General features: G+C 41.4%; 2 protein-coding genes across 8 annotated transcripts; both read right to left on the bottom strand.

Moving 5' to 3' along the window:
* Positions 1 to 2401: 2401 nt before the first annotated feature.
* On the bottom strand, positions 2402 to 56135 carry PGGT1B (protein geranylgeranyltransferase type I subunit beta). Of its 5 annotated transcripts, XM_061624308.1 has the most exons (10): positions 55113 to 55288; positions 49229 to 49347; positions 40171 to 40238; positions 37326 to 37477; positions 32283 to 32415; positions 21011 to 21056; positions 18333 to 18517; positions 17980 to 18088; positions 14455 to 14514; positions 2826 to 2914 (listed from the first exon to the last, which is right to left on the bottom strand). In XM_061624308.1, exons 1-9 carry the CDS (start codon positions 55253 to 55255, stop codon positions 14489 to 14491), a joined length of 981 nt encoding a protein of 326 aa, XP_061480292.1. In that variant the 5' UTR covers positions 55256 to 55288; the 3' UTR covers positions 2826 to 2914; positions 14455 to 14488. The 5 variants fall into 5 exon arrangements, with proteins under 5 accessions (XP_061480312.1, XP_061480273.1, XP_061480302.1 ...); XM_061624328.1 differs by lacking the exons at positions 14455 to 14514; positions 55113 to 55288 and adding an exon at positions 56047 to 56135 and having other exon boundaries at positions 2402 to 2914; XM_061624289.1 differs by lacking the exon at positions 14455 to 14514 and having other exon boundaries at positions 2402 to 2914; positions 55113 to 55285.
* Positions 56136 to 63382: 7247 nt separating this feature from the next.
* Positions 63383 to 88367, bottom strand: CCDC112 (coiled-coil domain containing 112). Of its 3 annotated transcripts, none has more exons than XM_061624340.1 (11): positions 88074 to 88367; positions 86122 to 86192; positions 81188 to 81309; positions 79328 to 79417; positions 78078 to 78153; positions 76070 to 76454; positions 73631 to 74047; positions 67166 to 67261; positions 66728 to 66796; positions 63817 to 63935; positions 63383 to 63741 (listed from the first exon to the last, which is right to left on the bottom strand). In XM_061624340.1, exons 1-11 carry the CDS (start codon positions 88122 to 88124, stop codon positions 63711 to 63713), a joined length of 1527 nt encoding a protein of 508 aa, XP_061480324.1. In that variant the 5' UTR covers positions 88125 to 88367; the 3' UTR covers positions 63383 to 63710. The 3 variants fall into 3 exon arrangements, with proteins under 3 accessions (XP_061480324.1, XP_061480333.1, XP_061480341.1); XM_061624349.1 differs by lacking the exon at positions 88074 to 88367 and adding an exon at positions 86975 to 87184; XM_061624357.1 differs by lacking the exon at positions 66728 to 66796 and having other exon boundaries at positions 88074 to 88352.
* Positions 88368 to 144179: the final 55812 nt, after the last annotated feature.

Below are 144179 nucleotides of genomic sequence, written 5' to 3' on the forward strand. Positions count from 1 at the left end.
GAATGACAAAGTAGTACAAGAATGTAAGAAGAAATTAAAAGAGTTTTTTGAACATAATTTACATAAAAAACAGTATGTTGCTACTTAAGCAATGACTCTAGTTGTTGGAAAAAATAAACCTGGCCTGCCCAAGATGCATGTTTTCAGTGTGCTATGTTTAAACCACTCCACTTAAGAAAAGGTGGGCATGGTCAAATAAAAACATAGAGCACACCTAGAATTTTGCTAGAATATATTTCACCTCCTACTGTTTTATCTTGTGCAAACGGAGACACTCCTCATGTCCTTTGGAAACTATTCTGCAGAACAGTCAGTGCCATTATTCCACAATTGTTTCTGAAGTTTTTTTAGTGTTGCCAAGTGTTGCTGTACTTCGCATATTCACAGAAACAGAAGCAAAAGAGAGTGATTTACTATAGGAAACTTCGCTAAAATTGCAAAGTAAATCAAACATATTTAAAGTGACTATCTGAACTGTATCAACTGTCTTAATATTGTCGCTTCCTCTCTGCTAAAGCAAGATCAGCACAGGACGACTTGTTTTTACTATTTGGGCTGATTGCAGGTGTTGCTACCACTCACTATATGCTCAGAGGCACGTTACCAAATTCTTCCAAGCTACACAGGAAGTGGATTGGACTCTGAAAGACCAACCCAAATTGTGTTTGCATTTTTACAAATTGGTAGGGCAGTACAATATCTGAGAGAGAAGGTCAGGGCTCCTGCTCCCCTGGTGCATTCACTATAGGTGTCCAATTCCCCTGCTTTTTAAAGTTTGATAGAAATATCTGGTGGGCATAGGTATGTTCTTAAACCGTAAGAGTTTTCTGCCTATTAGTGAATATGACAGAGTTTAACTCAGTCCTTCATCTATTGTAACTTGTTTTAACTAAGATGTGCCTTCAGAGTCTTTCACTTTGATGTTAAATAGATATCCAGCAACCTCTTTCACGCTTCTTTCATATGTATTTCTATTTTTCTGTTTCTGCAATGATGGCTAAGGCTACCTAGAATGCATTTTATTAGTTGTAGTGTGCAAGATATGAATAAATAGCATATATTATAAAGGCTGTTTTGCTGTCTAAAGTCTGACTCCCAAACAGAAAATTTTTGCTACCTCCCAGACTCAAGAATTCTTGAGTGGGGTCTCCTCTATCTTCCTCCTGCACTAGACGGCTGCTGTTTTAACCCGTGAGCTTAGGTGGACTAACTTCCGCCACATAAGGACTCTTATGTAGACACAGAGGAAGGGAGAAAGCAGGAACCCTCGACCCTGTACATTCATTGGCAAGGGGGGTGGCCTTGCAGATATCAAGCAGTTTACAAATCATTATTTTACAGAAGAGTGGTTAGAAGAATGGCTTTAAAGCACCAAAGGTTTTAAAAAATGAATTCACTTTAATATCCTTAAATCCAGAACATTCCAGCCATACTTACTGGGCTGCACTGTAAACCACAAGAAGAGTATATACAAACTGTTCTTCCCTATATAATTGTTTATTTTTCAGATAAAAATTTATATGATACCCAAAAATAATTCATCTTACCTTCTCCATCATATTTATGGGAAAAACCTATTTTATAGATTATATGCAGGAAGACATTTAAAATGATAACCATTTTAGTGAAAAATGAGAAGCTTTTAAGAATGCAATCAGACTAGTAGTATTCATTAGATTTTCCTTTTGTCTTTCACTGAGAATCCAGGATTTATTATTTATGCATTTTCTGTAGATATGGATTTCCTCCTCCCATAAAGGTAGCCTTGGATTTTTTTAATTACATAAACAGTTCTATAAAATTACACCCCAAAAGGCATAGAATCCCAAATTCATCTGTTGCAAAAGGAGGTTGAAATGAAACCTGGCTCCTTTAAATAAAAGTTCTTGATGAGGGGGAAAAGCCCAAAAATGGAGAATGACAGACAGAGTGAAGACTGCTGCCTAAACATATGCTGTAATACATACCTTTCAGTGAAGTACTAGACTGTGTGAGGGGGGAAAAACCCTTAGAAAGTGGAGTATACAAAGGAAGAGATCACAGAATAGAACACCATAGACTGCCTTTATCCAATTTTTGTAGCAAGTCACATCAACTGCCATACTTTTTTTTTTAGCTCTTTCTTTTCAGTCAGTATGCCTTAAAATAGAATTAAACTTCAATTAAGACTGTAGTATACAATTGCAACTGATATCCCAGATTCTTCTAACTTGTGGCAGTCAAGGTGCCCAAAAAATAATGCAACACATTGCTCCAGTATAATGAATAAAATAATTTTAATTTTTTTTTACAAAGGTTATAGAATTGTCATCTACCTTAAAAGGACACCTTTTAGCAATCAACACTTAATTTATAAGATTTTATATGAAGGATGTATCAAATAAGTCACTAAATTCATGGGTTTAAGTATGAAAATATGTAAATATATTTTAAAGATTCTTTTTATTATTGTTACTCTGTCCCATTGCACAGTTTAAAGTAATACAACAGAAAAATGTTGCTTTGAAGGGATTCTTCGAAACTGAGTCTGTTATAGCATCTGTAGGGGCAAGCAATTCCTTTTTTAATTCTAATCCAAAATAAATGGCTGAAGGCCATTTGCTGTCCAAATGATGCTGTAACATGAATTTGATTGTATGATTCCAGCACTTAAAAAGAGCACATTGGTTATACATGGCTTTTAACCTTGGGCTACAATGATGCTACCAAGCTCAACAGGAGTCTGAAATCAGTCATGTGGCATTGTGGACATTATCTGAACACTGTTTAGAGTCCTTGGTTGCCCAGATCTGATGAAGGTGCTGAAGGCGCTCTGAGGTTCTTGTGCTTACATTCAAGGCAGGGTGAACCTTGCGAATGCCAGACTCATCCATTAATGACAGGCCACAGATCCCAAAGTAGGCATGTAGAGCATCTGGAAGGAGACATCACAGTATGTGCATTATGATGTAATAAACAATTGTTACTTATTTTCCCAACAAAAACTTCTTCATTGAATGTCTGTAGTAAACACAGCCTCATCACATAACATATCTTTCACTGTCTTAAACATGCCTACAATAGTTATAGCTTATATGACAGGGGAGAGGGGGAGAGGGACTGAGCGTGCCAAGTACTTAGGAATTCTAAGCTAGGCAAGCCCATGTGATTCCACTCAAGTAGCACTGATGTTTGATTCTCCCAAAGCAATACATACTTATTGGTCATTATTAAAAGTTTGTATTGTTTAACAGAAAATATCGTGCAGGAATGCCAGTGTAGATTCTGCCTCTCCTCTGCCTCTACTGGGATTACAGCCGTGCAATTTTTGCATATCACATTAAGCCTACTTTTGCATTAATACTTATGTCAGGATCCATGGAATAGTCCAAAAGTGAGAAAAGGCCCAGTGAAGAGTTCAGTTTTTATTTTTTTAAGAAACAAAATTTAGACTATAAACAGCAGGTGGCAAAATCAACCATAAATGTTACTTGAAGACTGCCATGCCTTCATCTGCCACCACTCTGTCTGTAGTAGATGGGGACATGTTTTATTTACCTAACACACTTTTATAGCAATGCTGCTTGGGACTATGCTATATTCCCTCAGCCCTTGCTATAAAACAAGCAGGTTTACAAGGCAAGCCTCACCTGGTGTACTTTTGTACCTTTTAAAAAGATCACAGCTGTGGGCTGCCCTGCAGCCACCACTGATACTTTTTCAAAACCTTTGTTTATATTTAGCCAACACTTATACCCTTTTTGATAGCTGACCAAGAACTAGGTGTGTTTGAAAACTACACAGATTTGTCAAACAGAACAACAAAACAAAATTACTTTAACTCAGTTCCTAAATGTGTGGTTACAGTTAGTTGTTGTTTAGTTCAAATACAATACACTTAACAGGTTCCTTAATCACCATGACAATAACCTATTCCACTACTCCAAGATAAACCACACAAGTCCTATCTCTAAACCATGCCCTGCCTAACTGTCAAAGCTTCAAAATTTAAACATTCAACTCTCGGACATTCAGCCAGTCACCATACAGCACACACCAATGCCTCTGCTCACTCATTCCTCCTCCCAACACTCACCATTTACCTTATGTTATATAATAACCACATACCATAAATATTATAAAATAACATCACACATTAACATAAAAACATGGAACATCACAAAGACTGCACTAGATCCCAAACTACAGGACAGGTGTCTAATAATTTCATTTAAAGTCTCAAACTAATCAACACTCCCGACCCCACACAAGATCATAAAGTCAAAAGATAAAGCCAATGCAAGAAGACACATACGGGGTATGCAGTAAGCACAATATTTGGTTTGTGTATATATAGCATATGGAGGTAGCCCAATCTGTTTCAAAGCTGCTATGTAGTTCCAGTCTGAATCTGATCTGTTAATCCAAGGGTCTGTTTCACCCCCATTGACTATAATAGGGAATCTTTTTAAAAAATTTGCAGGCAAAGTGAATTAAGTCTGCCAAATTTCAAGCAGATCACTTGGTGTGTGTGTGTGTGCGCGCGCGTGTGTGTGTAGAGAATCTTTTTTCTTTCAAAAAAGAAGTCTCAACTTCTTAATTTTTTTGCCAGTACTGTATGTAAATTGCACGAACGCTGACAAATTTCAGAAAGGCATGTGCAACAGTTCTCCCACAATGGCAGACGTTACCATTTGGGGGTGGGTGAACAGAAATCATGTTTATCCAAAACAAATTAGGGGAGAAAACACTTTAAAAATTGAGGACATGAAGGAGGAGCCCCTGGGTACAAAAACAGCCATATTTCAGACAAGGGGTTTTTATGCTAGGTGATTTTACCTTTGTTATAAAAAAACTGAAAAAGTATTTTTTCTCACCATTCGCTCCCATTCCTGGACATACCCTCCATGGAAAAAAGAAGAGGCTACTAAGATTTTTAATTGTTTTTAGGAGAAAGAACAATTGGGAAAGCAGCAGACCACTCAAATAGTGTAATTCTGCCATTTACACCCTGCTCTCATAGCCAAAACTCAGAGAAAAATGACAATCCACTGTGAAGAACAATTCTGTTTATTTACTTCAACATCTCTCCCCCAAATCACTGTGATTGGAGTGTCCTCAGAAAATAAGTCACTATGATTAAAAACTAGATCGGTCTTTCAAAATCCCCCCTCCCTACCGCTCCACCCTCTCTCTAGCTCTGGGCATTTCCCTAATCAGCTTGATTTCATTTCTCAGGGAAAAAAAACCCAAACACAACCATACATTTTTGGAGAGCTGAAGTCTACAGAGTCACTTAGAAACTTATAGAGTCTCTGATCCACCTCAGACTGTGCTGTTATTAAGGCATAACTTGGAAATGTGAGAACCTTCCAAAACCCACCTTCATTCACCTCATAATTTGAGGTACACACAGAGCTGATGCACACCCAACATATACAATGTATATATTTACATAAATCTTGAGTCTGCATACTCCTAGGTTGCTATTTGTGCTCCAACATTTGTTAAACTGTACCATTGGTCTCACCTGAAAGGTGATTTTCATAGGAAGGGGCCATCACTGTGGGTAACAGTTCCACCTATCGTGCGAAGGCAAGAATGTTTTTGAAGTCAAGACTAGGGACATCATGCCCCTCCCACTCTCCAGTTCATTCGTAGCAAGTCTAAAAGAGATATCTAAAAATACAAGAACAAGGCCAACAGGCCCGCCAGGAAAATAACATAATAGTCACATGCATAACAACATGACTCTAACCTAACTACATAACATAACAGAACTAAAAGTCTTGACTTCACTCTTACATTTAAATACAATATGGAAACAATAACATATAACCCATTGATAAAATCACTAGTCATCCTCCAACTGGGAGGGTCGTGATGGCCCCTTCCTATGAAAATCACCTTTCAGGTGAGACCAATGGTACATTTTCCATAGGAAGTGGGCCATCACTGTGGGATGTACCAAAGCAACCCATATAGGGAGGGACCACCCACATGTTAATCCTCATTAAGAACCTGTTGCAACACTCGTCTGCCAAAAGAAGCATCAGCAGAGGCATAACGATCAATTTTATAATGTCTTATAAACGAGTGTGGGGAAGACCAGACTGCGGCCCTACAAATATCGGCAACAGGAGCATTAGTAGCAAAAGCAGCCGAAGTGGCAGCTGACCTAGTAGAATGAGCTGTTATACTAGCAGGAACTGGCAGCTTCAGGGACTCATATGCTAAGGTAATGCATGCCCTTAACCAACGGGATAAGGTAGGATTGGATACTTTATGCCCCATAGACCCTGGATGAAAGGATACAAACAGAGACTCCGTTCGTCGAATCTCTTGGGTCCTAGACAGGTAGGTCTTGAGAGCCCTCCGGACATCCAACGAATGCCAAGCCTTCTCGAGAGAATGGGTAGGATTCGGGCAAAAGGAAGGCAAAACAATGTCCTGGTTGCAATGAAAAACTGAATCGACCTTGGGACGAAAGGAAGGGTCAGTCTTCAGCACAACAGAGTCCTTATGGAAGACGCAGAGGTGTCTAGCGGAAGACAATGCGCCCAACTCCGAAACGCGTCTGGCAGATGTGATTGCAATCAGAAACAGGACCTTGAAGGACAGAATACGTAGGGGCACAGTTCTGATGGGTTCAAACGGAGGGCGTTGCAAAGCCTGCAGAACTTTCGGCAAACTCCATGAGGGGAACCGATGGACAACAGCCGGAGAGCGTAGGGCGACTCCCCTCAAAAAACGTTTGATGAACGGATGTGAGGAAATATGATCTCCAGGAGAGGACACTGAGAGAATGGATGACAGAGTAGACGCATGTCGACGTAGAGTGTTGGGTCGAAGTCCCATCATAAAGCCACTATGGAGAAATTGGAGCACCTGGTGCACATTGGCCTGGGATGGATCGTGGTGGTGGGACTGACACCACTTGGAGAAAGCCACCCAGGTATGTTGATAAATGCGAGTGGTAGATGGTCTTCTCGAGGCCAAAATAATATCAATCACAGCGTCAGACAGTCCAGCTGACCTCAAGTGTCTCCGTTCAAACGCCACGCTGTTAGATTGAGCCAAGTAGGGTCCTGGTGCAGTACTGGACCCTGGGATAAGAGGTCTGGCGTTACTGGAAGTGTCCAAGGGTCCATCATTGACATTGCCAGAAGATCTGAGAACCACGGACGGCGTGGCCAAAATGGTGCTATCAGAACCAGCTGTGCCCTTTCGGTTCGCGCCTTCCTCAAGGTTTTGGCTAACAATGGTATGGGAGGAAAGGCGTACAATAGACCGTCTGGCCACGGTGTTGTCAGAGCATCCACTGCTTCTGCTGTTGAGTCCAGGTATCGGGCAAAGTACCTGGGAAGCTGGCAATTGTGACTGGAAGCAAACAGGTCGACTGAGAGGGCGCCGAACCGACACTGGAGACGATGGAAAATGGCTGGATGAAGTTTCCATTCTCCCGGGAAGACCTGTTGTCTGCTGAGCCAGTCTGCTGTCACATTCAAAATCCCTTTGAGGTGCTCTGCTTTCAGGGATTGTAGATGTTGTTCTGCCCAGACAAAGATGAGGGAGGCTAAGTCCTGCAGAGGACGAGACCTGGTGCCCCCTTGTCTGTTCAAATGTGATTTTACACACGTGTTGTCTGTTCGAATGAGCACATGATGCAAAGGGAACAGAGATTGAAAATGACATAGAGCCAAGTGGACAGCCTTTAGTTCCAGCCAGTTGATGCTTTGAGCTCGCTCTGCGTTGGGCCAAACCCCCTGAACATACTGGGAGTTGCAGTGGGCTCCCCAACCTATGAGGCTGGCGTCTGTGGTCACGACGGTTCTGCGGGGTTCTCTGAACGACGTGCCCTTGGAGAGGTGTTGAACCTTGGTCCACCAGCAGAAGGAGAGGCGCAGAGCGGGGCTCAAACGAACTTTGCGATGGTTGGAGCTGGCAATGTCTTTTTGAAAAGGCAACAGAGTCCACTGAAGGGGCCGAGTGTGAGCTCGAGCCCAGGGTACAATGTGGATTGTGGAGATAAACATCCCGAGCGCTCTGGCGAGAAGCATGACGTCTGCGGATGTTTGTTGCATCAGGGACCTTGCGATGCTTGTGATGGCAGTGATGCGATCTGGAGACAGGAAGACCATTGCCTGCAGGGTGTCCAACATTGCCCCAAGATGTAGTAGGCGTTGGGTTGGTTGGAGATGGCTTTTGTCGAAGTTGACCAGCCAGCCGTAGGTCTGCAAAACATTGAGGGTGATCATTAAATGATGATGAGCCAGCTCTTCAGATTTGGCCCGTATAAGCAGATCGTCCAAATATGGGTAGATATGAACCCCTTGGGTCCGAAGGTAAGCCACTAGGATGAGTAGCACCTTGGAAAATACTCTTGGAGCAGAGGAGAGGCCAAATGGCATCGCTCTGTATTGAAAATGTTGGTGGCCAAAGGCAAACCGAAGAAACTTTCTGTGGGCTATGCAAATGGGTACATGGAGATACGCTTCCTTAAGGTCGATAGAAGCCAGGAAGTCTCCTTCATGCAGACTCTCGGTAATGGAATGGAGAGATTCCATTTTGAACCTGCGGTATGTTACAAAACGGTTGACAAACTTGAGGTCCAATACCGCCCTCCAAGATAAATCTCGTTTTGGCACAGCAAATAGGAGGGAGTACACCCCTTCCGATCTCTCAGTTGTGGGAACTGGCTCTATTGCCGCTATGTGCAAGAGGTGATGTATAGCTGTCTGCATGATGTTGTGCCTGGCTGGTGCCCTTGGGCAAGGAGACGGGTGGAATCTGTCTGACGGGGTTGCCCAGAACTCTATGGTATAGCCATAAGTGAAGAGGTCCCTGATCCAGGGGACCGTAGTAAGGCGCAGCCATCGATCTCCAAAATTAAGTAATCTGCCACCTATGGGGATGGCGTTAATACTACTTGTGTAGGCGAGGACCTCCCCTATATGAGGACGATGAGTTGCCCCTGCGCCCTTGGTACTGACCTCTGCCCTGGGGGCGTCGGTTCCAGGAGCCCCTGAATGCGTTGGAATCATAGGGTCTGAAATCGCGGCCTCGTCCTCCTGGTCGCGTTCCTCGAAAGGGCTGGTTAGAACGAAAGGAGGGAAATCGCCTGAGGGGCCTGTGGTCGATGTTCTTGATTGTGGCTAGAACCGGTTTGTGGGCGTCTTTTGGATCAACCAGAACTGCCTTTAGAGCTTCCTCACCGAAGAGTAGAGATCCGGAGTAAGGAGCCTTGGACAGGTTCAATCTAGCCGCTGAATCAGCTTGCCAGTGGCGAAGCCAGAGGGTGCGACGAGCGACTATTTGAGTCGTCATGGCTCGTGCCCCTAATTGGGTGGCATCCAAAGTGGCATTGGCCACAAAGGCTGCTGTCTTACGTAACTTCAATAGTGCTCTTTTGAAGGCGACAGGATCAGGGTTATCGTCCTCTAGAAGGTCATCCAGCCACATCATAGATGCTCTGGAGAAGATGGAGGCTGAGGCAGAGGCACGCATGGCTAGGGCAGTGGCCTCGTGGTTCTTGCGGAGGGCGAAGTCTATTCGACGTTCAGTAGTATCTTTTAGGTGGGATTCCCCTTCCCTGGGCAAGATAGATCGTGAAACGAGGCGAGCGATCGGTTCATCTATGCCAGGGACATCTAACTTGGTGGCGAAGTCTGGGGCTAGGGCGTAAAGTCTGTCAGCCATGTTCTTGAAGCGTCGAGCTTTGAGCGGGTGGGCCCATTCTTCGGAAGCTAATTTGGCAATTGGGTCCGGCACCGGGATGTAGTGTTCAGTAGGTGCAGGGGATTTGAGGACCTTGGCCCCTTTGAGAGTTGGAGCGGACGAAGTTGAGGGCGCAGTCTGGAGACCAAGGGTATGAAGTACCCCTACGTGCGAGCGGTTGGTAATCTGAGGTATTGAACAAGCGATACGATGTATCCTCCTCATGATCTGAATAGTCGCTCCAGTCGTCTCCTTCAACATGGTCAGTGAAAGTTAACTCCTCCGCATACGAGGCTTCGTCCATACACCTGCCTCTGGCTAAATCGAAGGGATCTGGCGAGCAGGAAGGATGAGCAGCATGGAACGCGCGTTGGTCCATGTTGAGTGGGGGTCTGGCAGGAACCTGTGGTAGTGACTGCATTTGTGTGAAATAAGCCAGCATGGCTTGGAGTTGGGAGAGGAAATCAGGAGACAGCTGCAGACCAGATGTGTGAGATGTATGTGCCTGGTGGGCTATTGGAACAGATGTCTGAGGCGGTAAGCCAGAGGTAGGTTCGTTAGGCGAACCGTGAGGGGGAAAGCCAACAAACTCTTCCTCGTCAGAGGCAGGAGCAGGAGAATGGAAAATATCACTTATGTGTGTCTGTGCTGTGGTGGTTGTTGGCACAGAGACATAACGAGGGCGCTTTGGTTTACTATGGCTGGAAAGATGTTTTGTCTTAGCCAGTGCTTTGGCATGTCTGGTCTTAGACGTGTTAGTATGTTGTGGCTTGGCTGATTGTGGCATGTCTGGCTGATCTGGCACCATGTGTGTTGATGGTGACATGCCTGGCTGTTCTGCCATCTTATATGAACCTGGGTGCAGTACACTGCCACGGAGGGGGCAGGATGTAAAGACCCGAACTGGCACAGCGTACTACCACGGAGGGGGTAGGATACACTGGCAGATGGCGAATGCACTGCCACAGAGGGGGCAGAATGCACAGAGGTATCAACGTTAATATAATATAGGCTGTTTTAGAGTTGGCACACTCAGATTAGTGCTGTAGGCTGGGTTTTTGGCTTGTTCACGGCCCCATAGGGGGCAGGATATGTAATGTAAATCAGATTTAGTACAAGTCAGCCACTGATATTAAAGCTCCAGCCTTGATAATGTAATCCAGCCACTAGGATTAAAGCTCCAGCCTTGATAATGTAATCCAGCCACTAGGATTAAAACTCCAGCCTTGATAATGTAATCCAGCCACTAGGATTAAAGCTCCAGCCTTGATAATACAATCCAGCCCACTAGGATTGGAGCTCCAGCCTTAATAATACAATTCAGCCACTATGATTACAGCCACAGTAAAAATGTGTGTAAATCAGCCTTGTGTAAATTTGTCAGCAGCACATATACACAAACATACAGATAGATAGCCTGCAGGGGAGGTATCCGATGCTTAAAAAATGGTAACGAAAAAGGCGGGAATTTTGAATTTCAAAAAATGGCGCCCAGAAAAACGGGCGGGAAAAAAACGATCAAAAGGGAGCTGAGGAAGAAGGAGCAATGGCGGCCGTCGGAAGCGAACTGGGAGAAGGGCTGCCCAGCACGGACTCGCCGAAAGCCGCAGTAGCGGCTCTGGAAAAACTCTGGAAGGGCAGGTAGAGGCAAAAAACGGCAGCCGCCGCAGAGAGAGCCGCAATAGCGGTCTGTAAAGCCCTTCGCAGTGGGATTTAAGCCACGTAGCGAGGACGATCTGCGGTAAGGAGTAAGAGCGGGAGCCGCAGCTGCAAGCTCCCGCTGAGATCGGATCAGCCGCAGCCACGGCAACGATCGGGGGGGGGGAAGGAGGGTGGATTCCCCTTCCCTCACAAGCGATCAAGAGATCGGATCAGCCGCAGCCGTGGTAACGATCGGGGGGGGAGGGAGGGGGATTCCCCTTCCCTCACAAGCGATCAAAAGCGATCAAAAAGAGAACCGCAGCCGCGGTCACTGAGGGAGCCCCCTGGCTACGGATACGGCAGAGCCGGGGGGGGGAGGGGGCTTGAAACTGCCAAAACAAAGAGAGCCGCAGCCGCGGTCTCAGAGGGAGCCCCCAGTCAAGGAAATAAAAGAAATTAAATAGCCTTGAGGAAAGGGGGAAGAGAGCCGCAGCCGCGGTCTCTGAGGGGATCCTCAGTAGGCTAGACACAAAAAACGGAAAAAAGGAAAAAAGTTTTTAAAGAGAGATAGACTTAGCTAAATGCTACGTGAAATTCCAATCTTGTTCGTACGAAGGCAAGAATGAACTGGAGAGTGGGAGGGGCATGACGTCCCTAGTCTTGACTTCAAAAACATTCTTGCCTTCGCACGATAGGTGGAACTGTTACCCACAGTGATGGCCCACTTCCTATGGAAAATTTCTAGACTAGCAAAAAGATCCTAGTTATGCCAGTCTCTGCCTCGCAGTCTTACCAATGCTCCAAAAGCTGCTTAAGTTTAAATATTCTTCCCAACAAAGTATTTTTCAGGAATCTCTCATCTACTCTAGCCAAATATCTGAATGTTACTGAATGAAAGCCAACCCCTCATTACTGTGCAAACAGAAAACATATTCAGCATATCCAGTTCATTCTGGCTAACCCAACAAGGGTGACTTAGCCAAGGAGTGAGCACTAAAGATGTCCATACCAGGGCCCCCAAATATCTGAGAGACTGCCTCCTTCTCTACAGACCCTCTCAGGGGTAAGATCAGCCAAGGGGGCCTTCTTGACAGTTCTGCCATCCTCAGAAGTTCTGGGGATGGTGGCCCTGGAGAGGGATTTCTCTGTGGCAGCCCCTAAACTGTGAAATTTCCCTCCTTCAGAGATGTGTTTGGCACCTTAACTGTACAGTTTTCAGCAAATGCTAAAGATGAACATCTTTATCCTGGCCTTTGACACCTGAGATATGTTTTCACCCACCCTATTCCTGTGGTTTTAACTGATTTAAAATTGAATTTTAAACTGTTGTAAACTGTCCTGGGCCCTGCTGATGAAGAGCAGGTAAGAAATTTAATACTAATACAGAAGATATAATAGCAGCATCTTAGAAACACTCTAAGCCTAAGTACTAGTTGTATGAACAATGCAGATATAGGTCAATACAGACATCAATACCAGCTACTTTCTGTTTGACATCATGAGCTACAGTATGTGCTGATTTCTAACTGTTCTGATTAAGACACAAATGCAGGGGTAGTCAACATGGTGTCCTCCCGACTAACTCCCACCAGTCCCTGTCAGTATGGTCAATGGTTGGGGATGATGGGAACTGTAGCCCAACAACACACAGAGGCCACCACAATGGATATCCCTGCACTAATGTTTCATGAGACAGCAATTCCAAAGCCAAACTGTTTGCAAACCTAGAATAGAAAGTAAATGAAGCAGCTTTTAAAGACAACAGTTAGGACTTTACTTGTATTCAGTATGAAGCCTGCCAGTTGGACTGTAGCATACAAGTCATTAAGTGAAGATCAGGGAACTTGACTCTGCTAATTTAATTATCGCTTCGTTTCCTTCCTTACACAACACATGGAACAAGCTTGTTGCAGCTTTTATACTATAAGAGCCTTTCTGCTCATGCAAGACCACCTGTGAACCCAAAGATTGATAACTTCTAGATGTTAGACATTTGTTCAATGATTTTGGCCATATCCCACGTCTAGGATTACTGATTACTGAAAAACACTAAAACTTAGCAGTAGCAAGACTGAAGAACCTATCCTGGGATGCCTTTTCTGACAGAGCTCAAGTGTTTTCCTTATAGCAGATGTGGGGAAAATATTTCAGCCATCATAGGCAATCTTAGGGGGGGGGGCAGAGGCAAAAGGTGGAAGGGGCAATGGATGTTATTCTTTGTATAGTAAGCTACATTCCAGCCATTCATGCAGAAGTCAGAGGTTTCTACACATACATCTCCCGATCCAGGTGAACAAGAGGCATTATCACAGTTGAAGGACACATTCCAAACAGCAAAAAACATTCAAGGAGGGTGTGGGGCAGGTGCAGTGAGGGGGGTGGCTTAGGGAGCAACATGGGCAGACATGTCCCCAGGGCAGACAGACACCTGGAGGGCTGCATTTATTGTCCAAGCCTGAGGTTCTCTCCTCCTGTCTTAGAAGAACAAGGGCTTGGCCCTAGAAACTACAGAATAGAAATGGAAGCAGGAGAATTTGGGATCTGTTCAATATTTCTCTAGAGTAAAACCCTCAGTTTTTACTGTTTATGTTGTTTAAGTCTTAAGACTTAATTGTAAGTTTCAATAATAGTAACTCCTGAATTGTGATGATTCTTGCATTCCTTCCCGCATGCCTCAAGCTGTTAGATGATAAGTGGTTAAAACCAGTAAAGCATTCTGGGCATAATTTTCAACTAGTTCTACAGCTAAAGAAGAGTTTTAATGTCTGTTCATTCAACTCAGCAAGTTAATTTAACACTGTCAGAACTATAAATATATCAGGAACAAAACAGGCTTGAAACTGCTGAAAATTAGGCGCCCTGATCCAGAAGCCCTACCTCCTAGAAACAAACAGCAACTGCAGTGGAAGTGTCTCAGTGGCAAAAGACACTCTCTTCAGTCAGTCTCTGCAGGTGCATAATAATAAAGTACAGAAGACTCTGATCCAAAAGAATGCCAGCAGGAAACCCCAACTAAAATAGTGAACTTCAGCAAGCTATTCCATTGATTTAGGTCTAAAAACAAACTAGTTAAATCAGCTTATTGCCAGCGTCTAGTTGTGATAGATTCTATCCTACCTTCCTGTAGAATAGCAGACGTCTGGAAAAGATGCTAGCTGGGAGTGTCAGAATGTCCTTCTATACCAGGAGATACCAACACAGAGGCATTAATATCATGCTTTACAGGTTCCAGGGTTGAGTCCTAGTATTTAAAAATATATTTCAGAGCTAAGCCCCAGCTCAAATCAAGCCCTACAAGACATTATCTTGCAAGATTACTCAAGTTCTGGGCAAACTGTCCTAAAGTGCTGTATGTGGAAGCAGGGCACAACCAAACCCATTGGACATGTTCCCTCACCAAACTCTACATTCTGGAGGTTCTAATTTTATAGGGGCCTACATTTATATACCCTAACACACATGAGCTCCACATTTGTGATCTGAACCCTCTATGTTTCAAGGGTACAGAGCAAACATTTAGCACCCAAGCATGTTGCCTCCCATGTGATATCTCCAAAGTGGGGAAACCTCCAGAAACGCAAAATAGAACACAATGCATTTATTTTACCTGACTGAAACCAACACTGTGGTTTCAGCGCAATCCTAATCCCCTCCCATCAGCAGACCTGGGGGCTAGGAAGGAGTGGAGGCACCTCTCCACTGGCAGGGAACAGCTTCACTGATGTAGAGTATGCCTGCCACAGATACTTCTGCTATACCAACAGACACCTCCACAGGTGTAGAGCTACTCCTGCTGGTTCTTTGCAACAGCCAGTGTTAGCCTCTAAAATGGGGCAGTTTCAGGGGCAGGACGGAGTTGGGATGGAGATGGCATTGGATCTGCTTGATTCAAGTATCCATAGTTCATCAGAAAGGCCCCATGATTGTCTAGCCTCAAAGTGGATAAACTATTCCCCCCACTGTTAAAAAAAATCTGTGCAGCAAGCATGAAAAAAGGAAGAAAAGGAAAACAGAGAGAGCTACGTCCATTCCCCTACCCATCATGACCAGGCAGAGCTTTGCCCATAGCCATAGTTTCAGCACTTCCGTCTCTCCTCTCTCCCCCCCACCCCCACTCACCCCCCCCCACACACAGCATCCCCCCCCCGCACTTAAAAGCATATGCTCCCCTACCCAATCCTCAGAACGGTAGTTTGTTACAGTGCTAGGAACTGTAGCTCTGTAAGGGGGTACAAAATAATTTCCAGAATTTTTGGTGGTGGATGGGAGAAATGTGCTTTAAATGTATGGTGTGTATGTAGTTGCAAGCAACACTTAGGGCTGCATTCTAAGATTATCTTCAAAGCCAGAAGCTCAAAGCCTTAAATAATATACAAGCTTTTTGCTATTCCTCATATTGTTTGAAAGTTTTTAAAATAGTTAAATATTTTAAAGACTTACTATAAAGATAATCCACGAAGATTAAGAATGGCAAAGTACGTTGCCATTGTTGAACCAATAGCAGCATCAATTAGTTTGCTTTCTGCATGGCTCATAGTTCTAAAACATAGGATGGTCAGTTTGCCAATTCAGCCTCTAACCCACTCCCAAATTCTGTATGATTCGGGATGCCTGCTCTATCAGTTTCTGACAATTACAAGGCTAGTAAAAAACACTAAAATAATGTGTAAAATAGATAATACTACAGTGAGCATAATCATTTATCAGACCATTAGTCCATCTAGTCCAACATCCTATTGTCAACCGCAGCCAGCCAGATGCTTGCAGCAATTTCACAAATAGGTCGTGATGGTAATGCATCTCCCCACTGTTTGATTCCTAGCAACTGGTATTAAGAGATGTAACTCCATTCATTCATTCATTCATTCTCCCTCTCCCACACACAGAGGGTCCACCCACCTACCTCCCCCTGAAACCTCCAATATCTGTTTGTCAGCTTGCCTGCCTCCACTCATGCCCACCCTGCCCACCAGCTCTGCTCCTGATTTCCTGCTTGTACTGCACCAATGCTTTCCTGTCACAGTCATCCCTATCACCCCCAGAATGAATCATCATGGCTAGAAAAAATAGCTGGCAGGCATTCCTGCACACACATAACCAAGCCACAGAGGATGGGTTTAGAGCAGAGTTCCAAAGGGCTGTGTTCTGCACCTGGCCTGCACAAGAATGCCTCCCTAACATTTTCCCCCTCTAGTGGTGGAAATGGCAAAAAAAATATGGAAGGCTTGGTGGGGGATGTGGCCTGTGGGTTGCCCACCTCTGGTGTAGATGAAGAACTCATGGACTAGCTGATAGTAATGATATCATCCCAAGAGAACAACTTCTCTAGTGATCTGCAAAGTCTTCTGGCCCGGTCAAAAATTTTAGATATGTGACTAGAACCATATACAGTATTTCAAATGTGGTCATACTATGAAAGGCATGACAATACTCGTAGTTTTCATTTCAGTCACTGTTCTAATGCCACCTAGCATTTGTTCCTTTTTCTCTGCCGCACACTGATTTAACATTGCAGTGAGCTATTTACCATGACCCAAGATGTTTCCTCATTTGTCCCCAGTAGTTCAGACCCCGTGTATATGTGATTAGGATTTTTTGCCTCACTTTACATTTTCGTCACTTTACATTTTCTTAAACTGAACCTTATTTGCTATTTTGCTAACTTTTCATAGAATTTGGACACACCTTTTGGGAGCTTTTCAGTATCAACTTGGTTTTTTACTATTCTAAATAATGTGAAATCATCCGCAAACTTGGCCATGTCAGGAATAAGTTGAACAGCACCATTCTCAATAGAGTCCCTTGTGTAGCCCCACTACTTCCTTCTCTCTACTGTGACAACTGTCCATTTACTCCTACCCGTTCCTGTTTTATGATTCATTGCCAACCTGTTACAGGATGAACAGTTATTTATTTATTACACTTATACCCCACCCAACCACAAAACATCTCTGGTCAGTTTCTATGACTGGTAATTTTGTTCAGTAGCCTTTGATGAGCAATTCTGTCAAAAGCTTTTTGGAAGTCCATGTATACAATATATAGTGGGTCACCCTCATATACACATTTGTTAACACTTTCAAGGTCAAGAAAAATATCAGAGACATTCCCTCTGCAGAAAGTGTGCCAACTTCCCCCACTATTTTTAATAATGTTTCCACAGTTTACCCAAAACAGATGTTATGCTGTAAGTCTTGTACTTAAACAGGAACATAGTAACAAAAAAATGGATAGGAAAGAGATTCATCCTTGAGAAAGATTATGTAAGCGCACAGACCGTACAGCTTTTGTTAATGTGTGCTATTTTGTTAATGTGGAGCTGAAATAGCACACGATACAAATACTTATGCCTACTTCCAATTTCCTTCAACTTTTCCTATAGACATAGCCCACAATTTGCACTCAACCAATCAACTGCTTGTCATGCAACCAGTACTCTAGCTCTTTAAAGCCAAAATCATGGTTTAAGAAGTTATTAAAAATTATGTGTTACCAAGAGCCTATTAGTGCTGAAAGTACCCTCGCTCTTATACCATATCAAAAGTATTAACACCTCATTTTCATATAATAAGTATTTGGACACGGTTTGTTCCCACCTCACCCACCCACCCCTCATGGAGTTGGGCAAGAAAGTGAATTTACCTGGATGACTGTCTGGCCATTTAGCAAAGCCACCAACAAGACGATCTTGGGTTGATAAAATGTAATTTCTGTTCTTTTCATAGTTTGTATATTGAAATATTTTCAGAAGCTGAAAGAAAAAAATGTCAGTTTAACACACACTATCAGTTTCAAGTTGTACTAGCAGTAAAATAATTTTAAAGTTTTTATACCCTTACTTTTTATGAGAAAAATGTATTACTAGAATTAATGATGGGACATAAAATACAGCCTTTAATATTAAATGCCAACCTACATGAATTGGTAACCTTATGCAAAAGCCAAAAAGTCAGCAGACTATGAATGATAGTGTCTTGCTTCAACTGTCAAATTACCTTAAGAGTTGCTCCTACCCAAAATGAGTAGCAGGTATCTACAGGCTTGTTAGGTCGGCCATGATAACCATTCTGTTGCCTCATAATGCACCATCTCCTTATCCTGTCCAGTTGTTTCTCAGAGAAGACTTCCTCAAGTTTACCCATTAGGCATAGTGATGCAATACCACAGAAAGTAGAACCACCTGTAAAATGGGACAGTTTCCGAAACATGGTTTCTAGTCTCTCATGGAGCTACTAAAGAGGCTCAATGTACATAAACTACCATACCAAAAGTAGTATGGAACAATTTTAAACACTATCAGGTCATTCAACTGAGCAGAGAGGAGATACCAAGTGAAACACGCATGAAGAGCTGGACAATTTTCAAACAGAAGGCTCAGTAAGCCACTCAACCTTGTTACTGTTTTGCTAACCAGTTGTCATCCCACTTATTAGTGATTTTGGCAACCAGAGTTTTCTAGAAAGAAAACCACTATTTCCCTGTTGCTACTGCTCCATCTTGGACGTATGTTAGCCAAAAGAAAACCAAACTGTTACAATTTCTCTTCAGATACCATAGTACCTGTCACAAATACCCCCCCCCCTTTTCTGGGCAAGGTAGTGGAGAGGGCAGTGGCAGAGCAGCTGCACAGGAGCTCCTGTAAGATATGGACTATCTGGATCCATTTCAACCTCGGTTCAGGCATGGTTTTGGGAATGAATCAGTCTTGGTTGCCCTGGTGGATGACCTGCATCCAGAGTGAGACGAGTGAATACATCTCTTCTCCTGCTTCTTGATCTTTCAGCAGTTTTTAATTGTCCACAGTATTCTCCTGGATGGGTACTGGGAGCACTGTTTTATGATGGTTCAATTCCTACCTGCAGGCCTGTGTCCAGAGAATAGCACTGGGGGACTGTGTCTTGGCCTCATGGTCTTTATGCTGTGGCGCAGGGCACAATCCTGTTGCCAATGCTATTTCACATCTATATGAAGCTGTTGGGAGTGGTCATTCAGAGTTTGGGGGCAAATTTGCTGCTGATACAGAGTTCAATTTCTCTTTAATATCAGCGTCAGGAAAGGCTGAGCATGGTCTAGAATGCTGTCAGTTGTAGAATAGATGAGGGCTAATAAACTGAGCTTGAACCCTGGAAAGACAGAGGCACCAGTGTCCAGGAGATTGGCCATTTGCCTGTTCTGGATCAGGTTACTCTCCCTCTGAAAGAACAGGTGCACTGATGGTTCCTGGAACCAATTTTGCCACTTGAGGTTCTGGCAGCCTCAGTAGCTCGGAGTGACTTTTACCAGCTAGGGCTGGTGAGCCAACTACAGCCATTCTTGTACAGGGATAGCCTGGCTGTAGCGATTCATGAACTGGTAACCTCAAAACTTGAATATTACAGTGCTCTCTGTGTGGGGCTACCCTTGCGTCTAATCTGGAAGCTGCAGCTAGTGCAAAATGCTGTGGCTAGACTATTGATGGTGACAGACTACCACCAGTACAAAACTCCGGTGCTTAAAAGCTTGCACTGGCTGCCTGTTTGTTACCAGACCATGTTCAAGGTTCTTGTATTAATATAAACGACCTTTAACAACTTGGGTCCCGGATATCTTAAGGACTGCCTAATCCCTTATATCCTGGCCTGATCACCGAGATCTTTGGAGAAGTCCCTGCTGATAGTCCCCCAAGACTCAGAACAACTAGAAGCCGTACATTCAGTGTTGTGGGCCCAAGCCTGTGATGTCCCTTCCAACTGAGATTAGACAGGAACATCCTTGCTGAACTTCAAGCACATGACTAAGACTTTCTTGTTCCAGCAGGCATTTTAAAGTAGTGTTTGGTTTCATGATGATTTTATTGCTTTATTTTATGTATGGCTTGTTTTTATATACACAGCTTAGAAATGCAAATTTTCTTAAATTTTTACTTTACCTGCAGTTTCAGGCCAAATGCAGATGTAACACTAACAAGCATTAAGGGATTAGGACATGGTATCACACATATAGAAAGCCAGTGTGGCATAGTGGTTAGAGTGTTGGACTACAACCCTGGCAGACCAAGGTTCGAAACCCCACACAGCTGTGTAGCTCACTGGGTGACCTTTGGCCAGTCACTGCCTCTCAGCCTCAGAGGAAGGGAATGGTAAAACCCCTCTGAATACCGCTTACCATGAAAACCCTATTGATAGAGGGTAGCCAGAAGTCAGGATCAGCTTGAAGGCAGACCATTTCCATTTCATCACACATATACTTCCCTGAGCATGGGCTCATCATTATATCTAACCACTGTTAATACTGGTTAAAATGAACCCAGGGACATTCCTTAAACTGAGTCCCTAAAAGCTTATTATTAGCAACTTTTAACTTACATGTTAAATATACCTACACAATTTGGACTCCAATGGACTCTGAAGTGAAACTGCATAGATAACATTAGCAAGCAAATGACTGAAGATACACTAGCTCCAAATGTGTAAGGATACAGCCTATGAGACTCATGAATAAGAAATTAAGCTATTACTTTCACAAGGAGGACTCACAATACAGGATTCACAATATCCACATTTCATCAAACACTTGTTCTGAAGTCAAGCTCAAAACCAAAGCTTCTCTCAGAACGTGCAATTCTCTTTGCAGAAGTATTCTATTTAAATTATCACTGTTTTAAAGTGATTGGTAGCAAAACTAACACTCTTACCATGAGATTCAAGTCCAGCTCCTTGGGCAAGTCCATTATCATAGGACTGAAAAGGAAAAGCAAAGCAAATGTAATCATTCTTTAATGAACACTTCGTTTTAGTAAGTCTTGGATCAGACTACATGGGTTCGGCCAAAAGTTTACTCTAGTCTAAGTTACAATAGCCTAAGAGATGACATTTCAAAGACACAAGATGAACTTACAACCAGATGTGGAAGGCAAGGCAGTGCTTAAATCCAAATAAGACTTTAACACAGAGATCACCAACAGGGCACCGTCCAGATGTTGTAGACTACAACTCCTATCAACCTAAGACAGTATGACCAATGGTAAGGGATTATGGGAATTATAGTCCAAAACATCTGGAGGAACCACAATGGCTACCTCTGTATTAATATATGCACTATACTCAGAAATCAGAAGAGATAGGGATGTAAAATGATATGGTCATACTTATCACTCCTTTCTTCTGGCATCCTGTGTTCCACAATTTGAATTATACAATGAGTTTTAAGTATTTCTATACATCAAACTGGAATCCACCATTATTACACTGAAAATGATTTTTTATTTTTAAATTTACTTTTATTGCATACACTTTGAATTTCTGCTTTTTTCTCTCCAGAGCAACTAATTCCAAAATCACTTCATGCTTTTAATGTTTCAACATGCCCCATTGTGACCTATATCAGCAGGATTTCTATGATCTGATCAACTTAACCCAACTGGCTGTTTTCCTAAGCCCCCAAAGCCCCATTCTCTTGGTTCTGGCTTGGATGAAATGACATTCTACCATCTGCCTCCCCACAAACCTTTTCCCCCTGCTTTTTAATCAATTTTCTTTTCAATTGCAATAATGTGCCTTGAGTTTCTTCAATCAATTGCTTACCCATTTTATCACTGTGGTTTATGCTTACTAGGCAGATACCTAGGTATATCCTACTACTTTTTTTAAAAGGTGGGGGGAATTGAGATATTGGTGAACAATCAGATGGTGGCAGACTACCCAGTTTGTGAGATGCCTGTATTTTATTTTATAACCTTTTGGGGAAAATGGGATAGAGTGGAAAGTAAAGAGTTTACAAACACTCTCCCCAACCCAACCCATCCCCAGCTTCTGTGAATTTTCCATACCAAAATCCTTCCATTCAGTAACAGAGGTTGAAGGAAAGAATGTGTACAATTAGGAAACTTAAGTTATTCCTGGTGTGGATTTTCAGGTGAAACCCATTGGATATCTGTTAATTCCAATGGATCTGTTCTGAGCATGACTAACATGTACTATTACCCTAGAGGTTCAGCATCTGCCATGGCAAAACTAGAAAATCAGCTTCGATAGAGCTGTTCTCCATTTCTACCAACTGTAGTATATCTACAGGAGTGAAGCTAGATATATTTTGGTTTTTTAAAAAATAGAGCAGCCCAGGTATATGCCATTATGAAAAACATAATACACAAAAAAGTTCTCATTCACAATCAACTGTGAATGTTGCCTGTAGACAAGGTTGGGGAAAGAATGAAGGGCAGCAAATAATGCCCATCCTTCCCCAAAACCAAACCACTTGCTTCAGAATAATCTGATATTTGTAAGCAGAGGATGCACAGATCATTGGATATGTAGTAAACAATGAGAATGAAACATCACACCAAGTAAAAAAGTACTAACCTATAGGAAGATTTGACCTAAAGAATCTAGTTTCCTATGGGAACTACTGCCTGATTTTTTTAAAAAAAATACTGACCTAAGGTTTCTCAACATGCTGAGACCAATTCTTGTCATCTTGCCTGTAAAACAACAGAATGTTGCGAGCCTCCATCCTTCCAATGATTATGGCACCAATATGCTTGAGTGATGCAAGACAGGAAATGTGAAAAGCCAAACAAATACCAGTCTTCACTTCCTTGTCTGGCTAAAATAAATTTTACAGGCCAAAATCCTAATTGTATTACTGAACGTATGGAGAAGTTTGCTCTATGTTCATTGGTCAGACTATTATTTATTTATTATTTATTAAATGTATATCCTGCCCTTCCTCCCAGTAAGAGCCCAGGACGGCAACTACAACTATGCATGGCCTTTTAGAATACTGGGAAATTCTAGAGCAGATTGAATTATTTTGTAATATTTCCTGAATAACAACTGCGGCACATTATCTTGAGGTATAAGAAGTATTCAGTGGGCCAAATGTGATAGGGCTAAAGCTTAAGCAACTGAATACTAAGCAAAAGACCAAATGCAAGGAAAAAAGAACACACGAGCCAAAAATGACAAGAGTTTCTCAGTGTCATACATCTAATCCCCCAAATCATGTTCCAATGCTTTGGAGAGGTTCCCATGTTAGCAGGGGGGGGGGAACTAATTCTAATACCCTCTGGGGCAGGTACCTTCAGTGAAAATGATAAGTTGATCCTAGAATTACATAGGGAACATTCAGTACTTGAGGTCTGGAAGGCTGAGAATCAGAAGTATGAGGAGAAAAGCTGCAAATTACTTCTGGTTCCTAACACCCATAATTCTTGTAAAATACATACAACCTTTATTTATAGCTAGAAGCCACTGTAATCCAAAAGTACAAAAGTAAAACTCCAGTATCTTAGCAATCCATGCCTGCTGATCATTATTTTTATCTCCACACATATAAACAGTAGTGGATGGCATTGTGGGGTAGCGACACACACCTGACCTTCTGACAACTGAGTTGCTGCAGCTTCCCAGGAAGGAGTAGGGGAAGGGCATGGTGGCAGGGAAGTTAGTGCAGCACAAACGCACCAGATGAGCCAATCTGATGCTCCTGCCAGTGCATTTGCACCGCACCTACCTCCCTGCTGCCTCGCTCCTCCTCCTGTCCTACCTGGGAAGCAGCAGCGACTCAGCTGTCGGAAAGTCAGGTGAACACCACCACCCTCCCCATGCTGTCTACTACTGCAAACAAAAGCAAACAAATTCCTCTGTACAAATTATTTCAGGAGTAGGTAGTTTACATCAAAGCAATTCACACAGAGTTTAAATAAAGTAAATAGCACTGCGTGCCCCCCAATCTAGGAGAATCATAGTAAGTGAAGCCATATGGAGTATGTCTCAGAGTTCTCATTAGTTAATATGAAAACAAAATGTGCAAAGCGGAATATTAATTCTTGAAACATGGTCACTGCACTTCCGGGAAGGGTGACTTAGCCTGTGCCTGCTCTTGAGACGGGCTCCTGCCTCAAAAGAAGCTTATTCAGATATACCAGTCAGATTTTTTCTTTTTTTGACTGATTAAACTTCTCCCGGGTAGGGAGAAACGAAGAGATTAACCTCAAAGCCTATTTTTGTTGGGACGACCAGATCTCATTAATTTATGGGACGAGGTCCAGCCGACGAAGGTGGGACGGATTTTTAACAACAAGCTCTATCTGGAAAAGCGAACGTTCATCTTATCTTCTAAGAGAGAACGCACTAACAGGCAAGCACCCTTCTTTCTATATTTTTCTTTTACTTGACTTAAATTGTTGCTGTTTAAAAGAGATTTGCCAGATTGATCGGTTTTTGACATCTCACTGGGGAGCCATAACTTCTCTCCGCTACTCACTAATTAATAGCTTATCTCTGTTTTTGTGGCAAAAAGCTGTCCTGGATTTGCATTCTAAAGATATACACAGAAGAGGGATTTCTATTCCAGATTTTTATTTTGAAGAATATTATATTGTCTGAGACTACTCTCTTTTTGGTCTATTTTATTTTGACGAATCTGTTTTCTGACGACCGCCATTAATTGTTTCGATCCTGGGAACTGCATTTTGTTTACTTAAACATGGAGAGATAAGGCTGTCTGCTCTGTTTATACTGTGATGTCACCAAGTTTGGAGTATTAACCCAATTGTTGCTGAAATAAGAAGTGGTTTTCCTATATTTTTCTTTTAAAATGGCAATTAAGAAAGTGGCTGAGAAGCTGGAAATAACTATGTTTCAGAAAATAATGGATGAGATTGAGATAACGAAACAAAACCTGCGACAGGGTTGTAAGGAGCTGAAAATTGAATTGAGTAAAATGAAGCAGGAGATTAAAGATATAGGGGTCCCTGTGAGAGAGGTGACCCTGGAAGGGGTCCCTGTGAGAGAGGAGACCCCGGAGATTGGAACAAACGTGGAACAGGAAAAAGATTTGGAGTCTATGGACTTTAGAAACAAAATTTATTGTTTGGAGACACAGGAGATTAAAGACATAGGGGTCCTTGTGAGAGAGGAGACCCTGGAGACTGGAACAGGGGTCCCTGTGAGAGAGGAGACCCTGGAGACTGGAACAGGGGTCCCTGTGAGAGAGGAGATCCCGGAGATTGGAACAAACGTGGAACAGGAACAAGATTTGGAGTCTATGGACTTTAGAAATAAAATCTATTGTTTGGAACTCAATGTTATCTCTGAAGAAATTAATGAAGATTCTAGAGATAAAGTTATCAATGGCATGGATAATCTTCTGGACTGGAATGATGTGATGGAGCCCAATATAGAGAAAATCTATGGAATTAACTGCAGCCATGTGACAATGGAAAAACTTTCAAGAGATGACCCAGTGTATTTTGAAAAAAAGAACAGAGATATGATTTTACAGCAGTATTTCAGCAACCTATTCAGAATGGATGGCAAGAAAATATTTGGGATAGAGGTAATTCCCATCAGACTCTTACTATATGACTATGGCTTTGATAGCAAGATTATTATGGAATACTGATAATGGAAGATTGGATACTGAAATTACTGGACTTAACAAGACTACTGAAGATGGAAGATGGAAAATGGAACTAATAGGGATAATAGAACAATGGCTACTGAAATTACTGAACCTAACAGATTCTGATGTGATGGATTAATTGAAATGTTTATTTTGACTATGGTTATGACAACAAGATTATCATAATTAGTAATGAGATGGATTAATCGATATGCTTATCTGGAAAAAAAAAATTGATAGATATATTTCTTAAAGAATTGAAACCTCTCTTTGACTTTTTGTGGAAAGAATAAAGTAATGTTTATGAGATTTGATGATTAAGTAAGATAACTATTGGAGGAAAGTGATTTTATAATATGACTTAAGAGACAGGATTGTTATATATTATAGACTTATAACTGATTTGATCTTTGACAAATGGGAAGTCAATATTTTACTCTTTATTTTTTATTTTTGTTTTTTTTTTTTCCTTTTCTTTTTTTCTTTTTGTTTAACTATTTTTGATTTTGTTTTTTGTCTTTGAATGTTTTATGATTTTGTCTTGTATGTTTTATGAAAACCTGAATAAAAATTATTGAAAAAAAAAAAAAAAAAAAAAGAAACATGGTCACTGGATGAGTTCTTTACAAAGACGAAGTAGCTCTTCAGAAATGAGTACATCGTTATCAAATTTATTACCCGCCCTTCAGCAGAAGATGGTTGACAACAGTTCTATGGAATGCAAATTGTAATACAAAGACAAAAGAAGCAATAAAAATACAATTAAAATCATACAGCATCGAGCACAATTTCTACAACAAGCAGAAAAATCATTAAGTGGTCCTCCAAGGCTATCAGCAATTTTCAAGTGATTCTTGGTAAAAAAAGTTTGGGAACCACTGTCAAGAGTTTAGAGAATCTTTTACTCTACATAAGGTTGGGCTACTACTTAAGGTACTCTTTGAATACTGCAATGCTATGGCATAGATTGAAAGATATGTGAGCAAAAATAGGGTTCATATAACAGGGGTTACCTGTTTCATCCTTCCACCTCAGCCTTTTGACTTCCGGGAAGGATTGCTTCGCTTGTGCCTGCCTCTGAGACGAGCTCTCGTCTCAGAGGAAGCTTTTTCAGTTTTAAAACCAGTCAAAAGGGTTTTTTTTGACTGGTAAAAACTTTCTCCCAGGCAAGGGAGAAACGAAGAGATCATCCACAAGGTTCGTTGTGTTTGTTGGGGGACTTGAATTCATTAGGATTGCCTATGAACGAAGGACCAGCCAGCAACATTGGACGGAGCCAAGGAATTTCAAGCAAGTTCAAACTGATTAAGCGAGACGTTTTTCTTTTCTTCAAAGAAAAACAGATTCTAACAGGCAAGCATTCTTCTTTCTATCCTTATCATTTGGCTTAAATTGTTGCAGTAAAGAGATTTGTTAAAAGAATCAGCAGTAAAGAATCCCTGGGTGAGTTATAACTTTTCTCTTTTATACACGGAATTAAGGCGGAAGGAAATCGAAATAGCTTATCTTTGTTTTTATTGCAAAAAGCTGGCCTGGAATTGAGAATTATAAAGATACAAACGGATGAGAGATATCTAATCTGAGGAGAAAATTTTTGATTTATATGAACTTTTGAGTATTATATGTCTGGGACTATTTTTTCTGGTCTACTTCATTTTGACGAATCTGCTTGTTCTTTATGCCACTAACTATTTGGATGCTGTGAACTAAATTTGTTTTGCATTCTTGGACACATAAGAGATAAGGCAGTTTGTGCTGTCTACATTATGATGTCATCAGGTTTGGAATATTAACTCCTTTGTTGCTGGAAAAAGAAATAAATTGCTCTTTGCTTGGGAATAGTGCTATATTGGAAATTGAAGGGTTTTTTTTTCTTCTTCTTGGTTTTAAAAATGACAATTAAGAAAGTGGCTGAGACCCTGGAAGTAAATATGTTTCAGAAAATAATGGAGATAACGAAACAAGAACTTGGACATGGCAAACAAGAGATGAAAATTGAATTTGGCAAAATGAAGCAGGAGCTGAAAGAAATAGGGGATTTTATGAGAGAGGAGGTTGATGAGATCAAACATATACCTAGACAAGCAATAGAAGAAGAAAGAAAAATTAAAGGGAAGATGCAAGTCCTGGAGATTGGAACAGATATATCAAATGTGGAACTGGAAAAAGATTTGGAGTTTATGGACCTTAGAGATAAAGATTACTGTTTGGAATTCAGCGTTGTCCCTAAAGAAATTGATGAAGATGTCAGAGATAAAGCTATCAATGTTTCGAAAAAATTTCTGGACTGGAATGATGTGATAGAGCTTGAAATAGAGAAAATTTATAGAATTAATTACAGATATGTGACAATGGAAAAACTCTCAAGAGATGTGCTAGTGCATTTCGTAAAAAAGAGGATCAGAGATATGACTTTACAACAACATTTCAGTAACACATTCAGAATTGATGGCAAGGAAATATTTGTGAGGAAGGAAATTCCTATCAGACTCTTATTATATGACTATGACTATGACAGCAAGATTATTATGGATGCAAGGATGGAAGATGGAATTAACACTGATAATGGAAGAATGGCTATTGAAATTACTGGACCTAGCAGACTTGATGAGATGGATTAATCGACATGTTTATTTGGAGAAAAATCGATGGATATATTTCTCAAGGACTGGAAACCTCTCTTTGACTTTTTGCGGAAAGAATAAAGTGATGTTAATGAGATTTGATGATTAATTAAGATAACTACTGGAGGAAAGTGATTTTGTAATATATTAAGAGACAGGTTTGTTATATATTATAGACCTATAACTGATCTGCGACAAATCGGAAGTCAACATTTTATTTTATTGTATTAGTTATTAATTTGTTTTTGTTTTGTTTTTTGAAACTTTGAATAAAAAAATTAATGGAAAAAAAAGAGTTTAGAGAATCTTTTACTCTACATAAGATTGGGCTACTACTTAAGGTACTCTTTGAATACTGCAATGCTATGGCATAGATTGAAAGATATGTGAGCAAAAATATGGTTCATATAACAGGGGTTACCTGTTTCCTCCTTCCACCTCAGCCTTCCCACTTCTGAGGGTCAAGAGGCCCTCCAGAATGACATGGGCTGTGGTGCAGAGAACTGCAGGAGGGGGACACTTGCAAGAGCATGTTTGAATGTAAGCCTATGAAAATATTTACTTGAAATAGCATTGCAAAATTGTCGCTGCCTAACCACACTGCATGAACTTCAACTGCATGCTAGTTTGCATTGCAAAGATAAAAATATACAAGGTCAAACAAGCCTCACTTTCTTGCAAACCATGACACAAGATATGGTGAAACAAAACTAGGTTATTGTACAATAGCACTCTTCTAACAATTTCAACTGTTTTGTGTGTAATGAAGGGGACATTATCAGTCCAAGCTAGAACTACAGAAAACTCAACAGTCATTTGCATCATTGATATATTTCACTTACATTACAATGAAAAACACAACCACCTCAGATATGTAAAAACACGAAAAGCAGTATTTTCATTTTTCTTCATCCATATTATAATTTGAGAAAATATCAGATTGCAAGATGTTGCTGTTTTGAATATTACTACAGTGAAAGTGTTCTACACTAATTTATCTTAAAACAAATCCTACATGTAATACTTTTGCTGTAAAGAGACTGATGTCCGCAGTGAAGTAAAAGCCCCACTAATATATTTTGGTACTGGGAATTTTGAGAGGTCTCAAGTATCACCATTACAAATATATTCATACTGATGTTAACCAACCACAAAACAAAAGCCAGTACTGCACACAAAGAACCCTAATATAACAGATCTAAAAAGGGAGAGATTTTGATAACCAGAGCATTCACCTGTGTCCTCCAACCTATTAAGCTGGAAAACAACTGGAACACTAATGTATATTACAGTTTAGGATAGAACTAATGTTCAGCAGCATTCCCATTTTTGTGTCTGGCACTGACGTGCAAAGTAGGGATGAGGTATTTGCTGGGGTGTTTAACCCTTCCTCATCTATTACTTTTCTCCTAAAGCTCCTTTTCAGGGGAAAACAGCTGGGTGTTTGTTGCCAGCTGCTTAGCTCTGCTTGTTATTAAAGCAAATTGTGCTGCCCGCTATAAACAGATTCACAAAGCGCATTTGTAATTTTTTTCTTATATTACTCTAAAAAATGTAGCATCTGTTTTCCTTATTCTACCAATAGTATTCTAAACCTTTCAAGCAGGTCAATACATATTTTTCACATTCCAGCTTCTTTTAAAGTTAATTTGACCATACTTACTTCTCCCAGGACACTACTTGCCAGATGTCAATTGTGTGTTCTAATTCTTTTTGGAGCAGACAGCAGGGGAGGTATGGGAACTATTTGTTATTTATCATACTGTAACTAATCTTAACCTCATTTAAAATAAAGCTAGAAACATCTAAACCAGTATGACACCACATGCACTCTCTCACATAAGAATTTGGGCTGTCCTCCCCCTGCATTCAGTAACACCAGTACTAACCCTGGTAAAAATGAACCTGGGATGCGTTGAAGTAACTCAGAGAATACAGTTTTTAGAACTCAAGTAAGGAATACACAGCAGTGGGGAAAGCTGCGCACAACCCCTGGCCCGTTGCTGTTACATCTGGACCAGGCCCTAGTGTCTGTCAACTATGGCTTCTCAAGATTTTCTTCAGGCAGGAAAGATATACAACAGGAATGAGCCTAAGAGATCCAGCTTGATGGCTAGAATTTTCATTACCCTGTTAGAAATCTAGTAAAATTATATTTTTCATGAACAGTGTAGAAGGATTGATATGATACATAAACATATAGTTTCCAAATCAAAATATCTGCATAAAAATATTTATGCTGCTTTTAACTGCTGTTTTTGATTATATTTTTGTACTGATGTGCTTTTTATCATTTTATTTGTAAGCCACCCTTAAAATTGATGCTGAAGGGTGGTACAGAAATTCCTTAAATAAAGTCTGCACCCCATTAGGCTGCTCAAAGCCTACTGAGGCAACTCAAGCAGAAAAACCGCATGCAGGATTACAGTTGAAGTGTTCACAGTCCTTCAAGGTTAGATTAGTCTCTCTGAAGACATAAATACCTAGTAAGTCTAAATAAATGCAGCAGTCAATAGCATTCGATATCAAACGTACCTTGTACTTAATCTTACACATTCATTTCTATACAGCAATGAAAAGCTGACTGCTTAGACTTTGACAGAATTTTAATTAAGAGGAAAAACATAGAAGGGCTATCTGTCTGACTTGGTTTTCAAGATCAGTATTTTGGAGCACACTTAAGTGCATATTCAAATATAGTTGAAGCCTAGTGTCTCACTATGAGTGGTAACTATGAAGCACTATTGGCTTTCCACAAAAATTAGCATGCCAGATTCTTGGCACTATGAAGGATTGACAATGCAGTATGGGAATGTCATTTTATGAAGTAAGTTGTGACAAAGCTAGGGCTCTTCTACAGACAAAGGAAGTGTCTAGGAAGTGGCATTCTAACATGCTAATAATGGTGTGCTAACTGCACCTGTAGATTCCAGACCTATAGTGAAAGTTTAACTCATTAATATCAGCTAAAAGAGAACAGAAAACTCGGACCTAAATTGTTAATTTGTATCTCACTTACACTGACATGTAAGATTGTATTAGGCAACAGTCCATGTCTTTCACAACACAATTCTGTGTTTCCATGCATACAAAAGGCAAAATTTAAACCATTCATAAACCACAAGCAATTTAATCTTAAACGAAGTTTACATATTAAGTAAAGTTGTGCCCAAGTAGACACAGCAATTATATTTTCACCATATGATGAGGTAGGATTCCACTGTTGCAATCACACCAGTATGGAAAATGTTAATATAAAATATGAACTGGTAGTTTTTCAAAAATCTGTTGGAAAATATAACACAGGCCAAAAACATCATAAAAAGCAGTAGCACAAGAACACTGAAGGTTGAAATCCTATAGCTAATTACCATATTTCTGAGTAAACATACACAGGATTGTAATGACAAAGCCTCTCAGTGCAATCCTTTGCATGTTTACCCCACCGCTTACTCCCAGGTAAGTGCACATAGGATCACAACATGAACTGAAGGGAAAAAAGCTAAAACTATCAAAGAATACTTCATATTTCTGATACACATACAAAATAGACAACAGTTTAAGTATGGACTATTTTGCCAGATAGCAGTCATGAAATCAATCATATTATTTCTGGTAAGAAAAACAAAGGAGTATGTGTTACTGTACCACCACAAATATTTAGGTTTTAAAAGTCCTATTTGCCCTAACTCATTAAACATATCCTAATGTTGTGAATCTCTGTCATGCTGCTCATACCAAAAGCAAAGGAATGCATTAATGCTATTGTATTCTGCATTAAATGATGTGTTTGGATGCAGCAACACTGGCAAAGAAACTGTTTTATTGTTTAACTTCCCAATAAACACAGGAATATAGAATATACGTTTATATGAACAGTTAAGAAAAGGACCTGTGATTAGAAGAAATCAAAAATTTATAACTGGCAAATCTTACCATGCTTCTTTTAATATAGTCAATGGCTTTCTTCATATCCATTCCTGACCAGTTGTTAAGCATGTAGCATATACAAGCAGCACAGTACACAAATCTCATGTCATTTTCACTTCCTTCAAGGACTGCACAAAAACTGAAACATATACTGGAGTTATGCAACAGTTACTGTTCTGTTAAACTGAACCCCAACCTATTTTTATTTTTCATGACAAAACATAATTTACTTTAATCTATTGGTGTCTACAGAAAAATGATCTAATTAGTCGCTGAAGACAGAACCCTGCCCGGTGATTACAAGACCTCTTCCTGTTGAACTAACTACAAAGCCAGCACGTACACATTACCTTTAGTGCAAGGACCATTTTGGCCAGACAGAATAACCACCACTCAGCTAAGTGGCAGGGCCCAAGCAGGATTCTGTATCATGCCCTATTTTCTGTTTCCTAGAGCAAAGTTTCTTTGCTCCGTAGGGCCCTCGCTCGCTTTCCTCCTCTGAAGCTTAACTCCTCATGGCTGTTGCACACAGACACCAGGCAATGGGTGAGCTGCTGCCAAATCACCATCTTCCTCTGCCCAGGGAAGTGTGCCACCACTGCTCACTTTGCCAGACCCAGGTGAGCCCAGAATAGTGGGGTGATCTGGACTGAACTTCATGACATATGGTTCTAAAGGATAGCTGGCTTTGCGCTCACTGGGCATGGCAGAGCACAAGAAGGTGCTTGCTCTCTTACTATTACATACATCTGATTTGGAAGGCAGAAAATCACATCCATTTGTTTGGAAAACAGCTAGGCTTCATTTTGCATCAGGAATGGGGAAAAACTGGGTTTGTACCTTTGCTATGGAGCAAGCCTTGAAACATTTTTTTCCTACTCTGCTGCCTCAGGTATAGGCTTCTTGCTGAAGATTTGTCTTCAAACTTGGGTATTCAGTCATTCCTATTGTTAGTATGAAACTCCCTGGGAGTAAAAATATGCGCTGGGTTACATGATTCTACTTTGCCATATCTAACACTCTGATTTTACTTTGATCTGAACGCTAGTTCTCATGTAACGTTTGTGACTCAGTCTTCATAGAACATTGCCAGGACACAATTTTACCAGTTACCTAATTTAATTCCAAAGTTCTTCTCAGTCTTTCTACAACCTTTCATAGTTAAATACTAAATCAAAAATCTTCTGGGATATATAGGGACTGACTGTCTTTATTGATACAGTTTTACCTTAACACCTTTTTTAATTCTGTGAATCTGTGAAATGGAAAACAAGCAAGTCCTAGTAATGATAATGCCTATTCTAAATGGGGTTGCGCTTCTTCTATAGAATCAGGTTTGTGGGGTTTCCTGGGGAGGGGAATCAATTCAGCACTATCATTAGAGGGTGAATTTAAATGTTTTGTTGGGATTATTTTACTGTGTATTTTAATTACTTGTGGTATTTTTGTAATTGGTTTTATACCTGTAAACTGCTTAGAAGCCACTTTGGCAATTAAGCAGTATATTATTATTAGTAGTAGTAGTAGTAGTAGTAGTACTCAAACTTTCTACTCCCAAGGCCCACTTGAGGTGGCTGAAAATTACTAAGGTCCACCACTGAGAAAATGGTGGTCCAGGGACACAGCCAGTCACACAACTATGGTAGAGTTAGCAGCACTTTGGCATAATCAGTTGGCACTTACTACCACCATTTTCAGCTGATACCTAATTTTTGGAAATAACTGAAATCTTTCCCATGGCATTTTCCATGTAACAAGGAGTTCCACAGCTCAGTTTTCCTCAAATCAAGTACAAGCATTTGCCCTGAAGGTATTGTGACACAGCCCCAATTTAAGCAAAATTTGCTGATCCAGAAGCTCTAAGCACAGAAAGCTTTTCTTTTATATTTTTCCTGTTCTCATCACCACATGGTCCTCAAAATATTTTTACCCATCTCCTTTGATTTCTTCTCCCATTTATCTTTCACACTCAAACTTGTATTTTATCCCCCTCCACACACCCCAACTGCATGTTTCTTTCATCTGTCCTCCCTGGCCCTTTTATCTTCATTTCTTCCTCCTGTAACAGTTTTCCTCTCTTATCTCTTTCCTTTCTATTCCTAGAAATATTATAATAAATAGGAACCTTTTCTTTCACTAATTTCCTTCAATACCTCTTTTCTGTCCCTTTCCCCTTCCTTCTTTCCTTCTCCATTGAGCAAATGGGGGTGAGAGCAAATACAAGGGAGGGGTGGGTAAGGCAAGGGGTGGGTGAGGGCAAGCGAATGGATGTGAGGCAGGTGGGTGGACTGAACAGTACAGCAATGCTGTGGGGCCATGGTGGGTTGCAGGCATGGCAAGTGACAGGTGGTGGCTGGGCGAGCCACAGAGGAACAGTCAAGGCAGAGCAGAGCAACTGTTCCTGTGTGGCTTGCTTTGGTTGGCTGCTTTCCTCCTCCTTGTGGGAGAAGGTCTAAGAGGAGGAAGGCAGCTTGGGAACCAATAAGGAGGAGGAAGGAGAGGGGGCGCTTGGTGCCTTATAAAAGGGAGAGGAGAAGAGGAGGCAGCTTGGCAACCTGTAAAGAGGAGTTTGGCAAGGTCTGGGGGCAGTGGGGGGGTTGGCCAGGGGATGAGGGTAGGTGGGGTTGGCTTTCCTAGGGTTAGGTGGTAGGGTAAGCAAACAAAGCAAAAAAAGCAGGGCCAGCAGCCCCTAGTTTAACGTATTTTTATTGTATGTACCCATTCATCTGCTGCTATATTACATTGCTACAGATGAGTTGCTATAATTCACATCAGAATTTGTCATCTAGCCATTTCTCCCTAGCAAAGCAGTGCTTGCCTCAATGGAATACTAGCTCTAAATTAATTTTTAAGTGGCAAAAACAATAATCTTGATCAAACTCCATCCAAGAATATGTCAAGAGGTAGAGATACTCCTTCTCCTGCTCCTATTGACATGACAGTGCCATCTCTCCTGTTCCTTGTGCAGGCTCTCAAATGCTCATTTATTTCCACATCTCTCAGTTGCCACCTGTCTATATCTTGAGAAAGATTTTTTATTTCGCCCCATCACTCTCTTCTCTCCCCTATCCCCACGATCCCCACCCTGCCCATCTCAGGTTCTTTCCCATTCCAGTCTGAAACATACACTTTGTAATAAGGCTTTACCACCACAAGCACAATACAAAATAAAATGGTCACCTTGGTTGTGGCAACCACTACAGGGATGTTTGTGACATCAGATCAACGTCTGTATAATCTCAACTTTTAAACCAAGTGCTGGGCTTAAAGAAGAATCTTGATTGGTAATCTTTCCTTCCAAATAGGATTGAACAAATGTTCTACAATTATTGGTTGGCCTGCATATTTTACAAGTCCTTTTATTCAATTATACCATACCCTATCTCTAGGAACTCTGGCAGCTTTCAGCATTGAGGTAAACCCCATTATCTAAACTCTCTACCAAATAGTAATTAGGAGAAGGCAAAGAACTGAACTCTAACAAATGGCGGAGGAAGGGAAATACTATATTCAATGATGTACATATTACTGATTTGAAGTTCTTTCCACTGTAAGCTTGTTTGGTTAAGTTATGGTACATGCAACTGGAGGCACAGCAGAAAGAAATTCAAATCAATATATGGCATTTGTTCTGTGCCCAGAAATATGATGGGAAATGAATAGCAAACTATATGCTGATAGCGTCTTAGAGGTTATGATTTTCATAATAAAATGATATCCTGTTCTACATTTTTAAAGAGGAAAGTTATTACCAGTCAACCTGTGATCATGTGCCAACATTTATTTATTATTTATTTACTTCTTTGTATTTATATTCACTAATAGGCAAAAAAACCCTTGCGGTTTAAGAACGTACCTACAGACAAACATAATTCTATCAAACTTTAAAAAGCAGCAAAATTGGGCAGCTATAGTGAGTGCACCAGGGGAACAGGAAACCTGATCTCCTCTCTGAGATATTGTACTGCCCTACCAATTTGTAAAATTTCAGACACAATTTGGGTTGGTCTTTCACAGTCCAATCCACTTCCTGTGTAGCTTGGAAGAATTTGGTAACATGTGCCTCTGAGCATATGGTGAGAAGTGGTAACCTGCCATCACCAAAGATCGAGAATTACATTTTTGTATGTTTGTTGGTGTTCTTCTTACTTTGCTTCTTTCCTGTGTTACTGTTTCTACAGAGAATCTAACCTAGAAAATTATATTTCTCTCATCATTCATCCTAGAAAACTGTGTCAAATTTATTTTTATTAATTTCAAAGCCTTTTTACTGGTCAATGTCATATGATGGTGAAGACCGCCCTTCTGTGTTTCAAACTGGAGGTTATGTTCTATTTCTATTTTGGGTGCATTAACAGTTGAATCTGAAACTGCAGTTTGATGTAAAATCAGACCAATTACAATATGTTGCTACTGTTGCAGACTGGAACTGCAGGACAAACATCTAAGATAAAGGAGGGTATTTTAAGATTTTCTGGAGTTCAGTAGGAATTAAGTCTTTAACACGTTACTGCGGCAGGAGAATTGAGGACATTCAGCAAATTAAATAGGGCATTACTCTTCCCTACCTGAATCTGCAAAAGTCTCTTGACTTCCTGACTCCACATTTTTATCTCCCATTTCTTTAAATGTTGTTTCTAGTAGCCTTGGGGCCTTCCTTTGACTAGCTGCATGGCAATATACGGACCAGGAAACAAGCACTTAGTCTCAAAGGGCTAAACTTTGAAACCCCTGCCAAAGGGCACAATTAAAGGTAGGAGTGCAGGCTTCCCCGCTCACCTCTGTACTATGTGAAATGACGGAAGGGGGTAAAGAGAGAAACCTCTCCACTCACTAGGATGCCTTAATCTCAGTTTGCCTTCCCTGGAGGAAAAAGAGTTCAAAGCAAGAAAAGCCTTCTGTTGCTTATTGTACTCAAGTCTTTGCTTTCTCCAAGCTGGTCTTCAGTCTGGCCAATTCTTGCTTTACAGTACAGTGCATTACATATTTGGATCCAGTTTTTCCTTTCTAAAAATATTTTAACACATTGCAACACTGAATTCACTGTACCTCCCATCTTCCAGCTGGAGAGCTCTAAGTCCTGCCAAGCAGGCTTCTTTATTTACTCGGCTCAAGTCATCGCCAAGAATAACTAAGCAGGAAAGGCCAGTATAAGTCATTGCTATGTGTCCACTATCATAGGGATGAGCAACACCGGGACCCTGAAACATAACAGAATACAAGTTTTAATTTGAAATACAGAATCGTAACAAAAAACTAATAACAAAAGAAGCATTTATTTTTTCAGAAGACTAAGATCATTTCCCTGAACTCTCTTTGAGCCGGAGAAACACTTGTCTGAATGGCTATATATAAATGCCCACCTCTACATGACCCACACATATCAGCAGCTATGCAAATGGCAGGAAGCGTGACAGTTATTTTAAGACCAGGGTACATTTCCAGCATCCAGAGAATTTTGCACAGATTTCTACAAACTGATGGCTGCTTCCAATGTGCCACTTTAGTCCTATATGACAGATCTCAACCACTGTTAATTCTTGATAGAGTGATACATCAACAGACTTTGTACTGGATGAGACTATCAAACTAGACTTTCTTTGGCAAATACCCAAGAAATGGTCAGTCTAGAAAGACAAACAATTTGAGAAATAAGCATATTTTAAATGAACTAATCCTGTAGAAAAGCAGCACTTCATAAAAGAAGGTAGGTGTGCTTTCAGTATTTCCTGGAATTTACATTAGAGATCCTGGGTTACAAGATTTTGGCATCACATAACAGGGTACAGTGGGATATTGCCAAACGCCTAATATCACTTTAAATACATTTGGAAATATGATCACACTATATAAGAAATGATACCATGAAAACTAATTATATTCTGTTTATGTCTGGTTGTTGTTTTTTTAAAAAGACACCAGTCAAACCTATGTAGCTTACATTTTAGGGATATTTGTTCTCTCTCACTTTCATGGATTTATAATGGGTTGTATCCAGCTAAGCCATAGAGTAGACTCACTGAAATTAATGAACAAGACCAATTTCAATGAGTTTACTCTAAGTATCACTTAACTGGATACAAACCTATGCAAATATGGAAATTATAGAAGTTGATATGTTATGTGAGATCTGGCATTCAGAAAGTCTATTCTTTTTAAATAAGACCTTTATAACCGTCATAACTGTAAAGATAGGTGCAAATAATTGTTGGTTTATCTACCCATAATAATATTTTATTATAAGGACAGCTATGTTCATGCCTTGCTCACAAAAGCACGCTGATGCTGTCCTGGTAATAACCAAGACAGAAATGTTAGGAATGGAATTTCCGTCTATGCGGCCAACCTGCTAACACACTGACACTGTAGACCCATCTGACTCCTCTGACTTTGCACTCAATATATCTGATTTGTGCTTGCTCTCTAACCTACTTTCAATTCCACAGGGTGTCTATATTATAAGGAACCCCACTAGTCAAGTCTGCCACAAATTTAATGAGATAGCCAAATTATAATCTCAGATATGTCGTGACAAAAATACTGAGATAGTGTTTTCATCATCCATCCTTCTACTAGATTTCAGCAGAACTGCATAGCTAAACTCTTCAAACTGAAGAGATATACATGAAGGTTTCCCAGTGAAGCATATCCTCATTTAGACTAAAGCTTTCAAATATGTATTCAGGCAATGCTGCAATATTCCAAGGATTGCATTAAAATATGAGTCTGTATGGATCCATGCTGCAGAATGCAGAAAGAGAGTGAGCAGGATTTCCATCAGGTATTCATGATCCCAAGGAGGTGCAAATGGCCATGGCTTGTGTACAGTTAAAAGCAAGGCAAACTTGAATAAAATCAGAAATATTTTTACATCACAGATTTTTAAATATTCTGTGGGCACATCTTCACAATCCTGTGGTTCCAAACTAAATAACTGAACTGAACACATACTCCAGCAAGCACTGCTACCGAGTAGCTGCCATTAATTTTAACAGACCTCAAGTAGGATGCCTGCATGTTCATGGATGTTCATGGATGTTGCATAGCTTCACTGCTTAGTCAATTCTGTGTAAAGTGAAAGTGATGGAAGAAAGCTCCCCACGTTCATATTAATTTGCAACTCCTTGGTCACAAGAGTTCACAAAACTATTACATGATCAAGTTTCAGGCTAGTGCACATCCCTCTTCTCCACATTCAACTTAGTTACTTTAGTAACTTAGGCTGCAATCCTATCCCCACTTACCTGGGAGTAAGCCCCATTCAACTTAATAGGCCTTGCTTCTGTATAGACATGGTTAAGATTGCACTGTTAGTTAATTAGCTACTTCCTGGTTTGTGGCACACTGTACTTTGCCATTACAGTCAAAACTACTCACTATGATTAGTACTTGCCCTACACACTAGGACCAAGCCCTGGTTTACAATCCTGGTTTGCAGGGCAAGTATAACCCATAGTTTTCCAGTTTGAATATAAAAGCAAATTATGGTTTACTGCAAATCAGGAAGTAACTAATTAAACCAAATGTGTTAGGGAAGGAGAATGTATGCACAAGTCCTGTTCCTGTAGCACTAAATTATGGTTTCAAAGAGTGCTAACAAACTGCTCCTACTATCACCTTCCCTAATTTCTATTCTTGCAGTTTTTTAAAACATAAGCATACTAAAATCTGTACATCCATTTCTAGCTTTCATTAAAATATTACATCTATAATAAGAACACTATTTTGCCTCACATAAAAGTTTTCAATTTATGGGGAAAACGTAAAAAAAATAAAACACTATTTTTACTTTTAAAAATGTTCACCTCAGAGACTTTTCATAATTATGTAAATATTTGTTAAAAGGTTGCAAAACACAACACTGAGACATTTTTGTCATGTAGCATTCACTAACCTTGGATGGATTGAATGGCATTCCCAGATATGAAGAACCACGGAATCCACAGTGATGCATGTTTGATCCTTCGAAAGGAAAAAAACAACCCTAGTTCACTTTGCACATTCATTGGAGCATATTTTTTTTAAAATACTAACACTTAGTTTTAAACAATTCAACTGAAATGTAAAGCCTTACTGCAAATCGCTATTAATACCCGATCATATTGCCTTCCTTAAACTGCAGTCCTACACACTTACCTGGAAGTAAGTCCCACTGAACTCAGTAGGACCTACCTCTGAATGGACATGCACAGGACTGCGCTGTCACTCTGTTAACAGTACTTATTTCTGCAAGATGGGGGGGAGGGGAGAAGCAACATCACCACAAAGCACCTAAAAAGAAGACAGTATAGAGTTGATTGTTTGGAAACACAAGTCCTCTACATCTGTCTCACCAGAATGAGATGTAATGATGAAGATTAACAAATAAGTCCTGAAAATATTGTACTGAATAATGAACTACCGCTTACTGATTCCAACATGATTTTTTCATGGTTTTTTGGGCAGTCCCCTTTTTTCCAGGTTCTGCACAAAAGGACCAAGAACAGTTCATGTTTCTTCAGCATGAGCCCACACAACAATTGGATTACCTAACATTTACTTCCATCTGGCATTGTAACCAATGCAACAGTCTTCAGCCTTTTCCACAGGTCAGAAATGCTCCTACATACATCATGGTTTTTTACGTGGGAACCAGCTCTTTGATTTGTGGCCAAAAGCTCAAATTTTAGCATGTGTTTTTAAACTGTTTTTAAAAAATGTGTTTTTAAAATTGTATATTCGTTTTTAATGTTTTAATTGTTGTAAACCGCCCAGAGAGCTTTGGCTATGGGGCGGTATACAAATGTAATTTTTAAAAAAACAGTCAAATCAGAACTATCTGTGTATGATAGAGAAAATGCTAGGTTCTCGAAATACTGGATTCTCCAGCCCAGGGAGGGTCAAACGACAGGAGCAGAAGGCAATTTTTGCCACTCCTCCCCTCCCGCAGCCCCCTCCCATGTGCAAAATCTGCTCCCCATCCAGATTTTGCAGCCCCATCCAGCAGAAGGAAGCCTTTGACATATCATATATCCTTTTGATAGCGTAAGGGACACTTTCTTCTGTCAGCATCCAGGCCTCATTAATTCCCAAGGACTTAAATAATAATAATAAAAGGAAAGACAGACAATCATTTTTTAAAAATGTTACAAGAGTACATAAATTCTCCACCAAGAAACAAAGCTATGTCCATGTGATGCAGATGGTTGAGGTCACAGAAAACTTTAAGATACATTTAAGAAAGATATGGCCATTCAGGTAACATATTTAACAAAAGGGAACATTGCAGAGCATGCATGCTAGTGGGGACTTGCCCTTCAGTAGGTACCAGTGAACATGGGCCTTGTGTCCAATTCTTAGCCAAACAAGGGCAGCTGGAAAGATTGGGGTTGACAACTATTCTACCCCCAAGCAATGCTGGGGAAAGCTAGCCACTTTCATTCTATCCTCTCCTGAAACTGACCTTCCAGAAAAAAATATTGCTGTTCTAGGTCCCATGTTAACATGCCTTCAGTGGTGCAGTAGTACAAGCTCAGTTTTTAAAATGGCATACAAGTATATAGATATTCTGAGCAAAAATAAGATACATATAACTCCGTGTAAAAATCAAAATTGCAATAGCAATTATATAATTCATGTATTAAGCAATTGTTTTATCTTTTCAACATATGCTTTGTCTTAAACTGTAAGAAAATTCTCTATTATTCATGCAGCAGTACCAGTCAGTTCCCCACAAGAAGGATCTCCAAGGAACACATGCAAACAAAAGCATTCATCCTGTACAAAGAGGCCTTGTTTAAAGGATTTTTTCCCATTTGGTTTGACATATACGAAATAATGAATGTCTTCCTATATATTCTTAACTTTTAATGTCGCTACAGTATTTATGGTGGGTTGTATTCAATATTGCTCTTCCATCCATGGAAGGCCCTTTTATCTAATGAAACGTAACAACAGGGGGAAGGCGGCCATTTTTCAAAGTTTCCCCTACTCTCCTGCACTTCTAAAAAATCTGATCCAGAGGGTTGTGGACCTACCAGATTAGCATAAGAGTGGAGGATGGCAAGAGAAAGGGGAGTTGCAAAATACACCCCCCTTCCATCAGACCTCTACTGGATCAAAGAGTATTCAATGAATAAAATAGAACAGGATACAATCCATCATTTTCAGCACATCATTAACAAGTGAGTGTGTAATTGACATACATCTCCCCCTCCATTAACTAGTCATCAATAATGTGCTTCTTCAATTTGCTAAAGTATCTGCACCAAATGTCTGAACAATTCAATAGTATTATTGCTCCAAAGGCAAACTCTGTACCAAAGTATGAACAAGTGTAACTGCATTACATACTAAAAAAACCCTCAAATCTAGGAAATTCCCATCAGACTCTTATTATATGACTATGGCTATGACAGCAAGATTATTATGGGATATTGATAATGGAAGAACAGCTACTGAAATTACTGGACTTAACAGGATTATTGAAGATGGAAGATGGAATTAACATTGATAATGGAAGAATGGCTATTGAAATTATTGGACCTAACAGATTTGATGAGATGGATTAATCGACATGTTTATTTGGAGAAAAATTGATAGATATATTTCTCAAGGAATTGAAACCTCTCTTTGACTTTTTGTGGAAAGAATAAAGTAATGTTTATGAGATTTGATGATTAATTAAGATAACTACTGGAGGAAAGTGATTTTGTAATATAATTTAAGAGACAGGTTTGTTATATATTGTAGACCTATAACTGATCTGCGACAAATCGGAAGTCAACATTTTATTTTATTGTTTAATTATTTTTGTTTTGTTTTGTTTTTGAAAATTTGAATAAAAATTAATGATAAAAAAAAACTAAAAAACCCTCAAATCTGAATAAATATGCTCCTTTTTGACATCTCCAAGAAATGCTCCAAACTGCAATATTTTGACAAATACTACTTTATTAACAATTTCAACTAAGTTTTGTATCTAAAATTATCTTAACTTTACATTACAAAAAAAAGTAGGAAAAGAACAATGCAGAGGAAACAGATTTGTTGTAAGTTTGAAGTGGAATCTTGTAGGAACCCTACATTTTTGAGAAATTGTTTCATCCACCTTTTTGATTAAAAACATAAGAGTAAATAAAATACTTCAATTGTATAAGCAAGTTGACTGAAGGTAGTAATACCAGTCAAACTATTACTTCAGTTCTGCCTATTCCTTGGATATGTTGCATATTTTGTCCTTTTGAACTGTGATTTATCCACTCTCAATATCCCTTCTTCAAGGCCGTTCCTCATTTTTTAGAGAGCCTCCTGTACAAAATTCAGACAAGGAGCTTTCAGAAGCCAGAGTGCACTGGATCATGTTTTCTACCAAGATGTGCTTTGTTCATATGTTGTTTGAGGCCTATTGGATTGATGTTGCAACATCTGAAAGTGGCCTTAGAATAGGATAAGAATATTATGCTTAGTTCTGTTAAGTAGAAGCTTGTTAATCTGCACTACACTTGCCAAGAGATGCTTTTTGGTTTAAAATGTGATGCTAATACTACAAATTGCAGACAGGCAGCTGTGTTACTCAATTGCAGCTAGTGCCCACAAATTGTGTCAGGTTGCCAATGATGATTTCTACTAGCCCCTGAGAACATACTAAAAGAGTATCTTAGCACATACAGAATGTCTTTCCCAACCTATTACAGCTCAACAGTTCCACTCTTCACAAATCAGTCTCCACCCACCTTGCCCTTTTTGGAGGACAAAGTTTTGAGAGCTGTTGTGAAACTCTCCCCCATCCCCAAATCTCCATTCTGGGGTGGAGGTGAGTGGGGCCACATGGAGCTGAGGAAGGGGCGAGAATAAGACTGTGCTGAGGCATAGTGCAGGGGAAATCAGCAGAGGAACACAAACAAGCACAGAAGCAAGAAGTAAAACGGACATTTTAAAATGCTGTTGCCACATGAGAGTGCTGTAGAGCATGGCATAATTAGTGACAGGGCAGGAAAGTCTAGCAACCTGGTTTAGCTGCCTACTGGGAAAATGGCAGGAGTTTGTTTTGTTTTTAGAAGGGCAAAAGGCTGTGGCATCTTCTGCCTGGAGACTGCACCCCAAATCTGATTTCCAGATATAAAGTGCTGGCCGCCATGGCTACAGTGGCAGCCACGTTTGTAGCAAACTCTTTGTTGCAAAACAGATGCAGAAGTACTGTGGCGCCTTAAACACTAGCACATTTATTATGGCATAAGCTTTCATGGCCTACAGCCAGCATCAGTAGATGCATAAAGTGCCAAATCTTTATAGAGAATTTTAAGGGGTTTTTTCTTCTTTTTAAACTGACAGACCAAAATGCCATGAAATACAAATGGTAGCAGCTGGCTGTGACACTTTTTTTCTTGTTTGTAAACATTTTCATTATTTTCTCTGTCGTATACAATTGCCAAGCAACAGAGACTGAAATCACTGCAGGGCCCAAACCTGTATACGAAAAGAACACTGCTGTGATCACTTGATTCTTATCTTGCATACATTTGAGCTCTTTTATTTTATTTCAGAAAATATGCTAAATTCATAAGGACTTCTCAAGTCTTTTCAGAATATTACCATGGTTCTAACTATTAATGGCAGGTTTTAATTTCACTGCCTATCTTCATCCTGTTCTGCACAAAGCTATTGTTAAAGAGGCAAATCTATTTTCAGTTCAAATAACTTTCTTGAATGTCTCACTAACATCTCATTATGCATCCCATTTGACAGCCCAAAATAACAATTACCATAGTCAGAGTTTGTTTTTGTTTTTTAAGTACCTTCATTAGTTTTGTTACTTTTAAGCTTCCTTTTGTAAGATGACCTTCAAGGTCCCAGAAGCCTCAAGTTCTTAATTCAAACACTCAAGAAATTAATAATGACAGAGCATGCCATACAGAATTTAAGATTAACAGCCAAACCATGAACACTATTCACCAAGTACGAGTTTATCCAGCAGTTTCAAAACAAGAACAGCTGTTTCGGATCAATGATTATAGATGAGGTAATGTTTCAGGAAGACCGTCTAAAATGCTAGCATTCAAAAACTTAAAAATACATTTTGGGATGATGGTAAGAAAGTAAAAAAATATGCTTTGAGAAGAATATTTCATGTCAGTACATGAAACATACCATCAATATGTCAGACTATTGATATGTGTCACATAAAATCCGGGTTTTATAAAATCATGGCATTAAAATTTAAAGTATGGAGGGGAATTTCATAACCATTTAATATTTTAATAAACTACAGATAAAAATTGAATGGTAACGAAAATCAGACATATCAAAGTGGGCTGTGCTCCTTTACTTACTATGACACAAAATCAATGAACTACTGTCACTGTCCTTGAGGAGGTGCAGGAACGCTTATCAAATTTTGCAGGTGACACAAAATTGGGAGGGACAGCTAATACCATGGAAGACAGAAACAAAATTCAAAGTGATTTTGATAGGCTGGAGCACTGGGCTGAAAACAACAGAATGAAATTTAACAGGGACAAGTGCAAAGATCTACATCTAGGAAAAAGAAACCAAATGCACAGTTATAAGATGAGGGATGCTTGGCTCAACAATACTATATGCAAGAAGGATCTTGGAATTGTTCTTGGTCACACGCTGAATATGAGCCAACAGTGCAACATGGCTGCAAAAAAGGCAAATACAATTTTAGGCTGCATTAATAAAAATATGGTTTCCAAATCATGTGAAGTACTAGTTCCCCTCTATCTGGCACTGGTTAGGCCTCACCTTGAATACTGCATCCAGTTCTGGACACTGCACTTTTAAGAAGGATGCAGGCAAACTGGAACAGGTTCAGAAGAGGGCAACAAGTATGATCAGGGGACTGGAAACAATGCCCTGTGAGGAGAGACTGAAAGGACTGGGCATGTCTAGCCTTGAGAAGAGAAGCCTGGGGGGAGATATGATTGTACTCTTCAAGTACTTGAAAGGTTGTCACATAGACGAGGGCCAGGATTGCTTCTCGATCATCTCAGAGTGCAAGACATGGAATAATGGGCTTAAGTTTCCCAATGTTTTGGCTGAACATCAGGAAAAACTTCCTAACTATCAGAGCTCTATGACAATGGGACCAATTACATAGGAAGGTGGTGAGCTCTCCAACAACGGAGGCATTCAAGAGGCAGCTGGACAAGCCACCTGTCGGGTGTGCTTTAAGTTGGATTCCTGCATTGAGCAGGGGGTTGGACTTGATGGCCTTATGGGCCCCTTCCAACTCTAGTATTCTATGATTCTATTATTTTATTTGAAGCAAACGCAAGGAAGAGTCTTGCAACATCGTAAAGCCTAAGAAATGTATTAGGGTATAAACTTATGCCATAATAAATTTGTCAGTCATCAAAGGTGTCACAAAACTCATCCTTGTTTTTGCTGCAACAGAATAACACAGCTGCTCCTCTAGAAACTGGAATTTGAAGGATTGTGTAATTCAATTATGGAATACCACCATCTAGTGTTTGTTCTGTGTATAAATAGTACTAATACAGTATTGAAAACAATTTAAACATTCACAAAAAGATGGAGCACGCTCCAATGAGTTATACTGTATTAAGCATTACTCTAAAAAAAAAAAACAACCTGGAACCCTGTGGTACCTAAAAGACAAAAAAGTTGTTTGTTAAGGTGCCACAAGACTTGCTTTTGTATTTGCTATTAACAGACTAACACAAAGACTCCTCTGGAATAATTCTAATGATACCTGAAATCAGAAGTCAGGGGAAGCCTTATTTTGTAGAGAAAATATTGCCCACCACCACTAACAAGATATACGCAATAAGTTCTGAAAAACAAGATTATCACTAGACCTTTGTGATATTTCACAGAACACTTTAATACACTTTGCAGTAAAAATGAATAGTACTCCATCTGCAATGTGTAGCAATTTAACAAATATTTGAGATACATTCCATTTTAGCCATAAACTTGATTAGACTTTTACAGTGCACTCCAAACCCGATACCCACCAGGATGATCAAGTTTGGAATAGGAAGATCTTAGGCTACACCGGCATAACTCCCTCATTCCAGTTTAGCCACGGATATGTCGGTGCAACTCCCTAACCCAGCAGAGCCAGGGCTCAGCCAGTGGAACTTACACCTACTCCAAACCTCTTTTGGATCAGTCAGGTGACCTAGCAACCCAACGAAAAGTACAGCGACAAAAAGGATTCTATAAGTCAAACTCTATTTTAGAGGCTTGTTTTCCCTCTGCCAGACTTCAGTCTGCTCAGCTGGCAAGTACCCTGCTCCTGAACTGAGTTTGGAACAAAGGTAACTTAAGCCGGTGTAAGTTCCATCAGCTTCCTATACTTAGGATTGCTCTGTTAGTGTTCATGAAAGTTCTATGACAATTCACAAAGCACTACTGTGAAACTGCCAATAATTTGAAAGGAACCTGTTCTTGAAAACTTTGTTCAAACTTCACTGAAATGTGTTATTTTTCTGAACTTTAAAAAAAATATTTTTAGACTTCTGCTTCTATCTTGGCACAGTGTAATTAGAAAGAAAGTCATTACAATATCAAAACTAATTTAAAACACATCTGTGGAATACTGTTCTTCCACACCTCAGAAACCTAAGTGACAGCATCAGCTGAAAGGAATGTAAGACTTTTAAACATTTCAGTTGGCTTAAGAACATAAGAACAGCCCTGCTGGTTCAGACCAAAGACTCATGCAGTCCAGCATTCTGTCACCACAGTGGCCAACCAGATGTCTGTGGGAAGCCCATAAGCAGGACATGAGCGATCCCCATCAACTTGTGTTCAGGGGCATGATGCCTCTGATATTGGAGGTAGCACATAGCCAGAATGACTACCATTGATAGCCTTATCATCCATTTATGTTGACTTTTAGTGACTACAAATAGGGTGGTATGACAGTCCTATTTTTATGTATGTTTTTTTCTTATAAAAATGTTTTAGTAGGTTACCATCCGTCATTAGCCTTTGGGATTGGAAGATCTGGAACTAAGGAGGAAGGGGTATGTATTCCCAGTACTGTTCCCATTTTCAGAAAGTCTGCCTCCTAGTGGATGGAGCAGAGAAGAGGGCACAAAGAATATGGGCACACTAACCTCCCACAAGCAGAGAGAAAGCTGCATTCCTGACAGCTTACCAGTCTTATTTCTGTCAAATAGTTTGAGTTCCTCTGTTATTCTTTCATTGTTCTCTTACAGTAATAGTAAGTTTGGCTTAACATTCAATAATATAATTACAGTTCTGGCAAGTTGTCATTATGTGCGTGTGTTATGTGCCTTCAAGTCGATTACAACTTATGGAAACCCTATGAATCAGCGACCTCCAATAGCATCTGTCATGAACCACCCTGTTCAGATCTTGTAAATTCAGGTCTGTTGCTTCCTTTATGGAATCGATCCATCTCTTGTTTGGTCTTAGTTACATATTTCTTGTACAGCAAAGCTAACAAGTCTTAAAAGGAGATTCAATGCAATTAAGAAAGAAGAAATCCACTGACCTGCGTAATCATATTTAAGCAGCCTTATAAAAACTAATAACATGCTTTGTCATGATTAGACAAAATACCTTTGGAATATTTCTAATTTAACGCTATATTACAGATTTCAACAAACTCTTCTAGAACCCATCAAGGCAACATTTTTTTTAAAAAAGGGTCCTTTGCTTGAAAGCTTAACCTACTAAGCATAATACAACTGCATTTATAACTCATTTTGGGTAAAGCCACTGTCAGCAGAGCACAATGCTCTGAGCAGGCTTCACTGCACAGGTCTGTGACTAGACTAAGAGAATATACATTTTTAGAACTGCTAAACATTTACAACTGTTAAAGTAAAACAGTTTTTGCAACTGCTCAGCATTTCTTTGCACAAGAGATTCCTCTCTATTCTTAAAAGCTAAAAGCAGCACAAATGTGTATAGTGAAATGTCAGTAAAAGAAAAGCTAAAAACTCACTCACTGTCTTCTGTGGGAAGGACCTGCAGGGAATAAATCCATTCTATTATATCCTCCTTGTTCACCACATCTAAGGAATCCAACATATCCAGACCAGAGAGTGCAAAAAAAGCGATTGTCAACCTGTAAGAGAAAAAAGCAGCATTTTACTACCTACCATCAATATCAAACGGTTTGTAAAGATAAGTACTTCCAAGCTGCAAAAAACCATGCTTGTGTGTGCGTGTCAGCTCCAGCATGAATTGAAAACAGATATGAGTGCTGTAACCTGACAATAAGCTGCAGGGAGCTGGATTACATATAATTCTGCAAGCAGGCAGCTATGCTGCTTTCAAGCTTCACTAACCAATTCTACTTTGAGTGAAAGAGTGCAAAACTGATGCCAACAACTCTCTCTCTAACTGGTGAAGCAAACTACACACGAATGTAGAACATCAACATGTTCAAGAAGCTGTATAATGAATGGCTCATTAGCACCAAAACCAAGAAAGGAAAACTTCTTCAGCAGAGAACCATTTCAGAAAAATATAATGAGACAAGTAAGTGTAGCAAATTTATGTCTCTTATACAAATCAGAGACATTTTGGTACAAATTATTACTCAGATGAAAAGGCGACTCCCTTACAAGGAAAGGTTGCAGCATTTGGGGCTTTTTAGTTTAGAGAAAAGGCGGGTCAGAGGAGACATGATAGAAGTGTATAAAATTATGCATGGCATGGAGAAAGTGGATAGAGAAAAGTTCTTCTCCCTCTCTCATAATACTGGAACTCATGGACATTCAAAGAAGCTGAATGTTGGAAGATTCAGGACAGACAAAAGGAAGTACTTCTTTACTCAGCGCATAGTTAAACTATGGAATTTGCTCCCACAAGATGCAGTAATGGCCACCAGCTTGGATGGCTTTAAAAGAAGATTAGACAAATTCATGGAGGACAGGGCTATCAATGGCTACTAGCCATGATGGCTGTGCTCTGCCACCCTAGTCAGAGGCAGCATGCTTCTGAAAACCAGTTGCCGGAAGCCTCAGGAGGGGAGAGTGTTCTTGCACTCGGGTCCTGCTTGCGGGCTTCCCCCAGGCACCTGGTTGGCCACTGTGAGAACAGGATGCTGGACTAGATGGGCCACTGGCCTGATCCAGCAGGCTCTTCTTATGTTCTTATGTGACCCACACAGTTGTGTATGAACAATACAAACATATAGGTGGGGCAGACCGTGTGGCCCAATGGTGTTGCACTGTAGAAACATGTGAAGGGCACCATTAATGGCTAAGGTTAAAATGATGCTCTCATAATATGAGATTATCTTACAGTGTTTAGAAGACAGGCCACACACAGTATAGCCTTGTACCAAGCTGGTTATACAAAATAAACTGTAGCCCCTACCATGGTATATTTTATACAGCATCAGAACACTCTGTTTCAGAGATTTCCTCACAAATGTCTGGGCTCAGGAGCTTTTACATACCCTGCACTAGAGACCTCTAAACAATCTGGAATTACCCCAAAAGCAGTTCTTTTCTGGGTCAGGGAGTTGTCTTACTAAAGAGCAAATGAAAGAGAAAGGGTTAAAACCTAGCAGTGACAATAAATGAATAGAACCCTATGGACTGCATGACAGAATAACATGAAAGAAAAATGGGAGTGAAACACAGGCCCTTCAATATTACAATGCAGTCAGCAACAAAGGGTAAGGTAACTACAGATTACAAATCAACGCTTTAAATTACAAAATTAGACTCATGTCAGGTCTTCATTTCCCTGTTTTTATATAGGTGTGTACATTAGACCAAGAACAAAGAAAATCTGGAGATCTCAGAAAAAAACAAACTGTACTATGATCATTAAACACTACCCACAAACGCCCATATGCAGGAAGTGTTGGAGAATTCCCCTGCTCCCCAAGGTGTGTCTGGCAACTTCATTATGTAATTTCCATCATACAGATGTTTTTACCCCGACTTCATATATATTTACCACCCATCCTATTCTCTGTGGCTCTGTGAGGGAAATAGGGGTCTCCTAACAACGTTCAGTGTCCTTAACAAACTATACTTCCCAGGATTATTTGGGGAAAGCTATGACTGTCTGAACTGGAACAACAGTGGAATGATGGTGTGAATCCGTGGACATATGCATGATTATTTGTAAACTCACAATTCTAGGTTTTAAGCAGTTCTAGGCTTCAAATTGAAAGGCAGACTGTCTACAGCCATTTAGCTGTGAAGAATTCTGCCCAAGCAAGTAAGTAAAAACACAAGACTATCACCTGAACTGGCAGTTAACCTCAACCAGAAAATGAAAATCTAGGAAAAACTCCTATATCATTTGCACTTGCAGAATGGAGAAATAAATTTGATTGCTTAACAGAATCCCCTGATGCAGAATTGAATAGCCAAGGCAATCCCATATAGCCAGGATAGCCAGCATGATGCCCTCCAGATGTCAATAGACTGCAAACTCCTATCATCCCCAACCATTGGCCATACTGGCTGAGGCTGATGGAAGTTGTAGTCCAACAACATTAGGAGGGCACCACATTAGCTACCCCAGCAATGTAGTAATAGTAACCTTATTCTCCAAGTGTGGATCCTTATGTAGCCCAAAGGAACCATATCTCAGGGATGCACAAGAGGAAGGCATCAGCAGGCTCAGGGAAACCCCAAGATTAGCAGAGATACGAAGAATCTTTTTTTTGGGGGGGGGGACTGAAGTGGGGGAGAACTAAAAACAGTCCAATGAGGACTGAACATGCTCAGTGGCTAAGGAATGCTGACTGACTGCTGGGGGGGGGATAGGACAGAAACAAGATATGACCAGCTTGTGTTCTGCAACTATACTAAAATTATGACTTTATCTTTCAAAATTGCTCCACCAAACATAACACGTCTCTTTTTTGCTCAGTGAAGTAAGCCAAAATTAAATTTGATTAAACTGTTTCTCTAAAGCAATATGCAGGAGGTTCACATGGTAATTTCTCAGTACAACATTCCTACAGAGGAGTTGCAGAACACTACTAAATTCATGTGTCATCATTTTTCGCTAACAACCAAGGTTCTGTGTAATTAAATTTTGGCAGCACATAATATTTAGTAAATACAGACCAGCAGCAACTCAAGTTATTAATTTTTGGTCAGTCAACAGCCATTATAATGAAGCATGATTTACACTTTGCTTTCTGGTCTTAGATACAACAATACCTTAATTAACCTCTACCAGGATTTTGCAACATAATGAATAACCTCCAACCCTGTTATACCCGTTTCTGTTTTCAACCTGCTTTGCATTTCATCACTGAGATCAGAGATTGCTAGCTAATTACATTGCTTGCAGAATTATTGAGAATCAAAATGTAATAAAGTGCACAGATTACCAGCATACCTATGTTTGTGTTTAGGCAGGTGCTTAAAAAGGTGGTCACACATATTGGAGAACATATTCAAGGAACAAATAGTGTTGTACAAACTCTAAGGAGGACTCTCTTAAATGTAATGTTCAATAGGCCAGCTCATCTCAACCACTGACAGCAGGTCTGCAACACAGGAAGTAAGCATATTTTGCCCCTTGCTCTTTTATAGAAGTTCCAACAAAAATCTTAACAGCCTCCTTCCCATTATTTATTTATTTTATTTATTTATTATTTGATTTATATCCCGCCCTTCCTCCCAGCAGGAGCCCTAAGCGGCAAACAGAAGCACTAAAAACACTGTAACACATCATAAAAACAGACCTTAAAATACATTAAAACAAAACAACATTAACTAGACAGATTCCACCAGTTAGAAAATCACTTCTGTTTAGATAAGTAACTGATTTTCAGTGACCAGCAGAAAAAAAGAAACTACTGATTATTCTGTTCTTAAAATAGGAAGCTGCCTTATACTGAGTCAGACCATTGGTCCATCTTGCTCAGTGTCGTCTGCACTGCCTGGCAGCACCAATCCAGGATTGGCAAGATTCTCTCCAGGCCTTAGCCGCCGATGCCAGGGATTGAACCTGGGAATTCAGATGGTTCAACCACTGAGCTATAGCCCTTCCTCTAGGAGCTGAGGTTTCAATTATTTAGTATGGGTCCATGCCCTTGTTCTTTTCTTTGCCCGCACCTGTTTCTATGGGTTTTTGTTTCTTTATCCTTTCATAAAACCCACACATCTTGCCCCCAACTCTTTTGAGCTTTTCCATAAATCTTAAATATATCTTTGACACCCAATACATTCAAGTTCAAAACTCTTACCAGCTCTCTGTAATGCTTACACTGCTCCTCAGCACCTTATCCAAATGGGGATTTCTACAGATTGCAGAGGATAAGAACCACTATAACAGATTATTCTAAATAAAGTTCAACTGTTTTTTCCCACCTCAACAATAGTCTCTTCCAGATTTTTTTCAAGCAAATTGTTTCCCCTCCTTATCCCAGAATTCCAGACTGTTATGTTCCAAGAGCAATCTGAAGCTGTTTCCAGCCTAAAGAAGCCCAAACCTGTGGATGTTTACTCAGAAGAAAGTGCCACTGCTTGCAATTGGGCTTGATCCCAAGTTTACATAAGACTACACCCATAGCTGTTGAACAGCCTTACCATAGGATACTATGGTTACCCTAAGTAAAAAGAGAACTTTGATTACTATTATTGTCTGTTTTTAATTAGGGCTACTGTTATTTCCTTAAGTTATTCACTTGAACTCAACTCCCTTTTCTTATAGCAATGAAGGCCAACCTGTATTTCTTAGCCTAAATGTTGCTTATTTACTAATTACAAGGACCAGAAAGCAGGCAGATAGGCAGGTCTAACTATCAATTTCAACAAGGCCTACAAAAACTTCAACTGCTCCAGCTGCACACCAGTCCCACTCCCTAAACATAGGTTGCCCACCCCATCCTCAGAAAGTGACTGAAGTCATATGCTGAACATACTTAATAGCATGTTTACATTCAGGAAACTCAGCTACCCTGGGAAAGGTTTTTTTCAAGGGTAAGGCATAAACATTTAAACAAAAAAAAACACCCCTATTTAAATATAAGGGCAAAAGATGGGAGGGGGGAGCTCTCCTGCAGCACCAAGGAGACAGAAAGTTGTCAGGAAACCATAACAAAAAAAAAAAAACAGGAGGAAAAAACTCAAAAGATCCTGATGAGGCAGATAAAGTAAAATATTTGCATACATGAAGCACTAAGATATTTCTGTCTTTTCTTAAAGGAAGTGTTGCTCCAATTGCTGCTGAGGCTCTGAAGGACTCAACTTTGTGTTTGAAAACATGCTGAGCTGCAATAAAGCTAAGCTGGCAGTTTTGAGAACAAGTTTATTCTTTTTGCATCCTTTCTTCTCTCTGTACCTCCCTCCCTCCTGTTTTGTGTTTGTCCGTCTTAAAGGAGAACAGAAAGAAACAGGCCTAATCATTTCACGTTCACTCAGGGCTTAATATGTGTTAGGGTTCAGCACCACAGACTGTTTTCAATTACTAGGATTAAGCGTCAAAGCGCGTAAATAAGAGCACCTCAAAAGCAAACGTACCAATCATTCCACAACAAGGACTGGGAGAGAAGAGTCTGCTGGGATTGGGGGGAGGGGAGAGAGAATACAGGTGACTAGTGTCAGAAATTAAGTCCTGGCCAAATTCAGGTCTCCGGAAGATCCCGCTCCGGGGCTGCTGCTGTTACCTTTGCGCCCCTGACACTTCGAGCGGCCTAGAACAGGGAAAACCTCTGCGGGTTACAAGCACGCATTCAGCCACCCTACCTGCCCCGATTAAAAAATAAACCCCGAGTTGATGCTCACCAGCCTCTCAGGCACTCTCTTTATAGGGTACCTCACAGGCACGTAGACATGCGCTTGTTCTTCTCCCACCCATCACGGCTCGAATGTCGTCGTCACCCCTGCCCCACCCCCGGGGTACCTGCTGGTCTCCAGGGACGAGTAGCGCTCCGGCAAAATTTGGAGGCAGCGCTGGAAGAACCGCACGTGCCGCTCCTTCAGGAAATCCAGCCGCTCCCCGTCCCCAAAGCCCCCTTCCTCCTCCGCCGACACAACCGCCGCCATGTTAGCCAACCGCTCCTTATCCCCACGCGCAGCGTCGGTTACCGAGGTCACATGATCACGTGGTACGGCCCATGCGCTATGCTAATTGGGGCAGCAGCTTCGGCGAGTGAAGCAGGAAAATGGAGTTCGAGCCCACCCCTTCCAGCAAATGAGGCGGGGACAGTCAGCACCGCCGCCAACTTCAAAACTGTTGTCAGTTTACCGGGGGGGGGGAGCTCGCCTGCTTTTCTCTGTTTCTAAGTGCTTCTAAGACGATGCGTTCGTCAGTATGAGGAAGCAAGTACTGATGTTTTGGGAGTATTTACATTAATATGCTTGCTTTCTGTAAGGGGCTTCAGAATTATTCATCATCCAAAAAAATGACAATCACTGGGTTTTTTTGTGAAAAATGAGGTGTCAGTACTCATACCTTGATATACGTACCATGGATGCCAGAACAAAATGGCTGGCATGGACAGCAAAAAAAAAGAGGTGCCGGTACTGTCACACAAAATGCCCTGATTATAGCAAACATTCAAAAATAAATGTTTATGCTTAAAGGGTAAAAAAAAAAACACTCCTTGTCACCTGCATGCAGCGCTGCTCCACGCAAATAGTTTTACACCCCGTTAACAGCCACTGAATGAATAACCTAAAGAAGCATCTATGCAGCAGCTATACCAGGGGTTCCCAGTCGTGGGACATGGCCCACTGGTGGGCCACAGCACGTTTTCCAGGTGGGCCACAGAGACTGCCCAATTCTTGTCTTTTTTTCTTGACAGGCATATGGCCACACCATTTTCGAGTTGTACCTGACAAAGTGCTTATCCAAACGGAGCGGGATAATCCACGGTTTCCATCTGATAGTCCTCACTTCGGTTTGTCATCTGACAGTCCTCACTTTGCCTTTTAGTTCTCTCCCAATTAAAAAAAATGCTTTTTTGCACCCGCACACGCAGGGGTAAGACCCCTACATTCTTTTCGCTTTTTCCAAGCTCCGCCTCTAAAACCTCCCCCTATCAACTAATTGGTCAGCAAAAAAACGAGGTATGCTCCTCTCCCCCTTTGCAAGGAACGCACAATATGGCTGTAAAGGAGTTCTGGCCTGGGAAGGAAAGGCTGCTGGTCGGTTTCAGGCCTGCCTTCCCAGGGAGAATGAAATTGACACACTTTTCTTGTTTGCATTTGCGATATTACACTTAAACGAATTCATTGCATGCTGATAAAAAATATAGGGGCCATGCTACTCAAACTATTCCTGGATCTGAAATCCGATCTAATGGCTATGATCATATGTCCATTTTTTCTATTCCCTGCAGTTTTTTAGTCTTGGTTTTTTTTACAATATTTCTGCAGTACTTTCCAGAAATTGGGAGAGGACTGGCGCTCATGAGGAATCCTTTTCTTGTTAAAGTCGGTGACGTCCAGGATGACCTGCAAGATGAACTGATTGAACTTCAAAATGATTCTGGATGCAGACATGTCTTTGAAGCTTCCTTTATCTATGAGTTTTGGCCAAAAACTATGGGAAGCTACCCCAACATTGCAAAGGAATGCCTTCGGAAGCTCCTGCCCTTTGCAACAACTTATCTTTGTGAATCAGGCTTCTCAAGGTTGGTGCAGCTGAAGACAAAGGCTTGGAACAGCCTTGAATGTGAGGCAGATCTTAGATGTGCACTTTCTACAGCAGAACCTAGGATTGGGAAACTGGTGCAGAAAATTCAGGAGAACATCTCACATTAAAGTAGCTTCAGCTTAAACTGGTTTGAGGTTTTTTTCATTCGGCAGATGCCTGCAATGTTTTGTTTTCACATAGAAATTGTTCAAATGAGAAACATTGTTCCATTAAATACTTTTAAACTGAACTAAGTTGTGGTTGTTGTTGACATTTCTTTGGTTTCAAAAAATTGCTCAGCTATAATCCCCACTAGGCCATGACATGTCAGGCCAAAAGCCAGTTGGGCCACATAGCAAAAAAAGTTGGGAAACACTGAGCTATACTGTCATGATTTAATGATAGCTTTATTGCAGTAAAAATAGATTCCTTCAACTTCTTTTCAACTGCAAATAAGATTTACTGCACAATGAGAGGGTGGGTGTCCAGGCATGCATACATTGCAAAGTAGTCACAACAATATTTTTATTGATTTTTTTAATCCTTCAGGCCTAAACTGCTTGGTAAGCCTTTTTAAAGTCACTTAAGAAAGGCAGTCCCTGCCAATAGGCTTACAATCTAAAAGGACATGACACACAATGAAAATGGTTTGGGAAGGAGGAGGAAATAAGCATGTTCAAATTCTTAGTTACAAGTGGTTTTAATAACCATCTAGGTTGGAAAAGAGAGAAGGCAACAAAAGTTCCTGCGGGCTGATGAAGCAGCCGCACATTCTTTCTCTCCTCTGCGGTAGCCTGATGTAGTAGGTGCTGCCATGCAACAGTTGATGGAGGAGGAAGCCTGGCATCTTAAAAATGTTAAAAGCCCTCCTGGATCAGACCAAACACCCATTAAGTTTAGCATTGTCTTCTTACAGCAGCCAACCAGATCCTTCTGAGAAGCTTGCAAGCAGGACCTGAGAGCAACAGCACTCTCCTCACTTCTGATTCCCAGCATTTGGCAGTCAAAGGCATACTACCTCCAACAGTGGAAGAACATAGCCTACACAGGAATATGTCCAAGCCTCTTTCAAACCCATCTGAGTTGGTGGCCACCACTATATCTTGTGTGAGCAAACTCTATAGTTTTCTTTATTTATGAAATTTCTATCCCACCTTCCTCCCAACAGAACAAAACTACATGCTGTGTGTCTGTCCCAAGTCTTCCAACATTCAGAGTCACTGAATGGCCCCAGGTTCTAGCATTGTAAGAGAGAAAAGCTTAGTATTCACTTTCTCAACACCATCTTATACACCTCTATCATGCTCCCCCTTACTCACCTTTTATCTAAACTAAAAAGCCCCAAATGCTGTTACCTTCCCCCATAGAGTTGTTCCAACCCCTTGATCATTTTGGTTTCCCCTTTCTGAACCTTTTCCAGCTCAATATTATTTCTGAGGTGAGGCAACCAGAACTATATAAAGTATTCAAAGTGTGGTCCCACCACAAAATTATATAATACCATTATGATATTGGCCATTTTATTTTAAATGACTGGTCAAAGAGAGCTGTTACTGCTACTGTCGAGGTCTGCCTCCTGCAAAGGGGGAAATGCCTGGTGCCGCCTGCCCAACAAGTGGAACCGCTTGTGCGGGGCCTCCTACTCAACAATAGCCGACGCCACCGTCATGTCCTTCTCCTCCTCCTGCTCCAGGCAAGGCCCAGGTCCCTGAGCCCAAGCTGCTACAGCCGCCCCCCGACATAAACTATCACCACCACCACCACTAGCAGAAGCCCAGGGAGCAGCAGCTGAGCGAGCCCCAGGACATGGAGAGGAAGACAACGTTGAAACAGCTTCGTTGTAACAAATGTCTGCCGCCCTTCTGCCTCTCGGGAGCTGCTACCCCCGCTAACACCACCACCTCTTTCTTAGCGGTGCCGATAATGATGTTATTTAATTTTGTTATTATAATGTTATTTGTTATTTAATTCTTGTAAATTGTATTGCTTTTATTGTATTTTTATTGTATTTTTATACCAGTGTTTATTTTTCTTTGTAAGCAGCCTTGAGGGCCTTTGGCCGAAAGGCGGGGTATAAATAAAATTTAATAATAATAATAATAATAATAATAATAATAATAATAATAATAATAATAATAAAATCCTTTGCTTAATGATCCCTAACATGGTATACACTTTTTTTGCAGTTGCCACACACTGGTTTCACATTTTCTTCAAGTTCCAAGGTCTTGCTCCTTGTCAGTCAAACACTAGTTCATACCCCATGAGCATGTATGTGACACTAGGAGTTTGTTTTTTTGCTCCAATGTCCACCACTTTACACTGAATTGCACTTGGGATTTTACTGCCCATTCACACAGCTTGGAAACTTCCTTTTGGAGCTCCTCGCAATCCTTTAAAAAAAACCCACCTTTATTATTATTATTATTATTATTATTATTACACTTGTATACCGCCCCATAGCCAAAGCTCTCTGGGGGGTTTACAACATAAAAATCAATATACATTCACATTTGGTACAATTGCTAGTAAAAAAGAAAAACAATAATTCACATTTTAAACATAACTGAACAATAAATCTCTAAACAATATACATAACATGAAAACAAAGTAAGTCAAATACAAAACAAAAAAGAATGTAACAATTATAAAATATATCTAAAAATGTTCTCTAATTTCCTATATGTTAACGTAACCCCAATGTTAACGTAAGGGGTTTATGACCTCCAGATGATGATGGACTCCAAATCCTATCAGGCCATCTAGTATGGCCAATTGACCAATGCTTTGTTTTGGTAAAACAATGAGGTGCCAGTACTCATATACTGATAAATATGCCAGCACAAAATGGCTGCCATGGGCAGCAAAAATCCAAGAGGTGTCGGTACTTTGTAGCAGTGAGTCCTGTCACAAAAAAAGCCCCATCATCATCATCATTATTATTACCCTCCCTTCACCAAAAGGTCCAAGGGTGGATCACAGGGTGAAGAAGTGCATCTTCAGCATACAACAAAAGCTGTACTGTATATTGAAGGTGTCAGACACACCTCTGTGGGGAGTTCCACAACTTAGGGGCTACCTCAAAGAATGCCCTCTCCTGGGTCACCACATGGGATGATGGGAGTTCTAGGACTATAGCTTGCTGGGGTGAGAGGCATGTGTTCAAGGAGGCAAGGAGGAAAGACGACATTTTTCTTCAGTTTCTTCTCTCATGCAGAAATTGCCGTGTCCCAAAAGTGCAGGGACTGCTATTCAAATGCACCACACATTGGGCTGGAAGGAGACCCTGCAGTCATGGTGGCATCGAAGATCCCCAAGCAAAAGGTCCTGCAAAAGTCCCCCATGACTGTGTCGTGCTGCTATTACAACTTGGGAGGAGACAGGAAATCTGTAGGGTCTATGTGGTAGATCTGTGGTGTCCCCAAAAATCTGCAGGGGAGATGGTCATTCCTCTGCACCTCCGCAACCCCTCAAGAAAAGTTTTCCCTGAGGCCTCACACTATCATATGATGCATTAAGAATTTTTCCTGCTGCCCCCATGCACGGGATCCCATACCTTTCTCACCCACAACATCCCAAAAGCCCTAGTTTTGAGGGGATTTTGTCCTGCCCTTCCTAGCGTGTGTACTTTTTAAATCACTGTATGGATTACTGAAATAAGAACCCTGATTTTTCACACATAATTTGTATGAGCTTTTATTAAATGTTATTAAATGTTTATTAAATACTTCTGGCTTAAGAGTGTGTCACTGCCATTTAACATCAGTTCAGGCTTCCAGTTAAGATTCCACAGTCTGGCCTTAGCTGTATCTGGAATGAATTTGTAAATATTGAAATCCAAAGGGATCCAGAGAATTTGAATTCCTATGCAATATCACTCTTTTCTCTTAGAGCAGGGAACCTGTGGCCCTCCAGACATATTTAGATTAGAAGTGGAGGGCCATGGGCTCCCCATTCCTGCTTCATACCTCTGTAAGTGCATCTAATATGTGATCCCTGATAGGTTGTGTCTAGGAAAGGGAGGTCAGAACCTGTGGTCCTCCACATGTTGTTGGACCCCTAATTTCCTTCAGCCTTGACCATTGGCCATATGGGCTGGAGCTGATGGGTGTTGGAGTCCAACAACATCTGGAGGCCCACCGATTCCCCATCCCCATCTTAGAGCAAGGATGGGGAATCGTGGTACCCTCTAGGATGCTCCCATCACCCCTGACAACTGGCTGTGCTGACTGGGGCTAATGGGAGTTGAAGTTCAATAATATCTGGATTCCTATCCTGTCCTAGAACTCTGTTTGAGGATCCTGGTAGTATATGCAAGAGACGAGTGAAACCTGAGTTTCTCCATCCACTGCTTGGTGTTTTGTCATCAGACTTTTAAAAGACTGCTTTCAAACTGCAATTTGACAAAGGCACTGTTTTCAAATTTAGAAGAAATGATGGAATTTCCAATGAGGTGGATATTAGTCCAGTATGAGGAACCTTTAGTCCTGCAGACGTTGCTGAATGACAACTCCCACCATCCCCAGTATTGGTCATGTGTGCTGGGCCTGATGGGACTTGTAGTTCAGGAACCTTGAACAATTAGATATAGAATCATAGAACAGTAGAGTTGGAAGGGGCCTATAAGGCCATCAAGTCCAACTCCCTGTTCAATGCAGGTACCCTCAGCAAACTTGACCACCTCACTGTTGACCACAAATTCTGTATCATTAATGAACAAGTTAAAAAGTATAGGTCCCGTTACTGGTCCTTGGGGGACTCCACTTTCTACATCCCTGCATTGGGAGAACTGTTCCTGATCCACAAGAGGACCTCACCTCTTATTCCATGACTGCAAAGCCTACTTGTAGAACTTTGGTGAGATGCTTTGTCATAAGCTTTTTGAAAGTCTAAGCACATAATGTCAACTAGATTACCTCTATCTATATGCATGTTGATGCCCTCAAATAATTCTAAAAAGTTAGTGAGATGTGACTAAGGGCTCATCTACATCGGAGCATTTTTTTGTAGGAAATACACTTTTTACCTTTGTAATACATTTGCACCGTCCACAGTTCCTGCTCAATGTTAGCTGCCAATTGCTTTTTCCCATTCACACAAGTAGGAATTTCTCTGGAAAGGATTAGCCTTGTTGTTTCCTTGTGGGCCCACCCTCTAATTATACATTTCCACTCCCTCTGGTTGCTAGGTGACCAAGGATGCTCAGTCTGTTTTACCAACTGCAGTAGGTTCCTTTATAAAAACCTGGAAGTGCGAATATTTGTTTTCCATGCATATGGTTGATAGGATACAACTGAAATACAAATCTTTGTTTGAGTAGTGTTATGCTTTTGCACACAAGTTGGGGGGAAAGAAAATAAAGGCACCATTTGCAGCAACATAACAAAGGCCAGCATAATGGAGGAGAGCACCTAGAAGTTGCTTGCCAGCCCACAGGAAACAAAATGAAAGGAGGAAGAGACAGTAAGCGTGGACAGGAGAACAACTGACACACCCACCTAAAAGCATGGGAGCAAAGCATCTGCAAGCACCAGAGAAATGGAGTGGAGACTTTTTTCCTCCCCTTTTCGTATTATTAATGGATTGGGTCAGTATGGATTTACAGGGGAAAACTGCGTGATAGGTTCTGTTTGCTGGTAATGTCATGTGAACCATGCAAATTTAAAGGAGATGGGAGTAGCACCAACACACAGTAAACCACCTTGTAGATGAACCCTTACTCTTGCAGAAGCCATGCTGGTTCTGTTACAACTAGACTTGTTCTTATACTTGGTAATTCTGTTTTGAACAGTGCTTTGCCTGTAGCTTCCCATATTTCCTTTTTTAAAAGTTGTTATATTGGCCACTGTCCAGTCATCAGATACAGAAAGAAGCTTTAAACACTTGTTAAAATGACTGAGGAATTAAAGATCTCTGAAGCCTCTGTGAGGATATCTTGCCTCAAATTGTGGTTTCTTACATGTATTCCAAAACAATTTAAAGAGTGTCATTTTTTAAAAAAAAGATTTTAAATGCTGTTTTGAACAGCTTATATTATGCTCCCATCCATCTTGTAATTGTTTCACTTCAGAATTTAGGTGTGAGATAGTATGATGAATGGTTCTTCACAAGAAACCTACCTACATAGCACAGACTGACATATGGAAGAAGTGACAATACTACACTTGGTCTCTTGGGTTAAAACACACATTATAGTCACAATTTGGTTTGCAGGGGGATAGCCAGGGGGTAGCCTCTTTGTCAGTAACTGCATACTACTCCATTAGGAATGTCCACCTCGCATACTGAAAACATTGGTTCTGAATAACAGATATATCTATCACCCTTTTGCAGGACATGATCTCAAGGAACATGAGGCCACCATCTTGGTGAAGCTAAGCAGGCCTGGGTCTGGTCAGTGCCTGGATAGGTAATTGCCTGAGAACCACATGCTTCGGGCTCCATGATAGAAGAAAGACAGAATATAAACGTATATTAAAAAATAAACTGAGACAAATTTGACTATTAACTCAACAACCAAACTAAAGAAGAAATGAGAATGTAAAGAACTTTATTATGAAAAGCAGTGCATTCATTTCTAGTCATATGCCTAAATTGTTACATTCAGATTCCAGGAAAAGGTGAAGAAAATACATCTGCCTTATTGCCTTCTTATACACTTTGCCAGAACGTTTTGCAGTAACCAAATAAAGATGCATATTTGATCTTTTATTTAACATGACATAAATGCAAATTTTATAACTTCATACTCAGTATAAAATGAACATCCTTTATCTTATAACAAAGTCTTACAAAACTATAATAATAAAAATAACCAGGCACTTTATACATGCATTTATGTATTTTCTAGCAGAAATCCAACTACAGTCCTTGTCGCCAGCTTGGGACAGCCCTATAAAAATAAGCAGGGATAAAAATTATATGATGAATTAGATTAAAACATACAAATATCTTTTCATTTCCTTACCTGTGTGGAATATGCAGAAGTGGTCCTGAACCTGCTGGTCCAATTTCTTTTGTCCGTTCTTCCCAAACTTTTGTTGGCCTGTGCAGCCTACATGGGTCTCGGGTTACATTAATTTCAACCTGTTCACAATGCAAACTTAAAAAATCAGCTTAGAAGGCAACTGCAAACAGTAACTACTATGATGCATGCCAAGCGCCTAAGGATTCTAGAAGCCAAAACACAATCAATTTCTTTGCCTTGGACTCATTTTGTGAAGTTGCTTCATTAAAACAAAAAGTTAATGTAGGTGCCTACAGAAATGGAACCAAGGAGGAATCAGTATATTTAGCAGAACCACATTGTTTTCAGGAAACAATCTAAGAAGACAATCCCCACTTTTCTGCAAAACACTGAGCATGCTCAATAGTCACAGACTGCTAAGCATTAGTGGGGGTGGGTGGGAACAGAAGGTGCAGTTGGAATGCCCTACTTAAAGGAAATAGCTAGCTGCAACTTTGGGCAGGAGCACTCTTGATATGAGGACAGCACACAGTCCAATGTTTTGTTACAGATCACACACATTTTCAGATATTTTGAAATACAGAACATAAAGCTTTTTCTTTTTATTTACTGCTAATTTTTTGATAGTAGTAACATCTATAGCAATTACTTGAAATGAATGGGTCCTTTTTTGGCAATGAAAATTTGAAAAGGTGTGAGGAGCCTGATTTAGAGTGAGGCAACGGTGGGAGACAAAGCTTTAAATTTCTACCACCTACACCAGGTTCCCAATCCAGATCTGGCCACCAATGACTGCAACTGCATTACAAAAAAGGGATCCATTCATTTCAATGGATACTTTTTCAGAAATGCAAACTGCAGGTATGGAGGGTCCAATACAGATCAAGATCCCAGTGGTGGGCAAAGTGTTATGGCCCTCTATATCTGGGTCCTGATCCAAGTTAGCCTTCAGCAGCAGCAATTTGAACAAGGGTGAAGAAGCAGGAACTCCAGCTGGAGTCAGTGGGACATCCCACCACCACACAAATTGCAGTAAGGAAAGTGTGTGAGAGAAAATGGATGATAAGTGATTGGGGGTGTGCTTGTGTGTTAAGTGTTAATTGATGGAGCGGGATGGTATGTGTGTATCTGTGAGAGTGTGGGGTGCCCATACCCACTTTTGGCCTGGTCAAACCCACCACTGGCATGCAGTCCCCAAAGTATTATCCCAACAGAATGCAGCCTTTTGAGGCACCCCCCCATCGATAGTAAAACCTCCACACCCATCCATTAAAAACAACCTATCTAATATACTGCTTTTAAAACACAGTATAAGGCTTTAGTCCTAACCCCAAGCTACCTGTTAGTAAGATCCACTAAATTCAATAGGACTTACTTTTAAGTAGACACTGTTAGGATTGCACTGTAAATTGCAAGTTATTTCTTGATTTTTAAAAGCACTATAAAGTTATTTTAGGCTACAAGAAGCCATTCTGATAAAGAAAAATTGTCCCTTCAAATCAAAATCAGCAGCAAGTGGGTAACACCCTTGTGCAAATAAGACAACATTGAACTCTAGCAGGTTTCACAAAAAGCAGATCATTCTGCACATATTTTGAGGTCTTCTTCAGATAGAAAAAGCTGATGACAGCAAGTACTTAAACACACTCTAATTTCTTTGTTGTCTTTAATATTTCTATTTAATTTGTAAAAAGACAAATAACTAGTAAATCTAAACTGAGATAATGTAACTACATCATTATTTGGGTGACAGAGTTCCAAAACAAAAGGAGACAAATTCTGAATTAAAAATTCTTCTTCCCTCTACTTTACACAAAGTATTAATTAAAATAGTATTGAAATATCCCAAATTTTCCTTAGCCTTTCATACACTCACAACTAGAGATGGGGAGAATTTTGCTAACTTCAAATTTGGCACTAGACTTCCCTATAGTCAGCACGTTCATTATCTTTGCAGACCAATTTTGTGTACTGCGAGCTTCTGTGGCCTTTCCTGACACCAGATTTTTTCAAAAAAGCACCAAATACAGTAGGGCCCCACTTATATGGCGGGTTATGTTCCAGACCCCCACCGAAAAGCAAAAACCGCTAAAAAGTGGAACTCATTGAATAGAATGGTGCGTGACACCCAAAAACCGCCGTAAAAGCGGAACAAGCACCATATGAGTGGGGCTTTAGTCTAATTGAGGCTGCCGCATTAGCGAAGCGCCGTAAAGCTAACCACTGTAAAGCAGGGCTCTACGGTATAACAATATTCACAATGGTATTGTTATCAATGTCAAGTACCTCCTTCTGCTTGCTTCACTTTCTCCTATGCCACACCTTCCACACATGGCTTCTCTCTGTGTGTGTCACTCTCCCTTCCACTTGACTAAAGCAGGATCCCAGGAGGGAGTGAAGGAGGGGGCAGGTGGACAAGAGGCAGCCACAGAATCTGGTGTGGCGCAAGCAGGGGCCAACTTGAGCAAACCACGACCAAAAGAACTAGAGACAATTATTGATTCAGCATCCCTCCCATTCCCTTTGCTCCTGTTTTCAGCCCCCTAACTCTATATATCGGGCATTAATATTCTTCTTATTTATGGTTTTCTTGTTTCTATACATGGCATATAAATAAAGAAGGAAAACACTGGTAAAAAGAACATTAACAATAATGTTATGTTCACCGCCCAGAGAGCTATTGCTAGTCGGGCGGTATATAAATTTAATAAATAAATAAATAAATAAATAAAATTAACAGCAACATTATTTTTCACCAGAAAAAAATTGGACTGGTAAAAGCAGAAGATAATGGCAAAAAAAACACCCAGAACAGAACCACCTGCTAGCTTGGCAAAATGAGATTGAACCAGCACCAACAAGTGAAATGAGATTGAACCAGCACCAACAAGTGAATTCCATTGCCACTCACAACAGCTTGCAATGTTTTGCAACTATCAACCGGTGTGCCATGATCAAATTCAGCAGAAGGTCCGTTTTCCTTTTAGAAACACCAGGGAAATATTGTTTAGGCAGATGAGCAAAACAATCCTAGCTCTCAAATCCACTGGCTGGAAGGATTAGTATGGACTGGTCTCAAATGGGGTGTTCCAGGGCAGGGTAGAGGCAGTCTTAAATCCACAGAATCTAAAGCTCCTCCATTCCCCCAAGAGGCCCCAGTATCTCCCCACACATACCCCACTTAGGATTGTGCTCACTCTTCTTTAAAATGACAGCTACTGGAAAATATCCTATTTAATTTTAAAAGTTAATTCAGCAAATCTTAAGCATACTTATGTGATAATAACTTAGTGGGACACTGCTGAGAAACACGTACAGGATGGAACTGTTTGGCAAATTAATGTATTACCTTTTCTCTCAACTTAGACAATCTTTTTTCTTTTTCTATCTTTTCATCTTCTTTTGCCTGTTTTTCTTGAATCTTAAGCTCGAATTTATACAGATCCTGAATAAAATGCAATGAAAGAAATATCTTTAGGAATAATAATTCTTATATAAAACAAATAAACTTCTTATGCTACAGTGTTTAAAATTTTCTGAGAGTAATATTCAACAAGGGCTTTGCACAAAATAGCCAGAGAAACTAATTTGTTCCACCTCTCGTTCTTCAGTGAATCTTAGTACATAAAGACTTCAGGGATGGGAGTTCACCCACCCCTTCATTCACTTGCCTGAGCCTTCCCACTCTTACGCTATTCCCCACAGAACACAAGCAGTTATTTACATGCACACAAACGTCCCTCCCCAAGTCCTAGAAGACAAGGAAAAGCCAAGAAGATCAGCTGCTATTAAACACTATGCTTTCTCCACAATCTCATTGGCTCAATGTTCACTTTCAGACTTAACTCAAAGTGCTGGTGCTTATCTTTAAATATTTGCATGGCTTAGGACTCTGGTATCTGCTTGACTTATTTCTCTGTATCAATCTGCCTGCATTATGAGATCAACCTCAGAAATTTCTCTAGATGTCACAGGCTTTGGAAGTAAGGCAGGTTGCAACAAGGGAGATATTCTTTTTGGTGATGAAACTCAACCTGTGGAAAGGTCTTTCCCCAGGTAGGCTTGCCTGGCACCAACTTTGTTACCATTTTAGCACTAGGAAGGGAACCTTTTATTTTTCCAGTCTTTTAAACATTTCCAACTTTTAAAGGTTTTTAATTATTTTAAGCTGCTGTAAGTCTTATCTTACACCATTTGTTTTATTTTTGCTTTTGTAATGTCTCTTTACCTAAAATATTTGTATACCCTCTTCAATTAACAAGGCTCTCAGAATCGCTTACATTAATTAGATCAATAAGATCCTATCATTAAGAAAGTAAAACAGGCTATTAGAAGAGATGGCAATGATGACAGTTCACTTTTTCTTCCTCTCCTGCTGGACAGTTAGTTCTAATTGCCTTAATTAGGGGAGGAGGGGCCAGTCTCAGCCAACAAATCAGCAGCAAGTAGAAGACGCATATTTGTCTCACCTGACAATTCTTACTCACCCCAGACAAAAATATTTGAACTTTTTACTGTTCTGTTAGCTTCCCAAGACATGCCAATTGTTTGAAGCATGGGGAACGCATTTCAGACATAAAATAGAATAAATAATGCTGGCTGTTTCCTTACTTGTTCCTAGAGCTAAAGGCTTTTTTTCTGGGAAGGAAAATGGACCTCAGTCTCTCTTTCTCCAATTTAGTATGGGGGGGGGAGGAGAAGAGAGCAGTCTGCCAGTGCTTTCATCTGTCTCTGATTTGTACAGCATAAACACAGGAGGGACTGCAGAAGAAGGTGAGACATTCCACAACAGAGTCAACAGAAGTGTGGGTTGTAAATAAAAAAAAAAAGGGTCCCAAATTACTATCTAGCTATACCGCAGAAGTGGCACTAAGAACGTGACTGAAGGCTCCAAGGAAAATCGAAGTCCTGTTGCCCAGAATATCAAAACCAAAAATACAGGTGCATTCCAGCACAGAGACTCAGTTTTTCTATAGCAGAGGTCAAGCAGAGTACTTGAGTTATTCGTAACAAAAAGAAACCAAAGGAGAGCACAAACTTGCCTTGGTATATTTGCATTTCCTTCTGTCCATCTCCCTCTCCTAGGAGGGAAAGTGTCAGTCTAGATAACTGGGGAGTATCTGCCCTGTAGACTGCAGCTGGAATTATTTGTCTCACCTACTGCCTCTCTCCCTGCCCACTTCAGAAATATTGCCAGGGGAGTGAAGGAAGAACCCAGGATGCAGCCTTCAAGATAGAGGATGTATTCTTTAGAACAGCACATGTAGCTGGTCCTTTCTCATTTCTAGGAGAAGATGAGGAGACAAGCAAGCTCCATGTACTGCTTCCAACATGATAGGGTAACTGAACACACAAAGATTTGTCCCATCTTAATCCAATTCTTACCTCACCTGGGCAAATATATATATGTAAATTTGTACTAGTAAGCAAGGGGGTCCTTTGTTCCTAGTTGCAATAGACAATTTTACTTCCCAGAAGATAATTGTCACCAGACCACAGACAGTAGAAGTTAAATACAAATGTATTTTGTTTATCTACAAATAAATGCATTTGTTTCTTGCAAACACATTTTTTGAACAACCAAAGAGATGACTGTACACATGGACATCACCAAATGGTCAATGAAGGAATCAAATTGATTATATAATGGTAGCAGAAGATGGAGAAGTTCCATATTCCTGCGAAAACAAGACAAGCAGCAGACTGCGGTACAGATCATGAACTGGTAATATTGAAAATCAGAGTAAAGCTAAAGAAGAAGAACAAAGCAATCAGAATGCCAAAATACAATTTAAATAACATTCCAGAAGAATATAAAGATCAAATAAGGAACAGATTTGAGGCGTTAAACTTAATTGACAGAGAACCAGAAGAAATATGAAGTCAGAGACATTATCAGGGAAAAATGCAAGAAGACAATACCTCTAGTTAAAAAGAGAGAAAGACCTCAATGGATGACTGAAGGAACTCTTAAAAGGGTTAGAGAGAAGAAAAGCAAAAGCAAGAAGAGATAGACACGGTCAGAACCCTAAATGCAACAATACAGCGACTAGTACGTAGGGATAAAGAGAATTATTACAATAGTTATGGTATAGAAATAGAAGAGGACAACAAAAAAGGAAGAACAAGAGCCCTATTCCAAAAGATTAGAGAAATGAAAGGGAAATTTAAACCAAGAGTAGGGATGTTGAATAATCAACAGGGGAACACACTGACTGACCGAGATGAAATAAAAGGAAGATGGAAGCAATACACTGAAGAACTCTATGAAAGAGATGCAAGGATGACAGATTCATTCATGGAGCAACCGTATGAGGAAGACCCAGAAATTTTAGAATGTGAGGTGAAAGCTGCTCTTAAACTACTTGGAAGAAACAAATCACAAGGAACAGATGGCATACCAATAGAGTTGCTACAAGCTACTGAGACTGAATCTGTCCAAATTTTGACAAAAATTTGTCAACAAATATGGAAAACTGAACAATGGCCGACAGACTGGAAGCGTTCAATATATACCCCAATTCCAAAGAAAGGGGATCCCAGGGAATGCAGTAATTATCAAACTATTGCCTTAATATCCCATGCAAGTAAAGTAATTCAAGATTCTACAACAAAGGCTCTTACCATATATGGAGTGAGAAATGCCAGATGTCCAAGCTGGATTTAGAAAGGGAAGAGGCACTAGAGATCATATCACAAACATATTATTGTTATTATTTTATATATACCCCTTCCTTCCTTCTGTGGCGCAGAGTGGTAAGTGGCGGTAACGCAGCCAAAGCTCTGCCCACAGCCGAAGTTCGATTCCAACGGAAGGAGGAAGTCGAATCTCCGGTAAAAAGGGTCGAGGTCCACTCAGTCTTCCATCCATCTGTGGTCGGTAAAATGAGTACCCGGCATATGCTGGGGGGTAAAGAAAGGCCAGGGAAAGAACTGGCAATCCCACCCCATATATACGGTCTGCCTAGTAAACGTCACAAGACGTCACCCTAAGAGTCGGAAACGACTCGCACTATAAGTGCGAGGACACATTTACCTTTTTTCCCTTCCAGCAGGAGCCCAGGGCGGCAAACAGAAACACTAAAAACACTTTAAAACATCATAAAAAGAACTTAAAATACATTAAATCAAAACAACGTTAAGAACATTTAAAAAAACTTTAAAAACATCTTTAATTTTAAAAAAGGGTTAAAGATATTAAAAGACATATTAAAAGCAATTCTAACACAGGCGCAGACTGGGATAGGTCTCAATTGAAAAGGCTTTTTTGAAGAGGAAAGTCTTCAAAAGGCGCCGAAAAGATAGCAGAGATGGCGCCTGCCTAATATTTAAGGGGAGGAAATCCCACGGGGTGTGCCGCCACACTAAAGGTCCTATATTGTACAGAATGAACCTCCTGATAAGATGGGATCTGCAGGAGGCCCTCACCTGCAGAGCGCAGTGATCGGCTGAGTATATAAGGGGTAAGACGGTCTTTCAGGTATCCTGGTCCTGAGCTGTATAGAGCTTTGTACACCAAAACTATAACCTTGAATTTGGCCCAGTAGCAAATGGGCAGCCAGTGCAATTCTTTCAGCAGCGGGGTGACATGTTGGCGATACCCTGCCCCACTGAGCAGTCTCGCCGCTGCATTTTGCACCAGCTGCAGCTTCCAGACAACCTCAATGGCAGCCCCACATAGAGCGCATTACAGTAATCCAGCCTAGAGGTTACCAGTGCACGGACAACAGTGGTCAGGCTATCCCAGTCCAGAAACAGCCGTAGCTGTCTTATCAGCCAAAGCTAGTAAAAGGCACTCTTAGCCACAGAGGTCACCTGGGCCTCTAGCGACAAAGATGGATCCAGGAGCACCCCCAGACTACAGACCTGCTCTTTCAGAGGGAGTACAACCCCATCCAAAGCAGGCAACTGACCAATTATCTGAACTCGGGAGCCACCAACCCACAGAGCCTCTGTCTTGCTAGGATTCAGACTCAGTTTATTGTTATATGTTGGATAATGAAACAGACCAAGGAATTTCAGAAGAAAATCACCCTGTGCTTTATAGATTACAACAAAGCCTTTGACTGTGTAGATCATTAAAAACTATGGAATGCTTTAAAAGAAATGGGGGTGCCACAGCATCTGATTGTCCTGATGCACAACCTATACTCTGGACAAGTGGCTACTGTAAGGACAGAATATGGAGCAACCAACTGGTTCCCAATCGGAAAGGGTGTGAGATAGGGGTGTATTTTATCACCCTATTTGTTTAATCTATATGCAGAACATATCATACGGAAAGCAGAATTGGACCAAGATGAAGGAGGTGTGAAAACTGGAGGAAGAAATATCAATAATTTAAGATATGCAGACGATACCATACTACTAGCAGAAACCAGTAATGATTTGAAACGAATGCTGATGAAAGTTAAAGAGGAAAGCACAAAAGCAGGACTATAGTTGAACATCATAAAGACTAAAGTAATGACAACAGAAGATTTATGTAACTTTACAGTTGACAATGAGGACACTGAACTTGTCAAGGATTATCAATACTTCGGCACAGTCGTTAACCAAAATGGAGACAATAGTCAAGAAATCAGAAGGAGGCTAGGACTGGGGAGGGCAGCTGTGAGAGAACTAGAAAAGGTCCTCAAATGCAAAGATGTATCACTGAACACTAAAGTCAGGATCATTCAGACCATGGTATTCCCGAAATCTATGTATGGATGTGAAACTTGGACAGTGAAAAAAGCGGGTAAGAGAAAAATCAACTCATTTGAAATGTGGTGTTGGAGGAGAGCTGTGCGCATACCATGGGCTATGAAAAAGACAAATACTTGGGTGTTACAACAAATTAAACCAGAATTGTCACTAGAAGCTAAAATGATGAAACTGAGGTTATCATACTTTGGACACATAATAAGAAGACATGATTCACTAGAAAAGACAATAATGCTGGGGGGAAAAGAAGGAAGTAGAAAAAGAGGAAGGCCAAACGAGATGGATTGATTTCATAATGGAAGCCACACACCTGAACTTACAAGATGTGAGCAGGGTGGTTCATGACAGATGCTCTCGGAGGTCACTGATTCATAGGGTCGCAGTAAGTTGTAATCGACTTGAAGGCACATAACAATCAGCAAGGGGGTCTTTTATTCTTAGTTGCAATATACAATTTTTCCCCAGAAAGTAACTGTCACCAGACCACAGATAGTTAGAAGTTAAATACCAATGTACAAAAACACATGTATAACCAAGAAACTTCTCATGTATTTTGATATCATGTAGCTTGGTATCCTTGTTCTGTCATGCTACACAATAGAGTAATCTGACATAAGCAGTAAAAGCTGCCACTACCTGAAGATACCAGAGACCACCTTGATTGCCAGATACTGTCTTGACTACGAATGCTGAAAATCCCTCTCGCTTGCTGGCCTCTTTCCACCTGGCCCAGGAGGGTGGGGCCCTGACTGACTGCAGCAGCTATAAAAGCCGCTACTTACCTGGAGATGCCAGAGACCATTTTGACTGTGGGATGTTGTTTACAGGCTTCTGTTTGGGCTGAAATTTAATTCTGCTAATCAGTTATTTTTGCTGTTATTGGGATTATGCTTTTGTATTTTATAGGTGGACCTTATTATGAATTATAATAGTATCGTTTCAACTTATTGTATATTTAACTTTTAACTTGACTATTTGAATTTTGTTTTGTAACAGTGAATTATGTAACTTTCTTCATGTTGTGAGCCACCTTGAGCATAGATTACCACAGAAAGGTGGCATACAGATAAACTATGAAGAGAAGGAAGAGACTAATGTGACTACTCACTCGCTCTTGGAACTTAAGAATTTCTTCTGCAGCAGTTCTTTTCTTCTCTTCCCTTTCAGCTTCCTCCCTTTTTTCCTTTTCAAATCTCAAACGCTCTTCTTCCTCTTTTTTCTGCCTAGTATAGTCTTCCAACATCAACTTTATCTGAAACTGTCTCTGATGTTCTCTCTGCTTTTTCTTCTTCTTCTCCTCCTCTTCTTGTAGCTGTGCAGCCTGTTTCATTGCATATTCTATTGCTTTTTGTCTTTTCCATGCATCAAGCTCTTCCAGTCGTTTTTTCCTTTTCTCTTCAGCTTTTTCCTTCTGAGCTTTCTCATGCTGCAGTATAACTGTAGTGAGCACTTTTTCTGGTCTCTCCTTTTGGGCTAAAATTTTCTCTCTTTCTTGTTTCTTTTTTATCTTCCATTTTTGAATGGACTAAAGGATAACAATTTTTAAAAATCAGTATTTCATGTATTGTCATACCAGTTTTACTCTTCTGAGGGCTTTAAAAGATGAAGAAAATATTTCAAAATCCTTACCCACTATTAGGAACCCAAACACCTAGCAATCTGGATATTTTTCAAGTCTTAAGTACAGTGAAAAAGTAGGTATACGTCATGTGTGGGGAACCTTTGTTCCTCCAGATGTTGCTGAACTACAGATCCCATCATCCCTGGCCCTTGGAGTTGGTCTCCCACACCTGGTGTAAGTTCTGGACTTGTGAGGTTTTGTTTGGATATTCTACTTAGCAGCACTGTGTCCTCCACATCTAATGTCAGCAATATTTACTAACTGGCCTTGCCACTTCGCAGGCACTTCCATAACCCATTTCACTGTTGTTGTCGTCTTCTTGATTTAAACAGGTTTGCAATGATGTAATTGGCATTGAATCATGCATTTGCTGTTTAACTTAAGGAAAAATATAGGTTCTGTTCCAACTTCTTTGAAGTCTAGTAATTGCTTCTCCTATACAAATCTGGGCCATGAAGTTATAATTTCCAGAGAGTTGTGGGTGTGAGGAGGCATTTAATCCTTTCCTTAGTTGCCAGTTCTTCCACCCCCACACATATATCTACATGCATCAGCTGGTTTCCCATCAGCTCACATCAAGACGCATGTTGTGGGAAAGGGAAGCTTCATCTACCTGCCTAAAGCTTCTCTATGGCAAATTATTCCCTTCTGGCTCCAATTTGCATAGGTAAAGCAGTGGTTGGACTTTCAAAACACAAGCTTCAGGCAGAATGAGTAGTTCCACACTTATTCCCAACTACTCTGCTTAGACATGTTGCACTGCAGTTTAAAAGATTTCAGATTATACTTGCCAGCGCAAAATTTAAAATAAAAAGGTATGTGCTAACATGGTGAAAATTGCCACACTTGTACACTAAACTGTTCCCCACAGGTAAACAGCTACCTTGTAAAGAAGCCTTGTAAAGAAGAACGTAATGTATAGAATGGTTTTCTTATTAAAAAAACTGTGCATGTAATCCTTTGATTAAACAACATTTTTAAGTACTTCAGTTTTTTAAAGAAATGTTTTGACTGACAGAATAGTCAAGCTCTTTAAAAAGCTATTTTTACAAAGATTTTTATTTAAAAAATTAAGAATGAGGTAAAGTGCAGTGGCCACTAAGGCCATGTGGAACCTCCCTGCTTTGGCTGGTTCACACATAAATGAGGGGGATATGGCGGTGAAGGGCACTCAATCTCTAGAAAAGGGGTTGAGAAGCTGTGTCCAAGAGAGAACAGAAAGAGTGATGGTAGTCATGGAGAGGGGCCCCACAGCAGAGGGGGAGTCAAAAGGAGCCAGAGAATATACTAGCAGCAACCACAGTAACAGCAGCTACCTCAGCCGCCCCTACAATAGGCAAGAGAGGGCAGAGGAAAGAGTGGTAAAAGGCAGCTGCTGCAGCAAGAGCAGGAACAGCAGCTACACCAGGCTGAGACTCAGTGGCCCCATAGGATACAGATGGATATGGAGCCTCATAGCCAACCTATATTTGGCAGCCACAATTGTGTATGGGAGCAGAGAATGAGTCTCACCTGCGGCTAAACATCAGTAGAGACAAACTCCAGGTCCATGTTAGGACCAATACAGCTAGTGATTAGAGAAGTAATTATCAGCTAAGTAAGTGTTTGGAAGGCTGGGAAGCTGTGATCCCTGTCAGTACAAAGATGAAGCACAGGACAATAAAGCTGGCAAGGTGGGAAGAGTATGGTCCCATACAAAATCCAGTTAAAGACACTCTCCTTTCAAGGGCATAGCAACATGTTCTCCCTAGGAAAATGATAGGGCACCACCACCTACTGAATACTGAAAAGGCAGCATGTCTTGCTTACTAGAAAAAAGGGGTAAAAAGTCATTGCATCAAAGAGAACTAGAGATGAAGGAGCTGTCTGCATCATTTCTGACACACACCTTAAAACTGCGAACACAGATTAGCAAAATTCTCTTACCTCCTTTTTTTGTGCCTCTAAAATTAGAAATTCTTGATGCCATTTCTCATGCTGCTGAATATCCTTCCTTGTTCTGTCAGGAAGATGATCAAGGACTTCATCTATGTACGATGGTTTTCCTTTATGCTTTGTCCACAATTTTAAAAAGACCTGATGATCATATTCATCCCAACCTCCTTGCCTTCCACCTGTCTGTTGAAGGAAACTTTCAAACTCTAGTACTTCGTAAGGCAGGTGATTTTGTGTCTCCTTATCCACCAGAAGTATTCCTTGTTTGAAAATTCTTCCTCTTGCTGAAGTACTTAGTGCCCACAGCTCAATTTTTTTCTCCAAGGTGTTAACCTCATTTGTAGCTGTCTTCTCCTCTCTCATAAGCTCCTCATATCTTAAATAAAAATGTAACTAATAAACCATTGACTATTAGCAAAATCATTATCCAACAATCCTAAGGACAATAACAGGAATCAAAAGAACTACGTGAGTAGTTCTGGACTTGTGTTTCATGAACAGTACCCTCTATACTGCTTGGCAATAGATGTTTGAAACAGAGAACATTTCCCAAAGCAGTTTTTGATGCAGGATGAGGGTAAGCTGATCAAAGTCAAAAAACCCTCTGGGGATGCCACCCGTTTTGGATGGTTTCAACACAGGTCTTTGGAGCCTGAGAATGGCTGCAAACATGTGGAATAGTAAGTTTTCAGACAGTATGAAAGGCTATCGAAGGATATCGTCAACTGCATGTACAACTTTTTTAAAGGTCATATATGCTGTCTCTTTATGTAGATGTGGGGTGCATACATTCTTGAAATTCAGGAATCAACAAGGTTTACCTTTTAAATTACCCACAATGCAATCCTATCCATGTTTACTCAGAAGTAAATCCTACTTGAGTTCAGAGGGACTGACTCCTAGGTAAGTGCACGTAGGATTGTAGTCTAAAAACATTAAGAATGGAAACAAAGGATAAACAAACAGTAATAAAAGTATTTATACACATTTCAGTAATCTTTATTATAGCCATCTTCCACAATCATGGCAGAGATTACAAATGAGCACCAAAGATTTCCTGATTCATACTCTTGGGCTGGAGTTCTATACCCACTCTCCCAGGAGTAAGCACCATTGAACGCGATGGAACTTACAACTGAGAAGACATGCATAGGATTGCATTGTTAGCCACTATGCTAGTTCTGCAAAAGAGATCTAATCTTTTCCTTTGCTAAACCATTAAGGTAGGAAAAGAAAAGAGAATCCTTTTGAAAATGTAATCTGATATCATATAGTACTAATACAAACGTTAGACCAATTCGTATGACTAAATGCACAGCTTTCTTACACAGATTAAAACTTTTTTAAAAATTAAGCATATAAATTTGTCTCTTTTGAATGTTGATTTCCCCCTTAGTTTTACTATTTTGATGTAAAATCAACATTCAGAGACAAGTTTATAATGGGGAAAGTATTATTGCAAGACATAAAAACTCCTATATTTTAGTGTAGCTTTTTCCAGCCTGGTACCCTCCAGATGTTTTTGACTACAACTCTCATAATACTTGACCACTAGCCACACTGACTAGGGCTGATGGGAGCTGTAGTCCAGGATATCTGAAGGGCACCAAGTTGGAGAAGGCTCTTCTAACAACAATCAGGTTTAGAACCAGAGCATGTAACATACCAGAGAACAGGGCTTTCTTGATGGTGGTACCCAGACTCTAGAACACCCTCCCAAAACAGGCACATCTTGCCCCTTTTGAAATGGCTTGCAAAAACCAATATAAAACTTTTTAATTACAAAAACCTTCCTTTTCATTGATTTTGGGTCTTAAACTGTTTAAGCTGAAGTATTTTTGAGCTGTTTTAGTTAAACTGATTTTAGTAGCTGCTTTTGTATTTTATCCTGCTTTTTAGTGTTTTGTTTTTATTGTTGTTATATTGATTTAATTTTGCTATTAGCCGAGTTCTGTCAAAGAAAGTTAGGATATAAATGCTTTAAATAAAAATAAAATACATTTGCCGCTGTTCTTCTTTAAAAGTGTTTATTGCCATTTCAACTTCTTCCATCATTTCTCTGAGTCTTTCAACAACTACAAAATAGAGGGGAAATTATGTTATTTATTTATTTATGTATTTATTTATTGCACTTGTATACCACCCCATAGCCGAAGCTCTCTGGGCAGTTTACAGCAATCAAAAACATTAAAACAATACACAATTTAAAAAACATATTTTAAAAACAATTTAAAACACAATTTTAAAATTCAAAACAATATAAAAACAATTTAAAAACACATGCTAAAATGCCTGGGAGAAGAGGAAAGTCTTGACCTGGCACCGAAAATATAACAGTGTTGGCGCCAGGTGTACCTCGTCAGGAACATCATTCCATAATTTGGGGGCCACCACTGAGAAGGCCGTCTCCCTTGTTGCCACCCTCCGAGCTTCCCTTGGAGTAGGCACCCGGAGGAGGGCCTTTGATCTTGAACGTAGTGTATGGGTGGGTTCGTATCGGGAGAGGCGTTCCATCAGGTATTTAATATGTTTACATATTAAAATAGAGAAGCATTGTTCATATCAGATACTGCAGAAATAGTAATCCATTGTAAAATAACTCAGTTTAAAGAAAAGGGAAATTAGAGAAAACCAGGAAATTTCTGCTTATGCAAACATCCCATACAGTTTGTAATATCCTTCTATAGAGTTCATCTCAAAAAGAGCTATATAATCATCTAAAGAAAGTCCTTTGATAATACAAAGTCTAAAACATTTGAGCTTGACCCAAAAAAAGAAATAAGTCATCCATCACAGCTAAACTGGAATACCAATTAGAAACTTTTACTGAAGAATTTCCTGCTTTTATCAGTTTCAGCCCGTGAAGACCTTCAGTATGATCTTGCACGTTTCCTCAGCAGCGTCTCATTGACTTCAATTAGATTTAGGCTACAATCCAGTACAGACATCCAGTAGGATTAAGTCCCATTGAACCCAATACAGCTTACTTCCAAGTAGACATGTATTGGATTGCAGCCTTAGTACTCTATAATTATGTGTGCACAGGATTGCAGACTTTGGAAAATGGGCCGCAACTCTGATTAGTTTCACCCAAGATCAACCAAGTACATTATGAAAGTTCTTTCAGATTGATATGCTAGGGAAATTACAAGAGGTAAAACAAAGAGAAAGAGTCAGTCTGCTACATAATTATCCAAGCAAATTATAGGGATTTTGTTTTACTAGCAAAACAATTAGTAAAAGACTTACATTCTGGGGTTGGCTTCACAAATTTTAACTGTCGCTGAACTCCTTTAACGTTATTATGAATTTTGTCCAGTTTTTGCTGGATTTTAGCTTCTATGGAAAACAACAAAAATAAGGTTACACTTTCATTTTAAAACATCTTCATTACATTTTTAAGAGTTGTTACTTTTTAATAGCTTTTCATATGCCCCTCTGATGTCTGATGCAATCACTTTGAATACGTTTCATCCTCTTTCCCATATTACTATATCCAGAGCTTGGAAAAGTTACTTTTTTGAACTACAACTCCCATCAACCCTAGGCAACATGGCCACCGGATTAGGCTGATGGGAGCTGTAGTTCAAAAAAGTAACTTTTCCAAGCTCTGTTATCATTGATAATCTCAGTTCCTCTTCATAATGCAGCCCACTCCGATACATGTTTACACAGAAGTCCTTCTGTGTTCAATACAGCTCCAGATAAAGCCGCAATCCTATGAACTAAGAAAAAGGCCCACTGAATGTTGCAAGAGTTACTTCCAAGTAAACATGCACAATTGCTGTGTAAGCGAGGCGTCCACCCCTCCAGTCTTTTAGGATCTGGGTGTAAGTATACAATTTCATACATCCAAAATATGCAGGAAATAGAACAGCTTCTGATGAATGGACATAATTTAATCTATCACACAGCCCAATTTTATGCACATTTACTGAAATGTTCCCCCAATTCAGCAAGCTTACTCGAAAGTAAGCATGCAGTCTTCTGTTAAACGTACTTATTAGTAAATTCTCAATTCGTACCAACAACTTTTACATAATCATAGTGTTTAACTGTGCATGAGAACATCCTACAACACCTCTGTGAGTATGTGAGCACAAGCTACTTCCTCTAATTCACTGGTCTATGATTGTGGATCAAGAGTCAGGACCCACTATGGGGTCACAACCACATCTAAGGTGGGTCACAAGAGCAGCATTATACCATACAAATATATGGCAATAAATTAAGAAATGGGTCCCAAAATGCATGTTTGGGTTAAAGGTGGATCCTGGATCTGAAAAGATTGAAGACTCACAGCAGGAAGAGACAAAAAAATCCTTTATAGGGTGCCAGTTTGGAGGACCCCCAACCTCAGCAGGCAGCTTTTCAGGACACTTCCATTTGAAGGGAGAGTTAAGAACCCTAATGTGTGTATGGAACCGCTATTTACACTGGGTTGGGATCCTGGACTATATCATGTTTACCTCTAGTTAATCACCCATGACATCTAATTTGCTTTCAAAATATTATCTTAGGAAAGTACTGTGTGCTGCATTTGGATATTTTGATACTGTAAAGTGCTCACAGGTCCGTTTTTAAAAAGGAAGAGAATTTATTCTTTTAAACTTTGGCAAAAATATTTTATACACACTGAAAATATAGATTTAATTTTTTTATTTTTATTTATTCTATTTAATATATTAGTATAAATATAAAGAACACCTCAACTGCTACAGAGCCTCATCTGCATATCTGCTATCTTCTTCAAAGTCCCACCTTAAGTCTCTAATGAGATGAAAAGTCATTTCAACTTTTACCACCAGCCAACTTTTTTCTCCCCACCCCACCCCACCCTACCCCACCCTTTGTTTTGCTTACCATCTAATATGATTAAGAATTCTGGAGAAGTCAAAAGCTGGCAGGCTATTTTGTGACATTTTGTTTGGCCCAATAAACGTATTGCCCTAACATGGATTTTTTCTTATGGACCAGCACAGCTACCCTTAGTATGAAAACACAGAGTCTGTTTTGTAGTTTGTGGGACATATAATGCAGCAGGAAACCTTTTCAGTTATCATCAAAGTGGTAGACGAATAAAGATAAATAACAAAATCAATATTTTACTTTCTGCCTTCCGGTTCTTAGTCAGTTTCTGCTCCAGTTCTTCCAGTATGCTATATTCTGTCCTAAAGTCACTCTTCTTGTTGAAGAGAAGGATGTTTTTATCCTTTTCAATGTTCAGAAGTCTGGGAAAAAAGTTTGGTTTTAAAACACATATTTGACAAATCACAGAATGTTTAATATCAATTAAATCTGGGATCAAAAAAGTGTTGACCAGGTAACCCTCCTTGCAATACATATTAAAAATTCACTATTCATATTTTCAATTAAAAAGCATTCATCCAAGCAAAGCAAAAATAATAAATGCTTTTAATTAGTCCATAGATCAAACCTGTGATTCCAGTAATAAGGAAAAAATGAATCAAACCACATTATTTTCAGAATAACATAAAAGGACAAACCAGACATGAGCAGAAAATCTATGATTAAGATTGTCCACTTTTTTAAAAAAATGAATTAAAATAAACCCTTAAGAGTAGAATTTTGCACCACTGTCCTGCCCTGTTTTCCTGATTAAAATGCCCTCAAGTGAGTGCCCTGCAGGATAAAACATGTAAATACCGTGAAGCCAATACTCTTCAGAGTAGTCATAATAATCCCTGTGAGAATTTTAATTCAGAATAAACAAATAGTACAAAACAAACAAATTTCATAAGGGCCTCACATTGCAAAAGCCCAAATATTAGGGGCATGGAGTATTTATTTATTTATTTATTTAATTACATTTCTAGACCGCCCTATAGCAGAAAGCTCTCAGGGCGGTGTACAACAAATAAAATCACAATTAAAATATGAGCAAGTGTGGAAAAAATATATATATATAGTACAATTATAAAACATTAATAAAATTGCCATTGAGATTTATAAATTAAGATCATATTAAGTTTAGAATGTTAAATTAAAATATTTAAAAATTTACAAAATTTAAAAAGCCTGGGCGAAAAGGTAAGCTTTTACCTGGCGCCGAAAAGATAACAGAGAAGGCTCCAGGCGTATCTCGTCTGGGAGGGCATTCCATAGTTCGGGGGCCACCACCGAGAAGGCCCTAGATCTAGTTGTTGATCTCCGGGCCTCTTTATGGGTTGGGACCCGGAGAAGGGCCTTCGACGTCGAGCGTAGTGAACGGGTAGGTACATAGCGAGAGAGGCGCTCCATCAGGTATTGCGGTCCAATGCCGTTTAGGGCTTTATAGGTAAGAACCAACACTTTGAATCTGGCCCGGAAACATATCGGTAGCCAGTGCAGCTGCGCCAGGACAGGTGTTATATGGTCAAATTTCTTTGTCCCAGTGAGAACTCTGGCCGCAGCATTTTGCACCAGCTGAAGTTTCCGAACCGTCTTCATAGGTAGCCCCACGTAGAGTGCATTACAGTAGTCCAATCTAGAGGTTACCATAGCATGGATAACTGAGGCAAGATGCTCCTTGCTCAGATAGGGTCGTAGTTGGGCTACCAGCCGGAGCTGGTAGAATGCATTCCGTGCCACCAAGGCTACCTGAGCCTCAAGTGACAGGAGCGGATCTAATAAGACCCCCAAACTACGTACCTGTTCCTTTAGGGGGAGTGTAACCCCATCTAGGACAGGTCGAACGTCAACCATCTGGGCAGAGGGTCCTCCCACCAACAGCATCTCAGTCTTGTTAGGATTGAGTTTCAGTTTATTAGCTCTCATCCAGCCCATTATCGCGGCCAGGCAGCGGTCTAGTACATCAACAGCCTCACCTGACGAATATGAAAAGGAGAAGTAGAGCTGCGTATCATCAGCATATTGCTGGAAACGCACTCCAAAACTCCTGATGACCTCACCCAGCGGCTTCATATAGATATTAAAAAGCATGGGGGACAGAACTGAACCCTGCGGGACCCCATATTGGAGTACCCAGGGACTCGAGTAATGTTCCCCCAGCATCACCTTCTGGAGACGATTCCCGAGATAGGAGCAGAGCCACCGCCAAGCAGTGCCTCCCACTCCTAAATCCGTAAGTCGCTCCAGAAGGATACCATGGTCGATGGTATCAAACGCCGCTGAGAGATCAAGGAGAACCAACAGAGTTACACTCCCTCTGTCTTTCTCCCGACAGAGGTCATCATACAGGGCGACCAAGGCCGTTTCTGTACCAAACCCCGGCCGAAAGCCCGATTGAAATGGGTCTAGATAATCAGTTTCATCCAAGAGAGCCTGGAGTTGGCGAGCGACCACACGCTCTAGAACCTTGCCCAGGAATGGGACATTTGCTACTGGCCTATAGTTGTCCAAATTATCAGGGTCCAAGGAGGATTTTTTTAGCAGCGGTCTCACCACCGCCTGTTTCAGGCAGGGTGGGACCACTCCCTCTCGTAAAGAGGCATTAATCACCTCCTTGGCCCAGCCGGCTGTTCCATTCCTGCTAGCTTTTATTAGCCATGAGGGGCAAGGATCCAGAGCAGAAGTGGTCGCCCGCACCTGTCCAAGCACCTTGTCCACATCCTCGAGCTGTACCAACTGAAACTCATCCAATAAAACAGGACAAGACTGTGCTCTGGACACCTCATTAGGATCAACTGCTACAATAATGGAGTCAAGGTCCCGGCGGATGTTCATGATCTTATCACGAAAGTGTTGCGCAAACTCATTACAGCGGGCAATTGATGGTGTTATTGCGTCCTGGGGACCAGAGTGTAAAAGTCCCCGGACAACTTTATAAAGTTCCGCTGGGCGGTTAAGGGATGACTGAATAGAGACAGCAAAGTATTGCTTCTTTGCTGCTCTCACTGCCTTCACATAGAGTTTGGTAGAGAGCTTCACAAGTGCATGATTACAGCCGTCGGGAGTTCGCCTCCATTTGCACTCAAGCCGTCTCCTTTCTTGCTTCATCACTCTTAGCTCCGGAGTAAACCAGGGAGCCAATTGAGCTCTGCAACGGAGAGGGCGCACCGGGGCGATCGTGTCAACTGCCCGGGCCATTTCCGTATTCCACAGCATGGCCAGGGTTTCGACAGGACCGTCAATTCTATCAGCCGGAAAATTCCCTAGAGCCATCAGAAAACCCTCAGGATTCATTAGTCTCCGGGGACGGACCATCTTAATTGGTCCTCCACCCTTGCAGAGGGGAGAAAACAGTGTGAGTCTAAACCTTAATAGGCGGTGATCTGACCATGACAAAGGAATAGATGAAAAATCCCTCACTCTCAGATCACCATCCCCTAATCCAGTGGCAAAAATCAAGTCCAGAGTGTGCCCCAACACATGCGTAGGGCCAGTAACAAATTGAGACAGCCCCATGGCTGTCATGGAGGTCATGAAGTCCTGAGCTGCTCCAGATAAAGCGGCCTCAGCATGAATGTTGAGATCCCCCAATACCAAAAGTTTGGGGGAACGCAACAATAGATCCGAGACCACCTCTGTCAGCTCAGTTAGGGAGGCTGTTGGGCAGCAGGGTGGACGGTACACCAACAGAATTTCCAGTCTGTCTCGCTGACCCAACGTTATGTGCAGACGCTCTAGACCATTAGCCATCTGGATAGGGTGCCTAACAAGAGGGATGGAACTTCTATAGACCACAGCGATTCCCCCTCCCCGACCCTCGGATCTACCCAGATGCTGAACCGAATACCCAGGTGGGCACAACTGGGAGAGATTAATACCTCCCAGATCGCTCACCCAGGTCTCGGTAATACATGCCAGATCGGCCACCTCATCCACAATTAGGTCATGGATGAGGGAGGTTTTATTATTTACCGATCTGGCATTAAAAAGCAGCAACTGGAGATCCGAGGGTTGGCTGATAGAACTACCAGCAATCCTGTGGGTGTGAGGAGGACCGGAACACGTCACAGCCACCAGTTGTCTGGGGCGAGTTCCCCTTAACTGGCATGTCCTACTCACAGCGCCATACCTCCCATTACCCGTCACTACACTAATAGGGGCCCCCTTTGGTCCTCCCTCCCACAACACTGTCCTCTCGCCCAAGCACATAATAAAAATAAAATAAATAATAAAACTCATGGCATATACACACAATCACACACTCACTCATACAACCCACTCATACATTCAGACAACACAGCAGCATCCGAGGAGCTTCAGCAGCCGATAATCCGTAGTAGCTGATGTAATGGGGCCCAAGAACGATGGACAGCAATGACCCCCAACCTGGTGATAATGACAGCAGCAACGGTGGCATACACCTCAGAAGAGGCAGCAGCAGCACTTCAGTCTCGCATTCCAGGACAGCCCAACGGCAGCAACAGAAACATCCACGCCCCGATCAGGAACAGGCCAGGGGCCTGGTCCTGCCAGGCAGAAGTCCCTCTGGGAAGGGTGGTGGAGGTGGTAGTCCCACGGCGGCAGCAGCAGCAGCAGCAGCAGCACAGCAGCAGCAAGAGCAGCAGCCTCTCCTTCCCTTGGGCGATGGTCTCTTCCTCCTGCAGGCCCTGGAGTAACTATTGTACCATGAAATTCAGCACACACACAAAAATGGAGAAATGTTACTCCTTGTAAGCTAGATCATTTTGAATGGAAATGTTTTTATTTAATGAGGATAAGAGTCTAATACTGCAATGCACACTTACCTGGGAGTAAGTCCCACTGAACGCAATAGAGCTTACTTCTGAGTAGCCATGTACTGGATTGCAGCCTAAGAAACTTTTTCTTTGTTGACAGGACTCTGCTAATAGGTAGCAACTACAATCCAATGCACATTTAATAAGGTGTAAGGCAATGGGACCTATTTCTGGATAAACATGCATATGACTGGACTGCATCCAGAACTCTCCTTTTTAAATCTGAACAATGATTATACTTACTTTAAAGGTTATTACAGCCATCTACATCTAAACATGTTCCAAAGCACTATCCCATTATATCTGACAACAACAAAAGAACTTTTGCTTTATTATTTCAAACAACATTTCTTTACTGTTTTGAAAAGCACACTTCATTAGAAAATCTAAACTTACTGGTTTTTTAGTTTGTCCCCTTTTCTTATAAATTCAGCTTTCTTAAACCGATCAACTTTCATCTTCCAGTTCTAAAAATGATGAACAACACCTGGATTACTGGATTACTGGATAAAGAGCTGTTATTCTACACAAAACATGACAGCAAGAATTCTTTTAATCAGAAACACTATTTCTTCTTTAAAGAGTGCTGAAAAAATTAAAAGATGGATGCCTGACTTAGGGTGTAATCCACTACACACCAGGGGAGTAAGTCCCAGGAGCTGAGTAGCCATGTATTGGATTACAGCTTCAGACATCTTTATTATTATTATTATTAGCATTATTGTTTCCCATCCTTCACCCCAGTAGGAGCCCAGGGTAGCAAACAAAAACACTAGAAACACTGTAAAACATCATAAAAACAGACATTAAAATATACTAAAACAAAACACCTTTTAAAACATATTTTTGAAAGCTTTAAAAACATCTTAAAAAGCAATTCCAACACAGATGCAGACTGGGTGAGGTCTCTACTTAAAAAGGCTTGTTGAAAGAGAAAGCTCTTCAGTAGGCTCCAAAAAGGTAACAGAGATGGTACCTGTCTAATATTAAGGGGAGGGAATTCCAAAGAGTAGGTGCGACTACACTAAAGGTCCAGTTCCTATGTTGTGCAGAACGGACCTCCTGATAAGATGATTATCTACAGGAGGCCCTCATCTGCAGAGCATAGTCTTTCACCGAAATGTTATTCATTTTCACGATGCCACTCATGCCCACATAAACATGCTAAAATGTTCTAACAATTACATCTCATAACAAATAACGAAACAACATGGTATTTGGCAACAAAGCAATAGAAAATTCAGAGTACCTAGAGGACTTTGATGCACAGAAAGATTGTGTTCGTGTCTGACATCATGACAAGGTCTCTGTGCACAAGGGAAATATAAATACAAGAGCTTTCCCTGCCATGAAAAGAAAGGAGAAGTCCCCCACGCAGGAAGTTTTGCACTGAAAAGCTCAGAGGTAAATGCCATGCAAAAGACCCAGTTATGTAAATATGTAATGAAGGAGGTGTGCTCGTAGCTACATTCAGCTGTAGCTTTAGGCTGCCAGATACAGCTCAGCACGTGGCATAGTGGAGCATTTGCCTGGGGCCATGCACCCTAGCAGGGCCAACCGGGGCCGACGCCTTGCCTGCACCCTCCTCTACCCACCCCACCCCCCCGCGTCCGTCGCTACACTGCTCCAAGTGCATGTGTGTGAGTCCAGCCCTGAGTAATGCAGTTTGTATGCAAGAGGGAGACTAGCAGCGGCTCCAGTGCTGCCGCGAAGGGGGGCCAAATTGGGAGGGAACACCTAAGGCTACCTATCCAGGGCTCCCAAAATCTGGAGTTGGGCTTGATCTATACCGGTAGCACACCAATTCAATGGTCGAATGACAGGGGACCCTTAGCTTTTCGGGCAGCTCCCTTATCTAGTGCTATTGGAAATCGGGGGGGGGGCATCATGATGTAGCTGAAATGGGGGGTCTGGTGCATTTCTTTACTGGGCCCCTAACTTTCCTTCCGTAATTCAAGCATTGCTCCAATAGAATATTTGATCCAATCTCTTACATTTTATCTTTCAAGTCACCATAGAAAAATCTATCAGGTTTTCAGGCCACCTCTTGCATCCAATCAAGGGGCCTGCAGCCAGCCTCTCAGTTATAGCCTACGAAGCGTTTTATTTGCGTGAATATGCTGCTCTGCCTGTGTAGTTTCAGGCACACGCCGCGTACTCCAAGAATATGGTAGTTTTCATCCCACATCTATAAAGGCACTAATGTCTAGTCCAACCTCAGCCTCCCCCTTTCTTTCCTTCTCCAGCGAAAAATAAAAACACATTCACTCCACAAAGAACGGAATAACCAACCCTAAGCACTGTATCGTTTAGGGGTTGCGGGACAGGCGCTGGGGGAAAGAATTTACCTGGTGGTTCCTAGTTACCCCCGCAGGCGCCGCCGTTGCCAGGGCAGCCATGTTGGAAGCCGACAAACAGGCGGGCCTACGTCATCGACACATAACGCTCTCCATCTGTATGGGCTACGTAAAGCAGGTGACTCAGTAAGCGTCACGCTGTGGGCGGGGCTAACTCCTTGATCGTTGCATACTGTACAATAGAAGGTACAGGTGCGGTTTCCCAACTCGGTGGCACTTTTCTTTTGTTGCTGTTATTCTTACGTATTAAAAGCAATGGATAAATCTAACCTGCAAAACAATACAATTAAACCAAAATTTAAAAACATTTATATTTTAAATAGTCGCATATCCACGCAACTAATAATTTCAGGATTGTCAGAATTGTAACACAGCTGCATTGTAGACCAGGATGCCTTCCCCTAAACAATTAACAGCAACAGGCAGAATACTGAAGGAGAGCTGCTGCTCCAGTTACCACTTTGTCCCTCCTGTTCTTAATGGGCTAGGAACAGGAGCCAAACCGAGGAAGTTGGTCCGTCCCTGTCCGTACTGTTGATACCAGCTTCCCGGGGTTCCACGCAGGGGTCTTTTCCAGCCCAATGTGGAAATGCCAGGGATTAAACCGGTGTTTAACAAAGGTTATATTCTACCTCTGAGCTATAGCTCTTCCCCAACCATTGCCTGTTAATCAGATTCTGAGGGAGAGGCTGGTGCTGGAGGCTGGTAGCTGCCTTTCCCCGCCCCTTGAGTCAGCGGGTGACGGTAGCAATGCTGCTCCAGGCGCTGAGCTCCCCAGCTCACTATAACGCTGCTATCACTGGGTAAGCCCGGTTGAGGGAACAAGTAGTGGTGTGGGTCTTTCAAGTGAACATGTTAATTTACAGAGTCCTGCATTTGAGCTGGTAGCTGAGAGGGGTCCTGAAGAGTCAAGACGGATCTGTGTTGCAACCTGAGTGGTTTTTTTGAGGGAGGAAGATTGGCTGGAATCCAAACAAGCTTCCAGGTTGCAAAATTAACACTGTTAACTGGATTGCATCTTGCCACTATCTGAACTGTAGCCTGACCTCCATCCTGCAATAAGTGTTTCATAAGTACATTGGATTACATGCATTATACCCGCTTATTTTTTAGTAGAAAAGTATTGGATTGTACTGTCAGGGTTGTTGCAAACCGCTCTCAGCGTCACCCAGATTCCCAGCCTGCTAAATTCACAATCATACCAGATTATCTTGCAAATCTGTTGCAAGCAAACCTCTCTCAGCCACCTCCCTCAACCTGCAATATCAAGATAGCGGACTTTGTTGGCACTGAAATTTTCATAAACTTATTTTTAAAATGTTTAGAAACTAAAAAATAGAAATGCTTAACACAAAATAAGGCCTAAATTAGAAAGAATTGTGACCCCCCCTTTGTTCTTCGTGTGTGTGTGTGTGTGTGTGTGTGTGAGGGAGATGCTGCTGCCCAATCAGAGCTACCTTAAAATACTGTATTTTGCTTCTCTACAGGCAGCTCTCACTTCTACCAAGGCGCGGGGGGGGGGGATTTAATAACTTCCATGGTCCATAACTCCTGATCATGCTGATTGGGACTGAGGGGGGCTGGGGTCCATATGCTTTCTTGGAAGTGAACCTCACTGAGTTCAGTTGAGTTTGCCCTCAAGTAACTGTGTGTTGGGCTGCACTGGGATAGGAGGGGGCAATTTAATTCTGTTTACCTTTGCTGCATGTAATCCGAGATGTATTTTGTATGGGGTATTTGTTTTTGCTGAAAATCCAACAGCCACCAATAGAAAGTGACTAGGTGCTGGGGTGGAGGCATACAAATTCTATCCCACAGGAATAGCACATCCTCTGCTATTTCCCTGTATTTTTGGATGAATTTGAAGGAGTAGAGGGAAAAGGCAGGTTATGTCTGAGTGAAAAAGGCTATAAGCAGCAAAAAAACACACATGGAAAAAAGTTAAACTGCAGTGTCTGAACCTTGGCTGACTGTGAGTCTCAGGGCAGAAACACTCACTGTTCTGCTGGTTCCAGTGTGTCTCCAGCTCTCCCTTCTGAAATCAGGGGGGCATACTGTGTTAGTTAAACCCTGCCCCTTTTTACTGTGAAACCTGGCAGGAGCAGCTTGACTGCATTTTTTAAAAAATTCAGCTCCAAAGAGATTTCGCAACTGATCGGCAGATCAACCCTTCCCCCTCCAAGTGTGGCTAATGGAAACCCTTTGCTCTGGTGATGTGTGTGTTCACAGACTGTCTACATACTTCATGCACCTAGACTGTAGGTTGCAAGCCTTAGATTATTATTATTTATGGAATTTATATCCCACCCTTCCTCCTGAATAAGCCCAGGCTGGCAAACACATCAGCACAACATTTTAACAACAATAACAAAACAATCTAAAAACAATTACAGATAAGAACATTCTAAAAACATTCTTCCATTTAGTGATCTCCAGATTGCTAGGAGCAATCTCCTTCAGACATCAAATGCCTAGGTAAACAGGAATGTTTTTAAATTCTTCCTGAAAGTTAATAATGAGGGAGACAAACACATCTCACTGGGGAGAGCATTCCATAAATTGGGAAGCACCACTAAAAAGGCCCTGTCATGAGTCAACACCAACTGGGCAACCACCAGGGACAGCACCACCAACAAGGCCTCACCTGCTGATTGTAGGGTTGAGATGGTTAATACTGGGGAAGGGACTTTTTTAGCTAATTTGGTCCCAAGCCATTTAGGGCTTTATATGCTAGTACTAACACCTTGAACTGGGCCCAGTAGCTCACTGGCAGCAAGGGCAGTGCTTTCAGGACAGGTGACACTTGGTCCCATCTGGCTACGCCACTTACCACTCTAGCAGCCACATTCTGCACTAGCTGCAGCCTCCATACCATCTTCAAGGGCAGCCCCACATAGAACACATTACAGTAGTCCATATGGGAAGTTACTAGAGCATGAACAACTGAAGCCAGTTTTCCCAGTCCAAGAATAGCCATAGCTGGTGAATCAGCCTAAGCGGAACATAAGAAGTCCTTGCCACAGTAGCCATTTGGGACTCTGGTGACACTTTGGAATCCAGGACTACCTCCAGATTATGAATCTGTTCCTTCAGGGGGAGTACAGCCCCTCCCAAAACAGGTCATACACCTAATACCTGAACATGGGAACCACCCACCCACAGTGTTTCCATCCAATCAGGGTTCAGCCTCAGTTTATTAGCCCGCATCCAGCCCAAAACTGCCTCCAGACACCTGTTGAACACCTTCAATAGCCTTTCCTGATCCAGATAGAATGGAAAAATACAGTATGCTAGTGACATTGTGTTCCAAATCCTCAAATGACAGCTCTCAATGGTTTCATACAGATGTTAAATACCATAGGAGACAGAATGGATCCTTGTGGGACCCCACAGCCCAAGAGCCATAGGGGAGTATCCTTCAGTTGCTCCAGAAAAACTTCATGGTCAGTGGTCTCAAAAACCACTGAGAGTCAAGGAGAACCAACAGAGTCCCATTGCACCTGTCTCTCTCCCAATAAAAGTAATCAATCAGGGCTACTAAGGCTGTTTCAAAACCAAGCCTGAAACCATAGTGGAATGGATCTACATAATCTGCTTCCTCCAGGCATACCTGCAACTTGTCAGCCCCCACCCTCTCAATCACCTTGCCCTGGAAGGGAATATAGACTAGGCAGTCATTTTCTAAAACCTCTTGTTCCAAAGAGGACCCCTTCAACAGGGGCCGCATCACTGTCTCTTTCAAGGCAACTCCCTCCTGTAATAAAGCACTGGCCGCTCTCTGGACCCATCCAGTTAATCTTCCTGGACCCATTCAGATTTTGCAGTTAGATTTTAGATTTAGACAAGCCCAGCTCCAGCTTAATGGCAAGCAGACACAACATTAAACTTCCCTTCCCTCCTTTGCTGCATGCGTACATTTGTGTCGTTCAACAAGATGGCTGTGGATAAATTTATGGCACAGATATGGGTATTACACATCTAGCAACTTCAATCTTTTTGAAGTACCATGAACCATAACAGAAATAATTTAAATAGTCAAACTCTGGAAAAACAGAAATCAGTGACTCAACAGTTTGTACATGCAGCTCCCAATTCCCTTCACAGTTAAATGTCACAAGACTTTTTAAAAATATATATATATTATAAAAAAAAAATACTTGGACATTTCAGATTTGTCTCTATATTCTTCAATAAACTTTTTAAATTGTGCTTTCAGCTTCCCACTTTTCTGCAGTAATTGTGGAAACAACAATGGACAGATAGTTTTTTATCTTTGGACTGCAGTGCTTTTCTGAGCTCCATGATTCCTGCAAACATGTGCAGAAATCATCCAGTATGTTTTTTTCCCTCAAGAACGCCTTTGATATTGTTTTAGTGACTTCAGCAACGATAAGTATGATTATGCTTTTCATTCAATAGACACATTGTGTTCCATTCATAATATGGATTTAATTTAATTATTGGAGCTGGCCAAAGTGCTGAACCTATTGTGGGAATAGGCTTCAGCACCTTGGACAGCTTGAAATTTCAGTCTAAAACCTGGAGTGAATTCCACTGCCTCACTGACATGGAGCCATCAGCCTCCACTGCTCCATGGCTAAGTAAACTGTAGCACAATCTGTGACTAGAGATGGAATTACTGGGAGGAAATCTATTTCTTTTCCAGGACCTTTGATGTAAGGTACCAATCCATATATGGAGATATTTGCTCTCTGTCCCCTTCTGGCCATTCATATGTTGTCAGAGTGCACCCTCAAGAGTTTGTGTCTATCCTGAATATGTCTTTGAACTGTGATAATGCCTCTTGCTTGCATGGATGGAGGGTGAAGAGATGGGGGTGCTGTTGGCAACCTCTGACATTTGCATGGCTGGAATGAGACGCATCAGTTGATCCATCCGCTCTTGCCTGTCACTGTGATGTTCCTATATTAATGTATATATGGTAAGTGTTGTTGTTTTAGAAGATACATGGTAAGTGGAGTGAAAGAGGGGGAGTGAATGGGCAGTAGAATGCGAGATGATTGGCTGAGTGTTTAAAATGGCTGAATGTATAAAAGGAAGAGTGAGAGTGGAATCTGGGGGGGAGAAGAGAAAGAGGTAGATGTTGATAGGTGGATGTAGTGTGAATTTGAGAGAGTTGTTTGCCAGGAGAGCGTGAAGAAGGAGGGAGGTGGAGTTCGGATTAGTATTGAGTAAAACCATATGCTTATGTGCCTTAAGAAGAAATCTTGTTAATCTTGTTAGCTTTGTTATCTGTAATAAATACTTAATTTGGTTTACCAAAGGCCTGATCCTTGGCTGGGGTTTCACAGACCAGAAGGGAGGGTAAGGTAATGACCAAGGCTGAAGGGGAACTGTAACAAATGGTGGCAGCGGTGAAGAGAATAACAATACCAGTATTCAGAGTCTCTGAGAATACTAGTATTGGGACGTTACTGGTGGTTGCCTAGCAGGGGGATCTGTTGAGATCTGTGCCTGAGCGGGGAGAGAAACCATAAGAGAGAGCGGTCCGGACTGGTGGAGTCCCTGGTGGTGCCTAGAGACAGGCAGTAACCACGAGCAGGTAGGAACCTGACAGGGAGAGCCAGGGAAGGATGCATCACAGTCACCCCTCCCTATCATTGGTGTACAACTTACAGAAGGTTTCCCATGAGGGAATGTAGTTGTCTGGCTGGCTGAAAAGTTTCCACACCCTGGCTGCAGAGGTAGTTTAGGCTAAGAGATTGTGACTGTCCAAAGGTGATCAAGAGAGCTGCATAGGTGAGCAGAGATTTGAGCCCATGTCTTCCAGCTCCTTGTCTGGCATTTTATCCACTAGAACAGCTTTCCCCAGCCTTTGACCCCCCGATGTTCTTGGACAGGTGTGAGGAACCTTTGGCCCTCCAGATGTTGCTGAACTACAAGTCTCACCATTCTTGGCCATTGGCCATATTTGCTAGGGCTGATGGGGGTTGTAGTTCAGCATTATCTGGAAAGTCAGAGGTTTCCCACTCCTATCATAGGTTAACAACAAAAATCCCTTATCATTGACCATGTTTGTATGGACCATGTAGGGGATGACTGTGATGTTCCTGTAAGTTAGCATATGTAAATATGGTAAGTGCGGGTCTATTGGGTGATGTATGGTAAATGACTGAGAGAGAAAGGGGGAGTACATGGGTGAGAAGCTGAAGTGTGCTGGATGATGATTGGCTGAGTGGCTGACTAGCTGAAGGTATAAATGGAGGTTTGTGAGTGATGAAGGGGGGTCGGTTGGAAGGTGGGAGAGAGAGCCGGTTAGAGAGAGATTGTTGAGTTGGTTGGCAGAGTTCTGAGGGAAGTTTGGATTGGATTTGGCTGATATTTAAAGAGGATATATATGAACAGAAACATAAAGAGGGACCATAAATGAAACCATACGCTTGTAAAATATTCCTAAAGTAATCTTGTTATTTCCTGTTATTAGTAAATAAATACTTCTTTGGTTTACCAAAGGCCTGATCCTTGGCTGGGGAATACACAGACCAGAAGGGAGGACAAGGTAATTACCAAGGCTGAACAGAAGCAGTATCTAATGGTGACAGCGGTGAAGGGAGGAATTGTAACAAGTCAAGTATCCAGAGCAACCCAGAGTTGTATGGTTTTTATATAAAGATACAAGGGGGTTGGGAACAGCATAAGCACGCAGTCGCAAAAGTAACCAGCTAGAGAGAGACTCAGGCAAAGTCTCTGGGAGTATTGGTTACAGGACGTGACTGGTGGTGTTGCCTAGCAGTGGGATCTAGTGAGATCTGTGCTAGAGCGGAGTGAGAAACCATATAAAGGACGTTCCGGACTGGTGGTGTCCCTGGTGGTGCCTAGTGAAAGGCAGGAGCCACAAGCAGGTGGGAACCTGACAGGGAGAGCCAGGGAAGGGCGTCACATGTGGTGGCTGTAGCGGTGGGATACGAACAAAAGAGGATATGAACAAGAGAATACGAACAAAAGGAGAGTCCAGATACAAACAACAGAGAATCCCTAAACAGTGGTGTGACTGTAAAGGAATAACAAATAAAGATTACTTGTGAGCGTGTTGCAAAGAGTGAGTGGCAAAGAGTGAGTGACCTCCGAGAAACATGGCTGAGTTCATAAAGATGAAAAAAGAGGAGCTGGTGGAAAAATGTATAGAGAACCATTTACCTCATGAGGGTAAAGGGGTGGATGAATTGAAAGTGGCTTTAATAACATATACGACAATCCAAACCAAAGAACCTGCAAGAGAGGAGACCCCAGAAGGGTGCTCAAGTAATCCTGCCTATATAATTTAAGAGAGAAGTTAAGATGGGAACGTGAGGAAAAAGATAAAGATAGAGAGATTGCAATGGTGAAAGTGAGAATGGAGGCAGAAAGATTTAAAATGGAGGTGGAGGAAAAGGAAAAGCAGCGAATGTTAGAGACTGAAAGGATGAGAATGGATGCTGAGATACAAGTGGAAAGATTAAAATTGAATAGAGAGAAATTTCACTCTGAGGAGACAAGGAAAGAGAAACATGGAGAAAAAATAAAAATTACTCCAAAGGACTTTGCTGTCTATGAGCCTGGTCAAGATCCTCAAATTTATCTCACAACATTTGAAAAAGCAGCTCAGATGTGGGGGCTACCTGAAGATAAATACATGCAGTATTTATCAAATTTGATTAAAGGGGAATTGGCTGAAGTGTATCAGTACTTCCCCTCAGACAGGCCAGTAACATATGCTGAATTCAAAGAAGCAGTGTTTAAAAGATTCAGACTGGGGCCTGATTATTTTAGAAAGCTTTTCAGAAACTGCCAGATACAGACAGGGAGGTCTTTCGTGGAGCTGGGGGCAAAACTGATGGACATATTTGGGAAATGGCTGTCAAGTGCGAAAGCTCAGTCTGTGGAAGAGGTGAAAAACCTCATGATATTGGATCAGTTGTACCATCAATTGCCGCCCGAAATTAGGTTGTTGGTGAAAGATCATTCCCCTAAAACTGTAACAGAAGCAGCGGAGCTGGCCGATCATTTTGCCTCAAACAGAACTGGGTAGATGGCAAAACCACTAAGAGATTTTAAACTGAGACCAAATAACAATGGCAGAAAAGATGTGGCACCACAGAGAGTAAACCCTCAAATAAAATCAGAAGGGCACAAGACACCTCAGTTTGGGTCTGTGTTCCCTAAAACAGAGGAGAAAATCTGTTACCGATGTGGGAAGCCAGGCCATCTGCGTTTTCAATGTGAGAGTGTAAACCCCCTCAGTAATCCTGTTCAAGGAAGGACAGTAAAGAGTGAACTGAGAGAGGGAGAAACGAAAAAGTTACAGTTTTGTCAAATAAGCTGGTCAAAGGTCCAAGATTTGGACTCAAGCTTGAGAGAAGAAGTGTGTGTGCAAGGGGCAAACTATTGGGCTTTGTTAGATACTGGGGCTGCTCAGACCTTACTGAGGCCAGATTTAATAAAATCTGAAGAAATTTTACCTCAGGAAAAGCTGGTAATCCAAGGGGTAAGAGGCGAACCAGAAAGCATTCCCATGGCCCTAATAAAACTAAAATGGAGGGGAAAGGAGGAGACGTACAAAGTGGGTATCAATGCTCAGCAAGAAGAACCTGTGATTCTGGGCAGAGATATTATGGGGGCAGGAGAAAAAATTTATGTGGTAACTAGACAACAACTTGGCAAAGCAGCAGAAGCCATTTTGTCAGAGACTAAAGAAAATAGGGTGGAACCTGTGATTGGGCCTGAGGTTGCCATAACAACTGTTAGTATGCCTAGAGCAAAAGAAACTTTGTTACAAATGGGGTCTGTCACAGAGACACAGCAGTTCAGAGAGGAGCTGAAAAATGATAGCAGTTTGATTGTAATGAAGGAAAAAGGCCTCCAAAGCAGAATTCCCTTTACAGAAACTCTGAGGGATCAAATTGTGTGGGAGAATGGTGTGCTGTACAGGCTGAGGTTGCCTAATAAATGGGAGAACCACTGTGAAAATGTGTGGAAAAGTGGGGGGAAATCAAAAGCTCTACTAAGATTTCCTATTCCATTGGTGTGCTATGTTGTGAAAGAAACCTCACCCATTTGGTACTTTTATGGGGGGAAGGACTTTGGAAGTGCACAACCTACATCTTTGGTTAAAAACTATATTAGTCTTCAGAGTTTTCCTTCTCATACATCCAAGAGGCAGGGGTGTAATACATCCTGTGGGGAAAGAGGAAGGAACCCAGATTTCTTGATGGAAATACAATTAAGCAGGGTGAGATTCAAGCCTGAAGTATATCCACTGGGCAAATCAGAATGTGAGGTCAACTTGTTAAAGCAACCAGTTTCTTGTCAAGTGGTTGTGGTTCAAGATCTTGAGAACAGAGATAGTTTGAATACATCTCAGATAAATAAATTTATATACCTTTACTGTAGTAAAGAAATGTTTAGAAAGGCGCATTCTAATATGTTGACAGTCAAAGCATTGCAGGTGTGTCCTGAGTCGGGCAGATCACAAGAGTGTTGTTTACAAGTGTCATTAGTGCCACTTTGTTTCAATATTGATCAGGATACCCTGGGGTTCTTGAAGGATTTCTTCACTAGTCTGTCTACAGAAGTAAAAATCCTAATGACTCTAGATCATGGGGTTAAAAAGCTTCATGGTGCAGACATAACATGTACCTTACCCAAGCATCCCTGTAGTTTAAAGGAGCCAAGCCCGATTATTTCTTTCTCATTACACAAACGAGTGAGTCAGAATGAAAGAGTGCTTGAGGAAATCAAGAAACAAGGGAGAGCATTTTTAGGTATGCCTGGTTTTTACAGAAAGTTTATAAAGGGGTTTGGTGAGATAGCAACCCCACTGCATGAGATGATGCAGAAAAAGTGTGCTGAGTGTGTGACATGGGATGAATGGTGCCAAAAGGCTTTCGACCAACTGAAGCAAGCGCTGTGTCAGGGTTCGATATTGATAGCTCCGGACTTTGAACAACAGTTTATAGTGGCAACAGATGCATCTGATTTGGCTCTTGGAGTTGTGCTGATGCAAGAGCGAGAGGGCATCAAGCACCCCATTGCCTACTTAAGTCGCAAACTGTCGTCAAGGGAAAGAAACTACTCTTCAGTCCAGAAGGAGTGCCTAGCAGTCGTGTGGGGCCTGGGAAAGCTGAGACCCTACGTCTAGGGAAGGAAGTGCACGGTCATCACGGATCATCGCGCATTGCTGTGGCTAGACACTATGAAAAACAGCAACACCATGCTGCAAAGGTGGTCTTGGGCACTGCAGGAGTACCAGATAGACTTTGTTTACATCAAGGGAAAGGACAACGTGTTGGCAGATGGACTGTCGAGGCAGATGGCGGATACTACAATCAAGTGAGCAAGATGTAATTTGAAAAGGACACTTTACCCCAAAGTGATGGACACTTGTATATAAACGCATCGTATTAATCCTGGGTACAGGAAATAATACTCTTCTGTTATTTAAGGGGGGGGGGAAATGTGATATTCCTGTAAGTTAGCATCTGTAAATATGGTAAGTGCGGGTCTATTGGGTGATGTATGGTAAATGACTGAGAGAGAAAGGGGGAGTACATGAAGTGTGCTGGATGATGATTGGCTGAGTGGCTGGCTAGCTGAAGGTATAAATGGAGGTTTGTGAGTGATGAAGGGGGGTCGGTTGGAAGGTGGGAGAGAGAGCCGGTTAGAGAGAGATTGTTGAGTTGGTTGGCAGAATTCTGAGGGAAGTTTGGATTGGATTTGGCTGATATTTAAAGAGGATATATATGAACAGAAACATAAAGAGGGACCATATATGAAACCATACGCTTGTGAAACATTCCTAAAGTAATCTTGTTATTTCCTGTTGTTAGTAAATAAATACTTATTTGGTTTACCAAAGGCCTGATCCTTGGCTGGGGAATATACAGACCAGAAGGGAGGGCAAGGTAATTACCAAGGCTGAACAGAAGCAGTATCTAATGGTGGCAGCGGTGAAGGGAGGAATTGTAACAAGTCAAGTATCCAGAGCAACCCAGAGTTGTATGCTTTTTATATAAAGATACAAGGGAGTTGGGAACAGCATAAGCACGCAGTCGCAAAAGTAACCAGCTGGAGAGAGACTCAGGCAAAGTCTCTGGGAGTATTGGTTACAGGACGTGACTGGTGGTGTTGCCTAGCAGTGGGATCTAGTGAGATCTGTGCTAGAGCGGAGTGAGAAACCATATAAAGGACGTTCCGGATTGGTGGTGTCCCTGGTGGTGCCTAGTGAAAGGCAGTAGCCACAAGCAGGTGGGAACCTGACAGGGAGAGCCAGGGAAGGGCGTCACAATGACATGGATCCTGGCCCAACAACATCCGGGAACCCAAGGTTCATAGAATCATAGAATAGTAGAGTTGGAAGGGGCCTATAAGGCCATCAAGCCCAACCCCCTGTTCAATGCAGGAATCCAAATCAAAGCATCCCCAACAGATGGCTGTCCAGCTGCCTCTTGAATGTCTCCAGTGTCAGAGAACCCACTACCTCTCTAGGTAATTGGTGTTGGCTTGTGTGCGTTGTTGTGTGAAACAGCATACATTACGTTGGAGTTAAGTTGAGCAAGAAGACTTCTTCAGAGCATTTAAATCATGTAAGAGTCTTTATTAAGACATTAAGGCCAGAGGCTTAAGAGTAAATACATGTAGAGATTCTTCAGTCATCCCCCCCCCCTTCTGGGTACATCTCTCTCCATAGATAAACACAAAAGACACAGCCTCTCAGCTCAGAGGCATAATTCAGAAGAGCACAACACATAGTCTCTGTTAGAACTTTCCCAGTCGTTATCAGATGGCTACCATAGCAACGACCCTGGCAGTCCATTCCCAGACAGATCATAGACATAACTCCCCCTTAACCACAGTTACGTCTTCACACTTGCAGGCTTCATGGAAAACTACTAGAGACAGTAATGCCAACTGGTCACCAGCCCAACAGCCCCCCTTTTTTCCATAAAGACTGCAAAATACACATGAAATACATCTCCATAATACATAGTCATACTGTCATACATTTCTACAATACCTCTTGCAATACATTTCAGTACATTACAAACTTACATCTCAGTACAGTTCAAAACTTTATTTCTCAGTACATAGCAGTACATTTCAGAAACTCTCTGTACATTGAACGTTGTTCAATCAAACTTTGGTTCAATCCAAGCCTTGTCACCAGTTTGACAAATTTCTCCTCACACAAAGGCTTGGTCATTATGTCAGCCACCATGTTGTTAGTGTCACAAAATGTTAGGTTAACAAACCCCTGCTGCACACAATCCCTTACGTGAAAGTATCTGACACTAATATGTTTTGTTCTCTTGGTATGAGCTTCTGATCTCTCAGCCCCCCCATCTGTGCTTGTGCTTGGCACAGCCTGCGCTGGAGATTCCATTTCCTCAGCTTTTCGTTTCTTCGATCTGCGTTTTCCAGAAATGAGCTCATTCAAAGCATCTCTGAGAGGAATTTGTGTACCTTCCACTTTAATGTCAACATCTGGCCTAAATTTCTGTGATTGTGTTCGTGTGTCATTTGTTCCTGTAAGAAGGACCGTCTCCCCCTGAGCCCAAGGCTCCTCTGAGACTTTAATGCTTCTGCTCAGAATTAACTGCTGTGTTTCTGGACACCAAACTCTGAAATATGCATTCTCTTGTGCTCTAGGTGCATGTTTGCCACGTCTCTTACCCTGTGGCTTGTAAACTCGGCTGCGATGCACTCTGTCAGGCATCAGCCTGACTGCATTACATGAATACTGTGGCTGTGTGCTTTTAACAGCTGTCTTCTTACAGCTCTGGCGGTCATTCCCTTTCCGCCCCATTAAACTCAAGGCATCAGCACACTTCACACCCATGGTCATTTTAAACTGCCCTTGTGTCATGAAACCCTGACAGACAACATTTTCTCCTCTTTGCACCCAACATTTTCCTTTATCAAACCAGACTGAAAATTGACAACTCACCAGTTTGCCCACTGATAAAATATTATGAGCCAAATCTGGAACGAACAAACAGTTTGACATAATTCCAAGCTTGTCAAATTTAATCAGACCTGTAGCTTGCACAGATTTCCGTGATCCATCAGCAAGTAAAACAAAATCCTGCTCATCTGTAGACGTGTAAAACAGACTCCTGTCTTTAATTAGTATATGGCTTGCTCCGCTGTCAACAATAAAGTTAATTTGTTCCAAGTCTTTAGACTTCTGTTTACAAACAAAGTTCACACTTCCCTGCTTCAAGCCTCCGTCCCTGGAGTTTCGCTTGACTGGACAATCTTTACGGAGATGCTCACGGGCCCCACAGGCAAAACAAGACTTCAGTCGCTGCTGCTCCCGCTTGTTTCCCTGTCTGCTTTCGGCAGCCTGCTCTGGTTCGGCATATTTCTCCTCCTGCTTCCTGACAGCTTCCACCGGCTGGGCTCTCTGCGCCTCCTGCCTCCGCTGCCATTCCTGGGACAAATCCTGCAACGCGTCCCACGTCTGTTTAGCCGACGGCTCATCTCTCACACACATCAGTTGAGAATCCGATAGAGCCAAGATTATAAACGCCTGCGCCCTCTGGTCTCGACGCTTCCAGGCCGCGGTCAATACCGCCGGGGGTTTCTCTTCAATCACGTCCCATAAATCCTCTGTTATCAGCAAAGCCCTCATCCTCGGCTTCCAGCTGGCAAATTCTTCTCATTAAGTCGTTCCATCGGCAAGCCTCCCCCAGACAGGTTTACAGCCATGTTGCTCACCTCCGTCTGGTTCAATCAATCAAGCTGCCCTCTCTGGAACTCCGTCTGCCTTTCAGACCAGCAACTTACTCCGGTGTAATGCGCTGTGGAGCGTAACCATCCTCTGCTACCACTGTTGGCTTGTGTGCGTTGTTGTGTGAAACAGCATACATTACGTTGGAGTTAAGTTGAGCAAGAAGACTTCTTCAGAGCATTTAAATCATGTAAGAGTCTTTATTAAGACATTAAGGCCAGAGGCTTAAGAGTAAATACATGTAGAGATTCTTCAGTCACCCCCCCCCCTTTCTGGGTACATCTCTCTCCATAGATAAACACAAAAGACACAGCCTCTCAGCTCAGAGGCATAATTCAGAAGAGCACAACACATAGTCTCTGTTAGAACTTTCCCAGTCGTTATCAGATGGCTACCATAGCAACGACCCTGGCAGTCCATTCCCAGACAGATCATAGACATAACTCCCCCTTAACCACAGTTATGTCTTCACACTTGCAGGCTTCATGGAAAACTACTAGAGACAGTAATGCCAACTGGTCACCAGCCCAACAATTGGTTCCATTGTCGTATGGCTCTAACAGTTAGGAAGTTTTTTCTGAAGTTCAGCTGAAATCTGGCTTCCTGCAACTTGAGCCCATTATTCCATGTCCTGCACTCTGGGACAATCGAGAAGACATCCCAGCCCTCCTCTGTGTGACAACCTTTCATATACTTAAAGAGTGCTAGAGTGCTATCATATCTCCCCTCAGTCTTCTCTTCTCCAGGCTAAACATGCCCAGTTCTTTCAGTGTTTCTTCATACAGCTTTGTTTCCAGTCCCCTGATCATCCTTGTTGCCCTCCTCTGAACCCATTCCAGTTTGTCTGCATCCTTCTTGAAGTGCGGAGACCAGACCTGGATGCAGTACTCAAGATGAGGCCTAACCAGTGCTGAATAGAGGGAAACTAATACTTCATGCGATTTCGAAACTATACTTCTGTTAATGCAGCCTAAAATAGCATTTGCCTTTTTTGCAGCCATATCGCACTGTTGGCTCATATTCAGTTTGTGATCAACGACAATTCCAAGATCCTTCTCACATGTCGTATTGCTGAGCCAAGTATCCCCCATCTTATAACTGTGCATTTGGTTTCTTTTTCCTAAGTGTAGAACTTTGCATTTATCCTTGTTGAATTGTATTCTGTTGTTTTCAGCCCAATGCTCCAGCCTATCAAGGTCCCTTTGAATTTTGTTTCTGTCTTCCACGGTATTAGCTGTGCCCCCCAATGTTGCATCATCTGCAAATTTGATAAGCATGCTCTGTACCTCCTCATCCAAGTCGTTAATAAAAATGTTGAAGAGCACTAGGCCCAGGACCGAGCCCTGTGGTACCCCACTCGTTACTTCCGTCCAGTTTGAGAAGGAACCATTGATAAGCACTCTGTGAGTACAATTCTGGAGCCAACTGTGGATCCACCTGATAATTGTTCCATCCAGACCACATTTAGCTAGCTTGCTAATCAGAATATCATGGGGCACTTTGTCAAAAGCTTTGCTGAAGTCGAGATATGTTATGTCCACAGCATTCCCACAGTCTATAAAGGAGGTTACCTGATCAAAAAACAAGATAAGATTAGTTTGACAGGATTTGTTCTTCATCAATCCAGGTTGGCTCCTAGTAATCACTGCATTGCTTTCAAGGTGCTTACAGATTGACTGCTTTATAATCTCTTCCAGAGTTTTTCCAGGGATTGATGTCAGGCTGACTGGTCTGTAGTTCCCCGGTTCTTCCTTTTTGCCCTTTTTGAAGATAGGGACAACATTAGCTCTCCTCCAGTCATCCGGCACTTCACCAGTCCTCCATGATTTCGCAAAGATAATAGACAGCGGTTCTGAGAGTTCCTCAGCCAGTTCCTTCAATACTCTAGGATGCAGTTTATCATGCCCTGCCAATTTGAACTTGTTCAAAGTGATTAGGTATTCCTTGACCGTCTGTCTATCAATCCTGCCCCTTCTACTTCATGTTTCTCGGGAGTGTTATAGACCCTTTTTTGGGAGAAGACTGAGCCCAAGTAGGAATTGAGCACTTCTGTCTTTTCTTTGTCATCTGTTGTCATTTTGCCATCCTCATTGAGTAGCTGTGCCACCATTTCTTTTCTCTGACTTTTACTATGGACGTACCTGAAGAAAGCTTTTTTGTTGGTTTTAGCATCCCTCTCTAACCTCAGCTCATTCTCAGCTTTAGCCTTCCTGACACCATCCCAGCAATTCCTTGATACCTGCCTGTTCTCTTCCTTTGTGGCCTGGCCTTCTTTCCACTTCCTATATGTGCCCTTTTTTGTTTTCAGGTCATCTCTAACCTTTTTGTGAAGCCACATTGGCTTCTTCTGTTGTTTCCCCGCTTTTTTCCTTGTTGGAATTGCTTTTAGAATTTTCTTTTTTAGAAACTCCCACCCATCTTGGACTCCTTTTCTCATTAGGGTTGCTTGCCATGGAACCATACTTACAATTGTTCTGAGTTTATTAAAATCAGCTTTCCTGAAGTCCACGGTGCGCGTACGGCTACTCTCAGCTTTTGCATATGTTAAAGTCAAGAATTCAAGTATGGTGTGGTCATTTTCCCCCAGAGTTCCTGTAACTGCTACTTCATCCACCAAATCATCTCTATTGGTTAGAATCAAGTCCAGGATAGCTGATCCTCTGGTTGCTTCTTCTACTTTCTGTAGGAGAAAGTTATATCCAACACAAGTCAGAAAATTCTTGGAGGGGCCATGTTTGGCAGAGTTTGTCTCCCAACAGATAACGGGATAATTGAAGTCCCCCATTACTACTACATCATGCCTCCTCGAAACATTGGCAATTTGCTTTTCAAAAGTTACATTCTTGTCTTCTCCTTGATTGGGTGGTAGGTAGTAGACTCCAAGCACCACATTCCTTTTATTACTTGCCCCATTAATTTTAATCCAGACACTCTCAGTGGAGCTACCAAGCTCATCTTCCTGTATTTCTGTGCAGGGATATATATTTTTAACATACAGCATGACTCCACCTCCCTTTTTATTCCTTCTGTTCTTATTGAACAAGTTATATCCTTCAATTGCTGTATTCCAGTCATGGGAGTCATCCCACCAAGTTTCAGTCGTAATTACCCTCCTGTATTAAGAGTTCAAGTTCGTCCTGCTTGTTTCCCATGCTCTGCGCATTAGTATACAGACATCAAAGACCATGTGATTTATGGCTTGGCTTCTTTACTGCATTTTTCTGAGGACTGTTACTGGACCCTATTAGAGCCTATCTCTTTGTTCCCATTACTGTGCACAAGCCTTCATCAGTCGTTACCACCAAGTTTACATCTCCCTCCCCCTTAGGATTCAGTTTAAAGCCCTCCTGATGAACTTCTCCAAGGTTGAAGCAGGCTGCACTACACTAAACTGGTGGTAACAGTGGCCGAATAGGTCTTCGGCTCATCTCAACTAAAAACCATACTCTGTGTTTTGTCACCAAAATGAACTTTCTACATGTCCTTGTTTATGAGCTATCTCATATGCATATTTGCATGTCAGTCATGCTGGAAAATAGCAACTACAGAGTTAATGCCACAGACATAGTATGGTGTACCCAAGTTAAATGTGCACTAACATGGCCCTGAAACTCACACCAGCTCAAGTTTCTCTGTACATCTTTGTTTTAAAAAAGGGGAACTTGTGGCAGATACTTAACTAACTGAAGAGAAAGGTGCGTGAAAGAGTCTTTCTTTGCATGTCAACTGGCCACATGTTTGCCATATTGCTGCTGGCATTTCAATGGAAATACTAACCAAGTATAGTTTTGTTTAAGAAAAAGAACAGCTTGTAATGACCACGATGTGTTTCCCATAACTTGCTGCAGTGAGTCACCAGCATCATTAACAGGAATGCACTCAGGGCATAGAGGCCAAAGATCACTGACAGAGGAGGAGGAGAGAACAAATCTTCCTGCTGTGTTAGTGTGGGATATTAATTTTCTGGAGCTTATTTTTTGTTCACATCCATGAGTCAAATGGAGCCAACAGAGCATCATCAACCAAACTTTCTTCAGAATATGTGTATTCAAAGAGAGACAGCTCATGATGAAAATGTTTTACAGATTGGTATTTTTCCCAGCTGCAGGACACCAACGCCATTCATAGGTGCAAAGAAATGGCCTATGCTGAAGAAATGTTATTGTCTAATAAATTGATGTTTTCAGAGTACATTCCTGCTGGTTTCCCCCCCCCTTTTTTTGCGTGGCTCCAATTATGTTGGATTCCTTTGTGCTGGTGATTTTTATGTATTTTACTTTGAATAGGGATTAGCAACTAGTGGGAAGCATTCTAAAGCCTGAAAATAGTCATCAGAGCACATTAAGTAGAATTGTTCTTATTGATTACTTCATGGAGTGGATTGAAAATATTTCTTTGTTCTGCTACTACAGTGCTGTTTAATTCTGTATCTCAAGTTGCAATGTCATAATGCCAAGGGAACATATTGTACTTTCTGATGCAGATTCGATTTGCTTGTTATATTGAGTCATCAACCATTCTATTCTAAGGTTACTATTGTGGCAGGAGTTTTCAAACTTTTTCACAGTCAATCTCACTATGTAAAATAAAAAATTAGCATCTCCAATTGTGCCTAAAACAAAACAATTACATAAAGCAAAGCATACACTTCTTTTTTAAAAAATAAATAATGAATTTTAAAAGATGCAAGATGATTACTGGGTTTACAGTGGAATACTAGATATTACTCAGATATAAACCTCGCAGAGTTTAACAGGACATAGTCCCAGGTAAATGTGTATAGGACTGTAATCTAAGTTGTCAAGAATACTAGACAAAGTTCTTTTTTGCACACCTTATGAGGGTACATCTCTCTTTAACAAGCCACTTAATTTATTTTATTTATTTATTATTTGATTTATATCCTACCCTTCCCCCCAGCAGGAGCCCAGGGTGGCAATACTACTACTACTACTGGAAAATACTACTTTATAGTAGTATTGGATTGATATTGGATTAAATAATAATATTTTGGGGTGGGTTAGGTTTTTACTGTTATGGTTTTAAATTTTAATGTTTTAATGTATTGTTTTATCTTGTACGTCGCCCAGAGTGGCTGGACAACCAGCCAGATGGGCGACTAATAAATTAAATAAATAATAAAAATAATATGGATGTTGCAATCATTATCAGTTGTACTTCAGACATGTACCATGCTTCTCCTCCCCACCCGCCCCGAATCTTCTGTTTTATTTTCTGTTATTTATTTTATTGTTTTGTTCATTCCTCAGTTGAATACTCATGGGCTTCTTAGGCCTCATCCAAACAATCAATTTGCAAGTGAAGGGGATCAGATTGCCCCCACCCACTTCTCCAGGACATTTTGCCATTGTGGCAACATCAGTTTATCCCAGTGCTTAAAATGCAGAAGACTAGACCAGGGGTTTCCAGACTGTGGTCTGTGAGCATTATTCAGGTGGTTTGCAGCTTGTCTGTAAAAATACAATTAAAAATCATACCACATCTAGCATAACACATTACAATTGCTAAAACAGGCAGAAAAATCGTAACGAGGTCTGCCAAGTCCCTCAGCCATTTTCATGTGGTCTGTGGGGGGAAAGTTTGGGAATCACTGGACTAGACCATGGCTGGAAACTGGCATTCTCTCCCCTGCCACCATCTTGTCTGCAGCATGGTGGGTTTCCAGTCCCAATAAACCCTATTCCCCCTGAGATGTGACATTAGCCAATAAGCAGTACAAAAAGAACACCCAAAAGGGAATTGCTTGAGAGGAAAGCCCCAGAGGAAAGGTTCCTGTGAACAATGGGACAAAACCCTTAGAGCCCGATGTGATATGGAATTTGTTTTATTACTCTGCTTTATATAATACTTCATATCAATGCTCTCAGAATGGTTAGTATGTAAAATGAGCTGCCCATTCACATATAAGGGCAGAGAAAGGCCTAGCTTCTACATTAACTGAGCACTATGCTTGTTTCTTCCCCTGTGGCTGGACTCTACAGGTTTCTATTAACTTATGGAAGCTAAAGTCATGTAGGAGAAGGATAAACATCTTTTTTGTACTGTCACTTCAGTACAGCCCAGGGCAATATCTGTGTATCCCCTATGCCACTGCCAATCCAGAGGCTACTGATGTGGGTAGTTTTGCTTTAAGTTTTGATATTCCACATGATTCCAATCTTTGTTTTGAATGTTACCAGAGGAACATTTGAGGAAATGCTACCATGCTGAAAAAAATGAAATGGACTGCCTTCAAGTTGATCCCAACTTATGGCGACCCTATCAATAGGGATTTCATGGTAAGCGGTATTCAGATGGAGTTTACCATTCCCTCCTTCTGAGGCTAGTCCTCCCCAGCTGGCTAGGGCCTGCTCAGCTTGCCACAGCTGTACAAACCAGCCCCTTCCTTGTCTGCAACTGCCAGCTGGGGGGCAACTGGGCTCCTTGGGACTATACAGCTTGTCCATGGCTGCACAGGTGGCAGGGCACGTAACCCCTGAGCCACTCACTGTCAGGGTGATCTTTAGCTGGCCCTTGACACCCAGGAGACATGAGCGGGGATTTGAACTCACAGACTCTGGACTCCCAGCCAGGCTCTCCTCCCCACTTTAGTAAAATATGAATTGGGGCTATGCCTACGCATGTGACAAAGTGAGTGCATAAACCTCAGGATGCTGTATGAATAAAGTGCATGAAGCTCACACTGCCAGACACATAAACATCAAAATACAAAAACCATAAGATGCACCTTCTGCCAGTCAAGTATAGATACTGTATTTAACAAAGGCATTTACATTTATTTACTACAAGATTATTAAGTGCACAGTCTGGTTACTTTAAAATAGCACTGTATCTTTAAAGAGTATACAGTTTCTTAACTTATTACTGTCACTTTACAGCTTATATTCAGTTATTAGTTTTATAGTAAGACAGCTTTGAGGAAGCAGTTAGGTACCCTATTACAACTCTGTAGTCAGACCCTTTCACTAAATAATATAAATGAGTACTTTGCTAGAAGCCTCTTTTTCCAATAGTTTACTGACCCATTGAAGCACAGGTTTGTCCTGCTGTATTACCCTGGAAGCCTGGTACCTCTACCAGTCACCAGAGATCGACATTCCAAGCTGCTTCTCACTTCTCCCCTCAGCGCTGCAGAAAAGCTGTCCTCCTGTTTCTTCAGTCCAAGTCAAGTAATTCAGCTATCCCTAGCAAGGCTTCAGCTGCCAAGCCACTCCACCCCATGATTCTCGGGTCTTTCTTCTTCCCTAAACTTCTTCCTCTCCTGTCTACTTCTGGCTGACTCCACAAACACCAAGTACCACCAGCTTCACCACATTCCAACCAACTCAGTCCTCCCACGGAATGCCTTGTGATCTTCTAACCTTACTGAAACTGATTGGAATTTTAACGTTATGGAGACACACACACACACACACAGAGAGAGAGAGAGAGAGAGAGAGAGAGAGAGAGAGAGAGAGAGAGAGAGAATAAAACTGGGCATCCTCAAATTATAGGTAAATCAACCAGAGGAAATATCAAACCATTGCATTTACAATAATTGAAGCATAAAGCAAATAGCAAGAGCGTGTATGCGGGTCGGGGAGGAACGAATGAAGGATAAATTGAGAATAAGGAATTTCAGGGATAATATAAAGTTCAGAATACCTCATAATATATAGTAAGTGGGGAAGATGTATGCTAACAGTATTATTCTAATATTGTCTTGTTGGGGTTTGACCAGCAGATGTCATCTAAAAAGCACGATGACAGCCAGTACCCACATTGTTTTTCCTCTTTAAATGGAAATGTACTGCCTTCAAGTCGATTCTGACTTATGGCGACCCTATGAATTGGGTTTTCATGAGGGTGAGAGGCAGCGACTGGCCCAAGGTCACCCAATGAGCTTCATGGCTATGTGGGGATTCGAACCCTGGTCTCCCAGGTCATAGTCCAACACCTTAACTGCTACACCACACTGGCTCTTTTCCTCTTTAGTTTTCTTCATAGAGATGTCTCCACTACACCCACACCAGCATCAGTAGCACAGATAGAGAAACAGATACTGCCTGAGGTAGGGTTGCTAGGTTCAGGGCCTGAGACTGATCCTGTATCTTTAGGAGAAGAGAAAGTCAGCCAAGCGCAGGTGTTCTTGCAACCCTGTAATGGGAAAAACCACACGGTGGAATTCTCCCTTCCCCCTGCACAACTTTTAAAGATACAGAAGACCTCTTGGTTGCCAGGCCTCCAGTATTTCATTCAAAATATGCTGCCTTAGGGCCAAACTACACATGGATACATTTCACATATATGTTTTTAAAATCTGAAATACCAGCTGGTGAGGGGATCAGAATCACAGCACATGGGGGGTGTTAACCTTTCCCCCCACACCACAGTATTGTTGCGTGCCACCTTAATCTCCGAGCAGTGAGAGATCTCCAGAGGTCCCTGCACTTACCCAGGGTTTGGTTTCCTTGGAAAGAAAGTCAGCAGAGACTGTGGTGTCCTTACGAAATATGATTTATTTATTTACACACATTCCAACCTGAGCTTAAGATGGAGGGGTTCAAGGTATCAGCAGTCCAAGTGATCTTTTATTTTCCATCAGGCTTACAGGAGGCATCCTAAAGCCATGATGCAGAGACCCAACCTCTCTGCCTACCTTCAGTTCCCAGCCTTTCATCAGACTCAACTAAACACACAAGCCTCACCTAGAAGGGGGGAGGCTCTCCTGAAGAGTTTCAATAACAATAGGATCCCCCTGGCCCATTCACCAGTTAATGGGCACTTGATAGATCCATTAACCCACCTGGCCACTCTATTAGATTAACAAAAGAGACTCATCTGAACAGGAGCAGGTTTCTCTGCTGCAGAGCCCACCTCCAGGTGCAGGGTTCCAAATCAGAGGCTGGAAGGGGACTCCTAGAAATCATCCATCTCAACCCCAAACCCATATTGATGAAATTCTCCAACTCAGCTGCTATTCATCCAGAAGAAAAGCTGTTATCCATTCAGGACATTTCCACAGTTATAGAAATTGTAACATCAATTAATGTGCTGTCTGAGGAAAATATCACATTTCCCTAGATATTGAATAATATGCTCTGAGTGATGGAGTATGTGGCACTTCCAGCCACAGAGTTTTGTGAGTGTAGAAATTCAGTGTACATAACATCCATAAGTCAAACAGGCAGTCCAAAGAACTATCAGCCATTAGAAGAGAGAGTGTGGAGAGTGAACAAAGAGCCAACCCTTCCCTCAGTTGGAAAACATCTCTTCCTTGATAGATACACTTCCTCTGTGAAGATAAAATTGCTGCTCTGGTCACCAGGGAAAGTGACTATAGTAGAAACAGCCTGTGGTAGTCACACAGCAGAAGTGCTGTGCAACCAGGAAGGAAGATGTCTGGATTGAATGCCATGTGGATAACATAATGACACATTTATCAGCCTAAGCTAACCAGAAAGGCGTTAGCGGAACTGTGCTGGATTCTTTCAACAGAGTGATATTTCCTTACAGGGATAGTCATTTAACAGATGTCCATGCAAGAGGGTTTCTTAGTTACACAGTGGGTCTTACAAGATGCGCAATTAATTAATCTATTCATTGACTGGCAAATGTCTTTAACAGAAGCACAGTCAATTCTATCTTACCATCTGGAGTCTAATATGATTTTATTCCTGCAACCTATTGATTTCCCCTATCAATATTCCTTTCACTTACATCATTAGACATCTGAACAGATTACTGTTTAGATGTCATGCATGATGTCCAAGGAAAATAAAGGACGGCATCTATATTTAAAAATAAATACATGGAGCATATTATTACACTTCTTAAAAACTCCTTTTTAAATCGGTACCATGAAGTTCTCTTCCTATCTTTTCCCCATTCTGGGTCTAACTCCTTGGAACAGAATCTTTGAAAGTTATTATTCATTGTAACAGTTTTTATTATAGTGTTTACAATGGGAAGGTATCCAGATCAGCCTTCCCCAACCTGGTCCCTCCAGATTTTTGGACTACAATTCCCATCAGCCCCACCCAGAATGGCCAATGGTCAGGGATTATGGGAACTGTGGTCCAAAATTGTTGTCCACAATTTTGGATGGCAGTGGCTCTCCAATGTTTCAGACACCAGTCTTTCCCAGCCCTACCTGAATGTGCTAGGGATTGAACCTGGGACTTTTTGCGTGCAAAGCATGTGCTCTACCACTAAGCTATGGTCCTACCTTTGGATCTAACCCATTTTCTTTTGAGGGGTCTTGATGGATGGTGTAATTTCACACTCAGGGCAAAATTGGACATGTCATGGAAGATTGATTTAGGTGGGCTTTGTGGTAAGAGAAGAAAATCATGCTTTCCCCATATATGTGGTGTTGTTAAATAAAAAAAATTTTAAAAGAGAGAAATGCGTCTTCGCTTTAAAATCCTGCTTCCTAGAGTTCAAAAGCTTGCTCCTACCAAGCTCAACTTGAACAGCCTCATGTTTAAATATATCAGCATATATCTATCCAATGAATAAAAACAGCTGATTTCCCAAGGTGAGGGCTTAAATCTCTGACATTCTGAATACAGCAAAACCTCATGGAAATCCTCTCATACACTTTGAAGTGCATCTCTGTGGAACGGCTGAAATGCTGTTGTTTGTGATTGTTTTAAACCTCTAAGGAGGATTCCTCATCTTATTTTTTGCAGTCTCAACTTGCAGACAAAAGTCCTTCTCAGCTCTGGTGGCAAAAGAAAGACTGCCTTTTCAAAGAATCACACCACCACCACTAACAGCCCCTGCTCCTTAAGCCCCTACACAATTTTCAGGATTTTCCAAAGGAGCCATAATAAATTTAAGTATAAGAAGGTTTTTGATGAAAGAAAGAAAGATGGAGGCAACTGGTTTCCTGCATAGCTTTTCAGAAAGAAAATAATTCTACTTACAAAAGAAAGGAGGCAGGCAAAGGTTGTCCTCAGCATCAAAAATAGCCTTGCTAGAAACAGTTCCAACTATCTTTTAAAGATTGGAATTGTTCTTGTTGTCCTTACAGTACTGAATGTCTGAATTCCAATTTTTTTTTTTAAAAAAAATCCCAAACCTGTGACATTTCATATGTTAGCAATAATTTACCAGCTAACTATATATACTGTATGACAACTGGAGGAGCTATTCCTTTGCTCAGTGTAGGGATTCCAAAGTGAGAGCATCTCCTCCACATGGATATCCAGACTCTGTTTGAAGACTTCCAGTGAGGAAGAGAAAGTCCCTCCTTGGGTAATTAGTTCCATTGTCAAACCGTTCTTATTGCTAAGAAGTTTCTCCTATTGTTCAGCCAAATTCTAACTCTGTTTTTATTATTATTATTATTATTATTATTATTATTATTATTATTATTATCTTTATTTATACCCCGCCATTTTTCCAAAACTGGAACTCATGGCGGCTTCCAGATAAAAAATACATATAATTAAAAACACAAAGTCTACATTAAAATAAGATTAAACTATTTCCAATATTAAAACCATATACACATATACCTAAAAGAGTTCAGACTAGTTTAAAAATGATATAATAGACATTAGCAGTGCAGCACCCTTCACGCCCTAGCCTTAGCCTTCAATTCCAAAGGCTTGTTGGAATAGGAAGGTCTTTGCTTGTCGGCAGAAGGACTGCAAAGAGGGGGTCATTCTTACCTCCCTAGGAAGGGAATTCCAAAGCCTAGGGGCAGCCACCGAGAAGGCCCTCTCACGCGTCCCCACTAGTTGTACTTGAGAAGATGTGGGTATTGAGAGAAGGGCCTCTCCTGAGGATCTCAGGGCCCGGGCAGGCTCATACAGGGAGATACGGTCTGATAAATAGCCTGGACCTAAGCCGTATAGGGCTTTATAGGTCAACACCAGCACTTTGAATTGTGTCCAGAAACAGACTGGGAACCAGTGGAGCTTTTTTAACAGGGGGGTAGTACGGTCCCTGTAACCAGCCCCAGTTAACATTCTGGCTGCAGCACGTTGTACCAACTGAAGTTTCCGAACAGTCTTCAGAGGCAGCCCCACGTAGAGCTCGTTACAGTAATCTAAACGGGATGTAACTAAGGCATGTGTCACCGTGGCCAGATCAGACAGCTCAAGGAACGGGCGCAGTTGGCGCACTAATCTTAATTGTGCAAAAGCACTCCTGGCCACTGCAGAAACCTGGGACTCCAAATTTAATGCTGAGTCCAGGAGCACACCCAAACTGCGAACCTGTGTCTTCAGGGGCAGTGTAACCCCATCCAGCACAGGCTGTATCCCTATTCCCTGATTCACCTTACGACTGACCAGGAGCACCTCTGTCTTGTCTGGATTAAGCTTCAATTTGTTCACCCTCATCCAGTCCACCACTGATGCCAGACACTGGTTTAAAACCGAGACAGCTTCCTTGGAATTAGGTGGAAAGGAGACATAGAGTTGGGTGTCATCAGCATACTGATGGCACCAAACCCCAAACCCCCGGACAACCTCTCCCAATGGTTTCATGTAGATGTTAAATAGCATAGGGGATAAAACTAAGCCCTGAGGGACCCCACAGGTCAATGGCCAAGGGGTCGAACAGGAATCCCCCAGCACCACTTTCTGGGTTCGTCCCTCCAGGAAGGAATGGAGCCACTGCAAAACAGTGCCCCCAAGTCCCATCCCAGCAAGGCGGCCCAGAAGAATACCATGGTCGATGGTATCAAAAGCCGCTGAGAGGTCCAGCAGAACCAACAGGGATACACTGTAAGGTAATGGCCTTACAACTGCCTCCTTTAGGCAACCTGGAACTCTGCCTTGGTGTAAGGAGGCATTAACCACTCCCCCCACCCACTCAGCCAGTCCCTCTCCGGCACTTTTTATAAGCCAGGAAGGGCAAGGGTCTAGCAGACATGTGGTGGCTCTCACCTCTCCAAGGATCTTGTCCACATCCTCGGGCTGTACAAATTGAAAAGAATCCATCATTATTGGACAGACAGGAGCCAAAGTTACATCCCCCGAGACTGTATCAATTATAGCGTCTAAGTCGGAACGAATCTGAGCGACTTTATCTGCAAAGTGCTGTGCAAACTCTTGACAGCAGGCTGTTGAGTGATCTATATTACCCTCTCAGGGGCCAGAATGTAAAAGACCCCTGACCACTCGAAACAGCTCCACTGGACGGCTCCCTGCAGATGCAATGGTGGCAGAAAAGAATGATTTCTTTGCTGCCCGCACTGCCACGGAGTAGGCCTTCAAGGAGGCTCTAGCCCGTGTTCGGTCAGACTCGCTCCGAGTCTTCCACCAATGTCACTCTAGTCTCTGTCTCATTCGTTTCATCACCGCCAGCTCCTTGGTAAACCAAGCGGCTGGTTTGGCTCCACTTTGTGAGAGGGGACGCTCAGGAGCGATCATGTCCACCGCCCTGGCCATTTCCCCATTCCAGAGGTCAACCAGAGCTTCGACAGAATCGCCTGCTGAGGTGGCAGGAAAATCCCCAAGAGGCATCAGGAAACCATCCGGATCCATCAGCCTTCTGAGGCAGACCATCCTAATCGGTCCCCCACCCCTGCAGAGGTTCCGAGTCCCAGTGAATCTAAACCCCACCAGGTAGTGATCTGTCCATGACACAAGCACATAGATTTCATATCAGTAAAATAGGCTGCAGCCCTGTGTTCATTTACCTGAGAGTAAACCCCATTAACAGTTGGATTTACTCCTGAGTAATGTATAAAGTTGGACTGCATGTGAATTATTATTATTATTATTATTATTAAGTATCCTACATAATAATAATATAGCATCCCAAGTATCCTACTTGTGGCTTTGTTTATTCAAATATTACTCAACATTAATAAAGATTGCAAACTTCAGCCTGGGGTAACAGAGCTTAGGCTAATGTAACCAATTATAAGTATAATGTTTTAAAGCAGGGGTGGGGAACCTGTGGTCCTCCAGATGTTTTGGCCTACATCTCCCATCCCTGACAACTAGGCATGCTGGACTGGACAGAACAATGAGAGTTGTCATCCAAAGCATTTGGAGGGCACCAGGTTGGGAAAGGCAGATCTAGATGATCACAAATTCCCCACCCATGTTTTAAAGCGACAATCCAACCAAAATTAAACCCACATGAATTCCTAATTATTTCAATGGAAGAGTTCCACATGTGATTAATTTTCTCCTGTTGAAATTAATGGGAAAATGAAAGTGCTTAATTCTGGCTGGATTGTGTCCTTATTTTATTTTTATAAAACTGGAAGAAAAATCATTTTCTTCTAAACCTATAAAGACCAGAGAAGGGGATGGTGAAGGAAATGATAGTGAGGCAGGGGCAAGTAATGAAGGTGGGGAGGGGTCAGGGAGGTTTATTCAACGTCACACTGCCACCAAGAACATCATGATGGACTCACATTTAAGTCTAGTTATAGAGCTCTATGGACAAACATCGAGGTAGGCAAATGCAGGTGGATCTTCTCCTTGATGGGGCATGACAGCAAAGTAGGAAAGCATAATTTGTAAGCAGTGCTTCACTGATATGGGAAACGATTCTGAAGTCATTATTAGAGCATCTGAAAATGCATACTTGTTTTGGCTTTATACTTCAGAGGACTCAGTGCCAGAGCTTGTGTACTACGAAATATCACTGCTGTTAATCATACTCTCCAGAGCTTGCTGGATCTATCACACTCTTCCTTCTTCTGTTACATAGCGAGAAAACACAAACTTAAATTATGGCCAATGAATATAGAACCCTGTTTCTCATCTCAAACGCCAGTGTTCCCAAATGTTCTCATCCATTCATTCAGTCAAAGCTCAAATGTTCTGCAAACAGATTACCATCTGAATTTTCACTGTCCTCTCAAAAAAAGAAAAAGAAAAAAAGAAGGCAAGTTGTTCCAAAGCACATTAAACTGAAACCTGACACAATTTGAGAAGAAATGTACCACACCTGCAGAACATGGCAGTTATTATTATATAAATTGTTATGGGAGGACTGTGTACATGTTTAATTAATTAGACTGTTTAGAGAAGAAGTAGAATTTTAAGAGCCACAAGAGTGTTTCTCCTCATTATTTTCATTGCTCAAACTACAATGGAAGCAGAATAATTGCTCCAGCAAAAAAGATGAGAAAATATTTGTCGATGGACAGAAGAGAGACATGCTCTTTTTCCACCCCTTTCTTTTTGAATTAAAAAAATGTGGAAGTCAGAATAAAAAGCCGTGTCCAGTAGGTGCTCATGATGACTGTGTACATACCATGTACATACAGCAACATTAACACCATCAGAGACACTGACTGGAGGGAAAAATGATTTTTAATTGAATAATTTTCATAAAACAAAATCTAAACAACTTCTGTAACTAAAGCATATTTCCTGTTTATATACAAAAATGTTTTTGTATTATTATTACTGTCAACTTCAAGACAGTGAGAAATATCTTATATTTGAATGTTAAGGTCATATTCAATAAAAGTATTTCAATTAACTTGAAAGTTTCTGTCCTTTTTCTTATATTATATTATATATTATATAACCATCACCACACACCTACTATGGACAATGATTAAAGGTTTGACCTTTTTGCACTCAAGTCCATGTCCATCACAGTGCTTATAGGATCAACCTTCATATTGATAATCAACACTTTTATTATTCATTGAGTTTTTCTAATTTGATCATAATATCTAGGTCCCACATCTTATTAAGCCAATCTTTCAATGAGGGTAAAGTTTGAGCTATCTAATGTGACCTTACCATATAGTAACTACACAGGATATCAGTTCTTTGTGTGTCCAATCAACTTTTTCCCTCGGTATAATTTAGAAGAGAGAAAAGATCAGATCAAACGTCCCATAGAGAATTCACAGCAGAGTCCAATTTATTTCCTCACCAAGGTCAATGGATGACAACATTTTAAAGGAATAAATCCAAAACATTCCTTTCCGTCATACATGCTTCCAAATGTGCCTCATATCCAAGAACGTTTTCCAAGAGTCCAGAATTTTAGATCTTTCTCAACGTATTCTAAATCTACAAAATGTAATTAATGTGGTGAGGCTTGTAATCTTCAGTTTCTAATACAGCTTCTGTCTTTGCAGTTTCCCTTTGACCTTTCTCATAGTTATCCCAACATACATGAGATTACATGGATTTTGGATTATGTTTTTTATATTCTCACCTATGCTTCTATATGTTTATGGTGATGGATATGTGATATTTTTTTTATGGTTCTAACATTTTGCATTCTGAGAATGAGAAAAACTCTAGAACCATGGGTATAAAAGGAGATGCTTATATCTGCATTGTTTTGTGTCAGTACAAAACTGTGAAGATGCTATGAACTGGAGCCCTTCTTTTGTTTACTCTTTTTCAAAATGACTGCAAGAATAATTCTCTCTTTGGCTCTGCTTGTGAAGCACAGCAAAGCCTTTATTATACTCTGCTCTTGCCAGTTCAGAAGGTGCATTTTAGAGATGTGGTTATTTTTATTTATTTACGTCAAACTTCCCCAGCCTGGTGCCCTCCAGAAACTTTGGACTACAACTTTCATCAGCCCCACCCAGCATGGCCAATGGACAGGGATGTGTGTGCTATGTGCCTTCAAGTTGATTACTACTTATGGTGACCCTATGAATCAGCGACCTTCAGTAGTATTTGTTATAAACCACCCTGTTCAGATCTTGTTAACAGGGCTGGATCATCCATTAGGCTTAGTAGGCTGAAGCCTAGGGGCCTGGAGCTTTTGGGGGGCCGCGATCCGCAGAAGCAGGACAGGAGCCATTGATCGCAGGACAAGAGCTTCCGAACCGCCCGCCATCCCCCCGCTTCACTTACCTTTTTCTCTGCTGTTTTTTGCTGTTTGCCATCAATCAAGATGGCGGCAGAGGCTTCAGCCTCTTAGGGAAACTTTGGCCACCATCTTGATTGATGGCAAACCTGCGCGTGCAGTGCATGCAGCTGCAAAAAAAGCAGAAAGGTAGGTGAAGCGGGGGGATGGGATGGGACGGCGGGCAGCTCAGAATCAGCCTAGGGGCCCTCCTCAGCTTAATCCGGCCCTGCTTGTAAATTCAGGTCTGTGGCTTCCTTTATGGAATCAATCCATCTGTTGTTTGGTCTTCCTCTTTTTCTACTCCCTTCTGCTTTTCCCAGCATTATTGTATTTTCTAGTGAATCATGTCTTCTCATGTGTCCAAAGTATGATAACTTCAGTTTCATCATATTAGCTTCTAGTGATAGTTCTGGTTTAATTAGTTTTAACATCCAATTTGTCTGTCTATGGTATCCGCAAAGCTCTTCTCCAACACCACATTTCAAATGAATTGATTTTTCTCTTATTCTCTTTTTTCACTGTCCAACTTTCATATCCATACATAGAGATTGGGAATACCATGGTCTGAATGATCCTGACTTTAGTGTTCAGTGATACATCTTTGCATTTGAGGACCTTTTCTAGTTCTCATAGCTGCCAGTCCTAGCCTTCTTCTGATTTCTTGACTATTGTCTCCATTTCAGTTCATGACTTTGCCAAAAATGGAAATGTACTGCCTTCAAGTTGATTCCGACTTATGGCGACCCTATGAATAGGGTTTTCATGAGGTCAAGAGGCAGTGACTGGCCCAAGGTTACCCAGTGAGCTTCATGGCTGTGTGGGGATTCGAACCGTAGTCCAGCACCTTAACCACTACACCACACTGATATTGATAATCCTTGACATGTTCAATGTCCTCATTGTCAACTTTAAAGTTACATAAATTTTCAGTCTGCTTCAGTCTTCTTGACGTTCAGCTGTAGTCCTGCTTTTGTGCTTTCCTCTTCAAATTTCATCAGCATTCATTTCAAATAATTACTACTTTCTGCTAGTAGTATGGTATCATCTGCATATCTTAAATTATTAATACTTCTCCCTCTAATTTTCAAACCTCCTTCACCTTGGTCCAATCCAGCTTTCCATATGATATGTTCTGCATATAGATTAAACAAATAGGGTGATAAAATACACCCTGGTCTCACACCCTTTCCAATTGGGAACCAACCAGTTTCTCCATTTTCTGACCTTATAGGAGCCTCTTGTGCAGAGTATAGGTTGTACATCAGGACAATCAGATGCTGTGACACCCCCATTTCTTTTAAAGCATTCCATAGTTTTTTGTGATCTATACAATCAAAGGTTTTGCTGTAATCTATAAAGCACACAGTGATTTTCTTCTGAAATTCCTTGCTCCGTTCCATTATCCAATGTATATTTGCAGTATGATCTCTGGTACCTCTTCCCTTTCTAAATCCAGCTTGGACATCTGGCATTTCTCGCTCCATATATGATAACAGCCTTTGCTGTAGAATCTTGAGCATTACTTTACTTGCATGGGATATTAAGGCAATAGTTCCATAATTACTGCACTCCCTGGGATCCCCTTTCTTTGGAATGGTTGTATATTGAACACCATTGTGGGCCATTGTTTAGTTTTCCATATTTCTTGACAAATTTTTGTCAAAATTTGGACAGATTCAGTCTCAGTAGCTTGTAGCAACTCTATTGGTATGCCATCTGTTCCTGGTGATTTGTATCTTCCAAGTATTTTAAGAGCAGCTTTCACCTCACATTCTAAAATGTCTGGTTCTTCATCATATGGTTCCTCCGTGAATGCATCTGTTATCCTTGCATCTCTTTTATAGAGTTCTTCAGCGTATTGCTTCCATCTTCCTTTTATTTCATCTCGGTCAGTCAGTGTGTTTTCCTGTTGATTATTCAACATCCCTACTCTTGGTTTAAATTTCCCTTTCATTTCTCTAATCTTTTGGAATAGAGCTCTTGTTCTACCCTTTTTATTATCCTTTCCTATTTCTATACCATAACTATCGTAATAGTTCTCTTTGTCCCTACGTACTAGTTGCTGTATAGTTGCATTTAGAGTTCTGACCATGTTTCTGTCTCCTTTTGCTTTTGCTTTCCTTCTCTCTTTAACCATTTTAAGAGTTTCGTCAGTCATCCATTGAGGTCTTTCTTTTTAACGAGAGGTATTGTCTTTTTGCATTCTTCCCTGATAACGTCTCTGACTTCAATCCATAGTTCTTCTGGTTCTCTGTCAACTAAGTTTAAAGCCTCAAATCTGTTCCTTATTTGATCTTTATATTCTTCTGGTATGTTGTTTAAATTGTATTTTGGCATTCTGATTGCTTTGTTCTTCTTCTTTAGCTTTACTCTGATTTTTGATATTACCAGTTCATGATCTGTACCTCCAGTTTGAAACACAAAAGGCTGTCTTCACCATCATATGACACTGACCAATAAAAATGCTTTGAAATTAATAAAAATAAATTTGACACAGATTTCTAGGATGAATAATAAGAGAAATATAATTTTCTAGGTTAGTTTACTGTAGAAACAGTAGTAACATAGGAAAGCAGTAAAGTAAGAACACCAACAAACATACAAAAATGAATTCTCCATCTTTGGCATGGCAGGTTGCCACTACTCACCATATGCTCAGAGGCACATGTTACCAAATTTTCTGCTTTTTTAAGTTTGATAGAAATATCTGTTGACTATAGCTACATTCTTAAACTGCAAGACGTTTTGCCTATTAGTGAATTCCCCTGCTTTTTAGTCTGGGAAGTAAGAAATGAGATCCTGTGCAAGTTTGCTGAGAATGGATTGATCATTTGCATGCTTATGGAGTTCAGTAGGATATACTCCCCTGCAATCATGCTTAGGATAGGTGAAACTGACCACAGAAGATGGGAGAGGGGGGAGCAGGCAGGAGGGGGAGGAGGGGTATGTTTGATCATTTGCATGTTTATTTAGTTCAGTGGGATTTACTCCCATGCAATCATGCTTAGGATAGGTAAAACTAACCATGGAGAGGGAAGCCTGGAGTGGGCAGGTGAGGAGGAGGAAGGAAGAGGGCAGGAGAGGAGGAAGGGAGAGGAAAGGGGAAGGAGGGGAAAGGCAGGTCTGATCATTTGCATGCTTATTGAGTTCAATGGGATTTACTCCTGTGCAATCATGGCTAGGATAGGTAAAACTGACCATGGGGGAGGAGGAGGGGGAGGGGAGAGGAGAGGGAAGGAAGAAGGGCAAGAGGGGATCAGAAGGAGTGGGAGGGGGAAGGAGGGGATTGGAAAGTGGAGGGAAGAGGCAAAAGGGAGTTGATTGAAGGGAGGAGGAGGGAAGGGCAGGTTTGATCATTTGCATGCTTTTTGAGTTCAGTGGGATTTACTCCCATGCAATCATGCTTAGGATAGGTGAAACTGACCTGGGGGAGGACGGGGGGGAGGACGAGGACAGGAAGGGGAGAGGACAGGGAGGGGAGGAGATTCTCATGGCTGTATAATCACTCGCTCAGATCCTGCGTTATAGCTCCTAATTGGTTTTGCTACATCACTTTTCACTATTAAAGCAACCTCATTTCTTCTTAATTTCTCATTTCCTGCATAAAATATTTTGTACCTGCCTGATTGAAAATGTCCCATTCCCAACCATTTTAATTCACTCACGCAAAGTATTATAATGTTGATATGTTCCATTTCTTGCTTGACAATTTCTAACTTTCCTTGGTTCATGCTTCTCACATTCCATGTTCCTATTGTGTAGATTGTACAACTTCAGACTCTACTTTCGCATCTGTGTGCATCAGCCTCTGGGCTTCCATTTGGCTTTGACCCAGTTGCATCATTAGTCACAGCGCTACTCATACTTGTTATATTGCTCTTCCCCAGTAGCTCACTGAGGGCCATCTGACCTGGGAATCTCATCTTCCAACACTATCTCATGTTGCATTTTGGATACTCTATTCATAGGGTTTTCATGGTAAGAGGTATTCAGAGGTGGTTTACCATTGCCTTCCTCTGAGTCTGGGTGCATCTTAGTCTGGCATCTCAGCTTTGACCATTCCACCTTGGGTGCCCCTGCTAGGAGTCTAGCCTCTTGGTCTAGACTCCTGACAGCATTGTTCTCAGCTTCTTCAACACTCTGAAACCTCCTCACCACGTTAAAGTGCGCATCCTAAAGGGAGCAAAGATTAGGTAGCAGATGAAATTAAAGATGTTTTTCGGCTTCAGACCCTGGAGAGAGCCACTGTCCAGCATTTCCTTTTCTAAGCAACAATTAAACATGCAAGAGTTCCAAGAATCTTTGGATCTGATTAGTAAGGTATGGGGGTCAAAACCCGTAACCCACCTTCATGATTGGGGAGGGAACCTAAATAAACCAATACAATTAATAAATCAGAGTCGAAGAGACAGAGGATTCCATCCAAATAAGCCATAGAGAGTACATGCACTGAAATCAATGGATTTAAATTAGTTATGACTAGCAAGTCCATGAATTTCAGTGGATCTGCTTATATGACTCCCATTGGAGGCAACCCAGAGGCTCTTGTAAAAGAACATGTGAGATACATAAGGTCGTGCCCATGCAGTTATATAGCATCATTCCCTATTTAGTTTTATTTATTTAGTGAATCATGTAGTAATTCACTAATAGGCAAAAACCTTGCGGCTTAAGAACATACCTATAGCCCACAGATATTTCTATCAAACTTTAAAAAGCAGGGAAATTGGGCAGCTATAGTGAATGCACCTGCAGAGCAAGAGACCTGACCTCCTCTCTGAGATATTGTACTGCCCTACAAATTTGTCAAAATGCACACACAATTTGAGTTGGTCTTTCACAGTCCAAACCACTTGCTGGGGAGCTTGGAAGAATTTGGTAACATGTGCCTAATGGAATCCACAGGATTCCTGAATGCCCTGGGGGAATTCCCAATAGATAGAGCAGATGACCCTGTTGAAGCCCTTGTCACACTGTGGAACAGCAAGAATGTTGGACTCTTGACACGGTTTCCCCTGAGTACCCTCTCTGGCACTGTGGAGCCCGGCTTGCACCTTGGTACACCAGTGAGCTAAGGGCAACGAAACAGGCTGGACAATGGCTAAAGTGCTTGTTGTGAAGGACGTGCTGTGAGGCTGATTGGGCACAAGTAAAATATCATAACTGTGTCTATAGTGAGGTGGTGAGGATGGCGAAGAAGGCCCACTTCTCTGCCACCATTGCATCTTCAAGTAGCTATCCAGTGGAGCTTTTCTGTTGTCCTGCCCAGAGATGAAGGAACCAGACTGAGGCGAGGTTTGCTCTGTGGTCATCAGGAGATTTGGGACGAGGTGTCAGTAGTACGCTGACAATACAGTAATTATGCAGTAATTATGCAGAATGCAGTAATTATCAAACGATTGCCTTAATATCCCATGCAAGTGAAGTAATGCTCAAGATTCTACAACAAAGGCACTTACCATATATGGAGCGAGAAATGCCAGACATCCCAGCTGGATTTAGAAAGGGAAGAGGCACCAGAGATCATATCGCAAGATCCATTCTCTTCAATTGCTACCTTTTTATGGACGAATCTAGAACAGAGCTTTGTCGGGAGAAACCAGAACAAAAGAATTACAACATGTAACTGTGTACAGTTCTGGTCACCTCATCTCAAAAAGGATATTATAGAGTTGGAAAAGGTTCAGAAGAGGGCAACCAGAATGATCAAGGGGATGGAGCGACTCCCTTATGAGGAAAGGTTGCAGCATTTGGGGCTTTTTAGTTTAGAGAAAAGGCGGGTCAGAGGAGACATGATAGAAGTGTATAAAATTATGCATGGCATTGAGAAAGTGGATAGAGAAAAGTTCTTCTCCCTCATAATACTAGAACTCATGGACATTCAAAGAAGCTGAATGTTGGAAGATTCAGGACAGACAAAAGGAAGTACTTCTTTACTCAGCGCATAGTAAAACTATGGAATTTGCTCCCACAAGATGCAGTAATGACCACCAGCTTGGATGGCTTTAAAAGAAGTTTAGACAAATTCATGGAGGACAGGGCTATCAATGGCTACTAGCCGTGATGGCTGTGCTCTGCCACCGTAGTCAGAGGCAGCATGCTTCTGAAAACCAGTTGCCGGAAGCCTCAGGAGGGGAGAGTGTTCTTGCACTCAGGTCCTGCTTGCGGGCTTCCCCCAGGCACCTGGTTGGCCACTGTGAGAACAGGATGCTAGACTAGATGGGCCACTGGCCTGATCCAGCAGGCTCTTCTTATGTTCTTATGTTCTTATGTGAACCTCCTTCTATTCAGACAGCTATTTGCTGCCTTATGCCAGTAAATCTTCACTATAGCGAAAGACACCTAGAGTGAATACTCAGGTAAAGGTATGCCAGTTCTAAGAAGCCAATGCTTGTTTATATCTGTGACCTCAGAACACTGATGGGTTGCTCAGTATTTTAGAGCAGCAGTGATTGATTACAGCCATGAAACACTAAAGCTAACCACACATATTGCTGTATTGTATATAATTCCAAAGCTCACTAAAATTGAGAGCTCAGACATACACCAAATATTGTTGTGGGTCTCCTTTCAGATTTCTGTGACAAAAAAACCTAAGGTTGCCCTGAGGCAATACAAGGCTAGAGCCTTGGACTTGACACAAGAGTGCAAATAGCCCACCCATTTTATTTATTTATTTATTTATTTATATACTGTCCCATAGCCAAAGCTCTCTGGGCAGTTTAAAGTAACTAAAAACATTAAAAACAAATATACAAATTTAAAACACATCTTTTAAAAACAATTTAAAACACAATTTAAAATTTTAAAACAATTTTTTAAAAAATTGTTTTCATGGAAACTATTTGTTAGACCACTTTCCTTAAGTGTCCTGAATTGCTAGGAAATACCTCCCTCTCCCCCAAGCTAATGATGTTGTACACTAGGTGTCTCTGTGTGTAGGGAGACAGAAATTTTAGAAAAAGATAGCAGTCTGAGTGAAACCCAGACATTTGAGTTTGAGCTATTAGGGTACTGGCTGTCTCCCTGGAGATCTGATGTGCGAGCAGTAGACTGGCAATCTCTTGAAGAGTTTAAGCTTATGTTCAACCAATATTTTTGCTTTTCAAAAAAGCAAATATTTCAAAACACCAGCAAAACTCCAAAGGTCTCCTTCCAAAAGAAACGAAACATGAGTAAATGCTATACCCCAAGAACATCTGACTGTTAGGAAAAGTAAGATGAGCATAGCAGAATAATAATATTTCAAGGTCGAGGTAAGTCTATGGTGCTTTTTTAAATTATCTCTAGATTCCCCCCTCCAAAAAACAACTGCTGTAGATTGATTTTTATAAGTCATAAATGGCAAAGTTCCAGTTCAGGATACAAATTAATATAATAGTTTTATCTCAATAGCCAAGTACATTTTGCAATCCTGGAACAGCAGTTCAAAAAATATCAGGGTTACTCACACAAGACTATCTTCAGCATATACTGTACCTCACTGTAAAATGTCGGTAAAATCACCCAATAAGGTGTTGGAGGGGCTAGTGGGAAAGCAGTTGAGCAACATAGCTAACCCTAAACCTTTTCCTAGGGTCTCTCTTGGGTACATTAAGGGAGCCCAAGGTAGTAAAACAGATATTACCAGAAAAAGTAGCTCTGAAACCAAGGACAGATAGTTTCACAAGGTACCACTTTTGTATTCTTTTATGTTATTAGAGAAGCCAGATCAAAAAAACAGCCGCTGGTTCAATTACTTTTAGCCACATCTGACATTTATTGACTTTCAGCCAAGACTAGGCCACTGAGGAACATAACTTATATTGTGCTATTCAGGGTATGTTGAAGGTAAATGAAAAGTGGTAGTTTGGCTTTTATTTGGAGAGCCTCAGAGCTTTTTGTCCAATTATTAAGTGACTCAGGTCTATTTTTTCAACCCATTAAGGGGAACCAAAGGGAAGTACTGTGTACAAATGCAGAGTGCATTCATTCTGTGCCATAGGGAAGAAAGGTGTGTGTTCTTTTTTCTATAGTCAGAAGAAAACATGGGCCTGGAAATCTATGTTGTTCTACTCAGAGAAGAAAAGCCTGCTTGCAGAAATTCAGTTGAGCATAGGGGGAAAATGTTTGAAGAATTAGTAACCTCTGGAGTTGAAAAGCTTTATCAAGCAGTTCTTAACCAAGTAACAGAGGGCCATTTCACATGTTACATGTGGTGGCTTTCCATCGACCCCAGAAGAGCATGGCCAATGGTCAGGGATTTGGGGAATTGTACTCCAACAAAACTTGGAAGGCATCAAATTGGCTACTCCATGTTACAGATGATGGATAACATTCAGGTGTCATACTCAGAGTAGGCCCATTAAAATAAATGGCCTTAAGTCGGCCATTACTAACTTGAGTCCATTACTTTCAGTGGGTTTATCCAACTAAGTACTACACAGAGCAGACCCATTGGTATTAATTAACCTAAGTTAGTAATGTGCATTAATTTCAGTGGGTCTATTCTGAGTATTATAATTGGATACAACCCAATAGCTGTCATGTATCCCAAGAAGAACCTTTGGCAAGATTGGGAGGATGAAGAGTGGGTTACAAATATCACAGAATGGGCTGAGGAAAACATGGGATGTTTCCCAAAATCTCTGGCAGCTCTGAGTCTGATGAGTCAAGTGGTGCCCCTGTTCACTACCCCAGTCTATGAAAGAGAGAAAGGAATTCCCACTGGCACCCAGCCCAGACCTCGTGGTTGAACAGAAAATACTTAATGACGAGCCTGGAGTCTTCCAGAGGGAACAAAGTGAAAGTAGAATGTCAGAGTCAGAGATTACCCTTTCACCAAAGTCATGTAGATTAGAAAAGAGACAGAGACAGCTTCAGAAATGCTCTCTGCTCCTAAAAGAAGCCTTCACCTTGCAGCAAAAGCTGGAAAGTGCTAGAGAGTGCTCAGACAAGTAATGTCCCCCCCTCTTATATTTAGGATGAGTGGATGTGATTAGGGCATTGTGACAACTGTCTGCTATTGCCTCCACATGTCGTTTGTATCCCGAGATATGTAGTCTGCTGTTGCTTCAACTAGCTTAGTTCTATGTCCTGAGATATGCCTAGTCAGTATGCTCTAATTCTATATCCTGAATCATGCCTAGAATGCCTGATGCTGTGTTCCTGTATTTATTTCTGGAATAAAGCTCACTGAGAAACCAAGGCTTCGAGTCCTGCTGCTCTGGTTGGGAAACAGGACAATAGGTCTACTCTGAGTGTGACTCAGTTACCCTCCTACAAATGTACACATCCACATGGGCACACAACATCATGTTTGATGTGGTACAGAGCAGAGTTGGTAAAAGGCCATAGCTGAAAACTGAGTATGATATGGGGGACTGTTCACTGTGTGTATAGCTAGGCAGGGTCAAAACGCCGGACAGGAGGATGAATGAATACCATGGGAAGGGAATACAGAGATGAAGTGTTTGCAGTTAAAAAGCTAAACAATAAAACATGAAGAAAATCTCCAGCAGGCTCCAAGATATTTCACACATGTAGTATCCAGACCAGTATCAACCTGAAAGAGTTTATATCCCTCATCAGAGATGGATGGATCCATTACATTACATTTTTGCAAGGACTTAATCATAGGTCCATTCCATCCCATTTTTAACAAAATAAATTTAAAGCCTGAAAAATACATTTAAATGGTGCACTTTTTTACACATTTTATATACATTTGTCCCACAGAATATATATTTTGCATGCATCCCAGTGCATTCCCCTGCCACATACGTTTTCCTCATAGAAACTGCATCACAAATTCCAAGAAGTGTATAATCTGATAATCGTGTTCTGATCCACATATAAATCTGGGTCTCATAAATAAGGTTGCTTTGCTTCAAAATGTGGACTGAACAAATTTCTCTTCCATCCTTACCCCTCACCCTCTCTTTTAAAAAGCATCTGTCCTGAAAGGAGGCCTAATTGATTTTTCACCATTCTGCAGCAGATACATTGCTTTTGTGTGCAAACTAGCTGACGCATTGCATTCAGTAGAAGAGCACTCTCATATGTGCATCAGACAGGGAGTGAAATCAATACCCCTTACTTAACTTAGCCAAAATGCTGAGTGCGCCTAAGTCATTAATAGCGTGCAAGGGAGAAAGCAGTCTCTCAGCATGTAGACAGATTTACAAAGCTTTTCTTTTTCTTTAGGACAATATGAAGACTGAGTAATAAGCAAGCCTGTAGAAAGAGCTGAAAAAATTTAAAAGTAGTGCAAAAGTGCCTGGAGATCAAACAAGCAGCAAAAACAATTTGAATGGAAGGGGTATACTTACAGGGGTGTAGTCATCCAGGGTTTTGGAGGGGTCTTAGGCCCCTTACGTTTTGGGGAGCCGGGTCCCAGAAGGATCCCTAGGTCTCCAGTGTCCTATGAGTCAATCAACCTGAAAGGAGAGTGTGTTGGCTACTAAGAAGAGTTCCAGTGAGTGTTCAATGGCAAGCAAGTCTTTATTAGTTCCTACTTCAAAAAGCCAAGGCAAGTTGTAGAGAGTGAGAATTCTGTAGTTGCAGAAGAAGAAACAGTGAATCCTGATGACAGCATCCCATCTACATCATGAAGCAGTTTGGTAGCAGCAGGAGATAAATGTGTACACACTCAGTTCAGTAATTCAAACAATATCTCTGACAATGAGAAAGGACAGTCAAACAGTAACAATGACAGAGAAGCAGAAAATAGTATTCAGGCCTGACCAGATTATTCTATAATTTTGGAATTATGACTGTCATAAAGGGACACTGCACTTCTGAATTTGCCACTCTAATACTGTTCTTGTCAATGCTGCAAGCAAGCTTGATCTCTCTATGGCTATGATTGCATGGTAGTGCACAAATTCTTGGTGGAATTATGTGGCAAACCTGGTTATTGAGATGTGATCGTCATGTATGAGATTTTTCATGCTCTGTACATGTCCTGCACTATATGCCATGGGCTTTCAATACATGCAGGCATGCATGTATGCACGCATGCACGCACACATACAAGGCAAAACAAAAACCTATCATTGTCACACATTACAGTTCATGCATAGGTTTCCTGCAAAACCCTATACATTGATGCCTTCTACATAAGCATTTTATAAAATGTGTGAAGTTAAGTACTTGAATAACTCGCTAGCCAGGAATGTCATATTCTCAGCATACACCTTTCAGAGTGTCATTTGGGTTGCCAACTACCTGTAAACTTAATCTTGTCATTTAACAGTGGAAAGAAAATTTGAGCCTTTGTCTTCCAATTTCCCCCAGCTCTCTAGTTTATTAATACTCTCACATCATTGGGTGTAGGAGGGGAGGGGCAATACACAGCATGGTGACTGCATCATGCATTGTAACTAACTGTTACAAGGAAGGGTGGGGGGACTTCCCAGGAGGATTGCTCCACCTGTGACTACCTCTGAGACGAGCTCCAGTCTCAGAGAAAGCTTTTTCAGTTTTAAAACCAGTCAGAAGAATTTTTTGACTGGTAAAAACTTTCTCCCAGGCAAGGGAGAAACGAAGAGATCACCCACAGAAGCTTCGTTGTGTTTGTTGGGGACTGGAATTCATCAGGATTGCCTATGAACGAAGGTGTAGCCAGCAGCGTCTGACGGAGTCAGGGAATTCAAGCAAGCTCAAACTGACTAAGCGAGACGTGTTTTTTTCTTTAAAGAAAAACGGATTTTAACAGGCAAGCATCCTTCTGTCTACTACTATCTACTATTACTCTTATCATTGTTACAGTAAAAGAAATTTGTTATAGAATCAGCAACAAAGAATCCCTGGGTGAGTTATACCTTTCTCTTTTATACACGGAATTAAGGAAGAAGAAAATCAAAATAGCTTATCTTTGTTTTTATTGCAAAAAGCTGGCATGGAATTGAGCATTATAAAGATATAAACGGATGAGGGGCATCTAATTTGAAGAGAAATATCTGATTAATATGAACATTTGAGTACTATTTGTTTGGGACTATTTTTTCTGGTCTACTTTATTTTGACGAATCTGCTTATTCTTTATGCCACTAATTATTTTGATGCTGGGAACTAAGTTTGTTTTGCACTCTTGGTAACATAAGAGATAAGGCAGTCTGTCTAGAAGATGATGTCAACAGGCTTGGAATATTAACTCCTTTGTTGCTGGAAAAAGAAATAAATTGCTCTTTGCTTGAGAATAGTGGCTATATTGGAAATTGAAGGGTTTTTTTTTTGGTCTTAAGAATGACAATCAAGAAAGCGGCCGAGACCCTGGATGTACAGGAAGGGGTTCTCTCTTTAAACACGTTTCAGAAAATAATGGATGAGATTAAGATAACGAAACAAGAATTTAGACAGAGCAGACAAGAGATGAAAATTGAATTTGGCAAAATGAAACAGGAGCTGAAAGAAATAAAGGATTCTATGAGAAAAGAAGATATAACTGGACAAGCAACAGGAAATGAAAGAAAAATTAAAGGGAAGGTGCAAGTCCTGGAGATTGGAATAGATATATCAAATGTGGAATTTGAAAAAGATTTGGACTTTATAGCTGTGATGGATTCTAGTGACAAAGATTATTGCTTGGAATTCAGCGCTGTCTCTGAAGGAATTGCTGAAGATATCAGAGATAAATTTATCAATGTTTCAAAAAAATTTCTGGACTGGAATGATCTGATGGAACCTGAGATAGAGAAAGTTTATAGAATTAATTCCAGATATGTGACAATGGAAAAACTCTCAAGAGATGTGCTAGTGCACCCCGTAAAAAAGAACAGAGATATGACTTTACAACAATATTTCAGTAACACAGTCAGAATTGATGGCAAGAAAATATTTGTGATGAAGGAAATTCCTATTAGACTCTTACTATATGACTATGACAGCAGAATTATGTGTGCAAGGATGGACAATGGAAGATGGAACTAACACTGATAATGGAAGAATAGCTGTTGAAACTACTGGATTTATTAGACTTGAATAGATGGATTAATTGACATGTCTATTTGGAGAAAAATTGATAGAAATATCTCTCAAGAACTGGAAACCTCTCTTTGACTTTTTGTGGAAAGAATAAAATGATATGATGTTAATGAGATTTAATGATTAACCAAGATAACCACTGGAGGAAAGTGATTTTGTAATATATTAAGGGACAGGTTTGTTATATACTATAGACCTATAGCTGATTTAAGACAAATCGGAAGTCAATATTTTTATTGTATTAGTTATTAATTTGTTCTTTTTCTTTTTGTTTTGTTTTAGAAATCTGAATAAAAATTTATATTAAAAAAAAACAAGGAAGGGTGGGGGGAGAGACACAGCCCAATGAGTGCTCCATAAATCTCATAACTTCCAGTTAGAGTGCAATCTACAACATGCAGGAGCTCTAACACCAGTGCAGTCTATCCATGTTGGTTCATCTTTTAGGTCTTCCTATACAGTCAAACCATGTCCCAACCAAATCCATGCTTTGCAGAAAAGCTCGCCCACTATTTCCAGTCCAGTGACAGTGGCAACATATCTTCTCTACCTGTAATGAATGGGATTTTGTAGCAGTAATAGTGTAGAGATGGCTCAAAGGAGCTCAAAGTGGTGAACAAATATGATTCTCCTCCTCCCGATTTTATCCTCACAATAATCCTGTCAGGTACGTGAGGCTGAGAGACAGGGCTTATCCAAACAGAGCGGGATAATCCACGGTTTCCATATTCGGTTTGTCATCTGATAGTCCTCACTTTGCCTTTTAGTTCACTCTTTCCCAATTAAAAAAACGCTTTTTTGCACCCGCACACACAGCGGTAAGACCCCTACATTCTTTTCGCTTTTTCCAAGCTCTGCCTCTAAAACCTCCCCCTATCAACCAGTTGGTCAGCAAACAAATGACGTATGCTCCTCTGCCCCTTTGCAATGAAGCACAATATGGCTGTAAAGGAGTTCTTGCGGCGGAAGGAAAGGGAGAAGGAGGAGGGTGGTCGGTTTCATGCCTGCCCCCGGAAAGCTTTGTCAATTTCATTCTACTGGCTGGGGTTTTGCTTCAAATCATTTTGGGGCAAGAAGGAAAGGGAGAAGGAGGGGGGGTGACACGTTTCTTGCTTTTTTGGAGAAATAAGTGCAATTGCCAGCATGTGTATCTCCTTAAATATCCATAAAGGTAGAAAAGCATACATTCATTTAAGCGTAGTATCGCAAATACTGCTGGTCGGTTTCATGCCTATCTCTGGAAAGCTTTGTCAATTTCATTCACACACCCCTCCTTCTCCCTTTCCTTCCCGCAAATGATTTGAAACAAACCCCAGCAAGTAGAATGAAATTGACAAAGCTTTCGGAGGCAGGCATGAAACCGACCAGCAGCCCCTTTCTCACTTGCTATGCATTGCAGATCTCACCCAGAGCGGCCGCCCAGTTTGCAGGCTGGCAAAAATTAAAATGCATCTGCACAGTAGTTGCAGACACACACCCCAACACCCCACCATTGCGATGATTGGTTCAATTTTCCCAGGCTTATTCTCGCACATGTGCAAAAGTGCAGATACGTGATTGGCTGGAATGAGGAGAAGGGGCAAGGGGAAATGCCCAAGAACCACCCATCAGCTGTAAAGTCCGCAGTATTGCATCCTACCTCCTGAAGGCACAGCGGATGATTCCTGATTTTAAACAGCAAATCGCATTTTTGCTGGTATTGCAAGGAGCGGATTTAACCAGCGAAAATGTGTAACAGCGCGAGATGTCATTTGGACAACTGAAAAATAATGAACACACATAGCCGGTGTGTCACACATTTTGCAGTCGTCTGGATGAGCCTACAGTGACTGGCTCAATCTCCCCCAGTGAGCTTCACAGCTGAGCGGGGATTTGAACTCTGGTCTCCCAGGTCATAGTCCAACACTCTAACCACTACACCATACTGGCTTTTATGAAACTACAGTGCTGTTGTGCCTGGACAGCTTCATAGTGATCCCTGGCAACTTTCTAGAGGGTTTGGCCTTGAATCCATGTGGAACTTATGACAAAGCAGAGTTGGGATTGAGCCATCTAGTTAGTACTGCAAGTGCTCATCATTTTCAAGGAAATCACAAAACATGGATAATAATTTTGGAAACTGACCTTTTAAAAATGTGGCTCAAAAATATTTATTTCCACTATGCTCAGTGAGGTGGATATTATCATTCTTCACAAAGAACTTATCCTCTTGTTGGGAAGTTTAGTAATAAAATTATCTTCAATAAAGTGTGGGTATTTAAAATTACTTCATACATTCCAGAGAAGAAAGAAGATTTTTATAGCACATTTAATTAGCCTTACCCAACTGTAAAAACAGTATTGCTAGGATTATGCAAAGTTATTAATATGTGAAATATAGAAACTAATTATGATGCTGTCTTTTTAGGAAAGAATTTCATACAGCATTAATTTCTATCTCAGACCCTGTCTTCTATGGTAATCTTCTCTCAGTTATATATAATAGTAATAGATACACACAGTCTGGAGCACACATTTTAAAATAAAAGCAATAATTTATGGAGTGCATTTTAGGATACTGCAGTTGATACTGTTGATACAAACCTAATTGATCTCTACTGATTATATGTACTTGGAATACAGTAATTAAGGGGGTAGCCAATGTGGTGACCCCAGAATTTGTTGGACTGCCACTCCCATTTTCCCTGGTCTTTGTCTATGCAAGCAGGGGCTGATGGGAGCTGTAGCCCAACAACATCCAGAATGCACCATATTCTTTATTTATTAGATTTGTATCCTGCCCTTCCTCCCAGTAGGAACCCAGGGCAGCATATTGGCACTCCCCTGGCGTAATCCTAAAATAGTGCATCATGGAAGAATTCAATTCAGGACAAATTAAAATTAACAACACACACACACACATTATTTATGAGCAGGAGTCCCAAAGCAGCAGTTGTGGCCATCTGGGGACTAGAGGACTGAGGGAAGGAGGAGTGGCCACACTGGGGTTGCTCATCCTCTTGCCCATCTGCCACAGCAGTGGTGGCAGCTGATATTACTCTCAAGCAGTAGTGTAGTTCAGAACGGCAGGTTCCCTTCATGATAGTTATACCACACTCCCTCACAGCCTCACCCCCTTCCAAGATTATACAATAAAATGAGCTTTCAGTCTCCCACTTTGTTTGAAGTTCTGTTGAGTGATGAATGCAGGATGAGGTTATCTCTTTTTTTTACATCCAGCAAGAAGACAATGATAGCTTCCAGATGCTTCTGAGTGGCTAACATGCTCCCCTTTCATGCTGATTGGCTCATACAATGCTGGAGATAAGGACCTTGCTGGGACCTGCTCCCAAAAAAGTAAAGGTTCTACAATACCCTGCAACCCAGGATGACTACACCCCTGCTCTCAAGCGGCGCCAATGCCAAGGAAGGAGAGAGGTGCAGTGAAGTCTGGTGCATTCTCCGCGCTAGTGTCTTATGCTTGGGTGTGGAAACTTTCCCAGAGCAGCCCAGCCCCAAATCTGGGTCATCTCCCTCCTGCCTCAGCAGACTTGGCTACCCTCTTATGGTTTCCAACCCATGGCCTGGAAAGACTTCTGTTCCCTCCACAATTGCTTAGGACAGAGAAGCTGTCCAGATGTAGCTTGTCCCTGATAGTACGATGATGACAACAACACCCTGGATGGAATGTCCCCTTCTGTCCAACTCATAAGGTATAGGAGGTCATTTTGTCTGAGATCGATCAAATTCTGTGTCCCTTGACTCCCTGGACCACAGTCCTCCAGCTCCCAAAGCTCCCTTTTGCCTCTTTCTTCCAGCAAATAGCTTTGAAGCAAACTACACATTACACACGAAAGGCATGAAGCAAAGCCCCAGGGTTTTTAATGAAATGCAGTTTTAGAAAGCTGCAATATTAAGTCCAGGAGTGGGGGCGGGGTGGTACAGTTAGCCCTTTTTCTCACCTCAGAATTGTCTCCTGTTTGTTGTTCTTTGTCATGGGGTTCCAGATGCATATTTTCTGAATTTTACATCTCTGTAATACACATAGGCACCAAAACATTCAACTTCTAGGGATCTTATTCCTGTGCTCCTGCTGGAAATGTTCCTGTATGGCTCTCGTACAAATAAAGGAAGCTCCGAAAGGGTTACGTATGAGTCAAGAAAGGGAATGTCAAGAAACCACAATACTATAAATTGTGACATATTTTGTGTTTTCTTTTGGGAAGGAATAATGGGAGCACTCCAGTGGGTTAAAATCATAACATTAGAAATGACCCTGAGAACATGCAGTGGCATCTTTGGACAAGAATGCAACTGCATGCAGTAACTCCATACTGAGTGGACTGCAAGAGCAAGGGATAGGCATAAAAACATAAGAGCCTGTTGGATCAAGCCAATGGCCCATCTAGTCCAGCATCCTGTTCTCCCAGAAGCCAACCAGATGCTTTTAGGAAGCCTGCAAGCAGGACCTGAGTCCAACAACACTCTCCTCTCCTGTGGTTTCTAGCAACTGGTATTCGGAAGCATACTGCCTCCAACAGTGGGGACAGAACATAACCATCATGGTTAGTAGCCAGTGATAACTTTATTCTCCATGAATTTGCCTAAACCTCTCTTAAAGCCATCCAAGTTGGCAGCTATCACTGCCTCTTGTGGAGAAAAATAAAAACAGTACATGGTTCAGGAAGTGATTTTTGTTATCTTGCATTTACAATCAAGAAACAAATTTAAAAAAACCTTACAATGCCATAAGCCCTGCAGTACTGACAGGGTCTTTGACAAATGAGGAAGCGGTGGCAGCAGCAGAGGGGAAGAGTGAGCTGGAGCCAACCAGGAGGGAGGATGAGGACCCAAACCCCTCGACTTAGAATGTTAGGGATGGGGCAACAGAGTCTTCAGCCACACCTTGCCCCCAGAGCAGGATACGTCATAGGGTACCAGGGAAGCCATTGCCTCTCCAGAAGGGGTGCCAACAGTTGCAGCCTCCTTATCAAAATGCCTGCCTCCAAGCACAGTGCTCCTGTGCAGGACAAGAGTCCTATGAGTTCATCATGCCTAGCTCTTTTAAAGCTAGGTAGGAAGGGTATGGAGACTTGGTGGGACATCTTCACTACTACTATGTAATCTTTAATCCAGACCCACTCTTAGACTCTTGATTTGTGACCCTTATAGTCTGAACCTATCACAAAACCTTTATTGAGCTTTTCTTGATAAATCTTTCTCTGTTACTTGAAAGAAAAGCTTTGTTATGGTGTTTGGGGATGGGAACCAGTTTGGGGATGGGAACCAATCAAGTTTGAGAAATAGTTTCCATAACATATATAGACACAGGACAAAGAAAGCTATAATTAGAAAATAGGGTATACTCTGAATGTACATGAGGCTACCAGCTCGCTGAAACTATGCAGGTCTGAGTCTGGTATTGCCTAGATGGGAGATCTTCAGGGATTCAGACATATGTATATGCTGCCCTGGAATTTATGATGGGAGAAAGACAGGATATATGCAAGAAAATAAATTTTGGTGGGCTCTAAAAGAATGACAGACACTCCTTTAAATGTGACACCCTTCTGCTTTTGACACAAGCCCATGTTTTAAGTGATACACAATGACAGCGATTTGAGGAAGGAAATGGTATCCCTCTGGTATCTGTTGCATGCAAACAGACTGTTTCGTATTGTCTTGTGGTCAGGCTGGCCCTGCCTGAGATATATCAGATGCTAGGCAATTGTGCAAATTGATTTGGAAATATAAACATTAAGGATACCTTCCTTCCCTTCCAGAAGCAATGCTCACATTTATAGAATTCAATTTTTAAAAAATTTCTGTATACAACATAACATATACATTAATTCCTGCTAGGCACTCCTTATAAATTTGGAATATTTAAAAATGCATCTCATAAATAATATATTATAAAGAGCTCATGAATAACAAACAAATTATATATATATAATTTTATGTTATCTTAAGATTACATTTACGTATATTAACATGAGATGTACTCCAATACCAGCAATCCCAGGTTCTTTTCTTATATATTGTACAAATTGGTGCATAAAATTCAAACAATTTGCTTTCAGTGCTACCCATCCAATAAACTTCCACAACCAGGGATGGACATATCTCTCAATTTGTTTCTCATTTTTCCAATCTTAAGTTCAGTTTGTTATATTACCACAGCAATTTATGATTTTTTAAAAAAATCCTCATGAAATTTCATCAGCATTTTAATACACATTTCTTCTAACGTATATTTTGTAAGCAATTTCGCCTAAAATACACATTTTTGCAAGCATTTCCCCTAATACAATGCATTTGGTTGTGTTGTTTTCACAACTCTTTGCATTTTCATGCACATATTTTCCCTAACATGTGCACTTTTGTAAACTTTTTTTAATAGAGAACTGCAAATTTCAGAGAACTGCAAATTTTGAAGGATAGCTGTGTTTCACTTGTGCATATTGTTTTGGGAAGTCCAAACTTGGTAAGTTCACATCAGAATGTGAACCAAACTTCTCCCTGTTTCCTATCCACATGGCCAGCACTTTGGTGATGAATATTATAAGCTGGACTCATGTAGTGCCAGATACAGTTCATCTACTCCTCCTGAGCTGAAACAGTGTATTAATAGCTAGTACTAGGATAAGAAGTTGTGTAACAAACAACTCATGTATATAAGACGTGAATTGTTGACCTTTGAAGCCATCTGCATGTAAGAGTGAGACGGCATCAAGCTAGGATGAACTCCAGCTGTCACTGGTGCTATCGTCACTGTTCCTCATTAATATAGCCCTTGGTCAGGTGTAGCTAGTAATGTAATCTCTAGTTATATTTAAAGCTTGTTCTGTTCCTTTCTTTCTAGAGAGTTAGAGTTCCAAAGTGACAAACTTAAGCTGCCAGTACACTGTAACAACTGGTAAACGTTTCCTTACACCTATGAAAAGGCTTTGTTTTATTTATTTTAACGGTATTTTAGTCTTCTGGGGAGCAACATGTCAGATACACAGGGTTGTGTCCTACTAAGAGTATATTAGTTGAAATCAATAGACTTAAGTTAGTAGATCAATGAAATCAATCGATGTGTCTATGTGTATGACTTAGCTGAATTCAACCCACATTGTTCTGAATCTGATTAACTTTCTTCTCTCTGCCCACATTCCACCCCCCTTTTTCTAAGATACACAAGGAATGGAAATTCTTCCCTGAACAATTTAATTGATATCGCTTTGAGCCCCTCGGGGGGGGGGGGACAGGTTTGTATACAATGGAGTGCCAAGTCAAAACTCCACCTGTGCAAGGATTTTTTCTTGCACAACAGAATATTCTCCCCCTTGTGCTTCCCCTAAATCTATTCTGGGGGTTCCCCCAACCATCCAAAACAGATTGGGGAATAGTGCAGGGCACACGCAGGGGGAGAAATCTTGCACGAGCTGAAGTCATGCCGCTAGCACAAGGATTTAGTTGAAAACCATCCATAGATTACAAATACTCTCAATAACATAAGAAAGTATGTTCCAGCTGGGTGTGTGAATTTCCCTTTTGTACAAGCCCCATTGACATCAGCACAACTCATGAGTGATAATGAGTTGTTAGGGGTTTCCCTCTAAACATTTGTTGAGTATCTACAAACCTCAGGGTTACTCCAAGTCTGCTGAAACTAGGGATGGGTGAGAATTTCGATTCAGTTCACATTTCAAGCAGTAATTATTAAATTCACACTTTCTGAAACAATATGAGAACTGAAACACAGCTATCCTTTGAAATTCACATTTATTAGAATTTTGGGATGCAGTTCGCCAGCTAAACAATATTCACAAAAATACACATATTTGGAGAAAGTGTGCATAAAAATGAATATGAGTGAAAATAACATGCAGAAAGTCATGATATGATGAGAAATTGCTTGCAAAAATGTGTACCTTTGTCAGAACTGCCTACCAAAATGTGTTATTTAGAGAAATTCACACTAATATGGTGGAGAATTTTCATGAGGATTTTTTTTTTTAAAAAATTGCAGATTGCTGCAGAAATGTAGAGGGCTGAATTTAACATGAGAAAAGTGAGAAACAGAGAACCGAAACTGACAGACCTTTCCATCCCTAGCTGAAACCTCTCTCTTGTGTGTAGGTTGAGCAATTCTGGCTACCTAAACATGAGCACAGAAAGATTTGAATTGGTATTAGAATGTACAGTGATGATTATGCTTGCCAAGGTAACAGCTTGCTGGAGTGACACTGTACTCCAGAATGAGCCCTGTCAGCTCACCACAAAGATGTATATGCACAAGGAGAGTCTGATGGATTATACCTCCTAGTTGTATGATCTAATTTATCTGTGTATATTCTGCTTTCAGTTTTGTGTGTGCAACCCCCTGGACAACTGGAAAGGGAGAGATTGAGCTAAAGGTCAAAAAAGCAAATATTGCTTGGATGCACCAGGGCATTTGAAGGCATGGATTCTGGACAAGCCAATTTCATGAGCTGCTTGGTGTCAGCCCCTCCTGGACCTAAGTTTTTTTCAGCTGATAAGTGTCTGGAGGCTGGTGTATTGTGGACTAGCTGCAAGAACTCCAGGCAGAGTGCTTGAGGTGCCATCAGTTGCTTTGGGCTTTCTTTGTCCTTCCCTTACTCCTCCATCCTCCTGTATAGTAGTTCTTCATTAGTTACAAAGTAGGGCCCTGGGGTCTACCCTCACCATGAAGGTCAACCTCTGTAGCATTGATGAGGATGGGCCCTAGGCCACCAGCTTATCTCTATTAATTGAGACCAGGGGGCACCTGATACCGTGTCATGCTCTAGTACAATCTCAAGTGGTTGGCCTTGTACTAATTCAGTGAACCAGGGCCAATCTCTTCCAATCAATAACTCATATGGTACTTCAGGTACAATCCCAACAACCAGGCATTTCTCTCTTCTTCTCACTTGGATGTGAGCCATCCTTGTAAGACAGGGCTTCACATCTCTATGAATACACTTGACTAAGAGGATTTCCCCTATCGGTTTTCCTTCAAGGGTCCCTTACTAGGGTCTGGCTACACCCCATATCTATGTGGGCCTTCACTGCTTTCCCATCTAAATGGGCTATAACCAACCACCATCCCTTTGCGCTCTGGCTTCCCTTGAGGGTGACACAGGCCTCAGCCCAGGAACACTCCATCACACTCCCAGCAAATGTGACCTTCCCACATTGAAAGCATACTAGAGAGTGCTGGGCAGAATCTTTTCCTTTCTGGGCATCCAGTGAGGGGTGTCCAAGGCTTCTGCTTTCTGCTGGCCTCTCACCCAAGTTGCTGCTTTCAACTAGCAGGTCAAGGTCTCTGGCCTCTCTCACACATTGGAGGTGGCCTCTTGTCCCACAAGTCCCCTTCCTGCTTGGATTTTGAATCCTGTAACCCAGGCCGTACTTTCGTCATTGGACACTCGGGCTCTTCTGCAGCCACAAATGTCTCCATCAGTTGTATTGCCATCTCCATATCAGTGAGCTTCTGGCAGCAGACCCAGTTTCTTGCCACAGCTGGAAAGATGGTGATAAACTGCTCCAGGAGAACCAGCTTGACCAGTTGCTCCACCATACACATTGCTGGTTTCAACCACTGGAGGCCACTGGATTTCACCTGTTGTCCCAGAGCCTGGAGATGTGTGGTTGACATCCACTTCAGCTCCCTGAGGCACCATCCACATATTTCTTCTGACACATTCAGAGTACTCAAGATCACGGGCTGCACCTTTTTGTAGTCCAAAGCCTTCTGAGACATTAAAGTGCTGCCTGAGCAGGCACAGTAAAGCTTGGGTAAGACTAAGGCCCACTGTCCCTCAGGCCACCCAAGTGCTAAGGTATTCATATAGGCCTCCAGGTCATCCTCAGGTGTTATCTTCTTGATTTGAACAGGAGGATGTCCCTGAGTTGCAATAGCCCCACTCACATGAGTTACTGTGACCTGAGGAACCTTGAGCAGTTGGCGCAGAAGGGTCTCCTGATTCTGTTGCTGAGCCTGAAAGATTTGCTCAGCCAACCTCATCTGCTGGTCTGCCATCTGTCTTGGAGCCCCAGGGCCCATATTCTCCACCACTGTGAGCCCCTCTTGGAGGAGGTGCACATTGAAAGCACATTGGGGTTCCATGGGAATTAGGTCTAAACCTGAATCCCCAATTACCACCACAATCAACCAGAGTGTAGTCATTTTAACATTATTAAAGCTTTTAGTCCTCACTACAGGCTCTCACTCCCTTCTCACCCACACTACAAAACTCAATTCCCACATCCAGAGTCACAACAAGAAGAACTCCTTTTCAAGGCCTTCTATCTGCACTTGCCCTTTTCCAGATTCCTCACTATTGACACACTGTAGAAGCTCCAAGTTCCACCTATCTCCAAGGTCCTTGGCAGGATGGATCTAGGCACTGCAACCTTTCTAAATCCAGTAGTTTTCCAATAGCCCCTTTCTCAGTGATATGGGGTTAGGCAGGGATAGGTCCAGAGGTCTTAGGGCTATCCCCTTCACAGGATCCTCCATGGTTACCTCCAGTGGGTCAGTTCCACAGTAGCCTTGCCCCAGAGGGCTTGGGTAGTCAGGACAGCCTCTTCTCCACTCCCTGTATCTCATGGGTAGCAGAGGAAGAAGCGTCAGAAAACCTCTAGTGATAGCAGCTCCTTGTGTCTCAGCTCTTTCTCCACAAAACCCTCTCCCCTGGCTGCTAGCTCTGGGTGATTTATGCTCAGCAGCTCCAGGAGACCTTCATCAGCTCAGGCATTCTCAGCTGCCTCTTGCTCCATCCATCTCCTGGCTTGGCTGATGGCTGCCCTGATCCCTACAGAAGTGGACTGGAGCCTTCTTAAAGGGGCAATGCTGATAAGAGTCCTCTGTCTCAAGGCAATCCCCTGTGGACCCTCACACTTGGTGACATCATGGTACCCATCCCACCCCTTTGCTTCACACAGTGTGAAGGTGAGGGCAATCAGTAAGAGCCTCCAGTGTCTCCTAATCACTGGACTTAGAATATGTAGATCTGTTTGCCCTATGGCAAACAGCAGCTTCGTGGTCTGTTTTATTTAACTCCTAATTTTAGTTCAGGGACTCTGCAGCTCCTGTTAACATTTTTTAAAACTGTGGGATTGATACTCAGATGCATGAGGGGTATGTAGAGGGAACAGTAGCTGAGGTTTTAGGACTAGCTTACACAACAGTAGCATGAAGGCGAAGCCCTGCCTATGTCTCCTCACCTCCTTCTCAAACTGGTCTCTGGCAAATCTGCATGATAGCTGGTTATATTATTATTATTATTATTATTATTTATTAAATTTATATACCGCCCGACTAGCGATAGCTCTCTGGGCGGTGAACATAAAATAGTATAAAAATACAATGAATAACAAAATAATATTAAAATACAATCAACAATACAATAAACATTTTTAAAATTAGATCAATGTAACTTAAAATGCTTCAGAGAATAGGAAGGTTTTGACCTGGCGCCGGAAGGAAAGCAGAGTCGGCGCCAGGCGTACTTCCTCAGGGAGACTGTTCCATAGTTCGGGGGCCACCACTGAGAAGGCCCTAGATCTTGTCATCACCCTCCGGGCCTCCCTGTGAGTTGGAACCCGGAGGAGGGCCTTCGTAGCAGAACGTAGTGCACGGGCCGGTTCATATCGGAAGAGGCGTTCCGCAAGGTATCGTGGTCCCGCACCGTATAAGGCTTTATAGGTTAATACCAACACTTTGAATCTAGCCCGGAAACATATTGGCAACCAGTGCAAGCTGGCCAGAACAGGTGTTATATGCTCGGACCGCTTGGTCCTTGTCAGCAATCTGGCCGCCGCATTTTGCACTAGTTGTAGCTTCCGAACTGTCTTCAAAGGTAGCCCTACGTAAAGCGCATTACAGTAATCCAAACGTGAGGTTACCAGAGCATGTACCACTGATGTAAGGTCCTCTTTACTCAAATAGGGACGTAGCTGGGCTACCAACCGAAGTTGGTAAAACGCATTCCTAACCACCGAGGCTACTTGAGCCTCAAGTGAGAGGGAAGAGTCTAAAAAGACTCCCAGACTACGAACCATGAAGAGCAGTGGTGGCTGGTGCCCACTGGGACTGGGAGAGCAGAAGGCAGAGAGCCCAACAGTAGGTACAGACAGAGTCAAAGACAGGCAGAGCCATCCTCTGCCTGGTTGTATGTAAGACAGGTGGGTGGAGGCTGAAGAAAGGCTGACATCACCCCAAAGGACAGAGCCAGCCCCGGGCATGTCGGGGCCCTTGGGCACCTGCCTGCCCTGGGCCCTGGCACCCGCATGTAAGCCTCACCCACCCACCCACCTATCTACCTACCAGGCGGGGGCAGGATGGAGAGTGAGCGAGCAGGCAGTGGGGCGGGAGAGGGCAAGGGAGCAGGAGGGGGAGAGTGAGAGAGAGAGAGGGCGGGCAAGCGAGCGAGTGGGAGAGGGTGGGCGGGCAGCTGCCTCCCTGCCACTGATGGGGAGCACTACTCCCCCACCATAACGAGGGGCCCTTCAGGGGTCCCTGTGGGCCATGGGGCCCTCAGCCAGGGCTCCACCTGGCCGCCTTTGGAGCTGACCCTGCCAAAGGACCACCCTGCCACTGATTAACAGTTTTT

The sequence above is a fragment of the Rhineura floridana genome, chromosome 1, assembly GCF_030035675.1.
Source record: "Rhineura floridana isolate rRhiFlo1 chromosome 1, rRhiFlo1.hap2, whole genome shotgun sequence".
In the NCBI taxonomy this organism is placed as follows: domain Eukaryota; kingdom Metazoa; phylum Chordata; class Lepidosauria; order Squamata; family Rhineuridae; genus Rhineura; species Rhineura floridana.

Bases quoted from the DNA above. Each gene is read 5' to 3' on its own strand.
- CCDC112 (XM_061624340.1), bottom strand. From the start codon at position 88,124: ATGGCTGCCCTGGCAACGGCGGCGCCTGCGGGGGTAACTAGGAACCAC. The intron at 81,310-86,121 runs GTAAGTTTAGAT...CTTTTTTCCCAG, and splicing joins GGGGACAAACTAAAAAACCA to ACTTCTGAACATTGAAAAGG. The intron at 78,154-79,327 runs GTAAGTCTTTTA...TCTATTTTGTAG, and splicing joins TGTGAAGCCAACCCCAGAAT to TTGTTGAAAGACTCAGAGAA.
- PGGT1B (XM_061624289.1), bottom strand. From the start codon at position 55,255: ATGGCGGCGGTTGTGTCGGCGGAGGAGGAAGGGGGCTTTGGGGACGGG. The intron at 37,478-40,170 runs GTTAGTGAATGC...GTTATGTTTCAG, and splicing joins TGCCATTCAATCCATCCAAG to GGTCCCGGTGTTGCTCATCC. The intron at 18,089-18,332 runs GTAATTTGACAG...TTTTTCTTTCAG, and splicing joins GGGTAGGAGCAACTCTTAAG to CTTCTGAAAATATTTCAATA.